Consider the following 114,566-nt stretch of genomic DNA (forward strand, 5'->3'; position numbering starts at 1 on the left):
TTACCACATATTAGATATGATTGCAATACTTAGTATTGCAGTTGATCACAAACTTATGGTGCTGTAGAAATAAACATAGTATCACGTCTATGTCAATCTACTTTATTTAAAGACGCAGTTCATTGGTAAAACCCACACTAGATAATGTCCTAGCATTTGGGTAACTACCCCTTTAACACCTACCCACAAAGGACCAGGAGGCACCAGGAAAGAAAGGGAGGGAGGAGTTATTACACTCTCTCCTCCTACTCCTCCTCAATCTCCTCCCCCTCTCAAACTCTGAAAGAAAACAAAACGTGCGTCTTGCCGGGGCGCAGAGCTCCAGCAGTAAGAGGTTATTCAAGAGCTCACTCTAGCAGAAAGCCCTCTGGCTGTCACGGGCAGACAGGGAGAAGTGCGTACCCAACGGGCGTGAGTCAGGGAAATAGAGAGAGGGAGAGAGAGAGAGAGAGAGAGAGAAAGGAGGGGGGGGCGGGAAGCAGCAGACCCTGAAAGAGAGGGAGAGACAGACAAAAGTAACAGTTATATTGTGACACGCAGAAGTTGTGTTGAGGACGCTGGAGAAGCCCAGTGGATGCTGGGACCTCAGTTCTACATGCTGCAGGGTGGATGCTGCTGCTTTCTCAACAACCATACTACGGAGAATAAAAACCCATGACAGATTAATCTGTGGATCACGGTTTGGACAAAGGAAAGTGTTTTCTTTTTTGTTTTCTCCTTTGCAATGAAAGACATTTGTGGATTGGATTCACAGTCTGGACCTGGGGCTGCTGTTTTGGATATAGCCCACGGGTGAACTGGATTGGACCAACAACAAACAAGCGCGCACACAAAGGGAGGTGATTTGTTTGTGCCTTAGTGAACCGAGTAAGAGCGGCTTCTGCCCGCGGCTCCAGGGTGCTGGGTGGGTGGTGTGGAAGGGACAAGGGGGAGGGGAGGAATCCCCAGCCTGGGGCCGAGTCCTAAGGGAAGGCTCTTTTGAGCATAAGCTTCCCCCGTCCCCCGTCCCCCCCCCCCCCCCCCATCCCCCCGTCCCCTCTGTCATCAGCCCACCCTGATATGGCTTAGGGAAACCTCAGCGTGCCGGCCCACCGACAGTGAGCCTTGTTCCCCCGCGGACCACATGCTCAGAGCGCAGGAGAACCTGTAGCGCTCGAGGAACACTGATTTACTTACGAGTAAAGAGTGTTGAAAGAAGAGATTGACGCGCCTGGGGGGGCTATTCATGAGAGACCCACAGTGTGGGACAGCTGTCGTCATTGTGTTGCTCTTGCGTAACGGATGCCCATTCTCTGACTCCCCCCTACCCCCGACCTTTCTCCTCCTTCTCCACCATCGTGCCACCAAACATGTTCAACACCACTCTGCCTGCGGAGAATATCACCCAGCGCTGGGGCGAGGGCACCACTCCCTGGACTGTGAGCAACAGCAGCCTGTTGCTGGGCAACGGCACAGCCGACTGCGTGAAGAATGATCAGTTCAAGTACCCGCTGTACAGCGCTGTTTTCAGCATAGTGTTCGTGGTGGGCCTGCTCACCAACGTGGTGGCCATGTACATCTTCACGTGCTCCCTGAAGCTGAGGAACGAGACCACCACCTACATGATGAACCTGGTGGTGTCCGACCTGCTCTTCGTCCTCACCCTGCCACTGAGGGTGTACTACTTCATCAACAAGAACTGGCCCTTTAAGAGCGTGCTCTGCAAGCTCTCCGTCTCTCTGTTCTACACCAACATGTACGGCAGCATCTTCTTCCTCACCTGCATCAGCGTGGACCGCTTCCTGGCCATCGTGTACCCGCTGCGCTCGCGGTGGCTGAGGACCAAGCGCAACGCCAAGATCGTGTGCGTGGCGGTGTGGGTGCTGGTGCTGGCCGGGAGCCTTCCCACGGGCTTCAAGTTGGAGTCCACGTCCAGGCAGGACAACCACATAGCCTGTTTCGAGAACTTCTCGTCCAATCAGTGGAAGTCACACCTGTCCAAGATGGTGATCTTCATCGAGACGGTGGGCTTCTTCATCCCGCTGTTGCTCAACGTGGTGTGCTCCGTCATGGTGCTGCGGACCCTGCGCCAGCCGCAAGCACTCAGCCACGGCAGCAAGCTGAACAAGACGAAGATCCTGCTGATGATCATCGTGCACCTGTCCATCTTCTGCTTCTGCTTCATCCCGTACAACGTCAACCTGGTGTTCTATGCACTCGTCCGCACCAAGACGCTGCCGGGCTGCCCGGCGGAGTCAGTGGTGCGGACGATATACCCCATCGCCCTGTGCCTGGCCGTGTCCAACTGCTGCTTCGACCCCATCGTCTACTACTTCACCTCGGAGACCATCCAGAACTCCATCAAGAGGAAGTCCCAGGCCGGCCGCTCCTATGACATCAAGTTCTCAGAGGCCCTGCAGTCCGAGTCCAGCTCGGCACTCCAGTGCAGCCTGCGCAGCCTCAAGGCCAAGGTGTTCCACAACGAGTCTTCCGTTTGAAATGTTGCCGTTTTGACGCCATTGCAAAAGGTCAACATGGGCTCTGCTTAATGTCGGAGCCCCGTCGTAGACCCTCCTTCCAAAGAAGTATTAGGACTTTAACTCTTCCTCTCAGGACGAAAGCACTGACTTTTGATCGGTTCTGCATTGCATGGATCCATGTTTTGACAAGGGACTCCTTAACTTCCACAGTGGATCTGTCAGTCTTAACGACCACTTGATAACAGGAATCCCTCCTTGTTGAATAATATAGAAACATGGAATAATATGGCGAATGAGAGTGTTATGTCACTCATACAGTGTCCTGTATGAGTCCAACGTGTATAAATGTGTACATTTGTAAGTGATGAGGCTAACTGAAATAGTATTTCTTAAGTTAACATTAATTAATTTCAAGTTACGGTCTGACATTAGTCTGCGTTCTTATGCCGAGGCCTGTATCTGGAACCCATTATGGGGCGTTATTTTGTTTATTGGATGTCATGTGTTTTTGGCGGATTAATGCACTGACATAAAAATGGAAAATACTGCACTCATGCCACTGGAATGAATTAAATTCATGTTCTGTCTAAACACAAACCAGGTCTATGTAAATCATAACTTCCGCTAGTTATGGGAAGGACATTTTGTTAGGTATTCAATTAATCAACACCCCTTTATGATAAATGATCCTCCTTCAACTCTTCAAAAGAAAGCCCAAAATGGGTCAGAGAGAAGAGGGCTGGGCACGAAGTGAATGTTGTGGAAGAAATGGAAGTGAAAGCAGGACCGTCTTTTGCAGAGAGCAGTGTGTGGCTTCCTGTCTGTCCGTTGAGCCAAGCAGGGTTCTTGAACCAGCGGGAGATTGACTAGCGGGAGATGAACTAGCGGTGGATGGCCGTGACCAAGGAAACGCCAAACTGACTGGGTTCACTGCCCTGTTGGTCCCTTAAATACGTTCTAATATTCTCAAAAACTAAACCTGTAGATAGCGTACAGAAATATATTTTCATATGTTTCAAAATAACACCCTTAAATACATTATAGAATGGTGGTGGATGATGGAGATTTTATCAGACAAATTATGAATAGCATACACGAGAAACAGCATACTTTCAGTACTACTACTTCCCCTACTACTCCGACTACTACCACTAATACTACTTCTACTAGTAAGACTACAGAAGCAGACATGATAAGTACCTTAACACCCAAGGCAAGTATCCAGAATGATCCCCTAGTGACCCCGGGTGACCTCCCCTGCTGACAAAACAAACAGCGTTTGACTGTTTTCTTCTCCACAGAGCCCCGACTTCTATATGAGTGCAGTCAGTGAAAACCAAAATAAACTACACTAAAGTGCAATTTTCCGAGAAGGGAGGGGATCCTTTTGTGTCGTTGCGCCACAAGAAGGAAAAAAACGCTGGCGGGAATCAACGTACAAACACACCACTCTGCTTTTCACCCCACACAAGCATCAGATGTAAACATAAGTTAACAGTTACAGACAAAGGGAAATTGTGGGCAGGGCTGTTTACATGTTTGTGGTAAAGATTTGTGTTAAATCTAAATTATTTTTTTGCATTTCCCTGAAATAGAGCGTTTCAGCTGCTTGGTGTGTTGCTAAGATTTGCTCTGGGCTGTGTGGACGGCTGTCCAAAACTAGATAACATGAAGCACATGTCATTACGCTGCTATTTACACAGCCTGGAGGTCAAACCTGTCCCTGTCTACATACTGCAACTCCTTACCTCTGGAGGGGGCAGAGAGGGGAGGGAGGGGCTACATAATATCCCTCTCCTAGACCATTTTGGAGAAGGGGGAGATAAATAGATGGGATGGGGAAAGAGAGGAAGAGGGAGAGAAGAGGGGTGGGGATGGAGAGAGAGACCGTATATATACTCGTTCTCTACACCATTTGAGGGAGGGGAGAGAAAGAAATAGGAGAGTGAGGAAAAACAAGAGGGAGAATGAGAAAGGAAGAGGGGATTAAGGAGAGGGGAATACTAGAGAGAGATGGGGGGAGTGGTATGAAGAGGAGGAGAATAAAAACAAGAGAGAGAATCAGAGAGGAAGAGGGGATTAAGAGAGAGGGGGAGAGAGAGACAGAAACAAAAGTACAGAGAGTATGGCATAGAGAAAGAGAGAGAGAAAGAGGGGGAGGAAAAGCAAGAGATAGTGAGGAGAGAGGTCGGAGGTCAGGGCCACAGCTGCTGGGTGATCATCGTGGAGCAGTGAGTTTGTTCTTCACGTGTCATCGTCTGGTAAGAAACAGCCCCGTCGCGTTCCCCAACTGTCTGCTCCACCACCAACATGTACTATCAGCAGAGTCATCTGCTGGAGGGCCATCTGTCTGCACACATCTAGACTCAACAATACAGCGTCTAACTCCTCTCAAAACACTGAACTAAAGGGGATAGGTGCGAGACAGTTGGTTTCTAGAATTAAACACACTTATTTCAAGGTCAATTTAACAAGTCACACACATGTCATAAAAGTGTTTTGACCAAATAGTGCAAACGAATATCAGACTATGCTTATGCAGAGGCTGCATTACAAACAAGCGTGGATACGTGAGACGGCAGCTGGCTGGCTGTGTTCGGAGCCGGAGAGACGGATATCTGGTCCATCACGTGAACATGATGTCCACCCTCCACTAGGGGTCAAAGGTCCAACTGGGAAAGAAAAAGAGCAACAAGAATTCATGGTACGAACACAAGTAGCACGTTAACATTGGCCCAGGCAAACATGAACACATTATTATATCACTAATACATTTTAGTAGTAGCACAGGTTCATGAGGAAGAGATTGACCACAATGACAACAATAAAAAGCTGAATCCAGCAGAGGTTAGGCTCACAAAATACAGGAAGGAGGCAGAGAAACCTGTTTGTTGCATCTCTCCTAAAACATGTATGTTGCCGTCTCTCCTAAAACCTGGATGATTCCATCTCTCCTGAAATCTGTATGTTGCCATCAAGGGGCGGTGGCTGCTTCCTCAAATACGGCACTTCCTCTTATGAAACGAGGAACATGTGAGACACGGCCTTCATCAATGAAGAACCACACATAATTTTGGCATACAGGTTAGTAAAATAGATACTGAAGTGAAACCATAAAGGTGCATTTTAAATTTCAGTACACTTTTTTATGTAAATGCAGCTAAATGCACGTATAAGAGTACTTTAAATCAAATAAGCATAATTTAATCCATGTCATTGTATTTAAATCTCTGTCAGTGTATTCATTATGGCTCATTCTCATGTGATGTTGTAGTTCTATACTGCATGGGAACACGCTGTATCTTTTCACCCAGGGGCCCCTGTGTTCCACATGGCCCCTCACCTGGGGCCGGCAGACTCCTTGCTGTGTGCATACACAACTCTTATCTAATCAGCGCGACCTTTAAGTTAGCGGCGCTGCGTGAGAAAACACAGGCCGTTCCCTGCAGGACGCCACCCTACATTCTCATGTTGCGCTGCGATTTTAATATGAATTTGAGAGTGTAGCAGATGAACCTACTTGTGATGTATGGCAGAACTGGAGATGTGTTACTTTAACATTCTTTATCAGTATTTGAGAGATATGGTGCTAGCCGAGAGCTTTAAATATTATAATTTTTTCTTACATATATGACACCACCAACGACAGGTAAACAAGTAAGTCAGTTTTATTTAGGCTGTCACAGCCATAAATACAATAATAAGTACCGTTTACTGTAATTTTTTGTGTTTGATTTGAAGTACAATTATAAAAAAATATATATAAATATACATTCAACTCTAAAAGAGTTTTAAGGAAGAGGTCTGAGTCGCGTAGTGAAGCTGGACTGGGCTGTACTATACAATTCTCTACTGGATACAGTATACTGTACTGTACTATACTGTACTATACTGGATACAGTATACTGTACTGTACTATACACTTCTGTACTGGATACAGTGTACTGTAATATACTGTACTGTACGATACTGTACTCATGGTCTGTACTGGACTACTGTTCTGTACTGGACTGGACTATACTCTAGTGGACTGGACAGGACTCTCCTAGACTGGACTGGACCTGCTGTTCCCTGTCAGTGCGTGCATCTGATCATCCAACCGTGCTTCTGGAAGGTTCTTTGAAGATCTCACCGACCACAGACCCACCGGCGCGTCCACAAACTCGGGGCCGGATCAATCTCTTCCGGGGCCCTGCATTAGACCCCAACGTGTGTGTGTGTGTGTTTGAGCGTGTGTGTGTGTGTGTGTGTGTGTGTGTGTGTGTGTGTGTGTGTGTGTTCACATGCCTGTGTGTGTGGTTTCCACTCGAAATTGACTTCACAGCTTAAATCACATGACAAGGAAATATACCTATGTCTCATGTGTGTGAGTGTATGTAGGGTGTGCATGCATGTGTGTTTGCGCACTCGTGTGTGTGTGTATGTGTGTGTGTGTGTGTGTGTGTGTGTGTGGGGGGGGGGTGCATTACCGTACCTAACCCACCCATGTTCTCTGCCTCACAGGAAGCTGTTTGGGAGGAAATAACATTAATTAGAACGATATGGCCGATCTAAGCCTTTTAACTGTCTGTTCCCACACGTTAGACCCATAATACTTCCTTCACATTCCACATCCCTCCTCTTAATCTCCCCCCCCCCAATATGGAGAGGGCCCAGTGGGCTCCTGAAACATGTCTTATTAGTCTATAAAGGCACTGAGGGGCCCGGAGAAGCCAGACTGGCTGTGTGCCGACGGCCCCGGGGGGCCCGTGGGTGCAGGGTCAGGGGGAGACCCGCTGGGCGGTGTGGGAGACCCCCTGATCGTCGCCTTTCAACGCTGAGCTGGTCGGGAAACTTTGGAGACACACACGCCTCTCGCTAGCCACAGAAACACAACTGCGGTTTAGTCTCACACACACACACACACACGCACACACACAGCCCCTAGTTACACGAACACAACTTCTCCGTACACACAAACACAACCCTACTCACACATACACAACAACCACTTAGTCCCGGTAACACAAAAAAACAAACACGTCTCGTTACACAAACACAACATCCCTAGTCGTAAAACACACCCGCAGGTTCACAACAACCCCTTTATTCACGCAAATACAACACTAATCGAGCGCACAGCCTCTTGTTATGAAAACACAAGCCCAGCTTCGCAAACACAATAACAACCACTGTAATCAAACCCAGACACATAAAACCTAGTCAATGAAATACAGCTACAGTAGTGACACAAATACAACTGCTTAGCGCCACACCATCAAACATAGCAACCCTTATCATACCAACACAACTACACCATCCATCAACTTATTAATAACCAGTTTTCTGGGATGAGTTTGTGCGTAAGCGAAAACACTGCTCACACTAGTGTAAACACTAGCCCACACTGCCCCCACTAGCCCACACTGTTCCCAATACTAGCGCCCGCACTAGAATGGAAGGCCCATAGGGTCAAACCTAGGCCTCATTGTTGATGCAGACGTGTTTTCATTCGAATCGGCTTTTAAGCTTTAACACTGCATTGTATGGAACTGTATTTTCCTATACCTTTTCACTGGTTCAGATTGCTGTCTTTACGCTGCTTTTCCACCACTCTACAATAGTGTAAAAAAGGCCCTAGCGCCTACTAGGGCTCACGATAGTGCTAAGCACACAGACAGCTCCAGTCACATGCAGCCCTGTCTGATGCTGTCTCTCCTCCACACTGTAAGCAGCTCTTATCTGTGTCTTCTGGGGGGGGTAGGGGGGAGGGGGGGAGGGGGTTACTTTGACCAGCAGCTCTCCTCTGTTACATAAAGACTTTGGAATGGAGCAGGGAGTGTGGGGCAGTGTGTTGATAAAGCTCTCTCTGTTTACTGAATAAAGAGCCGAGCATTAATCCTGTTGGCAGCCCTGGTGCACATCGCCCACAAGGAACGGTGGGTGGGAAATGACAGCACTGGGTGGTTAGGGTTGGTGGGCTAGTACTGATGGGTTTAATGCTTGGTGTGTGTGTATGTGTGTGTGTGTGTGTGTGTGTGTGTGTGTGTGTGTGTGTGTGTGTGTGTGTGTGTGTGTTAGTTTGCTTTTCTTTCGTTTTCAGGCCATAACTTGTAGAAGGTGCACCCTTGTTATAAACCCTGGGGCACAAACACACACACACACACACACACACACACACACTCACACTCACACACACACACACACACACACACACACACACACACACACACACACACACAGTGGTGTGTGGAGTGCCATTGGTTGTGAAATAATGACATGACACAACAAACATCAGAACAATGTGTGCATGTGTGCACACGCTAACGGTTGCACTGGTTGCAGGAAAACATGTTTTATGTTTAACCAGTATCCAAGTCATCTCATTCCTACTCCTGAATCCCTTTTGTTCGAGAACATGAATGCCTCCTCAATCTATCAGCAATCGATTGTAATAAGTCATTATTGAAAATTAAATCTAAAACTGTATATGTTTCATCCATTGTCTCCATGCTGTTGGCATGGGCTTGATTGAATGATTGATGATGTCACGTTGCACTACAGGCTTGACAATGTCATCAGGTCACCAGCGCTAACTAAGTCCACCATCTCGTCCCCAGCCCAGCCCAGCCTACTCCATCCTCCATCATCCAGTCGTCTGTATTAACACAAGGGACAGATGTTTGCCTGGTTTTATTATTTAGAACTACATACCCTTTTTCCCATGATGCATAGCTTTCCCAAAAAAACGTAAACCTTTCCCTTACCACACCAAACCTTTACCTCAACCATCTCTAGTCTAATTACCAATATCAACCATCCTTTATCTAATACCTAGACCCATTTGCAACATAGTACCTAAACTAAACCACCTCTTACCGGCTCCCTAAACTTGACCATCTGCAACCTTAAGGGTACCTCACCACTGAGACATTTCTTAAGACTGTCTTATCTTGTAAATCTTATCTTACCTATTGTTTTATTATTGTTTGTTTTATCTTTGTTTTTGTTTTTTTGTGTTTTTGTTTTTTAGCACTTTGGTCAACTGTTGCTGTTTTATAAATTTAATAAATGTACATATAATTACTGTGTTTTCAAGCCCAAACAACTTGATCTTCGTGCTCCCACAACAAACCCTGTGGTGTAGAAATACTGTTCCTTATGTAGGGTGAGCCACCACAATGCTTGTTATTGAAATAGGACTGAACTGTAGAGAAACATATTGGAATAAAGTTTAAGATTTTAATGTGGAACCAAACCTGTGTGTTGTTGTCTCATTATATTGGCATGACGTGTATCCTTGGTAACGCTGCTACCGGTGCAAAGACAAACAGGAAGGCGATATGCGGGCACACTGCTCACTGTGCGCTCTGTGTATGGGTGGGTGCATGTGTCTGCATGCGTTTGTGTGCTAATAAGCCTGTTGAATAAAGTGATGGTTTCTCTGTTTCGGTTTCAGGCCATAACTTGAGAAGCGGGCCCACTCACATAGACAGCTTCCTGTTTGAGTGTCCCTGGTTGGGCAATAGTGACACAACACCACATCAGAACAACGTCTGTTTAACTGCATGTGTGCGTACTCCAATGATTTTACGATTAGCCTGCCTGAAGGCATATTCGAGGAATTATGAAAACGTCAGAAAAGGAAACGTGTCATGACAAACATAAATTCCTTTTCATTTAGGAACTGATCCATTTCACTTCACCCAGAGAGTTCCCGCAAATCATATCACCTTATATGCAATCACTCAGAAATCCCATTTGTTAGAGAACAACTATAAAATTCGCAATTACATTGAAAAGGCATAACTGAATACTGGGGCTGTGGCCCTATTACACGCCAATGGCCTCAAGTTGATTTGCTACGCCACTTTTCTGCGCTCCTTTGACACACAAGACACAGGCTTTTGTTGTACCAACCAGTTTATCAGGCGTTGGCAAGCAGTTCCAGGTGGAGAAGATGTTCAATGCTGGCATAAGAGCGCCTCCACCAGTGTGTGGGGTGATGGAAGTTTGTTAAAAATATCAAGGTTTCCAAGTTCCCCAAGTCCTTTTCTTCCAAAAATGCCAAGTCAATACTTTGTTACCAGGGGCCTTTCTAGGTTTCTGAAGCATCCGGGGGTTAGCCCGGCATTTCTTTTTTGTATGCTTTATTGCAAATGCAATTTTTTTCATAATGCTTAACCTAAATGAACTAAATACCCCGTTTATTATAGCTTTAAATAGCTACCTGACTGCTGTGCTGCTTATTCCCAAACATCTAAAGTTCCATTGAAGTTATTTCAGAGTAAAATGAATACAAGCGAGACTGACCGTACATATATATATATATATATATATATATATATATATATATATATATATATATATATATATATATATGTATATATATACATATACGACTGGGGATAGGATAGGTTAATTCACTTGAGGTGGTAAACAGTCTGGTTATGTTTTAAAACCCGTTTATTCTCTTGCCAGAAGGACTATCTAGAAGGACTAGGCTACTTTATTTTGAGATGCCCCTGGAATCCCCATGTTTGTTCCTAGTGTAAAGCACATGGGACATCCAACTAATAACTAACTACCATTAGTGACTAGAATGATTTCCTCACTTCTAGTCTGAATTGAATTATGATACAATACGATACGATGTGTTTTTATTCATATCTTGCAATCATACTTACATAATTTTAAATCTCATTTGAAATCAGGATATGAAACAGGCAACAAAAAAAAAAGCTGCAAGGAGCTGCTTCTCATTAAACATTGAGATGTTTAATGAGTCACACAGTCATGTATGTATTCTTTACATGTTTTTCTTCATTTGTTTCTTATTAACCTTGTATTTTTTTTTCTTTGTTAATTTCTTGTTTGCACTTAACTTTTTACTTTCACTCTTCAATTGCCTTTCTTCATTCCCTGTTGCTATCTGACTGTTTCTTGCTCCATTATTTGGGCCTTTGTCCTTTGAGCATAAGTGGGCAGGCCTACCTCCTTGGTCTGACTTCGGCCAACCGGTCAATGACTTCACCATCATCTAAAAATTGCTGACATATAATAAAGACAGTGAAATCTAGAGCTTGTGCTCACTACTAACCTGTTGTAAACACTGAGACCGACTGCTGAAGTGTACTGACTCACCTGTGGCTCTGTTGCATGGACCTATTAAAAAAAGGACAGCAGACTAAAACATGGCCGCCCATTCATTCCTATGAAAACTGCTCAATGGCGCAGAGGAACATCAAGGAGAGATTTGCTTCCGCATCACGGGCGCCTAGCCACTCCCTCGTGCATGACGTGCTGCAGGCAGAAATATTCTCGTTAACTAGCATTGTTAGCATTGTAGCATCATAAGCAAGAGGTCTGAGCGAGCACAGTATTATTTACCAACCATGGAAGTATAAGTTAATAACCCCCCTGTTTGTCGACACTTTATTCTTGGGCTCATGCAAGATACCCAAAACAACCACCAGAGTCCTTCCATGGCTACCTTACTTCTCCCATTATTCTTTCATTATTCTTCCATTATTCTTGCCATGTTGAAGGTGAGTACACATGAATAGTTTGATCAACTCAAGTGTAGTGTAGTGGAGGGAGGAGAAACCAGTGTCTGGCAGGGAGGGGGATTTAATCAGCTAAATGTGGGGGTCAGGGACAGGGATCTGTTGTTGGGCTGTAAGACAAAATAAAGGCCATTTGATACGAATGCCAACCCCCTCAGTTACTCGTTGATCAAGTGCCCGAAGAACAAAAGGGGGTTAGAGGCGGACATCTGGCAGGGAGGAGGATGAGAACAGGATGAAGGTGAAACATATTTATCAACTAAAACTGGGAGTCCGAGAAAGAGATCCGGCAGGGAGCGGCAGTAGAGCAGGGATATTTATCAACCAACAGTGGGGGTCAGAGACGGGGCTCTGGCAGGGCGGGGGAAAACAGCATGAGGCAAAACCACATCTAACTGTCTAACAATGAATACAATCCTCAACCATTTCCATATGCACAACAGGTGTGCCGCCTCACCTATCCCCAGAGTCTAATCAGTCTGACTCTGGCTCTGTGAGGCTGGCCCCAACGCCTGATAAAGGCTGGGGAGAATGCTCAGCCAAAGCCTAATGACCCTTGACCCCAGCCATAAAACGATAGACTTGACTCTTAACACGGTAACCGTACCTAAAAGCAACAACCAGACTCTGAACAGGATTACCATAGCATAAATAATAGAACAGCAAGCCTCAAACAATGTTGTCCCCTGACCCTCCAAGTTTGACCAAAAAAAAAACAACTCCCGCTCCAAAACGGAGACCAGAGGCCTGAGGCTACTGTCTTGGCTGACGGGTGTCTCGCTGTACATGCAGGGCTGTCTGGTCGAGCTCAGATGAGGCTGAACAGCTGGCTCGCAGTGGTAGCGCCCCAAGTGCCTTGTGAAACACACTCCTACCAGGACCCCTAAACAGGAGTTTTAACATCTTATCTCTTGATCTATTCGCTGTGCATGCTGGAAGATATCGAGTGATTGAGAACATGCAGTTTTCTGCTAACCACAGACACACTGGCTCTCTGTTTGAACAAGATGTGATAGATCCAGGTCAGGAGACAAAACAAAAAGTGTTGCAATGTGAAGCTGTTAGGCCGTTAAGCATGGCTTTAAGCATGGCTTTTTCCTGCCAGATAATCCTAGTGCGTTTCCTGGGAGGGCGTGGGTGTAACCACTGGCCAACGGATCCCTTCAGGGCGGGTGCCACAACTGCCACTGGGGACTTCCAAAGGAATAATGTGTTCTTTAAATTAAGTGACCACTCCTCAAACTCCTCCAACCCCGCCCCCCTTCCACCGAGGCATTGGAGCAAAGGTCATAGGTTGTAGGTAACAGGAGCCCCCTTTTCCGCCTAACTCCTTTTATTCTGCTGGGTGATATGAGAACATGTGCATCTGTCGGGTGTGGATCATACAGCTGTTGAGTCCAGCTTTAGAACCAGAAGCAGGGGCTGGGTGTGGGGAGGGGTGATATAATTGTGTTTTCACGCTGCGTTTCAGCATGACCGACCACCAGTGTCTGAACAGCGATATAAAGGCCATGGTTTCAGACTGCTACTCAATGACCAGGGACATGTCCAGACTTTGATTTGGCCATGGTTACGTAGGAGTGGCATAGATTAACACAGGACCCAACCACAACACCCAACAATTTATAGAGCTCTGCAGAGAATGCATATTTATTGAGCTATTCACCTAGTGTCCATATTGGGTCTTAACACTAATAAACAGCATTTAGAACCAATGTGAGAATATAATATATGGATATAAGAACCAAGGTGGCTGCTAGTTGAATAAGCGGATGTACCGGCCCAGGTCCCCAAATCACCAAGCCCCTGTTAATGAGTATACCAAACAAAGCACAACGAGAGACGGGGGGAGGGAGGGGGAGAGGGGGGGGGGACAAGCTAAACTGCATAGCTCTCTCCAACGATTCACTACCACACACAGAGAGACCAGGCCCAGGGTGGTGCCGAGGTCATCCTATTCTGCCTCAGGGTTCCTCCCTGAAGATTCCACCACCCTCCCCTACGTTCCTCAACAGAAAACAATCTGGTTTCTGACTCCGACAACCTGACCCACCCTCAAACCAAAAACAACAAAATCAAGAAACACAATATTTAAAAAAAGCTTTATTATAAGTTTATTTTTTACAAAATAGCTTAATACCCTTTTTCTGAGCTACCTCCACCTTTGTGTCAGCATCCTTGTCAATAAAGCTTATGTTTTGCATCTTAAGGCAGCTAGTTTTTTTGACTCTGTGTTTAGGCCTTCTTTATGGCAATAGTTTCTTGTGTGTGACTGTTTGGTAAGGTCAACAAAGAACGTTGTCCTCAGCACCAGAATAATCCAGTATCAGCTATCCGGGGCTTTCCGTGAAGATGTGGTTCACTACTTCCTGCCTTTTACTTCATGTAAGCCCAGCGCTCAGCGGTAAGCTATGCTGGCCACCACCACATACCACACATCTTCTTGTGGTTCCGTCTGCAATGTGGAGTACTACTGACTAACGTTTACTGACTCATGTATTCTGGACTAACCACTAGATGTTTTGGAGTTGGATCTGGCTCTTGTTGGGGTTGTAGGGTCAGGGTGTGTGGCCCTAGGGTCAGAGTTTGGTCTAAAGGCCAATACGAGGGCCATCTGACTTGGCAGACTCAGTCGGAAGGGGGGGTGGGCTCTGAATGTCGTCTAGTTTAGGGGTCTCAGAACATGGGTTCTGAGACCCCCCCCCCTCCCACTGTCAGGTTGGAAGGGCAAAGTTTTTTTCAAACCGGTTTGATATCACACTGTGACTGAGATTAGTAATTACGCTGGTTTGAGATCAAGAACGGTCAATGGGGTTCGGGTCATGCAAGGCCAATGGGATGGGAGGTCAAGTGGAAGATAAGGGGAACGACCTTGGAGTGTGTTCACTGGACAACATGAGAAACATTTGCTATTGTGTTGGAAAATGTTATAAAAAAATGTCAAAAACGATGTCCAACGTAGCTAGAGTTTATGGTTCAAGTGTTCCTGCGAGATTTGGTGATCTTTCAGAGAAGGTGGATTCATAGGATAGTAGAGTCTCCATTTGTTCACCCCCGTATGTACCCAGTCACCTATTGTGGACCACTGACACAACGGCAATTCAAGACTGGAATCGAGTCTGTATTGCCAAGACTTCAGCCTAGTTGCGTAGCAGGTAGGAGCCGTGAAACATGTTAAGAAGTTAATTGTGATGAAGCGCTGCACTTATAAACATCTCATTTCCCAACTTTGCCAACCATATCCAAACAGAATGCTTCATGAGTCCCCCCCTTCCTGAAGGAACTTGGGACATACACACACAAACACACACAAAGACATGCAAACACACACACACACATAGAAGCATGCAAACAAATGCACGCACCCATTAATCACACGAAGATAACAGGCAGAATGAATAGGGAGTCGGGAAATGGTTAAAGGTGTGTGTTTGTTGGGAAACTGAAAACAAATCAAATCTAACTCCAAGGATCTGTCCATTTAAAGACAGTCTCAAAAAGACAGACAAACACCAAACAAACACCAAACAAACAAGAAGCTAATCAGTGACTCACTCCTGACCTGTGGTGCACGTCCAACTCACCAGGGCTCACAGTGCTGCGTGTAATCTTGGATTGTCTGCTCAGGTCTGTCTGCTATTGATCTATTAATGACTCCACACGAGGAAGGAAGCAGAGGGGGGGCAGGAGGCGGGGTGGTGGGTTACGGGGCGACAGGTCAACGTAGGCCGTGACCTGTACTTGTGTCCCGTAAAATGGCGGACACCCCAGTTGCCTTGGTCAATGGCGCATAACAACAGGGTCGGAGATCAGAGAACACCGGAGGTGACTCCTCTTCCTAGTCTCTCGTACCGACACCACTTCCTGTCCCCTTGGAGCCCCTGATGTATCGCGCCCCTTCCACGACCGACCCCACGCTCGTTTGGGCCCCTGTCTCTATTGTGGGGGCCTCTCAACAATGGATGTTCTTCTCGGCGATGGCTGGCGGCTTTATAGTCATAACACACTCAAATCCAGTGTTTACAGCAGCCGGGAGAGAGATAGAGATAGAGAGAGATATAGAGAGAGAGAGCGAGAGAGAGAGAGAGAGAGAGAGAGAGAGACTGCAGTGGCCAAGTGCTTTTTTATGAACAGGAAGCACTGCTCCCATGACGCACAAACATTAACTACACTCAGGCCACTGAGTCAAATCCACGGCCGCGCATCAGCCCAGCACCCACACATCTGTCTCTTTACCGCATGCCTTTAACTGAAAAGCCCTGAGCTTCAACCATGAACCACACGAGCTCAACGCGGAGAACAGGGAGCAGAGCAACCAGGGCTGTGGTGCCACTGTGAGCAGGGTGCTCAGCACGGCAGGAGAGAGCGGTGGGTGTGCCCACTCCGGTTTGGACCAGACTCACGCGACCAGACTACAGATAATAGGGGGGGTCAGTCTGCATCTGCACCAGGGGGCTTCCTGAACCACGAGGATGAGGAGGAGCGAGCCGGGGCGGGGGGCTGTTTAACATGGTGACAGCCAGACACAATGGGGAATTTGTAATCTAAAACTGTCACAGATAGCAAGGGCGTAAGACTCAAACACGCACACAAACTCGTGCACACATGCACACACACAAACACATGTGTGCACCAACACACATACACAGAGTGTCAGTGTAGTTTCTGGTAAATCAATTGATACAGGATAAGAAGTAGCTGGTTTTGGAGTCTGGTGGTGACACAGGAACTAGACTGGGGTGAAAGTATACTGTGTGAGGCTCTTACAGTACTGCAGGGCTAAAGCAAAAGTAACACCTGTGTGTTGTAACACGTTCTCAGCGCAGGTTAAATTAGGGTTAGCCCTAAAGGGGTTTATTACAATCATCAATAAATGTTAAAGGTAGTGGATATCTATGACCATAAACATGACCAAGGTCAATATAATATAAAGGTGAATCAAAACTCAAAGGGGATTTCCCCCGATAGAGACATTGGGGAGTGTATTTACTAGATGGGGGAAACTAAATGACGTGTGAGGGGAGGAACAAAAACAACAATCAATCTAATTTGTAATTATATGAGTTATTATTATTAATTGAGTATTCATCTATTGTTAATATTAGTATATTATGCATTTTCTTGGACCCAAGGCAGAAACCATGCCTCTAAAGAGCAAAGGTTCACTCAAATGACGATCACGGTATGTAATATGAAACCAAATCTAAATGTGTGTACATGTTGCATGTTGAAGTGAATATTGGTTAAAACAACATGTGTGGCTGAAACCCTAGCCTTCATCTGATGGGAATGCAACTGACAAGCCACAGAGAACGACAGATGTTTTGATTGAATCTCCCACATTCAAACCGTGTCAGCGTGCGTCGAAAAATAACAGAATCCAACTGTCGTGGGGGTTTTCTTTCAGGAAGCGACAGCTGTTGGAACAAATGAGGTTAGAACAAGGCAATAAAAGATCCTGTCATACTAAATTTTTAGAATGGAAAGACTTTGAACCGTTTGTTTTCACTGTTGTTTTCACCCTGCTCCCAGTCGCTGTCTCTCTCACTGTGTCTGGCTTTATTGCCCGGGAAGAACAATGCCTTCCAAGACAAATCACTTATTTGATATACTTTGCAGTAGGCGTACTGCCCCCCCCCCACCCCCCATAATTCCTGCAAGAGCAGGAAGTGCTCGTTAATCTACTTATTATCTCCTTCGCATTTCAGCAGAAGGTCATTAGAGGCAAATTAAATATCCATTAAGTGCTGCTACATTTGCTTTAGGTCCATTCGCAGTGGAAGTAATCTATATGTCTTTTAGCGTGTCTGCCCCTCCGCACCTTAAAGGTCCCATGGCATAAAAATCTCACTTTATGAGATTTTCTAACATAAATATGAGTTCCCCTAGCCTGCCTATGTTTCCCCAGTGGCTAAAACTTGCGTTCGGTGTAAAACGAGCACTAGTTGTTCTGCTCGCCTTTGAAAAAATGGAGGCTCAAGCGCGCTGATTTGGAATGTGGTCCCATGTCGTCATAAAGGATCTAAACTCCTCCCCTTTCTCTCCCTGGCCCGCCCAGAGAATTTGGCCCGCCAATGAGACACGACCGTGCGAGTGCCACATGAGTGTGTGTGTGTGTGTGTGTGTGTGTGTGTGTGTGTGTGTGATTACACTATTAACACGATTAATATCGTCTGGAGGCACACACAGCTTGGCCGTGATAATATGTATTATATGATATAGATATCTATGTATTATATGATATTATTTAGATATAGAGCTCCAGGAATGTAAAGCGTGTGTCGCACACACGCGTACACACAAAGTGTTGTACACGCTGTTGGTGTTATGGCGCATAACACGTCGGACTCTCATCTCTGGTATTTCCACAACAAGACTCGTAGTGGGGGTTATCTCAGACATGGATGAGAATGAATTGGGGGAAAGGAACTTTGGCTTTGACTCCCTGATGTACATGAACCATGACATGGAGGAAAAAGGGATTGTTGGCCTCGAATGTCTCCCGCGTGAGCCCCGCTTCCCGCTGCCGAGGGACCACCGCCTCGGCGCTGCAGGAGGCGGTGGTGCCTAAGCGCTGACCGCTGCCGAGGCGGTGATCCCTCGGCAGCAAGGCTCCGGCGGGAGACAACCGCGGTCAACAATCCCTTTCTCCTCCATGTCGTGGTTCAGTCTACTTCAGATTGATGTGGACATGGAAGAACAAGAGACGTCGGAGAACCCTACACGGTCGTTTGAGATTCATAATATCGTCTGGAGGCTCACACAGCTTTTGGCCGTGATAATATATATTATACAATATAAATATCCATGTATAATATGATATTATTTAGATATAGAGCTCCAGGACTCCCGTGTGTTCTAGAATATTAACAGAACACGGCTAGAGGCTGTGTGCACCTCGCCATACACCACTGTAAACAGAGCGCTTGGTACCGTGGCTGCAAGCTGCTCAGGGCCACACCCCCACCCTCCTCCTTGACCCGCCTTGCTCCTCCTCATTTGCATTATAGCTACAGACACCAAAACAGCGCATTTGGGGGAAGCTCAATGTGCGACTGGCTCGGAGTGGCTGTAACTCTGCACCACGGCTGAATTTCGGAAACGTCTTTCAATACTGTGTTAGTGGCCCACTAATACCTATATTAAAGCATCCATAAAATAGCATGTCATGGGACTTTTAATGCTGCCTGCTTCACTGTGTGTCCCTGATCCTGACTGGTCGCAGAGCCCTTCTTCACAACGCACAATGCCCATTCTCTATTTCATTTGACTTAAAATTATGTTTGTAATACTATATGTGAATGATGGCACCCATTGCACTCCTAACTATTCTCCTAACTCCTTTTTTCCCCCTAAGGTTCTGCTACATTTTGCAGGCTGAGTTGACTTGCCTTAATAGGGTAAGTCAATAAGAGTGCGCAGACATTCATCAAGTATATCAGAACTATATATAGCTTGTCTTTTTGTGTTCATTTTAATGAAAAATAAAATAAAAAATGTGCTTGGCCTAAAATTCCAATCCTCTCCTTCCTGTTTCCAATGACCAAACTACCAGCACTAACAGCAGAATTGCCAAATGATCAAATTAACTGGCAGTCCTCCACTAACAAGGCTTCATTCAATGACAGGAGCTCTCTGTCTAATCCATAATGAACAGCCACAGAGGACCCATCTATCTCCTGGGACCCAGACCCCCACCAGACCTCCTTATCTACAGCTCCGCTGCCTTCACGAGGGCCGCATTGCAAGGTACAAGAGGAGCAAACCTATTCTAGGAAGACAACTGAATGCTGTCAGGGGGCCAGCTCATTATTAGCCATAGACCCAGGGGGAGACGCTGTGTGTTTCTCCGATAAAGGATTCCAACCGGCCACATGCTTCCTTAATAAAGCGCGCACTGTGACTTTTAAACACACATCATCCCCCGAGGGCAGCTCGGCCTCCAGAATAGCTGACCCCGGTTCCAACCGTTGGCATGTCCCCACTATCGCTGTGCCACTGATGACTCAAGTATGTAATACCCACATCCTGCTGAAGCGGCGGGGTCTTGTGTGAGGTGTAGACACTGTGTGTTATGCCCTGTTATGCGGCAACCCCTTTGCTGCTTTTTCTGAATGCTTACAAGGTCATTAGGCCAGGTTTGAGCAAAACAAACGATTTTGCATTTTTTGAACACCATTGTCCATTCAAAGAAGAAGCACCAAATAACAATCTATATTTTATATGTTATTTGCAATTTTTCATGTAATATGTCATTTTAAGCCTTTCGTTAATGATGAACTAATCATCATACTTTCATTTATGACCGTTAGTTAATGATTTACTCATCATTAACCAAACGTGAATATATATTTGTAGATGATTAATAAGTACTATGTTAAAGGATCCCCTATTTCACCAACAGGTGTGGTTACAAGCAAACCATTTCAACCCTCTAGTGATGTGACAACTGGGAGTGTCCACCCAGATGTATGTGTTATGTAGGAAAAGATCAGCCTACCAGTTGATACAGTCCACAGGATTTTTTTACCCTTTTGAAAAACCCGTTTTCAAGTGAAGGAATACTGCTACTGCAGAACGTCCTGCTTTTAACCTGCTTTGAGTACAGAGACTTTTGATCTTGTTATTTCTGCTTGACTTGTTATAGTTAGGTGATTATTGTACCATTTAAAAAAAACTTTTTCCTTCTGCTTTTCATTCTGAATCTGGGTCACCCAGCCAGGTGAAACAAGCTAAAAACCTAAGTGCGCATTTGGGGGTAGTGCGTGCCGTGTGTGGGTAAGGTTTCTCTTTGGAGATGCACTTTTTAATAATTTTTTTTTACTTTATTCTTTATTATTCTATATATACTTTATTATCTAACCACACAACCTCATAAAGACCTTTACAGTACCACACGGCCCTTTGATGTCAGTGTGAAAACGGACAGAAATTGGAGCACGCCGTGGCCTTGAAGTGCTGTTGCCATGGTGACTACCAACACTAAATATGTCACGACCCCCTTTATACAGATGATACTTGAATACTGGCAACATGAAAAATGTATCTCTCAAATTAGTTTGAAATTTATATGGCGTAAAATTAGGTGTTTTAATTAATGTTAATATCAATAAGAGTATCATTGGTATAGGGAAGGCTTGATCCATAATCACTTCGACCTTTAATTCTCCAGAGAAATGTGGCTACCCTAAGGCTGTTTTTCTTTCAGAGTACGCAGGGCCTACACTGGCATTAGAAATAGACACAGATAGAGAGATAGTCAGATAAACGTCTGGAGAGGGAGGCCTTTTAAAAAAAGTTTAACGACACAAAATTGAATAACTGCGCATATTATATTTTTATTTGTATTTTTATAAAAACTGATAATGGCCCTTCCCTCATCTGAATGAAGTTCAGTAAGCGACATATTTTCTGCCTTCACAACATGCTGAAAGGTTAGATTAAAAGGTGCTGTAGGCCCTCTGTATGAGCTTATTTGATTTTAGTCCGCTCCCGGCTCATTTCTGACCAATCACGACATCTTGTCTGTGATTGGTTCGGGGTATTCCTCTTGTCTTTCAATAACAAGTACATGAAAATGCAGCATTCCTCAATGGTGGAGAAAGCTGGGAGGGAGGGATCAGAGATCGACCGTTTTTGTTGTTTAGCTTGAAATGTTGTTATCTTCCGCCCTAGTCGTCTCTCTCTCTTTTCAACTCTCAAATCTCACTACTGCACCTTTAATGTGTACCTTTAATGTGTTTATGTTTCAGCATATTGGAGAAACACAATATATACTGTATACATATAAAAAACAACAACAATCAGCATCAATGTGCAACTGCAATAAGTTGAGTTGTGACTAAAAATATTTTTGGTGGCACTTGCTTAAATCGTGTTAGAAAGCTACTCAGGGCTGTATGATTAGGGGGATCAGTTGCGTCTTACCAACAATGGTTGCCTAGTAACTTAGCAGTTTCCTATACAATGCAGTGTAGGGCTTGCCTGCTTGAATTGCAAATGGGTTTGCATTGCATCCAGAGGCCTGCACAGACTTAAAAATCACACCTTGATCTTTTCTAAGAATCTCAAACCACCCTTAAGAATGAAATCTCATTGCATGTCAATCTGACTGCAGATACAACCCTGTGAAGGTGTGAGGTACATTTATTAGTCAGATAAAGGGTACACTGAATCACATCACAATTTGAGAGAGGCAGTTATTAAATAGTGATTATATTGTGTTCTTACCATCTACTGAATCAATGACATCAGTTTTCAGATCAGTTTTCATGATTTTTTTTCATTATACACAATTTTTGCATTTTACCTCGTCATTATATAATAACTAATGACAGGCGTCCAAATTCTTTCCAAGTACAACAGAATATTAGGTCGGGACTCAGTAGTATAGTAGGGACCAATGTTGTGATATATGCGTGAAACACATAAACACCACCAAAACAAGAGACACAGATCCCAGTATTGTGCACATAACTTTGTACGTGATGACCTGATACTAACTTCAGCCAATCAGGATGATGCAAAGACAGAGATGTTTGGCCACTATTTAAAATGATCAGGAGGTAGGATAGTGTATTAGGGTAATGGTGTTCCATTCCCAGGTACTGTGTTCGATCCCCCTATCTCCACTGCCTACATGTAGGCCTCCTTGTTGTAAGATGCCACGTACCTGCTCATTAATACAGTTTATCTAGAATTCACTTTAAACTGCTTTGGATAAAAGTTTCTAAGGAAAATTGAATAGTAAATGACCTGTCACCTGGCATCAATTTGAGGATATCAGGACATTGCAAAGCCAGAGTGTTTTGGCTGCTGCTTAGAATATAAGGTTATTTAGGAACAAAGTTAAACAGACAACCATGCCAGATGTGAGCCTATGAGAACCACAGAGAGTGGGGTGGGGGGATGTAGCGGAGATAGCAGCTGATGTTTCTATAGGACAGCTTCAAAATTGTTACATGAGAAGATCAGAAAATATACAAGAGTGTACTAGAATGAATAGTAAATGTGTGCTTGAGTGTGGAAGGAATTTGTGTGTGTGTGGTCAGGAGGAGTGTGTGTGTGTGTGTGTGTGTGTGTGTGTGCGCGCGCATACACACACACACACACACACACACACACACACACACAAACACACAAACACATTGCCTTCTCACTCATTAAAACAACCACACACAAAACTAACACACACCAGACATTAGTAATGTCTTGGGCGTACATTAAACACATAAGAACATCACTACTCCTTGTAGAGATAGGAGATAGGAATTCTTTATTGAATGGTCAAATTGGTTAGGGTTAAAACAACAAGTTTTGTAAGGCGAAAAATTAGAATCAGAATTTGGAGTGGAAGTCGCATAAACATCAACGTTAAATAATACTATACTTTTAATACCTCATCGTCGAATATTTACTGCTTATTTTGTACTTAATAATACACAAAGCTTAAACATTTGCTGCCTGAGCAGTTTTCCTCCAACTATGTGACGTGAGTTAAGTAAATAATCGTGCGCTGCACTGTGCAAAGTGGCCGCTAGATGGCAGACTGACCCTGGTAAAGCCCCCACTTAATATTCTACAAAATACATCATAAAGGCCCGTAGTATATTAGATCTACCTAACCAATTTCAGTTAAGCCTGAGAAAGCTTTTTTTTTCCTCCACAGACCTTATGAATTAAGAGTGAAAAACGGAGAGGGTTGATAACTTGTGTCCCCATTAGAATTTGACTAAAAAAGTAAACAGTAAGCATTTTCCCCTGTCTCGGAACCTTCTGCCATATTCTCCCATATTTCTGCTGCTAATCATGTTTAGCCCATTTTTTGAGCTCAACTCATCAACTTACACCTTTCCGCCGGTGTTCTACCAATTTATGCTACCTATCAAATTGTGCTACCTAGTGGTTCTGCGCATGCGCAACCTGAATAACGATCCCGCGTCCACAACCGTCAATTAGTGCTACTTTTTGGCTGATGGTGAGTATTTTCTTTTAAACATGTTTTTAACTGCGCAATAATCCTACAAATACGTTTGACATTGCACCTTTTGCCCTTACAAGTCATTTTGACATGTAAATATGTGCATGTACACGCTGACGTTGCTGCTGACTGTCGAAATGAGATGATGTGTTATATGTGTTATCTTTACGGGACTGGGAGCGGAGAAAGGTGTTGGGGGAGGGGGGCGACGACGACGACATCTTGTCATGTTGTAACAAGATATGTATCGTGTGTTATATCAATTCTAAATTGTTGTGTGTTATCCCTTGTTTGTAGGATATCTCCTAGAAATTAAACCTGAGTAGGTAGATTTCAAAATTCACGTTAAAGGGTGATTTTCCAAAATACATCAAAATGTTTATAGTGTCTTACCAAACCGGTGTTCGTCCTGACGTCACAGTGTCTTATGCAGCTTGAGGTCGGAGAGTTGTACAACGTTCACATACAACAAGTTCGAGGAGACTGGCAAAAAACAAGGATTGACCCCTGTTTTCTCTAAATGACGGTCTTATTTTTATTTAACAGTTTCAAAACTCTGTTGAAGATCATAAAATACATTCAGCGTGGACACGGGCCCTCCTGCGCTGTGGTCATCTCATTCGACCACCAGATGTCACCAGTCAACCATAGACTGTGAAGGCATTCGACACAACGCCGAGCTGATGCTTCACAGATAAGTATATGTGGGAGGGGGTGTGGACGCAACAAAAACGCGTGTTGATGTTTCTTTCAAACACATCTGGGCAACGTCTTAGCTTTCTTGGGTCTCTAAAAGCGTTTTTTTTTATTGAACGTCGTTTAGGGATTTTACCAGAGCCCGGATAGCTCAGTCGGTAGAGCATCAGACTTTTAATCTGAGGGTCCAGGGTTCAAGTCCCTGTTCGGGCGAATAAGTTTTATAATGGATAAATGTTGAACTCCTCTGACGGGAATATTTGATTGCTTTAAAAAGGTTTAAGCCAAACCGTTCATGCGTTATGGTCGTGTAACCAAATATCAGCAGAACTTATAAACTAACAAAATGAAAAAGTAAACTACTAGGTTTGGTATTACAACACTTAAAACTGTACACCTGTTTCAGCAGGTAAGAGGATAATATCATAATATCATAGAGGCCTTAGAACTGTCCGACGCGCAGCGGAGGACGGTTGCCTCCGTAAAGTCCATTAATTATTGGTATGGTATAGGCATTATCCCGCCTATACCATGGACACTTGCCAAAGAAAATAAATTAAGACTTCATTTATATTTTCATGCGTTTTACAATCCAAATCTAAAGTTTTTTACGAGCCATAACTTTGTTTCCCTGGTAACGCCTGAGGGTTTGACTAATACCTGGAACAATCATTACCCTCCCGTTAGGTTCTTATGCAACGGAAATGTTGTTCACTCCTCCAGTAAATAGGACGGAACCTAGCTACGACTTGGCAACGGGAGGTAATCTAGTCCGCTCAGCTATGAGCCAGAGAGCTAACGTTATGTATTGTACATATTTATAATTTGAAATTCGTCCCAGCCTTTATACCACAGATACTCTACGGTCTATAGCATATAACCGCGTTGTCTGATTACAGTTTAATTCATTTTTCACAATTTACCAGCTCTCGTTTTGAAGACCGAATCACCTCTCCATTCGTTTCAGTGGGAATCATGACGGTCTATACTTTCAACATAAAGTGTAGATATTTATAACTTGAAATTTGTCCCACAATTTACCAGCTCTCGTTTTGAAGGCTGAACAGACAATTTGACTGGAACTACTTAGCAGGTGTCCGTATATCAGGGGTTAATGCACACCCTGCAGCTACTCAGAATTGAGTATTCCCCCAGACCATGGTATAATATAACATAATAAGTGGTTTTATTTTATACAGTCTATGGTTTTGAAGCTCCCCACCTCTTACAAACCCCAATTAGCCCTAACTCTGACCCCAACCCCTGCCATAAACACGTTAAATTATGTTAATCGTTACTGTGCCTTGTTGCATGTGCTGGAAGCCCTGTGTAAATATGACTCAGCAGATACTGTTTCACCAGAAGTGATTTTAGCTGTAAGAACTTTCTCGTTCGGTCAAAAGGAGCCCGGATAGCTCAGTCGGTAGAGCATCAGACTTTTAATCTGAGGGTCCAGGGTTCAAGTCCCTGTTCGGGCGGACAACTTTTAGAACACGAAAGTACTTCACTATACAGAAGTCTCAATGTACATCCAGCCCTTCCTGTACAGTACATATTCATACATTGTCCTTTATCCGCTTCTAATCAAGCACTTTGAAATTAGGATCGGTCAGGGACATCTAAATGTAGAAGGTTGGGGTTGACAATTTCCTGATGAGCGATAGCTCAATACTTTATTCATTTCCAATGGGAAATGGAGTCGTAACAGCAGTAGACGATAACAATAACAGACAAAAAAATATCAGAAAACACGGGTAGTAAGAATTTAAAATACAAACTTAAAGTCAATTCGAACAATATTGTCATTGACTGTTTCGGCTATTCTTACTCGCATTGACTACTCTCCCTGACTCACTTTTAAAGTCAGACAGTATTTATTTCTTCATACACTTTAGTGGTTAACGTAAGCTGCTCTTTCACCAAGGCACGTGTTTTTAAGCTATGTGGTGTGGTTGTTATAGTTAAGCTATGTGGTGTGGTTATAGTTAAGCTATGATTAAGACTGTGTGCTTTGGAACGATGATGTCATCAAGAGTTGGATATACATGTTTTGGTTCAGTTCAACATGTACATGAACAGCTGGTCTAAGCCTCAATAAGAATACTACTATAAAATATTAGTTCTATAACACAGTATAATAATAATTTGTTGAATGCACTTTGCAACTTTATTACACATCACAGCTGAATATGGCAATAGACTCCTGGAAAATTGAAAAAATACAAACCTAATTGTTACAAACCAGAAATTGTATTTAGGCCGATTATTGTGTACAAATTATCCCCACCATGTGTGCATTTTATTCAATATATCAGCCTACCAGTGGGTACAGTCCACTTGGTAGGCTGGTAGGTTGATCTATAAATCATCCATCTGGGTGGACCCTCCCACTTGTGATGTCACTAAAAGAATGTGTGTGTGTGTGTGTGTGTGTGTGTGTGTCTGTGTGTCTGTGTGTCTGTGTGTGTGTGCGTGCGTACGTGTGCGTGTGTGTGATGTTGGGGTACTGCTTCTGTGGGCAAAACCGACCCCTTCCGCCTGACCTGAATACATCAGTGTTGGCTGATTAAACATCTGGTTGACATCTGGGTAACAACTGCTGCAGGTGACATAAACATGCACCTCACAGATCACACGCCGCCATGAATACTGAGCAGCCTTACTGACTTATTAACATAACCAGTGCATAGAGGAGGGGGAGGAGAGAAGGGAGGTAGAGAAGGAAAAGATGAGGAAGAGGAGATAAGGCAGTGAGGCGAGGAGGGAGGGGCGAGGGGGAGAAAGACAGAAACTACAGGAGGAGAGGGTGAATAGGTGGCGGAGCAAAAGATGGGGAGATGGAAAAGATAAGAAGATGAGGCATGACTGAGGGACGGGGGGGATGGGAGAATTAACAGGGGGAGATGGTGTGAAAGATGGGAAGAGGGAGAGTGGGAGAGACTGGACAGTCAAGGGGCGAGGAGGAGAAAGACTGAGCGAGATAGGGGAGCGAGGAGGTGGAGAAAAAGAAGAGGCCAAGGGAAACGGGAGAGATGGGACAGTGATGGAAAGAACGAGGGAGAGGGTGGAAGAGAACGAGAGGGAGGCAGATGAATGGGAGGGAGAGAGAGAAGGTAGAGGAAGAGGAAAGATGGGAGGGAAAACAAGGTCAAGGGAAGATTCAGCAAGTGGGAGGGAGCGAGGGATATAGATAAGGGGGAGAGAAAGGGAGCTGGAGAGAAAGATGGGGGAAGAAAAGACGAGGGAGAGAAGATTGCACACAGAAATATTTAGGGAAGAGGAAGAGAGCAAGAGTGAAAGAGGATAGCAAGATGGACAAGGAAGAGGGGGATGAAGGCAGGGAGGAGTGCTTGAGGAGAGGGGGGTGAAGAAAGAAAGGAGAGAGACAGCGAGGGAGAAAAAGAGGAAACTTTTTAGTTCACAGCGTGGATGGGGTGCTATTTAGGACCCCCTGCATTGAGGGAACCTGAGCCTCCGCTAACGAATGGCATCGGCTGTCCCGGAGAACAGCTGCAGCTATGATCGTCTTTGAACTCTTCTGCATCTTGAGTGACTGCAGAGCGTCGTGAGCTCATCAAAGGAGAGTGGAGAGTGAGTGACAGAGATATGACTTACACCAAAAATAGAAAATGCAGTGGTGTGTACACTGCGTGCTTTGATGCACAACACAGAGTAACACAGCGGTCACAATGAGCTTCAACTATCGATTCACATGTGTGGCACACATGATGAAATTTTAGCGTTGATGTTGCCACTGTGTTCCTATCCCTACTTGCCCCACCAGGTGTGATCTTCAGACAATGACCCCCCATTTCAAAATCCATCCTTTAGTGACATCACATGTGGGAGTGTCCACCCAGATGTGTGATGGCTAGATCAATGGCCGTTTGGTACAGTCCCCTGGGAGGGCCGATGGGTTGATCTATCGTGGTACATCTGGGTGAAGAGGGCATGCCCACCTTTGGGAGGTCACTATAGGTTCATCAACACCACACATGGAAGCAAGGCCCTTTATAAAGCTTATCTAAAGAACTGTGCCTTCAAGATTATGATCAAACAAGGTAGAACAAAGAGCTTAAAGAAAGGGAAAAGGCAGATGAAAAAACCCACCCCATCTTTACCCTCTTGATCTAGAAGATCACAGGTAAACACACCACAGAACACTAGATCAACGCCTTTAGGGCGGAGAACTTCAGTCACTACTCTTGTGAATTTGTTCTTTCATTGTTGATACTACACTTTAACTTATCCCCATGACAATAATGAAAATGTACTAAGTTCAATCTCACTGTAATATACTATGATCTGTGTTTAACAATCTTTTATTTTAAGTCATGCCAGAGCCTGGATAGTTCAGATGGTAGAGCATAAGACTCTTCATCTGATGTTCTGTTGATGAGTGCTGGTCAGTCAACTGGTTTCCATGAATCACTGCTAAGCAGTAGAACCAAAAGAGGTGGTTACTTTCACCCATTATATGCAGTTCTTTAATCAATTAATCGTGTGTGTGCTGTACAACATTTCCTGCACCTTTTGGCAGTTAACCATTATCATTTACTGAAAATAAGCTTTTTCATTAGATAGGGCCGAAGCCTCTGGATACAGAATATATATATATATATAAAGTATTCATCCATCCGTCGGTCTCTCTATATCTGTCAACGGTCAGTCCTCTAATTTTCTAATTATATTTTGAACGCATATTGGCTACAATTGAACCCAGTTGCAGCATTTATTGGCTGACAGTGGAATTAGTACATTTTAAAAGACAGCTTTCATCTCATTCGAAAACTATGACAATTATAAAACGTGGTTTTATAATGATCAAGGTGTGCATGGGGTACTGAGAGTACTAGGAAGGAGGGACATAGGGACATGCTATCTCCTATGACAAAACGTTTAGTCTAAACTGACATCAAACCCATATAAATCAATATGTAATAGTTCCATAATGCGTAGTGACAATGTAACACACATATCAACATGACTATAGGCCTTGAGAAGATATTGGATGAGAAGGAGGAGCTCCTGCATGTACACACCACCCCGCCCTGGGGTCAAGAGGTCACGGGAACGATCCCTTCGAAGGAATGTCGGTCCCAGAGCTCCTTTGCATTCACACTGAAAGAACAACTCTGCAAGATAGTATTCCCATAAACATTTATTTACAAAAACAAAAAACAATGTCAAAGTATAGTGTGTGAATACAAAACATGTGCTAATAGGATAAAATACAATATCAGACACAACTCACATCTTGAGAGTAAACGTAAAGTTAAATAAAACTATAATCAGGTTTTTTTGTGTATAATCCCAAATGGCTGTGTTTAAGATGCAGGATGTGTGCTGGGTGGATTATCAGTGAGATTTATTGCGTTTTCAGTCTGTAGTTAAGGCAAAGCTGAGCCGATGGGGAGAATGCAGAAACACATAGACTCAGAAGCCACGCCGGCACTCGCTTTGTCACAGGGCGGGTACAACATCACGACATCCACAACAGCTCCAACACTAAAAGATCATTCCCTCTTCGAAAAAACAGAAAGAGTTACATAGCCATCATACAAAGAGGATTGGTCCGTCTATTTTATTCTGTTTTTCTTTAGAAAAAGAAACCTCAGGAGTAGTACCTGTTTTGTAAAGCTAGTGTATTTACGCTACACTGTGAAACGGTACCATGGGGTTGTCATGGGAACGGTGTCAGGGCACAGTCAGGGAAAAGATGTGTATTGTGTATTTATGATACGCTGTTAAACAGTCCCTGGGGTTGCCAGGGATACGTTATCAAGGGGTTGTCCCAGTAGTTGCCAGGGTAACTGAGTGTATTTACAGTACACTGCACTGTGACACAGTCCCATGGTTCCCCGAGAAACGGTTATAAGGGGTTGTCCAAGTGGTTTTCAGGGATACAGAGTGTATTGTTAATTTAGGCTACACTGTGAAAGAGTTCCAGGGTTGTCAAGGGAACCGTATCCAGGGGTTGTCCCAGCTGTTGCCATGGCGCCTGGGGTTCCGGTGGGTTCTGTGCTGTAGGGTGCCTCGCTGTGCTATACTGTTCTGTTACGGGTCCTAGGAAGCCGAGATCTCTCCCTCTCTCTCTCTCCAATCCCAAAGCGTTTGGGTCCGTCGTTCTGGATCTGGGACCGCCTCTCTAGTACGGGTACTGCTTCTGTTTCTTCCCGGCAAAGCAGGCCAGCCAGGTACAGAGCAGCATGGCCGTCGCTGCCCCGGCCCCGGTGCAGTAGTACGCCCAGCCGATCTGACACGACCCTGAGCAGGCAGAGGGAGGAAGAACAGAGAGAGAAGGGGTCAGTTTAAAGCAACCTCATCAGTATGATGTGTGTATGAACTAGTGGGTTTTGTTGTTGCAGTCCTGTGATATAAATGTGTCAATTAATGCAAGGATAAATTTGGTTTCACTTGTTTATAATTGCATATTTTTTATTTTGGCCCATTTCCTCCTTTTCAATTAGATGTTAATGTTGATAATACTATAATATTAATTTAACTAAGTCTGAAGGCTCCAGTTGATGCTGTAAACCTATACATTTAGCTTAGAAACTATAAGCATTTGCACTTTAGACCTATACGTTTAGCTTAGAAGCCTATAGCAGTAAGCACTTAGCATAGGCATGCTAGGAATGTGTTCCAAGATCTTGCAAGCTGCTTAACATTTCCCTTCCAAGCCTCAACATTTTATTTCCTTGTGTGAAAAAGGGCAAGCCTAGGGGGGGAAAGCATGCACACGGCATCGCTGAACAGCCTTCTCAAGCCTTCTAGTCTTTGGACATTACTGGCCAATACACACATCGGTGAAGAAAATACCCTCTCATGTCAGAAGATGTCACTACCCGACTATAAACCAACCTCAATGATTTGTGACAAATTTTTTAAATATCTTTCCCTCCTTTAGTTGTGTTTTCATTAACTGTTTCAGAAGTTTCAGAAACAATATAATAGATGGACTCCATTTTGTCAGCATCCAGGTTTATACTGAGTCCATAGTTTGTTGAACATTTCATACTTTTGCTGCACATGCCCACATACCAGGATTAGTAAAGTACTGTCCTTTCTGAAATACAGAATGCTAATTTGCGGATTTTTATTATAGTTTATTTTTCAACAATTTTGTGAAGAATGTGATCCGGCCATATTGATAGATGGTGTAAACAGAAGTGAGAAATGAAAGGAGGCTGGGTATTAAAGCGTCTGTTGGAACTGTGGGAGATATGAGGTTTAAATCATGCAGACATTGCAATGGATACCACCCTAAAGACTCCTATCAGCGCTTAAAGAGGCTTGATGACTGCAATTTCAGTCACATCTCCAGCCTTGGATTTCTGATGGCTTCCTGAGCTATTTGGTATTCATGCTTCACATACATTTTTTAAAAAGTGGAGCTTCGTCTCCAAACTGAAAGCTTATTTGGCAACGGGGCCATTCACATACACTCGCTGTGATAAGGTATCTTGTTTATCTCTACTTAGCCAAAATAATCTTTTCAGACTATTTTTACTTTGACATTTATCAAATCCGGAATGGTTTGTGCAAATACTGGGAGTTCTAAACGGATGATAATAATAATACAAAACACTTCTGTTGCTTCTGATACTGCAGATATTGCATAACAGTGTAGCATAATAATATCAGGCAAACAGTTAACAGCCAAGAGAATTGCAGCCACGTGAAGATTATGAAGCGAAAATCAAGTAAATCTCCTACATGGTTACTCTTTGAAAGAATACTCTGGAGCAATCCAGCGCATTCTACAGTGAAAACAGACTTGACTTTTTCCAAAATTCCCTCAAAATGCCAAACCGATGATGTCAACCCGTTGGCAGCCAACTTGCAAAGTGCTGTTCTCTGGCATTGAGTGAAAAGTTAGGAGGTCAAAGGCATGTTAAAAAGAGAGAGAAATAAACACACTATGTTTCCACATTCACACAGAGATCCCTCTGTTCTTCGGAGTGAGAACTTTTGTGTTCAACAGAAATAAGACCTTCCATGAGCCGAGGTAAAAACCTGGTGTGTATGCAAGGTTAAATCTCCTTCCATGTCACCTTGAGCAAGGCATCACTGCAGCCCCAATTACACCAATAGACAGGTGGCGTTCAGGGATCAATAAAGGGATGAATAAAGAATAACTAAAGAGGAAGCCGGAGCACCTCAGTGGAGGTATAAACTGACAGATATTGACAAAATCATTTATCATGCGTCCTATCTATAGTTGGTATTGATCAGTGGATGTTTTTATTGACCATGTCTCTGCTTTCAAGCGTTTAAGAATTCACCTCATGCAAATTCAATGCCTGGGTAACAATTATTGGTAATGTGGAAATGATGACCGGAGTAGTTTGAGGCGTGTATTGATTATCTCACTCAAGACATTAGCGCTGAATTAAGCTATTCGAATCCATCTGTTCCCTGAAAGCCATTAAGTAAAACCGTTTTAAAGGTTATTACACTAGCCATTATTCCATTTAAAGTAAAACACAAGCCTCCCAAATATCTCTTAAGGAAAATGTCAAATGGATATAGATCTCAAAGTCAGCTAATAAACATAGTCTTGGAGAGATTTAGGATTGTAGGGGCGTGGTCTTTATTCCCCCTCCTCGCTTTTTTGTGTGGTATACTTCCTTAAATTCCTAATCAAAGACAATCGGCACCGATCCCATAATGTGACTGGCCTGGCTTGGTCACATTAGTTCATGATAATTGGTCAACCGCTTGGCTTTGTTTTTGCCATGAGGGAAATAGTCTCCACCCATTAAATCGAGTTGAAGGCATAGAAGGAAATCGATAGACTGAAATTACGCGTGATTGCAATGGATTTCGCCCGACACAATTTTCCGATGCTTCCTTCACACCTTGATAACTCCTAATAACACAGTTAGAAGTCAATTATGGATTTCTGTTCATCCCTTTAAAGTCACACCCATGAGGATGCAGGGATGCGGTACTCGGAGCCGGGTCTGTGTTTTACCCCCACCTCCCGAGTCACGGGAGATGGCTGACTCATAAGCCATAGATATTTGATGATGCATAATTGAACCAGTTTAAAAGGTCTCATGAAGGTCATGTAGATACCAGCAGCAGGCGGGTTCACAGTGGGCCACCATGCACACACTTTCATTGCAATGTTGATAGATGGGGCGGATGTTGATGGGGTTAAAACAATGTGTTGTTGGAAGCAGAAAAAACAAGGTTTGACCTTAAAAGGGGGTAGTAGGCCCAAAACGAGCTAGGGACCATCAAGGTATGTTATTGGGGGGGGGGGGGGGGTCAATAGAAGTCAGACGTTTAAGGGAAGCTTGTTCTTGTGTTTTGTTGCAGGGTACACAGAGTTCAGATAAGCGTTTGGGGATTTGATGGTAAACTCACCCAGTTGGAACTGGTCCGAGCTGTTGTTGCAGGTTTGTCGAACCTCCTCGCTGTCCCAGCCCAGGGGGTAAAGGGCACAACCCGAGCCGATCAGCAGCCCTGGAGAGAAAGAACAAGAGACACACACACGCACGCACGTCAGCATGCAGGCGGAGGACTGTACTGCAGCCAGTTGTTTGCGGAGATCAGAGAGACTTTATAGTCTCCACTTGTTCTACAAACACACACACAGAAACACACAAAGGAGCTCTCTGTCTTCTTAAATGAGCAAATACCTCAAGTGTAGGCTTAGTGCACTCTCTATTATGTTCCTTAACCAACAGAACAGCCACATGATGTTTGTTTACACAATGCCCCAATTGTGATTTCCCACAAATCATCCACCTTCTTATTTATACATATTTTTTATAATTGCATATGCAAAAGTGCAGCTTTGCCAAACAGCTCATCAACAGCAGTGGGTGAATATGCAAATTTTCCTGGCAATTGCTCAGCGGCAGAATGAAGCATTTTATGTTCCAATAATTACAGTAAAATGCTGTGAATCCTCAGGGAAAGGATTTGTGTTAGCGGTCAAATAGACTTATGCTGGCGCGCCGAAGCCGCCAGGGCTAATAACTAGCCATGGTCATTACAGTGAGGATTAATATCTCCGGCGTTCACCGGGAGCCAGGGCTGCATTGACAGGCTGTGCGTGGCTGCCGGGAGCACCATCTCTGGAAGCTGGCTGGCTTGCGGGCAGCCCCTGGGAGGTGACTTAGTCTTTACATTAGCGTAATCTCTTTCAGTGCGTTTGCCCTGGCTTAGCCCCGCTATCGGTTTGGAGAGGTGGGGACACTGTCAGAGGGTGGAGGACGCTGGCATTGATACATGCTTTACTCTATCTTTCTCCCATTTCACTCCATCCTCTGTCCACTTTTTTTGCCTGTCTGCGCTACCATTTTTAATAGAACATCTGGCGGTGGGAAATAAGCAGGTTTCATGCTTCCAATCGGTAGGAAAAGTACTAGAAAATGACTGAAATGGAAAAAAATATCCCTCTGCAAAATGGTTTGTTGGTAAAAGTATAAAAATAAAAAGAATCTTAAAAAATTCAAAATACTATATAACATTGTAATATCTAAAAGTATAAAAGTACAATACAAAGTAGAGAGAAGAAAAAACGAATCAGTGATCCTACCCATTTGCCAAAACATCTTATGTTATTGTATGTTGCAGTTTATTTTCAGATTTAAACATCAAAATAAATAATATGTAACCCATCTCCATTCCATGTTTGCACAAGTTGTAACTTGCCATTCATGTTATTATTAATGTTGCAGTGCTGTAATTGACTAATGTATGGTATAACCAAGACGCTATCGTTGAGTCCAATTCACAGCCATACGTATACAGCCCAAACCCCATCGGATCTGCTCAGCTCAGTTCACTTCACTTCAGCCAATTAAAGATGGATTCTTCCCAAGGTGTCCTAGCAGCTTTAGATTCTGTTATCCCTTGTCTCAGCTGGTGGGAGAACAGGCCTTCTCATCTCCTCCTACACCAGAACTTCATCAGAAGCCAAAGAACTGTACTTGTATTGTTCACATCTCAGACTTTAACAGAGCAACTGCAGGGAAAACAAGGGGAAAAGAGTGAAACAGTGGTCCTTCATGTTCCCAGCCCCATAGGAGACACATCAGTAGAGACCAACGAGAGCAACATCAAACTAAATCCATGCACAAACTGCTGCTTGGAGGAGGAACCTTTTACGCCGCCTTTTAAAGTGTTCCATGTTATGTAACCTCTTCCTGAACCAGCATGCTTCCACTCAAATGTGTAACAGTATAGACACGCTCAGGCCTGCATGGTAATGTATTCATGATTAATATTAAAGCAAATTAAATATTCTCTTTCATGTGTTGTCTAACACAGAGAGATACTGCAGAGGGTAATCAGGTTAGATTCACTTTCAGCACTAGAAGGAGGAAGAGCAGAGGCGAAAGGGTGTAGCTTTGTTTGGCAAAGTCCATTCCCCCCTAGCAAACACTGAAGTCTGTTCTGCATCATCTATTGTTTTTTAATCAATAATTGATCAATCCTCATTACATAAATTTCTCTGCTGAGATGAATAAAGTATATCTTATCTTTATCTTATCTCATTAGCTGATCACATGACATCCCAATATGAGCGGGGACAGTGGTTTGGGGAAATAAGAAAAGTCAACATCTGGTTAGATTTAAGGAAAACTGGGAAAGGCTCTAGCTGGGTTATTACCATAACAAAAGACAAACACCGTTATGTAATCATTGGGAAAAAAAAGAGCATGGTTTGTGGACCAACTGCTGCTATTTTTATAGCAGGATTACAATTTTGAACTCAATCCTACTGGTTGGCTACAAAAATGTGGAACACACATAAAACGTCCTTAATTTACCTCAATATCACTTACATGAAACGACAAATTCAAATATGGGCGTTATTCACGCATTCCTTATTAACTTCGTAGTTAAATAAAAACAGGTTTTTAATGTGTTCCAATCCAATCCCGGCCTGCACACTAACATGTATCTGTGGCGACGCCAGAGAACTGGCTGCTGCCTGCCGACGACGTGGGAGAAGATTATATACGCCCAAAGAAAAAAAACAAAACTGAAAAAAGCACCGTGGCACATATGTTTAACGGGCTCTGCCAAGCTCAGCGTCGTGTGATATGCTTCGCTCTGACTACAGCTCTCTCCCCACGTACTCCCACTGCTCCCTCCGAGACATTTCCTGTACCTGTTCATTTCCTGCCCTGATACCATTAGCATCCTGTCCGCTACGCTATATGGCCGTAGCTACTGCTGGTGTCGTTAAGTAAGTGTATGGCCTTCAGGCAAAGAGTGCATGACCCTTGACCCCCAGGGTCTTGGCTGGATAATCCCCACACAGATTCAGGGGCTGATGACCTCAGGCGCCTCCACTCAGAGCAGACTCGACGCAAAATTCCCAGACTGGGAACCCATACGCAAACGACATAGGCTGGATGGGTGGACGGACGGATGCATGGGGACATCAACACAGATTTAAGATCATGAAACGGAAATTGACTTTTTACGTTGCCTGCTCATTTCCTTTCTTGAAGTTGTTTAAATGAAAACAGACACAAGTTGGGTGAACTTGTGTCTGTTTTCATTATTCAACCCCCTATAAGCACAACCCTGTCAAGCAATATAAATAGAAAGAATAATAATGTAGAGGAATGGATGGTCCTCTGGCAACCTCTTTTCCCCACAGTTCACTTCAACAAACCATTCACTATTTAAAAAGATGCTTGATATGTATTGCTCTTAAAATACAGTGGACTGGATACACAGTGGGCGTTATTTCCTGTGGCATTGATATTCAGTTGGTGTAATATGCAGTGTTGGCTACATATTCAGAGCTTATAAAATGCAGTGTGGACTAGATGTCAAGAGGAGTAATATGCAGTTTGGAATATATATTCAGAGAGCTTAATACTCAGTGTGGGCAAGATATTCTGAGGGTTTAAAAAGCTGATTGGACAAGATATTCAGAGGGTTTAATATGCAGTGAGGGGGCTAGATATTCAGAGGGTTTAATATGCAGCTGGCGCTGTATATTCAGAGGGTTTCATAGGCAGTATGGGCAAGATGGTCAGAGGATTTAATATGCAGTGAGGGATAGATATTCATAGGGTTTAAGACGCAGTGAGAGGGGCTTGCTTGTAGTCGGATAGGGCTGTTGTTATGAAACCATTGCATCTATCCCTACTGGTGGAGTCCACAGTGGTGTCCTGGCAGTCCACTGACGACCCGGCACTTTGTCATGCTGAACGATGGTCCCTGGGAGCCTCGGGGGCTTAACAGCAGCAGCCTTCCTGGCCGAGAGCGCCCCGCTGGGCTGGTTCTGTCCACATACGTTATCCAGAAACAAAGAGGGGCCGTTTTGCCTCAGATAGCAGGAGGTCAAGCTGTGCGCCGGCCGGGGAGTTTTTCAAGATAAGAGCGTGACCGCAAACCCCTCCCCCAGAGGCTGTGATTTGTTTGTTTGTTTCTGCCAAACCTTGGACCACTTTGGAGATGTCTTTGAGATGCGGTTGCCATGGCAGCGTGGGGAGGGATGGCCGATAGGCTCTCATCACGGTGGGGGGGGACGGGGATGGGGACGTCTCCTCTCCAGAGAGGATGAGTTTAGTGTCGGTGCGCGGCACAGCTGGAGCTGCTAGACTTCAGATATCAAGTGGTTCACCCGCCGCGCCTCAGCTAAACACACACCGCTGACTTATCACCCCTATTTCACAAAAATGTACTGTGGCTAAATTGAAACGCAGCCCACACTCTGTGGTTTTAACTTTAAGTGGTTTTTCCACTTTAATGGAAAGGTCCAGACTGGCCTTGCGTCCCCAACTTAAGATTTAATCACTAAGGACCCCAGCGATGGCCATTGGACAAAGCCTGCCAAGACATACTAGGTGCTTTAATGCACCGGAGTCGACCCATTGTTCCCCGAACGGCTGGTGTCAAGCTTTCATGTTCTCCTACACCTGAATGAAACACTATTTCTGCTCCCCCTGCTGAATCCTGGGAATGTGTAGGGTGGTGCTGGTGGAGGCTGGTGGTAAGGGGGAGAGGACGGGGGCTTTTGTTGAAGCATCCCGCTCTCTGTCATGGACCCCAGAGTTCCCTGGCCTGCTCGGTGCCCCCACGGTGTGACAATAGACCCGGACCCATTCAAGGTTATCAGTGAAAAGAGCAGAAGGACACAGAGAAAGGCGTCCGCTAAGCCGAGGAGGGAGAGCCGGTGGCCCAGGAATTAGGAAAGGCACAGAACGGGTGTGGGTGAATAAGTCTGTGCTGTGGACCTGAGATTGTGTGCATTTATGTTTGTGACCGACAGCCGGTGTGCATGCGTTTGTACATGAGCAAATCTGTGTGTGTATAGATGTTGGTAAGTGTGAACGTGTGAAGTATGTGTTTGAACGTGTGGTTGTGTGTGTTTGAGAGTTTAAGAGTGTTTGTGTGTGTATATGTGTGCATATTGTATATGAGTGTGTGTGAGGGGCCGAGCTCTCAGAAGATGTGAGAAGGGAACGGAAGGAGTCCCAACAGTGTGTCCTCCTTGACATAAACACACACACACACACACACACACACACACACACACGCACACACAGGTAGAAACTTCACACCTCAAACATTGAGACCAAACAACAAACAACCAAACCAACCTTGAAAATACAAACCTTTCCTTTAAAAACTTTTCCTGATCAATAGCTAACTAGACGTGAACTGATAAAATAATTAAACTTGAACATCATTATGGACAATAAGAGAGATGAGATTCGATCTTATCGAATACAATTAACAAAGTGAAGACCAAAACCCAAAATAGATATGTTTATACAAATAGAGACTACATGTTAAATGGGCATCAGCATATTACATGGTCATCAGCAAATTACATGAGCATCAGCATATTACATGGTCATCGGCTGAGGGTCAACCTAGACACAGCTGATTTCCTCAGCTGTATCCTTGCGTTCACCAGCTCTCCTTTAAACCCTTACCAGGATCGATACGTCAGCAGATCAACAGCTGGGCAAGGTCACGTTAAGCCCAGCTCATAAACATAAAGCTTGCACCGAAAAAACACTAGCCTGCGCCCACTACTCCATGCTCTGTGAACCCTTCCTTCTCCTCCCCCCCTCCCCCCTATGCTACCCTGCATAGTCTCTCACCCTCTCTCTCCTTCAACTGCCTCCCTTAGTCTCTCACTCGCTCACCCTCTCTCTCCTTCAACTGCCTCCCTTAGTCTCTCACCCTCTCTCTCCTTCAACTGCCTCCCTTAGTCTCTCGCTCTCTCACCCTCTCTCTCTTTCACCTGCATCCCTTAGTCTCTCACTCTCTCACCCTCTCCTTCAACTGCCTCCCTTAGTCTCTCGCTCTCTCATCCTCTTTCTCCTTTAACTGCCTCCCTTAGTCTCTCGCTCTCTCCTTCAACTGCCTCCCTTAGTCTCTCGCTCTCTCACCCTCTCTCCTTCAACTGCCTCCCTTAGTATCTCCCTCTCTCACACTCTCTCTCCTCAACTACCTCCCTTAGTCTCTCGCTCTCTCACCCTCTCTCCTCAACTACCTCCCTTAGTCCCACGCTCTCTCTCTCCCTCTATCTTCCTCTCGCTCACTCTATATATCCCTCTCCCTGTGTGTGTGTGTGTGTGTGTGTGTGTGTGTGTTGTGCATGCAATGTACAGTAGCATGTGTATCTGTAGTGCACCCGACACAGAATCTGTACGTGTGTGTGTAGTGTGCACGTGACAGAGTAATTTATACATGACTCGCAAGTATGTCAGGCTTATACATATCTTGGCCACCCACCGCATTAACATTTAAATATGTTGCCTGCTGTCACTTACATGCTAGTAGAATAACATTTCAAACCAACTGTCACCCAACACCAACGCTACACCCCCTCCGAACACAGATTGTTCAACGGCTCTTTCTGATTCGTCCAAGTTCACACCAGGTTATGACGTAATTTTCCATTGTTCTAAAAGCAGGTGGCGTCAAGTCACATGGTGCTGGATTAAGCCAATCGAATGTGGCCGTGCCAGCCGTGCTGGGTTACTCTTTAATGATCTGGATCAAGTCAGGAGCCGTGTGCCGTTCAAGCATGGTCAGTTTCTAATTAAAACCCATTTAGTGTGTGGAACAAACCAGAGAGTAAGCACTGCTCGGTGTGTACATGGTCGCTCTGTTCCCTCGAGAGACATGAACACTCCCTCACACTCCCCTGCTCACTCTCTCATGCCATCACTCTCTCACCCCACTCACTCTCTCACCCATAGTCACACTCATCTCATTACACTTTTTTGATATTTATTCACCATAGTGTGATGTGAGGTCTGCCTTAACTCTTTTGTCTTTTAAATCAGGGCTCAAAACATTTGTTAACAGCAGCTTTTAATTCAAAACAATATTTTTGATTTCTCTTTTTGGAGCACTACGACGGGCTGTGTGCTATAAAAAATAACTAGTCTTGCCTTGTCTAGCTCTCACCCTGCTCACTTTCTCTCCCAACTTTCAAAGTCGGTTATATTTGCATAGCCCTCAAACACAGTCACACAGTCTCCAAATTTTAATGGTTCTCCCCCAGCCTCACCTTGTTCGAACCCAATCTCTCAGTCTCACCCCTAGATAGGGTCATTAAGGGTCGGTCACGTTTATATCGATCTCCTGCGCTGTACTACTACTGATGAATAAAGTGGCCAATCAATGGCTCACCATTAACTGCTAGGTTCATTACGTGCTGAACTGCCGTAACCACTAATACTGAAGCATTATATGTATAATACAGATAATAGGGGGCAGTGTGTTATTAATGCTTTAGTTCAGTTAATGAATAACGTCTGGAGGAATTTTTGCTTTTCACATAGAAAAATATTATACACACTCCTCACTTGCTGCCAGAAAACCACACCTCCATGCCACCTCAGCCAGCTCCTCTCTGATCTCAGATTGCATATTAGATGTTTCCATTACCCCACATTTGTCTGAGGAACAAGAAGCTAAGTAAAAAACAAAGAAACAGGGAAGAGACAAGCACACCCTGGTAGAGTCCTCTTTCTTCTCTGTCTTCTCTTCTTCTCTTTCCGTTCCCCAACGGATGTGATTTTCTAGCGTTCCTTAGAAGATGCTAAGCAACTCCTACTCTTTATTTCTGTTTCAATGTAAGGATTGAGGTCAAGTAGATGCAAAGTGGTCGGGGGGAAGTCTCTGTGCAGAGACGGCACTCTGCTGGTGGCTGTTCTGTAATTGGTGTTAATGTGTGAATAGGCCCGAGCTAAATCCCTCTGTACCTCCAATGGATAGATTGTTGAATGATGGCTTTAGTCGAAGGCTTGGTGGTCATTGTACAGTAGGTTTTGAATTGTATTTGCCATTGTTTCTTTTTTTCCATGTATTGTCATTTGAGTCTTTTTTTTATGAAATGTACTTGCAGCGAGCGAGTACAAGTGCTGGAAAGGATTTCTGTAATTCTAACCTCCATCCCGTGTGACCAATACCTTGGAATGAATTCTGATATTATCCCTATTGGAATTTCCAGCAGAAAGAAATGCACTCCTCAGTCTGGAATTCCCATTAGAAATGATGGAAACTCCATACATGGGAAGGAGGAGGGCCGGCATGGGGGGGGGTCACCAAAGGAAATGGGTATTCTCCCGAGCTCAGAACTCGACGTGTTGGGGTCTGCTGGTGCAACGGCTGGTGTAGCTGCAGTAACTAGGTCAAGTGTGATGTGTTCAGGCTCCCTGCTCTGCTCAGAGACCCTGACTTAGGCCCTGCAGCACCGCGCACACACCTACACCACGCTGAGGCCCAATCACACCTAGCGGTGAGCGTCTCGCCGGCAAACCCACCGGAAGTGCATGCACAATGTGCTCCGACGCACGGGGGAAGGGAGTTGGTATTCATGGCACGCAAGCAGGCGATTCTTGGTCGTCTCCCTCATGTCTCTGTCGGTAATACTGACTCAAATCAAGTGGGGGGGGGGGGGGGGGGGGATCAGACACCCCTATTCAAGCACACCTGACTCCCATCACAAGATTTACAGATTTCTTTTTCTAAGAGTCACAAGAGAAAAAAAAAAGCCTTCCCCTACATTTGAACTGTCAAATGCTATTCATGCATTCATAGAGTCTCATACATTCTATTCTCCATTCTATTCAGTCTCTTAAAAAGCCTGAAGGATAGGCAAAAAGATGGAGACTATTCTGCTCTTTATATGGGGAGAGAAATTATATGGTATTCAATGCTTTATGATTGTTGTTTATGATGGTACAGAATAAAGAGGGCGGGAAAAATATGGAACGTGTAAAATAACGGGCTGGGCTATAATCTGAGAGGCCGAAATCAGGCTCCAGGGGAGAGCGAACGTCGTCCCAGCGTGCACGATTCCCAGCGCACGTCTCCCGCTCCCGCACAATCACGTCGTATCTCATCGTACCTTAGCTAGCGTCCCTGTGGAGACACTAAGCTATTTCCACCACGTTGGCCCCCGTAGAGACTCAAACCAAACATAGCACGGCGGAAAAAAAAAGTGATAACCAATTTCATTCCGCGCAACGCTTACACCTTCAGGATGTGCAACTCTGTGTGTGCCAGCTTGAGAACAGTGGCCCGTCAAACACGCAGCCGGGCAGGTTGCGACAAATGTTGTGTGGTTTCAGCGTTTTGCTTCATCGACCGCGGCAGAGAGCTGGTACGACCGGCAGTTTGAATGACCTGACTCTTACATATTTGTCTTCTAGACGTTAAAATGTGTAATCAGGGCAGAACGTTCAGGAGGGGTTTCTCTTCAAATAAAAGCCGGAGGAAGATCTGACAGCCACACAGAGGACGCCTCAGCCCGGATTTAAACAACTCTGTTGATGAAAGCCGATTCATGCGAGTCTCCTCCCGCAAACCGCACTATATAATTTGGCTCGGCGGGCCGACCAGCGGGCTGAGGAGTTTTAGACGGAGCTGAGCGTTAAGCCTTCGTCTTGATAGACGGCCTCGCATTCTGGCAGCCGTCGCCTCAGGCAGAGTGTTTACAGAACAACGAGTCAGAATCACAGGTAGAAAGACACAACTTTGTACTCCTCAGGGATTCAGAGTGCAGATTTCCCGCATCCGGTGGGAGAAGGATTATACAAAAACAAATTCAAAGGCGAGGAAGACGTCCTGGTATGAAATGTATTCCCATGTCGTGCTATGTGACTGGGGCGTCTCGAGGTAAGGAAAGTGATGTAACAGACGCCGAGGTGAAGTAGAGGAGTGGGTGGTGGAAAACAGGAGGGCTTATAGACCCTGAGGACAGAGATCTCCAGGCCCCTGCTCTGTTAAAACACAATGAACAATGGAGACTCCTTCCCCTTCCTCACACCTCACAACACATCTGGTCCTCATCTCCCAGCAGGCACCTCTGTCATTAAACGCCGCTGGAATGCGGCGCGAGCAGCAATAAAAATGAGGAAAATGAAATAATAAATAAAGTACAATCAACAATAACTCACAAGCTTGCCAAACAACTTCCCCCAGCACGCCTCTGTCGGCCAACAGAACAAGCCCTCCATTAAAAACAGATGAATTAAAATGGCTGTGTGGCCGTGTACAGAGTGACAAGGGGAAGGGGAAAATGTGTGTAATTGCATTGCCTCGGAAAAGTCGTATCAGTATTGTTCATGAATTTACTTTAAATGACAAAAGAAAGGGCGAGGAGGGCCTGGCTATAGGAGGGGATGAATCATGGACACAGAATGAGGTTCAATGAGCTAATTCTTCTGTTGCCATCAAGTTTATCCCTATTTGACACGATGCTAAATGCTTGCACATTATCTCCATTTAGTTTTTTCAAATTTTCATAAAAATTTAAACAAAGAAAATGTCAACAGCGGGAAACATATATGCAACTAAAGTTGACCGAGACACAAAGATGTGTCTTTCACACAGCCAAGCAAACATAAAAGCTCCAGTGTTGTTCAACCCTTCAGGGCAAGAATGGGCCGTCGAGGCTCAAGTATCTCCAAAGAGAAAGTGAATAATACTACAAAAATAAACTATCAATACGCTGTCTTTATTTCCCTTAGAGTTAGGTGGTGTTGTCTAATGTGGGCTTGGGAAGGCATTTGAGACTTCCATTGGGCTACACAAATAGACTGAGACTGAACTGAAGAACTTTCCTGAAAACACACACGACCACCCCTTGGAATTTCCTCCTCCCCCTGTGTGTGTGTGTGTGTGAATGATAACGACTATAGTGTAAAGAAACATATGCATCTATGAACTCCTCAGCCACAGCCCCACCCCCAGGGTGGGGCTGTCTGATTAGTATTCACTCAATTCATTAAAGACACAATCACTGTGCTGGGTGGAGGAGAGGCCCGGAGAGGCCCTCTCTCCCCCACCCTGGGCCCCGCTGACAACCCCTCCACCCAACCCCCCTTCCTCCATCCACAAGGACACGACCCCCACCTCCACTCCACCCTGCCAGGGTGATCGAACCACCAGGGTGGGACAGGGGGAGGGGAGAGATAAAGAATAGAGTGAAAGAGGTGGGGTGGGGGAGAGAGGGAGATGAAGAGGGAATTAGTAGGGGTAAAGATATATGGGATAGAGAGGGGACGAAAGGGGTTAGGGGGGAGATAGAGAGTGGGAGGAGGAGAGACGGATAGAGAGGGAGGAAAATAAAGAGGGGGTGGGGTGGGAAATTGAGAGTGGAAGGTCAGGAGTGAGAAAAGGTGGGCTTAGTCCTCTGGAATGTAGTTAGGGACTCAAAGTGACACAGAGATCACTATTGAGCATGACAGCAAGAGCAACAAAATGTATCGCCAAGGTCACATGACAATTTATCATCTGGGTTGGTGGCATTGGGAGGGAAGTTATGATGCGCCGCTTCCCCTTGTATGTCCTTAACTTAAAAACGACAACAGAGGACATGTGGTCCCAGAACGGTCATCTCACATAACTTTTATGGTTGTCCTCCCCGGATGGGTCAAATCACTTTTTCAGATTAACCGATGTCATGGCTGGGGGTGTTGGTAATGAAGTGGGTGGGCTGCAGTTAGGAGATGTTTATGGCCCCTCCACTTGTTTTTATATATAGACAAGGTCGTCTAAGAGAGAAAAAAACAGCTGCTGCAAAATGAGAACTTCACCATTTACATATCCCGACGTAAACCAACTGGGTCAAGTTGGTGGTTGGATGTTCACCAACTCCTCTCTTCCTGAAAGTGGTTCTTTCATGCCGGCTCCTCTGTGTTTAAGCTAACACAAATGAAATGGGATGACGGAACCGACAAATCCGAGCAAGTGGCACGTTCCTCCGTTCCTTCGTCTGCCGGCTTCACAGCCAGCGCGCCGTTTGTGCGCTTCCTTTTCATCCATCCTGTCGCTCTTGCTTCAACGCGCGGTACAAATCGCTTCAACACCTCTCTCTTTCAGTTTCAGGGAACGCTTTGAGCTTAATTATATCAAGAACAAAGATGGCTCCCTCTGCTTGGTGGCAACTATTCGTATCCCCCCGCCCCCTCCCGCTCCAAGTGTCCTTTTAATGACCGAGGAACAAGCGCTGTCCCGCTCGTCAGCAGATCAGAGGCCAGGGCCTCCGGCTGAAAGGTCCCCGGTTCGAACCCCGCCCACCTCCATGAATCCTTATGCAAGACATCTGAACTGCAACTTGCTTATTTAGGACCCGTGACTGTATTCACTGTGTTCCATATTGTATAGTGGGTTCACTGTATGTCTGTGTGGTCTCACTAATGAATGCAATGCTGGGGTTCTGCTTGTCATGAATATCTTGAGAAATCCGTGGAATATCTCAAAACAAAGCAGGGAGAAACAGCCTTTGATCATCCACCCTGACTCCTTACTGGGAGGAAGACTAGTTGAAGAGGAAAAGGGGAAAAAAGCAATAAAAGGAAGAGGGGAAAAAAATGAAGGGTGCAGAGAAGCTAGATGGATAGCGGCAAGACATAGATCATAAATACACCAGATAGCAAGAACACCGCCACAGAAACCGTTGTCAAGATGTTTTTCTTATAACCACCTCCCTTTGACAAAATGAACAAATAACGGCCTGTCAAGTGGAGAGGGAGGAGGTTTCCTGGTGACAAAGTAGTAAAGACCTCAACATGTTTGTTCACTCAAGAGATGAACTGTACCAGAACTAATTTTCTCAGGGAAAAAGACACTCTCTGAACAACAGAGAAACTGAAAGCGTTTTGATTTAAGTGTGGTTGGTGAGCCATCAAACTACAGACCCTTCTTCTCTGTCTTCCTCCCTCCTTCTCTCTCACTCCCTCATCTCTCTACCTCCCTCCATCTCTTCCTCCCTCAACTCTCGCCCTCTGTCCTGCAAACGATTCCCATGGTTGCTTGTGTCATAACCAAGAGTTGAGAGTTAAACTCTAGTTGGATGTCTGGTCACATGATGTCCAATGTCATCCAATTTTTACCTGTCTCACTCTGATCACGGCCGGGGAATGGGGTTCACACCATAGCAATGAACAAATACACTCGGTTTGCACTTTGTTCAGCAGACAAGTGTATCAAAGACACTTGCATGGACAGTCTTGCAGGCAATGAGTTGCAGATAGGGGCTAGACTTCTTGACCAAGGGCGCTCACAGATGCGGATAGCTGGGGACAGTGGTTAGTTACCAGTAGGTACAGTCCACTGGGCACACTGATAGGCTGATCCATCTATCACACATGTGGCAGGCCTACTCACACGTCTCTGAGTGTCAATTTGGAAAAGGCTCTGAACAACATTACACCTGCTGGTAGCATAGCAGCCTTTTGACCATCCAACACAAACCCATGTCTTTTCCCCAAACCAACCTTTGTGGTATCCTACCAGAACAACTTTGTACTGTGTAGAACATCTCTCTGTGAGATTCCAGCAGAAGTTCCTGCACCAAAGCCCAAAGTGTCCTGTCTCTCAAATAATTCCTCCTTGCTGTGGAAACAGCTGTGCGTGGAAGCAGCTGTGCGTGGAGCAGAGGTGGAGGAGAACAGGAGCCCGTCAACAACCGCTCAGACAGGTGTGCGTTCAGGAAGTACGTAGAGGGACTACTTCAAAGTCCTGCCGTCGGGCATCAAACCAACGCACAAAGGAAGAGAATTGCTTCGACTTAAGCTAGCTCACCAAGAGGAAGGATGAGGGAGTGGTGGATGCTTACACACACACACACACACACACACACACACACACACACACACACAGGCTTGTTAGCTCACATAAACACAAACATGTATAAGATTCATGCTACGGTCTGAAGAAGGTGCGATGTGTTTCCTCTACAGTATTCATCTGTGTTAAATACCCGCCTGGGTATGAGTGTTTAGCTGTCTGTGTGTTTGTGTAAGTGGTGTCAGCAGGGACACGCCATTGTATTACTGAATGGCGGAGTGTTGTCTGTGTTATGTAATATTCAGCACCGTCTTCGTGTGGGGAACATGACCTGTTTTTTTACAAAATGTCCACCAAAGATCAGAGGAGCCACATTAAGTATTTATAGCACAACAAACACAGCAAGAGAATGCATACAGGGACAAAGGAAACACAAAGGAGTCTGTGTGTTTGTGTGTGTGTGTATTTCTGTTTCTATTTGTGTGCAATTCTGTATGTTTGTTATATTTTCTCTGCATGTGTTTCTCTGTATACGTTTATCTATGAGTGTGTGCGTGTGTGATTGTGCGTGCGTATGAATGATATTGTGTTTGTTTATATAAGTGTTTATATGTGTGTGTGTGTGTTTGTGTATCTGTGTGAATATATATATACTAAACTACATATACTTTGTGTGTGTATCCAAGAGTGTATATCTGTATGTGTGTGTATCTTTGTGTCCAGGGTCATGGGATATGTTCCAAAGGGTTGGGGGCCTCCCAGGGGTCCCTGCCCTGCTGATAGCAGCAGCTCAGGGATTAATGCTCAGTGATGCCTCAGGGCCCAGAAGACACACAGATCCTCCAGAAAGTTCTTAAAAGGTCAACAAACTAAGTGGTCTCCGTACGCTCTCCCCTCCCCCGTTTCAGCATCGATAAAGGATTCTCTATATCAGGGCTTCCCAGTCATTGGTTCCCAGTGTGGGAGCGAGAGGGAAGAAGGAGGAAGAGGAGGGAGGAAGGACTGAAGGAAAGGCAGGAGAGGTGGTGTGGCTTGGGCAGGAGTGAGGAGGAATGAAGGAGGAGTTGGAGAGAATCAGAGCAGAGGAGAATAGGAGTATAATCCTGGAGGATTGGAAATAGTGTTGATGTAAATCTAGATATGCTTAGGAATTAGAAATGCTGCTGCAAAAGATAAGTTTAATGTCATCAGTTATGTCTGACTAATAGTTGGGTGTCTCTTTAGGACACAGTCGTTATTGTACAACATCTTGAGAAAACCGACATCTTGAGAAACGTCACAATAATCAACAAGCTTTTGTTGATTAACAGTTAATCAAAAAGCTTCACTTGAAAATGTAAGAAGCATGTATTTAGTGACTAGAAACCTTGATTTACTTCTATCAGGAGGAGAATTATCACCAAAGTGTTTGGTGACAGGATGTTCAATGTCAGTTCTGGGAGACATTCTTTCCTACGTAATTGATCTTTCCTTCAGGACCTTATCATCTTCCTTAAAGACGGTGTAATAATATTGAAATGATATCCCGGTCCCGCCTTCGAGTTTCACCAGAGAGAGTTCAGAACCCTGCAACACTGCAGCGAAGTGTTGATACAATCAGCTATACATGACAAACAAGAGAAGAGTCAGAAGCACAAAATAAAATACTGATACTCCCTTAAATTTGTTGTTGAAGGGTACTAGGGACTAGTGAATGTGACATAGAGGGTAGCGATTTTTAAACTGCTCTCATCCTGTGCTGCTCTCTTACGGGACTACAGAGGAAGTGTGCTGAATTCCCCGCCATACACCTGGGAGATGTTAAAGAAAACCAGGGCCAGTCCATCTGTTAACACCATCATAAAATGCAAACAATAAAAACATGAAGAACAAAATAGGATGGATGATAAAGAAAAAAGGAAGGTAAAAGAAAATGACACTTAAAGACGAGAGTAACAAGAAGAAGATAAGGAATTCATCAAATGCTGTGAAAACACAGCAGTAGTACCCTGGTGAGGTTTTTTGGCGCAGGCTTGGTGAGTCGTGTTCATTTTATAAGGAGCACTGCCGTGTCAGTGTACTTCCTGTCGCCACGAGGCTCTAGCCCCTCGCGGCGCTGGCACAATGCTAACACCATATGGCGAGGTGGTACGCATTGGGCAGCGCTCCACCAAAACATCCCCCCCTTGCCATGTTTTCACCACAAGCTTCCCAACCAACAGTGGAACAGACTGCCAGCAACACAAATAAAGTAAACATCTTGTGTTAATGTAAAGGTGGGTAGAAAGTAACACAATGGGTTGTCTAAGCAGTGTCGGTTAGCCTGCTGGCTAACGGCTATGCCTTAGCGTCCTCTAGCGTACTTTAGCCTCATACTACCATCCCATATCCTCGTGCTAAGAATACATCTATAAATCTCTCATTGAAGGTCAAAGGCTCTTGGCTGTTTGTGTGTGTGCACACAGTGTATCAAGATGGCAAGAAGCACCAAAATACAATACTGATATTGTCTTTTTATAACAACCCCAAGTCCTCTGATATCCAGTTAGCAGCCTTTTAAATACCTTTCATATTAGAGACGGATCGATCAAGTTTTGTTGTGCTTCATTCTTGACGACGCAAGTTTCTATTTTTAGAACTCCTGAGGGCTTGTTCGATCTGTCTCACTGATTTAACTGATCTGTAATCAGTACAGGTATTGATCTGATCGATATGTATTGTTATGTGGGTTCATGATTGGAGACAAGGACACCTGAAACAATGCCAAGTCAAGATCCTTCAGGTATCAAAGTCAAGGTTTGTGAGACAGGATATTCTAGTGGTTGGATGTTGACTCCCAGCCAAAAGGTTCTGGGTTCGATTTCAAATGAACGCAGTAAAACTATCTTTAGGCATCCTTGAGCCAAATGTATGACCCCTTCTTCTCCATAACGACATGTTTATAAAGATGAATTGTCACTCTGGGTAACAGCGTCTGGTAAAGTCTTAACGGTAAATAGTTACAAATTACAGGATTACGAACAGCTCTCGCCTCAAGTGTCTACAGGGCCCCTATTTAATCACCAGGTGTTAAATTCAAGCAAGCCATTTTGTACATGTCCATTTGTGTGGCACCACAAGTGGGCGTGTCAGCCCAGAGGCCTGATTTATAGGTAGTGTAATAAAAGTCTATTCTCCTGCTGAACTGTTGGGAGGTGATCAGTCTCGTTCATCCTCTCACCAGGGAAGAAAACAGCCGTGATGAAATCACTCCTGGCTCCGTCAACAAATTCAAGATAAAACACGTCACATTGGGTCCTGGCTGCAACGCAGGAAACTTTTTACTCCATCATTCCGACACAAGAGTCTTTCATGAGTGAGGCTCCCAGAGGAGCCTCACTCATCCTGTAAACATGACATTTTAAACTCAATATCATAACAATACCACCACCACAACAACAATTGGCTTAAGTAATTAAAAACTACACCCACTACATCGCTGTTATTTGCTCAATCTGATAAAACAGCCCTGACTACAACATTTTGATTGGCTGATACTAATTAAAACGTCCCCGGGGTACGTTGTCGGGATTGGCCAGCGCAAATCAAGACACAGTGGTCCCTGAGTGAAGGTTATACACCCAGCGTTTAGTCGCTTTGACAAACGGCTTGTGACAGATTGCTGTCCTGGGAAGGAGTATGGAGGTGTCGTAGCTGCAACAAAACCAATCTGTGGAGAGATGTGTTGGGAACTCTGGCGAGGAGGTAGTAATCATATGAGCCGCCCTCCCTTGCCACTCACCAAGATACACACACACACACACACACACACACAAACACTTACACGCACACATGTGAATAAACACACACACATACACGCATGCACACGTTTGAATGAACACAAACCCATTCACTTAGACACACATACACCCACACACACACACTTCCACGCACACACATGTGAATGAACACACAAAAACACGTGTGAACAAACACAAACACATTCACTTAGTTACACACACACACGCACACATGTGAATGAATACACACATGCCCACGTGTGAACGAACACAAATACATTCACTCAGACACACATGCACACACTCTGTTGTAAGAGCTTGTCTTTATATTGAAAATGTGTCTGTTGCAGGGGCCAGGATAGTGTCATGGCTAAAAGGTATTGGGGTCTATCCCCCACTACGCATCCTAAGCCGAGAAGCCTAACCCCACTACCTACTCCTTAATGACATTCAGCTAGAATCCACTGTAAGCCACTTCAGATGAAAGCGCTGCACTAAATGACCACATGCTAGTAAAGAGTAATTGAGATCTTGTCATCCCGTGGAGAGCTTGTCTCTGCGTGTTTGCTCGCAGGGCGATGATTGCTTACATGTGTTTATTAGCCGGTCTTCTGAGAGCGCCTGCATCCAACGGTGGATTAACTCTGGCGACACAATCGCTTTCTGTGATATTACAATCTGCTCCAGACTCCTAATTACATCCACCTGATTATTCACGAGACGCAGGCTTTATGCCGTGCCCAGACCTGGCGAGTCGATCACAGAGGCGGGGCGGAGGATACTTTGACGCCTGAGTGGACGATAATCATAGGGAGTTTTTACACAATACCGATAAGTATCACGATATGCTTATTAATTCGAAGTGCCATACTAAAAGGTCTAGCAGAGGGTCATAACATATGGATATTTAAAGAAGTTTTCGGTTCTCTCTGACGCCTTGAACCTTGTTGATCCCCCTGTCAGCATCGAGTCACGGGCGCGAGACAGCAGAATGACGGCCACCGCTGGCATCTGCGCAGGATTACAGCTCTTAATGTGCCGCTGATCAATGTGGGAACGCGGGCGGTGATGAATTAAACATCGCTGTGCGCCTGAGACATTAAATTACATGGTTCCAGCAGCAACCCCCACAACACTCAGCACCTCTCTCTCTCTTCCCCCACCTTCTCTCTCTCTCCCGCCACCCTCTCCCTCTCTCTCTTTCCCTACCCTCTCTTTCCCCTCACCTCTCTCTCTCCCCCCTCTGTCTTTCCCCTTTTCTGTTCTTCCTGCTCTTTCTTTATTGCTATTTCCCTGGCCCCTGAATCTCTCTCTGTAAAGGTACAGTATATCGCTCTCTTCCAACCTCCATCTGCTTGTCCTTCTCTCTCTCTATCTCTCTCTCTCTCTCTCTCTCTCTCCCCCTCACTCAGGATGACCTAATTGATCAACAAAGAGAGAGTGAGAGAGTCAACAGTGAATATACTTGATGTACACTGAGAAAAAGGAATTAAAATTTCAGAGGGTATAACGGCAGAATAGCATAGTACAATATAGTAATAAACAGTAAAGTATAGTATTGAATTGAGTGCTGTCATGGGGAAAAGGGGAAAAGCCCATGGTTCTACCACTGAATACCAACACAGGACATACTGGGGGAACCCTCCCTACTAGAACCCACTGTGTGTTTGTAACATGCTTCCTCTGCGGCTGTCTGTTGTATTTATGGTAGAGCAACGTGGACCCTGAGCTCCATCTGTGCTGGGAAGGGGGTTGGGGAGGTAGACAGCAGGGTGCCCCTCCCACCAACCATCTACCACACACACACACACACCTATCTGACACCAGCTGTTGCAGTGTTTATGGCACTAGATGACGTGTTGTGTGGTGGTCTGTGTGTGTGTGTGGGGGGGGGGGGGGGGGGGGGGGGGGGGATAAGGATGCATACCATCCTTCTGATGGTATGCAATAATTAATTCCCCCCCATGAGAAAACATGAGAAACTACTGTAGTTCAGCAAGAGCTCTGAACTACAAGCTACTAACGGCTAACGTTAGCGTGGACTCTCGTGGTATGGTTCAGAAGGCTCTCTTAACTACAAATTACTAGCTGCTAACGGTAGCCTTTGCTGCTCCACTTAACTACAAACCACTAGTTGCTGTCGTTAGCCTGGCTGCTCCAACTGAACTACAAACCACTAACGGCTAACATTAGCCTGGCTGCTCTCACTAACCTACACACAACTAGCTAACTTCCTACGACTACAGATTTCTACTGTGTATTGGATGAGGTATAAACAGTGGGACTGAGAGTCTCTAGATGTTTTGGTCGTTTTTGGGAGTACTAGATTAAAACTAAACACAGTCAGAGTGAATGTTTAAGGTCATTTGGGGGGGGGGGGGGGGATAAGGATGCATACCATCCTTCTGATGGTATGCAATAATTAATTCCCCCCCATGAGAAAACATGAGAAACTACTGTAGTTCAGCAAGAGCTCTGAACTACAAGCTACTAACGGCTAACGTTAGCGTGGACTCTCGTGGTATGGTTCAGAAGGCTCTCTTAACTACAAATTACTAGCTGCTAACGGTAGCCTTTGCTGCTCCACTTAACTACAAACCACTAGTTGCTGTCGTTAGCCTGGCTGCTCCAACTGAACTACAAACCACTAACGGCTAACATTAGCCTGGCTGCTCTCACTAACCTACAAACAACTAGCTAACTTCCTACGACTACAGATTTCTACTGTGTATTGGATGAGGTATAAACAGTGGGACTGAGAGTCTCTAGATGTTTTGGTCGTTTTTGGGAGTACTAGATTAAAACTAAACACAGTCAGAGTGAATGTTTAAGGTCATTTGGAAGAGGCTAACATCATTATGCTTCACACACACACAGTTTGGCTGAGCGCTCTGCATTATTAGAAACATCCCTGCGCTCTTGCTAAGCAACCCAACGTTCCTCTGGACGAGTAATCGAGCTGGAGGAACCACCGGGGACAAGGCGAAATGATTCTGTCTGCCGAGGGCTGACGTTTCATTCAAATCACTCTTTAAATGTCCTCCATTTCACACCGTGCTAATTTGTTCCGTACTCAGAGAAGACCGGGGAACGGGAGGACGGCCAATCAGAGGTCGTCTAGGGCTGGGTGAGGTGGTCACTGTGGTGGATTTGATGTTCAACTGTAATGACATGTGACACGATTTGGTTTTACATACAAATCCCATTCTAATAAGATGTCTTTTTCAATTTTCTTCGTAAAAATAGTCTGCTGCCCCTCATTTTGTATTCATTGCCAGGCTTTTATGAAAGTGTGGCAATATTTGTCGTCCTTGTTTTCTTACTCTTTCTCTCGAGCAATAAATAAAACATATAGCATCAAATATCGAAGTCCCCCACTTATACTGACACATACAAAGTAATGTAGAAACAGAACATATAATCTATCCAGCCCCTTTTGCAGTGGTCTCAGTTTGGTCACGGTTGTTTTATTCTTCTAAACAGAAGGATGAGAAGGTCCTTGGTTTGGTTCTGACTGTAAACATTCTCAAGGTGGCTGACCTCTTCAGTCCTGAGGATTATGATAATGCTTCCATGATATCTGAGATTTCAAAGAAAACACACCTCTGGGGGATTTAACTCCAGGCCTGTATTGATTTGTTAGGCAGTATAAGTGGAAGGGAAACTCAACGATGGTATTAATATAAATGCTAGGTCATATGATCATAACAGTCATGCTGAAAGATGTTGTCTGCAAAAACCTGTCTCTGTATTTATTGTCCAACCCTTACTCGTTGTTATTTTCAGCGGCATACCCCTAGATGTTTTTTGCTGAACTATATTCACTTTTAAATTCCTCAGTTTATTTCAAAAAGAAAATCCCTGGTTTCCTAGCAAACGACTGTTGGCCTTCTCACCTCACTGTGGTGTGAATTGTTGGTTTAAAAGTGTGTGCTTACTCAGGCTGTGTTTGATTTTGCCCTCAGGAGGAACAAACAAGACCTACCCCACGTTAGAGGGAGCTCTCTCACTCAACACCCACACATACACACACCCACACCCACACACACACACACACACACACACACACACACACACACACACACACACACACACACACATGCACACCCACACACTAAGCCCCAAACCCAAAACCAACAGCTCTGAGTGTATACAAATACATGCAGGCACAAACACACACACACTCGCACATCATCCAACCATAAATTCACCTCCTGCCTGAAACAGTGTACTCGAAACATTGTAAAATAAAGACTGACTAAATAGCAGCTTGCCTAATCTTCGCTATTGTTGAAATAGACACAATCCCAAATAGAAATCGAAGTATGGATCTCTGCTGCCAGCGGAGTGTTGCAGGAACTAGGGCAGCTGTCTTGTAAACAGGGCCCGGCCCTGCTGGTCTAATAGAAGGTAGGAAGGCTGGCTGGGACGATGTTTGGCTGCCTCCGTCCCTCCATGTGTATCTCGTTTACCCATCCGACGCTGACAGGATGCTGGCAACACATCCGCGTTTAAACAGCACACACTCACACACTCCCACACGCACACACGCCCACGTACAGATGGGTGTGCTATCTGTGTCTCTGTAGCTTCGCCAGATCTCTACAACTCCACACGGTGATTAACCATGAAACAAAATGTCCGCCAGTTGTAAAAAGTGGACAAAAAAGGGCAAAGAACCCAATGTAGAGGTACAGGCACATGTGTAATCATCCCATACAGGAGAGGAGACCATGTTCTCATAGGCTGTCAAACTGCTGTCCTACATGGCGACAGACTCTTTCTATCTAGTCACTCGAAAGGGTAATATAGTCACTGGGATGTGCTGGTTTAATATTTGTTTAATGGCGATAGGCGTGTACACTCGGCTCATTAAACAACAACAGACACAATCATTCATTTGTTTGTTGACCAGTTGCAATTTCGATTTGGTTTCAAGGATACTGGCTGGGGCCTTGACCCTCCATCCATTCCCCTAGCTCTGATCCGCATGGGGCTGAAGTTATCTCCCGCTGCTCTGAGCCCCTCTGAGCGAACACTGGGCTGGGCTTGATATCTGCTTGGCCCCCCTGGTCCTTATCGGCTTGTCTGGAAGACGGATGAGGCAATGTGGAGGGGCCCTAGGGCCTTCCAGCCCCCTGTGGGGACGCCATCAAGGGGGACTTGTGGATTAGGTCTGGATCACAGTCGACACGCTCTCTCTCTCTCTCTCTCTCGCTCTCTCACGCTCTCTCTCTTTCACGCTCTCTCTCTCACGCTCTCACACTCTTTGTCTATCTCTCTCTCTCCCTCTCTCTCTCTGATGGGCTAAGAGTTAATCCAACATACAAAACCCAGATCTGTATAAATACACCTCTCACTCACACAGTACAATTTGAAGCTCATACAAAACAAATTATATTTATATAAATATATAAATATATATATATATATATATATATATATATATATAGAGAGAGAGAGACATATCTATCTATAGATATAAAGACATATATTGTACCAACAAACACAGACAAACCAAAAAAAGCATTTTTGTCACCTTTTGAAAAAACACTGTACGTATAATATACTGTAGATAGTATATAAATGCTAATGCACACGTCAACCTATACACGTGTATCCTTATTAGTTGTAAAGTGCAGTGATAGATTCCCTTGGAGACAGATAAGACACTCCTTCTGGAGTCCACATTAAAATACCGTAACCAATTCTCTGCACACTGGTTCTCCCCTCCTCCTCCTCTGCCTCCTCTCCTCACCTTCCTGTCTCCTCCTCCCTCTCCCTATTGCCCCTCCTCAACTCCTCCTCTTCCCACTCCTTGCCTCCATCTATATTGTCCCTTTTCCATCTCCTCCTAACTCCCTTCCTCCTTCTCTTCTCCTTCCTCCTTCTCTTCTCCTTCCTCCTTGTAACCCTCCTCCTCCTTCTCGCCATATACACAACCATTAACAACCGTGGTGCTTGCCAGGCATCGCGGTGACCTTGGCGATGTGTTAGATCTGGCTCTCAAGGTCCTACAGTGGGGGTAATTACCATGTGATGGAGGGGAGGGGAGGGCGGGGGCAATATGGAAATTGAGCTCAGTCTGCTAGTAGCGATGCTGGTGGGGACGACGGTGGTGATGGTGTAGATGGAGGTGGAGTGGAGGGGGTTAATTGCCAGACAGTCTGGGCAGGTTATCAATCTTTATAGGCGATGAGAGGGCGGGAGAGAGGGTGGGAGATGAAGGGATAATAGGGTCAGGGATGGGGGGATGAGAGGGTGAGGCGATGGGAGATGGGATTGTGGAATAAGAGAGTGGTGGGGTAGTGGTGGATGAAGACGTGTGCTGGAGGTGAAGGTCAATAGCTGGGCGTCTTGAAGGAGGAAAGAGGGGAGCGGTGAGCACCAGAACACCTAGTCTCGGGGCGGATGTTGAGCATGATTGGATATAATCCTGTCAGCTCTGGTTCCACTACCAAAAAGACGCAAATCCTGATCTCTTACTTTCTGTGAGCTGCGTACGCCAGTTCACAGTCCCCCAGTGAAACACTTACAGACGCAAGCAGGAAGAAGAAGAATGTATCAAAAAATATCAAAAAACATATAACAGAAACGGATATCTCCCCCCTCTCTCTCTCTTTCACCAACTGTTCCCGCACATTGGAAGGAGAGTTCGAACTGAGCTGTTCTTCTGTTGAGAACGCCAGGGTGAGCGGTTAAAGAACACCTGGACAACGCCTGGCCAGTGTCAGGTGACTCCAGGTGACTCCAGGTGAGTGTGGGTGTGACTCAGGTGCAGGTGACTCAAACCCTAACAATAATCGAACCCAACCCCTTGGTCACCCGCGGTGACACCCTGGGACGAGCTTGAAAAACAACGAGACCAATCAGGTCAAGTCTCAAGTCTGTTTCAGTGGAAAAACTACGTGGGAAAAAATGCCTTGAGCGTTTTTTTGTTTCCTCCACAGAAAGAATTTGGTGGTTCTGCTGTCTCTGCCGGTGAACGTTTAAAATGTGAAGCAAACCAAAGGAATGTTTGGGTTTGGTTTGAAACACACACAGTGTTTTGGTTTGGGCCGGTGCTCCCAGGAGCAGCTAGCGGAGGCTGTTTGGACAGGCCCCACCCCAGCCACTTTGGTCCATGCATGCATCTGGTTTCCTCCTCTAAACACAGGGAGAGAGGTTTATTTTTATATCATAACTCTTCTTCTGGCCCACGCAGTTTAGCTCATCGTCCAGTATTACACAATGCCTTTTGATACCAGCCAGGCGTTGAACCATTTGAGGAGTTTGTACGTTTAAAGTTGTATGTGTTTCTTGTCGCTCAACCCGATGGAATTCCCGGGACTCGAATCTACCTGGCGACATCTCAGATGAAGCCATATGATTACACGTGAAAACCCTTTCTCTTTTTCTTTCCGTTGGGTAACAGTCTGGCTGTAGTCGCAAAAATCTGACTTTAGATTAATATCTAGGTCTAGATCTGGGTGAACTGGCCGTTCCATTTTGTTTGTTTCATGTTAGTTTCGACCAGTCATGTTGCTCGAGATTGGGATCTGTAGAATATCTTGCTAACAAAATCGTAAAAACAAGGGATGGATCCAAGTTTAGTCTGGCTGCCATCGGTTTCACCCGCATGCCAGCCGACCCAATGACAAGTGATTCCCTGTATTAACACCATTGTCATTCTCTGTGTGAGTGTTTCCTTTGAGGATTGAGGACTGAGGAGGGAAAAGGCCAAGTAGGGCTATCAGATATTCTACTACAAGCCCCCCCTGGCTGCCGAAGCCCCGTCAGATAATAAGCTGTCAGATATTCCACAGAAATATTTGACATTTCCTTTGCGAACTGACGCTCAGTGTCGCTTTGCGTCCCATTACATCACAGGTTGAATTTGAATGTTTCATGCTGTGTGAAAATGGTCATAATAATGGCTAAATATATAAAATAGGAACAGGGTGTTAAGGCTGAATGGCGAGAATAGGGTGGTGGTGGTGGTGGTGTTCGGTGGGGGGGGGGATGCTGCGTTTAGAAACAGGGCACATCGCCAAGCAAACATCCAAACTAGTATTGTACTGTTTATTTGGGTTGAGTGATGTGTAGATGACAGGCAGAAATGGAGGGAGAGAGAGAGAGAGAGTGAGAAAGAAACTGATAAAGACACATCTTGAGAGAGAGAGAGAGAGAGGGAGATGTATCATGAGAGGGAAAGAGGGTCTGATAGACATTGATACCGTGATTTACTCTGGTCGCTGACGGCCTAAATAACCTGTCTCTGATCTCATCAGATCCTCTTCCAGAGGTCCCTGCCCAGAGAGATCATAGCTGAGGACGGAGCCCCCAGCTGGGGGTCAGGGTGGCTGGGAGAGGGGAGGGGGTGGAGGTTTTAACGGGCATAATGGACAGCAGCAGTAGGCCCCAGAGGGCCTCTACAACAGTTGTCTACCGTTTGTATTGACGTTTGTGTCGTCATGTCTGCCCAGATGGATGTCTTGGTTGTGGAGAAGGGAGGGTTTGGCTCTGGGCCGCTTGTTTTGTGGCTCGAATAAACCATGTTTAACTGTCTTTTGTCTCGGTAGTGCGTCCGAAAATGTTCTCTAAATACGGTTTGACTCGACGTATATTGGTTCTTGGATATTCTTTATTTCACTCCAATTGTGAATTAGAACCATAATGTTGTTTTAACTCTACTGTGAGGAAACAGAATCAACATTCAAAATGTGTCACGATTCAAAATTCAGAATGCGAGGCGATGTCTATTTTGGGAACGGTCCAGTCCTGTTCGACAGGCAACAACATCAGACGAATGACGTCTGGTTCTGTGACAGCTCTCAGAGTAAATTAATGAAATGCGGCCAAGAATAACAGCACCGAAATAAAAATATCACAAAGAATCTCTGTTCCCACAAACATATTAACTCACTGACAAAAAAACTAAAAACAACTAACTGGCTGACTAACTGCTTGTTTTGACTCTGTTTTGTGAGTCATTAGACGTCCGTCACACATGAGATGGAGTGCTCTCCATTTGGTATCCCTGATAACACACACGCTTCCTTAGAACCACTTGAAAACACGCACACACATGGTCATGCATTCTTGCAAACACACACACAGACACAAGCAGGCAGACCGGTCACCCAGCCAACAGTTATCTATAGGCGTCAGATGGTGAGGTGTACACAAGACATGCTTGAGCAGGTCTGTGGTTTAACAGCTGTAACTGAGCCACAGCACCTCCATGTTGGATCAAACATCAACACTGGCCACAAGCCCCTAATCTGGCTGCTCCAGCCTCAATGTTTGGAAGAGCTCTGCCCCCTCAATTTGCCTCAATTTGGATAATTTCATGTTCGAAACAACAATGCTGTGCCAGTAAACCCAAAGCCAACTCTGTATCTCCTACCAGATGTGTTTCCTCATTGTATCTGATGTAGTCCAACACAGCAGTTAATTGCTAGCTGTTGCCTTACGCTAGCTAACAGCCTACATTAGCACATCCGTGGGGACCCTCATAGAAGTGACACGTACATTAATGAATAAGACGATGGTATCATCAATGTTTTGCTTTGAAGCTTAGCTCCCATAAGCTGGGCTTATGGGACCACTTCTCTCATAGCAATACACCTTCGTTCAGCAGGCAGAAACAGATGCGCCGATTTCTATTTAGGGTCTTCCATCCAGATTGCTAATCAACTCAACGCTAGTATTCAAAGTCGTTTTAGCATCATCCTAAGTGATTCAAAGTAATATATTTGTAGCTACAAGGAGCAGGCCGGGGCATCTTGCTTCACGATGAATACAGATGGACTGCGGACAATGGGAAACAAACCCAGAATATTTTATTCTGGTTTTCAAACACCAGAACCAGTACACTAGGGGTGGACCTTGAATTAAACCACACAGGGACAAGCTGTGGAACTCTGCAATAACTTATTAATGTTTCACAACAAATCAATACACTAATCATTTTTCTTATTTTTTTACTTTATGAACCCTAGTAACCATTACTCTTATAGGTGTGAATGAGTGGGAATTTTCAACTCTATATCATAATTAATTAATTGAAAAACCTTATTTATAAAGACTGTGACAAAAGAGTTGGTGTCTAATGAATCATTCTCTCACTCTGTCACACCTGTCTGTATGTTTCCAGCTCAAAAATAAATTCCGACAGATTTCTCTCCGACAGTTTATGAGAACAATAGACAGTCTAGAATTTTTGATTTAGCTTGAAGAAATTCATTAAGGGGTGCTGTTTTAAGTGATGGAGTGTGTGGAATAAATTATCCTTCTGTTCCAAGCTGAATATATGCCACCGAGTTTAGTGAAGGTGTTGAGACTGACAATAGGAACTGGATGCCGAACCAAGATGGAACCAAGATTAACAAAAGGTGAATAAGGATGGGGCCTGAAAGGCTTCTCCTGGTGGACAACCACGAAAGTTAAGAAGGGCTCTCTCTCTCTCTCTCTCTCTCTCTCCATCCATCGCAATATCCCTGCAGCACATCAAGGAGAGTAACTTTCACTCAACACTCTGGAGTGACTGGAACTCGACTGTCGGTTTCCATGGGGACAGGCAGCATGTCGGACCTGTGCCAAACAATGTTGGGGTTTGTGTACTGGGTCAGCACCAGAAATGAGCTGTAAAGGCTCCACTCCACTGGATCAAAGACTACCTTTGTTTCCTCTGTTGTGCAGAGAAAGGACCGGAAACGATATATATTGTAACTAATGTTTAGTGTTTCACTCTGGGTTTGGAGTGGTGGAATATAACGAGCGGACGTTGAAAATGCTCAACTTGGGTTTGGTATAGTGGACTTCAACAACAATTAGCCAACACTCATAAGTGCTATCTAAGGTTTATCGTCTAGCTCTGGGTTTGAAGCAATTTACTACAACCAGCTAACACTAATAAAGCATCAGCTCTGGGTTTGGTGTGGTGTACTGAAACTACAAAAACACAGATAAAGCATTAGCTAATGGTAAGCATTCAGCTCAGGGTTACCTCTTTTGTTCATTTATTTATTTAGAGGGGTGAATAACAACCAGCCTACAATGTTATAGCATTAGATATCTTTTTTAGCTCAGGGCTACATGAGTCCAGGCGTGGGAGGAGGAAGGAAGCTTGGTGTAGCCTGTGTGTTTTACAGTGCTCCCAGACGGGGTCAGGAGATAAGAGCAGATTAGGTATCATATCTGATAACGGCAGTGCAGCCCATTGACGATCAAACAGAGCTACCTCATGCGACCAGAGTATGAAGCTAGCGTTGTGTTTTGATCTTCGGCGGATCTTGCTCTTTCAATTTAAAAGTCCTGCGAGTGCCAAGTTCCTTTAACCATAAACCCTATATATGGCGGTCCTCTCTGGACGGACTATGTGAACACACACAAATATGGGCAGAGTGTACTTTTGCGTTGTTTGTATTGCAATCCATGACATACCGCAGACCATCTGGAATGTTCTTTTAATGGAGAAGGGGGGGGGGGGGGGGCTTTAAGACTTAATTATCGTTGCATATATAATTTCTAGTATTAAAGAAGAAAAGATATCAAGATGTATATAATGGTAAACCTTAAAACCCCTCAAACAATACGTCTTATCCAATCCCATCTTTGGATTTCAACATGCTTGTGGAACTTGTTAGCGCACATGCTTTTACAAAATACATTTGGGGCTGTATTCCTTATCAAACATCCTGTTGCCTGGGTTCACATCAAGGCCAGTAAACACAGAGGCATGTTCATAGGAACAAACAAATATGTGTGTTATGGGTGGAAGGGTGGAAATTCGATTTTTAGCAGTCTGTGTGTAAGCCCAGTGCTCTCACAAGTTGGTTTAAAGCCTCTGTGTGCATGGGCTGAGATTATAAAAAAACTTTTGCCGCTATCTCCATTTGTTTTATTTTTCCTTCCGTTAAATCGTTCACATTTCTCACGAGACTCGTTTATCAGGAGTGGCTCAGAACAGGTTTCCATAGCAACAAGAGAGAACAAAATGTGTGTTTTTGACTTCGCCGCCGGTGCTCAGACTAATTGTTGACGCTGCTCTCATTTGATAATAAATAAAGGATTTGTTCAATCAGTGAACTAATGAAGCCAGAGACGACCCTGCAAGCTGTGTGTATATTTATCATTGAATGAGTCCATGCCCCAAACTAAAGAGTACTGAGTTTGATACGCCAATGTCCTCCGTTTTACCTGTAGGCATGCTTTGAGCCCATTGCCTTATTCCTACCTGATTCAACTTTCATCCCTGACCAGATCAGTGCGCCACACAAACAAAAAATAGGGCTAGGGGTCCAGCCATGACCTTTTCAGTGTGAGAAACCTCCAACCCCCCTCTACATTGGGGGTCCCTGACATCAGCAGGGGTTCCCCATATGTCTCCTCTCCCTCTCTCTCATCTAGGACCCCCTGCTGTTGTGTAAACCATACTCTTACCACGGGAAATGGCCCAACAACAGCTGACCCGCTAGCACAATCTGGGGGACTACCTCCGCTGGGGACCAGGGTTTTATCTCAGACCCGGACCCCTTCCCCCCTGCAGCAACTATGGAGGTCTGAAACCATTCGCCATCAGAGAAACTTACTGGAGGTTGCTGAAGTTGTGTTTTAAATATGCTTTATATGAGGGTGAAGCTTCTAGGACACTTCTATATAATGCAACAGTGTTTGTGGATGTGTGGAGCTCTGTCTGCCAGCAGTATCTTTTGATGTCCACGTCTTAAGTTACTTATCACCCTAATATTATTAACAAACGCAGGGCATTACTTCTGTACAGTTATAAGATATAAGATATACACGTTATCCCTCTCATTAATGCATAATTTAAAAAAAGTTTTTTATCAACTTCCTAAACTTTTAACACCTTAACCACATTCTAAGCTAAAGCACACAGCCATTTCGGGACGGATGCTAAATAATGTTTTTGAACGTTTGCATCCAACAAAGAGTCCCTTTTGGAGCCAGCGGGGAAAAAGCCCTGCCACATCTTTGATTCTAGTTTGTGTGTGTGTGTGTCTGCGTGGCAAATATGAGTTGAAATTCAAACTCTGTAGGCTTTGGGCTTAAGTACTTTACACAGGCTTAACCGTCTGCAGACTAAAGACTCACTATGCAGTATACAGTCTAAAAGGCTACGTATACTATTTGTAAGCAGCCAAGGATGACCCTGTGAGTTATTCAGGTATGTGTTTTAACGGTCAGCTGTGATGGTGGTGATAATGTCTAATTAAAGGTCTCCGGGTGGGTCTGGGTATTGGAACATCGGAAGCAACGGAATATTTCATCCCAGAATTCCCAGCATTCCTCAGTAATGACTGACACTGACCTGTGCACATTCAGACAAACACACACACACACACACCCACAATCAAACACACACAGGGACAAGCAGACCAAATGCACGCACATACAAACACACAATCACACACAGGCCGACATTCATGCATACACAGCCAACATGCACTCAAGCACGCATACAAACACACACACTTAAGTACAGACAAAAGCGTACACATTCACACACACTCACAACAATTCCACGTCCATACACAAGCACACACACATCACACAGCAAACTGCACACACACACATACGCACGGATCATCAATATCCAAAATAAAGTAGAAACACCTCAATTGGATACATAACAAACAACACGTTGACAAGTGTGTGGCAGCGCCCGCATCAGCATGGACACATAACACTGACACTCACACACCTGTTAAACTAGCCTGTTCTTAGCACACGGGGTGCTAGCGGATCTCACAGTATCCCTCATTAGGGCAGAAGAGCGCCTCCTGCCTGGCTAGCAGCCGTGCTAACCCGAGCATCCCCCCCCCTGAGTCAACCCTGCAGCTGCCTGGAATACCAAACCTTAACCTGCCCCTCCAGACGCTCTCCGCTTTGTTCCATGTGCCGCAGTCACTTAGAGACATGCTGCTCCTTTACAGCCCCGAGCTCAGCCACTCAGGGGACAACCACCCCTCTGTTGCCCGGCTATCTTTCATGTTCCCCTTTGGCACATGAAAGATATCCTCTCTACTACTACTACTACTATGACGGCTATTCGTCTACTAGGAGTGAATGGACGTTACTCCAATTTTGATTCTTTCGTTCTCGGCCTCACTTGAGGATTGAAGTGTATTCTAAAAAAGGACTAAATACAACAAAGGGTTGCAAATCATTTCTAATGGACGTCGTCATGAGACTGACTGGCTGTGTTTAATAGTTAATAGGCAGAGCTGCAATGTTGGCTTTTTTGGAGGGGGAATATCTGTCTCATCCCCCAATAAATGAGTGGAAGAATCGAGTGAGTCAATTCGATCAGACATTCACCACAGCCCACTATTATGTTAAGGACATTGAGGACACGATAGACTGCTTTTGTTCAGTGCTTTTGCAGCCTCATAACCATCCTGGCACGCGCACACAACCAGTGACCTCAGAGAGGCAACGACCCACTCTACAGCAGGAGTTAGAGGTCAGGGTGTGTTGCTCAAGAGCATTATTCGGCAGCTGCTGGGGCGGGAATTGAACCAGCAACCCTCACGCACACACAACCGGTGACCTCAGAGAAGCAACGACCCACTCTACAGCAGAAGTTAGAGGTTAGGATGTGTTGCTAAGGACCATCATTTGGCAGCCGCTGGGGCGGGATTCGAACCAGCAAGCCTTTTGTCTCGTAAGCGGCATTAACCGTTGCTGTGATGAGCTGTTTGTGAAGAGCGGTGACAGCCCACTCACCGCCACGGACTAGTCACCGGTTTAACGCTGCTAAGGTAGCGCGGTCCACGCATGCAGGGCTTCTACATTTCAGAGGTGCGTGGTTCACACGACGAATCGCCGTGTGAACCATGCACCGCGAGGATGTCCTTTTTTTCCGTAACGCCTGCTCCGCTGAACGCGCACGCCGGCTATAAATGAGGTTTGACTCCTCCGCTACTGTCTTTCATAAGGGCTCTCCCTTTCCACTCACGTCTCTGTTGTAGACACGCTGACACCAAAGAGACGGTAAGGAATGAGAGCGTGGGAGGGAAGTGAACTGTGAGTAAGTGTTGTAGTGTGAGAGCTCAGTAGGATAAAGAGACAGATATACAGGCTGGAAACCAGATCCATTCTGGTGCCGGGGGTGTTTTATTCACCAACGCCACAAATAGACACAGCCATGCTTTGTGATTTTATTTACAGGTCTGTCTCCTGACATCTGGCTCCTCTCCTATTTCCCCCGCTGCCCTGCTGTCTGACCTATAGCCACGCTTCAGAGAGAGCGCGTGTGCGTGCGTGTGTATGCGTGTGTGTGTGTGTGTGTATGGGGGGGGGGGGGGGGGGGGGGGGGGGGGGGGGGGGGTTATAATAAACTGTACTATTAAAGTTCCGGTGCCAACATGACGAGCACCATGGCCGGAATGCATGTGCCACATGCCTAATGTAATTTAATCTTATTTAATCTGATCTTCCACCTAATCTCAGCAAATCTAAACTCTTACCTAATCCAATATAAAATTATATTTGAACTAATCCCATGTAATCTAATCTGGTTTAGTCTGATATAATCTTTCCCCTAATCTTTTCTAATCTAATCTCATACCTAATCTCGTCTAAACTAATCTCTTACCGTAATTCCCGGCCAGGGACACATCTGAAAACATCTTGAGATTTACGTTGAAAGGCATGCCATGCTTTAGACACTCCCCTCAGACAAGGTTAGGGTCTTAATCTTGCGGTACAGTGTCCCTATCTGTTCCGTGTCCATCCACCCAGACAAGTACGGCCCTGCCGTTAGTTATTCTAAAACGTGTCTGCCAGATGACAACCGATGGAGAAATGCCAGCAATAAACGACGACGCAGCCTGGCGTTGAAACAATTGGTTTGTTCCCTCCATCAAAATAAAACACAAAACTTCTCACAGTCTACTTTCTGGAAGAGCTATTCTTTTAATCACCTTATTTATTTTTTTTAAACCAGGGAAAGGTCGGAGCGGACGATTAGATTTAGAGCTTCCCTTCGTCTGCCTCTGCAGGGCTCTAGTTTCAGAGACCTTCTGCTCTTTATGGGCTGCAGTGATTCAGGAGTGACGGGCAGACAGCAGATAAACTCGGTGGAACAGAAACACTTTCGCTTCTCTGCCCAGTGAGGTCCGCCACGACAGGGATGAGCGTCAAGCCAGACGCCGGGATAAAAACAACAAGAGCTTAGCGACAGAACCCTCTAGAATAACTCTTCCTGTCTGTCCTTTGGTTTCGCCTGCTTCCTGTTGGACAGAATTAAATCCCTGTTGATGGTTGGCTTTCCGCTCTGGTTGTCACTCTCTCTCTCTCTCTCTGTTGCCACTCTCTCACTTGCTCTCTGAGTCTCTTTCTCTCTCTCTCTCTCTCCCTCTCTCTCTCTTTTCTCTCCCTCTTTCTGACCACTCAATCTCTTTTCACTTCCAATGTCTCTTATCTCTTTTACCGCTTTTTGTCTGACCTGTCGCTCCCATTCTTTCTCTCTCTATCTCTGCCTCTTTTTTTACCACTTTCTCCCGAACAACTTTGGTGTATGTGTGTGTGTCCGTCTCTCTCTCTCTCTCTCTCTCTCTCTCTCTTTATCTCTCTCACTCTCCATCTGTCTGTTAGCCTCGTTCTACCAGTCTTGGGCCACTGAGCACTCAAGGAAATCTGTTCCTCCCCTCAAACCAGACCAGCAGAATGTATACAGGTAGGAAAGCGAGAGACAGAGAGAGAGAGAGAGAGAGAGAGAGAGAGAGAGAGAGAGAGAGAGAGAGAGAGAGAGAGAGGAGAGAGAGAAGGATAGAGAGAGAGAGAGAGAGAGAGAGAGAGAGAGAGAGAGAGAGAGAGAGAGAGAGAGAGAGAGAGAGAGAGAAGAGAGAATGCGAGGGAGTGGGGAGAATGTGGAGGGGGGGGGTGGACAGATGGGGGTGAGTGGGAGTCACAGAGAGGTAGGCAACGAGAGGGAGGGTAGAGAGAGAGTTAGGTAGGTGTAAGAGGGTGGGAGAGATAAAGAGAGAGGGAGAGAGGGGAGAGAGAATGCAAGGGAGTGGGGAGAATGTGGGGGGGGGGGTGGACAGTCAGTGTGTGGGAGTCACAGAGAGTTAGGGAACGTCAGGGAGGGGAGACAGAGAGTTAGGTAATTGTAAGAGAGGGGAGGAGATAAAGAGGAAGAGAGAGAGAGAGAGAGAGGGAGAGAGAGATAGAGATAGAGAGAGAGAGAGAGGGGATTCGGGGGGGGGATGGCGATAAAGAGTAAACGAGATAGATCAGAAAAGCGTCAAAGAGACCGAAAAGCATGAGGAGGAGAAAATGAGGGAGAAGAAGGGACAGAGAAGGCAGAGGAATGAGAGATAGAGGGAGAGAGACGAAGAGAGGTAGAGAGCGTGGGAGTGAGCAAAACAGATAGAAAGAGAACGCGAGGGAAAGGGAGACTGAGAAAGCGAGGGAGCTGTGTAGGATGTCGAGAGCAAGTGTGAGAGAGTGAGATAGAGTGTGAGGGAGCGAGAGAGCTGGGAAGGAGGAAAATGAACTGGGGCAAAGGTGACGGGCCGGCTGAGGGAGTCATGGAAATAGTCGGGCGATGACAGGACAGGAAGTGGGCATACGAGACGCCACACGTAACCATACCGCACCACTGCACCCTAAAACCCAGAACACAGCCTTCACGCAGCCCCACAAGACCCAGGGGGGGGGTGTTGGGGTGGACCCAGGATGGGGGTTGGGGGGGTAGAGATTAACTTCCTGTATGAATGGACTGCACTTTAGCCGATCAATCGCTGCAGAAGAGTAGGAGGAGAAGAACACTCTGTAACCGTCAATAACTGGACATGAAAGCAATTATGGTCTGTTCAGAACCCTTCCTCGCTGCTGGGATCGCGCTGGTGCAGGTTTCAGATGTCAGGCGGATGGAAATACGCTTCGGACAATCTTAGCCTCCCACACACTGAGATCCAAGGGAAACAGCCTCAAACCAGCATCTCCGAATGCTCTGCTTTTAATGTTGTAATTTTTACATACAGGGGCATGTTGCTTGAGCCCAAAGGTGAAATATTGATTATTTTGTCGATCATGGTGCTCTGACCTCAAGGCCAGGGCTACGCTTGTCACTTAAAGAGGTGTATTGATACTCAGTACTCAGGAAAGCCACATTTATTGTCATATATTTGCTGCTATAACTGCAGTCTGTTATATTGCATTAGGAGGATAGTCATATTGTACTGTACAGTTATACTGCACTGTAATCGGGCAGTATAGTTTAAATGTTGTACTGTCCTGCTCTTTAAGGGCAGCTTTACAGTAATGTGAACCAATCTTCTGATCAAATGAGAGCGTTCCGGCTGAGTGGATAATCAATAATCTCCTCTACCTGCGTTGATATCACTTCCAGATCACTAATGATCCTCTTACCCATGCTTAAGAGCGTTCAATGCTTGGAGAGTAAGCTCTCGGTGCTGCTATCAAGGCATTGGATACAAATCTTCACATCCTTACAGTGCATACAGAGACAGGTAATTGGTGAGCGGCCGGGGGTTATTTCGCCTTGCTGAAGTTACTAGGCCAGGGGGGGCAGGGGGCATATTATAGTGGGAATTGAACCCACACATCTCTATGCTGGCGATCCGCACATTCTACTTTCATTACCTTGGTTCCCGTCTCTTGCTTGAATTAGAGCGTCTGGCTCTGAGATCACGTCTCTGCATTCTTTAAATGTTCTGAGTCTGCGCTTACTCTGGGTTTTTAACCCCCCCTGAACATATGGTCTTATTACCTTCATGCCATATTCAGCCGGCAAATTTTACTTTGATTTAATGTGCACACGCCTCACTGTTTTCCTCAGCCACTTCGCCGTGCCTGTATTTTTAAAATATGCATATTTTTCATTGCTATGCATCATGGGAATAATCCCCCAAGAAACCTCCTTAAATGTGCACCGGAGGGATAAACAGGACATTCCATCCCAGCGAAGAACCAGGCCACTTAATTTCCTCCCTTCCGTCTTGTACCTCTCGAAAATGAGGGCTGGCAGGGAGAACAGCACGTCCTGGGTCCAGGTCCTGGCCCGCGTCCAGCTGGCCGGACCTCAGAGGACCAGAACAAGGACAACACCCTGGTGGCAGCCTGGTGGTCCAGCAGGACAACACAAAGCACTGCCAGGGACAGAGCTGCTGGCCGGGGCTAGCGGAGCACACGCCGCACCACAACAACACACACCCCTCTGTAGCCGCGCCTGCTACATCCCGATCTGTCCTCAAATGTTTTTTTGTTTTTTTTTAGAGGGACCACGTTTCCGTCCACACAGCGTTTTCCACCGCCCATGCTGGGTTTTCACCGCGGTTCAGTTCATGCATTCTCTCTGCTGCGCATGCCCGGATCCGCTCTGGCTAGGGACGCCAATGTCTGGATCATCACAATCGATGTCACAGTCGTGAAGCTTCCTGTTTTCATGGGTTTTTCACTTGGCCGTGACACGTTATCCAAAGTTATCCACATGGGAGAGTGTGAATGAAAATGTCTTTAGGTGGACGAAAACAGCATTTTCGTGTTGACAGAAGAGTAAAAGCATGGAGAAAAAAGGATGCATTATTAATTGTGTCTGCATAAGTGTGGACTTAGTCAGCAGTGGGTTCTGTTTTATCTTTTTGTGCTTCTGGCCGGAGCAGTTCAGCATCAGTAATCTTTATTCAACAAGTATGTAAAACAGTAGCTCAGATTTAAGGCAATGATACTTTGGGTTGTAGAGTCTGTTTCTCTACTTGAGTTCAGTTTACTAAAGTTTAATAAAGAACTATATTCACATTTTGTTTTCTATAAACACTTAAAAGTCTGCATAGTTTTGTATGGAAGTGTAATTATGGAGAAACTAAATGTTGTTTCTCCGCAACTGAATGGAAACTCAGTATGCACACTAAAGTCACCAAGTCACAAATATGTATTAAACAGGCAAGTTGTGACATGAATCAGAGAATGACAGTTAACAGTTCTTCATAGGAGTGCCGGCACTTATCTGCGTTGTCGGATAATAATAACATAATTAACATCATTAATATAATTACCAGCAGCATTCTGTGGTTAGCTGAAACACTTCCTTTAAAGTAACATAAACTCGATGATGAATAGCCTTCTCAAAATATGTGTTATTTAAGCGTCCCGGAGAGAAAGAAAAGTGTACACAAAGGAGATAAGTTGAGTTTGCTGACTGCATCGCTGACCGGAACCTATTTGTTCTTACTGAGAGTTCTGCTGTGTTGAGTGTTTTCCAACCTAGTCCATCAACCCCGAGAGAGAGCTCCCTCTCTCTCCCTCTAACTCTCTGTCCCTCTCTTTGTCCCCCAGGTGCACGAGAGTGCTTGGTGTATCTGTCAAGGTCACGGAGCGAGGCTGTTTCTCTTGTGAAACCCTCTGGTCTGCATAGACCCACCACGGAACTGCCGACCCAGCCGTAAACCCCCCCCCCCCCCCCCCACACACACACACACCGCCTTGTTGGGTGTTCTTGATCGTGAAGAGGAGCTGCCCTGATGCTTAGATATGGACACTCAGTTATGAAGTATCATCTCAACTCGACGGGTTGTTTGGAGATTCATCAGGCCTGGCGAATTCCATTTATGGAATTGTTTTGGTTTCGTCCGATGTTTTGTTTTTTCATTCAGTATTGGAACCACTTGAATATATTTCTCATTATCTTTCATCATTTCTACTACCACAATTACTACTACTACCACAACTGCTTTTAGCACATTGTGGGAGGGAGGTACTAGGGGGAGGGATAAGGGAAGAAAGGGAGGTTGGCAGCAACCAGTATGCTGTTAAATTCAATACTTTTAACAACAGAGCTCTGCTCCATGCATACTGCATGCCTCAGTAAAGAACCCTGCTCCCATTAATCACGGAAACTCAACACGAACATTGGTTCCCTTTTTTTGTGGATTCCCTATTTGTTTGTGACCAGAACAGATGTAGATGTCAAATGTTTGCATCACATGGTACATTTACATTACATTTAGGGCATTTAGCAGACGCTTTTATCCAAAGCGACTTACAATAAGTGCATTTGTTACAATAAGTACATTTGTCATAAGAAGTGAAACAATATATCGCTGTCGGTACAGTAAAGATGTTCATAGAACCAAGTGCAAGTATTACAATCGCTAGGCTAACCCATTCCCCATGTAAAGCAATGATAGCAGCTACTATCATTGCTTTACACCTGTGTCTCTCCCTCTCTCCCTCTCTCCATCTCTCCATCTCTCCCTGTCTCCCTCCCTCCATCTCTCTCTCTCCCTCTCTCCATCTCTCTCTCTCTCCCCCTCTCCCTCTCTCCCTCTCTCCATCTCTCTCTCTCCATATCTATCGTTTACACATCTCTCATCCTGGCTCTCGCTGACCCTCAATTTCTCTCTCTCTCTCTAGCAGAACAGAGTCAATGTCTCTCGCCAAGTAAGTGATAGGAGACAATACCATGCGTGGGCCAGTGAGTTTGCCAGCAGTGTCACTTCCAATTAGCCCTTCAGTGCTAGCGCGCTAACACTCTAACACCGCTGGCCTATGGACTGACACCAGCACCCCAGCTACAAAGAACTGAGCACTTCTTTGCATCGTTTTTTCACTCTCGTGTCTATCTGCCTTGCTCTCTGTCTCTCTGTCTCTCTCTCTCTCTCTCTCTCGCTCTCGCTCGCTCTCTCTAACTAAGTCTGTCTGCCTCTCTCTCACTCATTGCTATTAACCTTGCTCGCTCTCTCTCTCTCTCTCTCTCCCTCTCTCTCTCTCTCTCTCTCTCTCTCTCTCATTGCTATTAACCTTGCTCTCATTTCTCTCTCGCTCTGGCTAGTTTTCACCATCTTTATCCCTCTTTCTCTCTCTCCATCTATATCTCTCCATGTTCTTTCTCTCTCTCTCTGGCTCACTTTCTCATATCTAAATTCATGCGTCAGGGATTTATGAGCATCTAAGAAAAAATATGCAATGAAAGGCCTGCCACGTTTTTTTTTTTATATATACATAAATAAATAAATACAAATCCCTGGGAACCAAATATAGCATCCCGCTGACACCACACGCCGCTCTGAGCTTAGAGGGTAACTACAAAAGTGACAACTCACTACTTTCAACACGAAAGGAAAAAAAAGGCAACCTGCCAGCTTTCTTGTGATTCAGCCTAGCGTGTCAGTAAACGGTGAGTTCTGCACGTGTCTGCGCGGCTTAGCCTGTCACAGAGTGTGCCACAGTGCGAGGTCGTGCGGCCCCCCCTTTGCAGGTTCTTAGCCTTCTGAAGGAAAAAATACATATACCCTCAACAGCTCCATCAAATCCGCCTCCAACCTGCTGTTACGCCAACCCCCGCCGCCGTGCCCCCCTTGCCAAGCCGAGCACCGAGGAGTTGTAAATAGCGGGGTGGTGCGCCACAGAATGTGAGTGACTGTTTTTAGCTGGATGGCTGAGGCGTTTTTCGGAGACCACAAATCCTCAAAGTAGGCCAACAGATGGGAACAATATCAAATGTACAGAAAGTATAGAGCGCAGAGATGGAGGATCAAGCGTGTGTCAGCGGGGGGGGGGGGTTGGCTAGTCTCTAAGCGCAAGCTTCAGGAGTGTGAGCAGAACACTTGAGAAAACAAACACAAACTAACCAGCAAAGAAACAAACATAGCAGAGAGAGAGAGAGAGAGAGAGAGAGAGAGAGCAGATGTGGACATGAAAGCGTGCTGCTGGTTTGGCTGTTGGATCGTTGTTTCTGTTCTGTGTTTCTTTAATCGTTAAGTCTCCATCCGACGGTTAATCAAAGTAAACAAACAGGGGTGGGGAGTATTGACGGGGGAGTAAAAGAGACCATGTTTTTATCAGATGACAGTTGGGAGATAAGAGAAGAGGTGGAGGTGGTGATGTTGATTGGGAACCGGGGGGTGGCGGGGTGGAGTGTATATCTAAACTGCAAAAAGGAAACACAGCAAGGTGGAGATCAGAACCACAGAAGGAAGGACAGTGTCAAAAAATGAGACTCACCGCCTACGAACTGGATCCCGCCGGCCACGCGTCCGATGGTGCGGGAGATGAGATCGGACACGCAGCAGCCCATCAGGGCGGTGAGCGCCACCAGCAGCAGCAGGCCGCAGCCCACCCCTGTCACCACCGTGCAGATCCTCCACTCCAGGCTGGGGATGCCCTGGAAGGAGGCGTAGCGGCCGCACTGCTCCAGCATCACCGTGGCCTGCCGCTCCTCGTCGCGCACCGGGTACGAGCAGCGGCGGAAGGTGCCGAAGGACACGGGCTTGTCCATCTGCGTGCCCAGCAGCCAGTAGGGCATGAAGAAGCCCACGCAGGAGGCCCCCGCGCACAGCATGGACAGCAGGGCCCAGATCGCACCCGTGCACGTGAGGCTGGACGCCATGGTGGCGACAAAAAGAGATGAAGAATCGACAGGGACAGTATCGGCCGGGGCCGGGTGTAGTCTTCTTGGTGGAGTGGGATAAGGGGGGGGGGGGGCGTTGGCTTTAGAGATGCGGTGCAGCGGCGATGCCTTGCTCTAAGGGCGCTGGCCTGAGATGAGGTAACTCAAGCATTTAACAGCAGCGGTCTTCAACTTGTCAGCGGAGCGGAGCCCCTGTCAGCAGAAAGAGAAGATGGATGAGGCCACGCCGCCTGCGGACACTTTATGAACATATCATAACTCACAAATCAAGTGTGAGCCGAGATGTGACTTTATAGGCCGGGCCTGGTGAGGGACACGGTAACAGAGAACTGTTTATTAAACAGAGGTGTCAGATATCAGCCCCAAACCAGTCCCTCCCAGCATCAGACGTATCAGGTCAGCTATAAATGTGAACAAAACATAGCAGGTTTTCTTCTCTAATATATTCGGGGTTTTTTAGTGCTTTGAAGCAGACTGGTGGAGTATATTTGTAAGTATAATGAAACGAGGCTTCACTATATTCTAAAGTCTGTAGCCTTTGGTAAAGTGGACCAGTTCTATGGAGCGGCCTTTTGCTCGGCATCCTACTTCGAGTTGGTCTCTGGGAATCTGCTGTTGAATAAATGAGTCCATCCGTAATTGTGACCTGATATATTAGTAGTCTGATATTGACATTTATAAAAACAAGTCGGTGCACGCTTTACAATGTGCAAATTAATGTTTTAATTTTGATTAATCAACATAAACCCAACAATCGTGTCGTGAAGAGAACTTGTCTGCTCTCTGATCTATTTCTTAGACAGCAACAAAAAACTTAGCACATTCATAACATTTGACAAATATCCTCAATTGCATCAATCACGTTCTGGTGTGGATTCCTTAATAAGATGTGTGCAGAAACTGAACCTTCCAAAATAATTCCTACGGCGGAAAGACGATGGAGCGCAAGAGCGCATAGATCGCCCCGCTTCACAGCGCCATGCATTCCGCTCGTAAAGCCATAACCTTGGGATTATGTGTTTAAAGATAATAAAGCTCTAGATGTCTTGTTTTCCAGTCAGGTTTTATCTAACTACTCTTTTTAGTGGACGCGTAATGGGAACGATACCTTTTGCGCGGCGATAAGGAGAAGCGTGGGTTTATATAGACTCTATCCATATATAGGCTGTTTATCTATCTATAGGAATGCGTGGAATGAACGGAGACCATAACACTTACATGTTGGAAGAAATAAACCGTTCCCGAGAGGTCGTCGGACGTATGTTCCCATTTGCCTCTACTCTCCCGTGTCGAGTCCGTTGGAAAAGTTTCTGTTTAGTGGAAGCAGATGATAATCCCGACGATCATAGAGTCCCGGTTTATACAACGGCAGCGGGAATGGCTTTTATCCGTCTCCGTGTGATATCATAGCGAGAAGATGACTCGTGGAGAGCCTGTAGCTGTGAGGGTCCGGGACGTGTTGCTGCTGGGAGTGGGATCCCGTTTCTCGGTATTCCTAGGGTCCGGTGGAGCTGGTGGGCTGGTCTGGGAAACTCTCTGGAGGTGACCATCAATCATTATACAGATCCCACCCAGGGGCTGGACACCTCTCTCTCCCTCTAGCATACCTCCCTCCCTCTCTTTCCCTCTCGCATAACTCCCTCCCTCCCTCCCTCCCTCCCTCCCTCTCTCTGATCATGCCTCCCTCGCGCTCTCTCAAATTGCAAGATTCAACGGGCAATTTATTGGCATGGAAAACATAAATTTATTTACTGCCAATCCACAGTAATAAAATAAGTTGACTCACGAAAAAATAGTAGCCTACTTTTTAAATAAAATAACAATAATTAAAACTATAAAAATGAAAACATTTAAATGTCTCCAGGTAAGACCATAGTACCCATCACACACACACACACACACACACACACACACACACACACACACACACACACACACACACACACACACAAACACACACACACACACACACTCTCTCTCTCTCTCTCTCTCTCTCTCTCTCTCTCTCTCTCTCTCTCTCTCTTTTCTCTCTTTTCTCTCTCTCGCTCTCTCTCTCTCTCAAAAACAAAAAGGTGAAATATAAGTCTCTCTCCCCCTCCTACCACTCTCTCACGCAGACACGCAAACTACATTGAACAAATATATAGAAAGGTTGGATACAGTTTAAAAAAAAGGTAAAATATAAAGTTCACATGAAGTATAACATAAAATATGCTTCTATACAAATCTCTCTCTCTCTCTCTCTCTCTCTCTCTCTCTCTCTCTCTCTCTCTCTCTCTCTCTCTATATATATATATATATATATATATATATATATAAAATATGCTTCTATACAAATCTCTCTCTCTCTCTCTCTCTCTCTCTCTATATGTATATATATATATATATATATATGTATATATATATATATATATATATATATAAAATCAAATGTCCAATCTATATTTAGGTACAAACTTTCCGAAATAACGCTTAATTTAACTTTAATATAAATACTATTATCCATATGAGGAAGGTTATTAACTACTATAACTAGTTATTTATAGTTGTACGCGCTCTTCCACAACACGAGTGTCCCGGAACCTCTCATCTCTTAGGTCTACACGGAACGTAATTCCTGCCACACGTAGTCGTTTCCCGGAAGTCGACGTGGAGGTGTGTGTTTTGGTTGTGTTTTGGTCTTCTTTCCTTTACAATGTCCGAAAATAAGGTGGAAATGTCAGCCGAGATTGTCCAGAACGCCAATGTACAGCCGCAACAAAACAACCCGCTGTCCAGGAAGCTGAATAAGATCCTGGAGACACGGCTGGACAATGACAAGGTGACAAGCGTATTATTACCCCCATAGCACCAACCACTATTCATGGTATTTATTGCATTTTAATGTTAAATGTCGGTTGTGGTGTGTGCAGTTCTAATTACATTGTCATAATTTTATACAGTCTATGTATTCTCGCCATTATGCTTAGGTGACAAACCTTTATAATGAATCCAGCAACGCTGTTATGTGACATATAAGCCTCTTCTGTGTTGTTTCGGGAGATTCTGGAGGCTTTCAAGTCGCTGTTTATCGTCATGTAATGTTATGTTAATTGCTTTATGGGTAATAATTATAATAGTGTTCAGGTCTTATTGTACCAATGCTATTTTATATATTCAACCTCCAGTCCTAATAGCCAGCCTTATACTCTATGTATATCACTTGTTATTGTATTATTATTCTGCCTTGACTTGCACTGTTTCTATTTGTTATTTGTTGCTGCAACACCTGAAAGTGGTGTCGTACCTTAATGAATCTAGCCATGCCTAGATTTGGTTTATTTTGTTCTGGTCCTTCATGAATATATTCTGTGTGGTTTTAGGAGATGCTGGAGGCGTTGAAAGCGCTGTCTGTCTTTTTCACGGAGAACAGTTTACGCACAAGGAGAAACCTCAGGGGGGACATCGAAAGGCGAAGCCTGTCCATCAACGAAGAGTTTGCAAGGATATTTAAAGATGTCAAAGAGGTAGGCATAAGCCACACTCATACAAAGTATTGCTGTGTACGAGAGATTTATGATTTATGAATGAATGCAACCTCAGGGATGCTTATAAGGAAACCACATATGAAATATGACATGAAAATGGTTATGAAAACAAATTCAGTGTGTTTTTATAATCGATCAGATTCGCCATATAGCAATGTGAGCCTGTATAACATTGAGTCTTTTATGACAAGGTGATGGTTATCTACTTACTACAAAAACACAGAAATTATAATAAACTTTAAGAAAGCTAAACACAGTTTAAGCAAAGGTTTAACGTCAAGGTTAAATAATGTGTTTATTAGCTCATGTTCTACATAGTCACTAAACATTTGTTATATTTCTGTTGTGCCTTGTATTTTTTAATTATTTTTTTAAAGCCTAACTACACCAGATTATCTGAAAACATATCAGGGTTCTCCTAAAACAATCGAATAGTGGTGCTGCACCACCATGCTCTCTTACTGTTTACGGTTCTGTTTTCTATGTTTTAATTGAATTCCGCTTCAAAAAGCAAAACTTCAATGTCTCGAGTACGCCCTGTGTGTAGGAAGTCATCTGGCATAGTCGATGTTCTCCGCACAGCAAACCAATTTCACTTAAAGTTCAGAAGATCTTAATTTTCAACAAGTAAGAGCAGGTCAGGCAGTGTGTTCTTGAGCGCAGCAAGTTTAATACACAAAGTCAGCCACATCCTAGAACATTGTGGCATTCTGGATGGTACTGTAAATCTGATGCAATTGAAGTGTTTAGTTAATGCAGAGATTACAGTTATATACACATGTTAATTGTTTTCAATAAAGCAGGGTTTTGTTAAAACATGGTTTTCCTTTACTGCTTGAAGCAAAATACCTATGCATAGGCAATATTTGTTACACATATATAAGTTTATTGGCAGATAAGAAGTGCTATCGGAATAGTTTTACATCCAATTTCGGTATGGGGGGGGGGGGAACATTATTTCATTATATTGGGCAACACTATAATGTGAAAAGAGCAGGTCATTGTAGTGCACATTATCATCTTAAAGCCTTGTGTTATCCATTGTTTCTCTGCTTCAGGAGCTGGAGAGTGTTAATGAGGACGTCCATGCGATGAGCACATGTTGTGAAGAGATGACCAGCAGGCTAAAGGTACGGTGGCCAACAGACTTTATATTTACAGCATTGAAGGTGTTTTAGTTAACTTTTAAGAACAATAAAACAAAATAAATAAAGCCTGCCTTGAATGTCACACCAGTCATGTCATCGGAAAAGATTTCAGCAAGTTACAAAATGTCGGAGGTTACAGAAATGCGTGGTCCCTGCGCTTGTTTGTTTTCGCCACCTTTTTAAGTCATTTTGTTCTTGCGACCTTGCCAACCTTTTTAATGCGCAAGAAGTCAGCTGCCTGCCCAAGCTGTAGGTGTCCCTGAGCAAGGTGCCTCTCACCTGCTGCTCCATAACATGGATCTTAATTCACTGTAGGTCACTTTGGATAAATGTGAATGCTAAATTATAAGTTATAAAGAGTAATAGTTTGAATCTCAGCAATTTAGTCCCACATATTAAATTTCAGTATTCGAATGAAGCACTAGGCTTATTCTTTTGTTGTTGAATGCTTTATATGCTTTAAATGCTTTTTCATTTCAACAGGCAGCTAAAGAGCAGACCCAGGACCTGATAGTAAAGACCAACAAACTCCAGGGGGAAAAGTGAGTTTTTCTTCCGCATTCTGTTATCAGCAAAAAAATAGAAATCATTGAGGACTTTTCAAAGACCCATATTGCTTTCTGGCTCAACGAGAACAAATTAGTGTGATAAAGCAAGGCTGTTATAACGTTATGCGGATTGCTAATATATAAGCCATCCTACATTTCTTTAAGTTATTTATAATAATGCAATGTGTTCTGTAAAATGAATGTTACGTAAGGCCTAGTTATGTTGGTCTGCAAAGTTTTTGCAATGTTCACAGTGTTTTGAAATGGTTTCAACCACCCATTGGTACAAGTACATTGTGGTGTACAGGCTAAGAAGTAGTAATATTGATATATTCCTTAGCTTGCTGTATTTTTATTTCCAGAGAAAAAGTATTAAAATATGGTTATTTGCATAATCCTTATTTAATCCTCAATTTTTGGCAGGATAGTGCAGTGGTTACAGTGTTTCATACCAGGCAGAAATGTTCTGCATTAGAGCTCAAAGGTTTTTGGTTCTTGGTTCTGCCATGCCCTGAGCGCTTTGGATAAAAGCACCAATGACTTAATAAATAAGAAATAGTACGTAGTCATGGGAATGGCTATGAATGAATGAGCTTTGGGATCCAAAGATGAAGAACAGCTGTTAGCATGTTGTGCTACATGAGCATGCTAACTGCTGTGTTAACCAGCAGTGTATATCTGAATTGATGGTGGGCTGTGTTGGTGCTCAACTATAGCACAGCGTGCAGAGATCGTGCTCAGAGTAGCCAGACAACAGTCTACTCAGGGTCAAAGTTTGATGGTCAGGGGCTTTGGGTAAGAGCTGCACAATTAGAACCACATTATAGTTTTGTTTTGCCCGATATTGTGAACGACAGATTAACATGGTTCGTACGGCAAATAAATACATTAATAATAAAGCAGTTGCAGAGTGGAAACGGTTTGTAATTTTATTTTAATGTAACTGGTGTACAAAATCCTATTTACAGTGGGGCAAAAAAGTATTTAGTCAGCCACCAATTGTGCAAGTTCTCCCACTTAAAAAGACGAGAGAGGCCTGTAATTTTCATCATAGGTAAACCTCAGCTATGAGAGACAAAATGAAAAAAAAAATCCAGAAAATCACATTGTGATTTTTTAAGAATTTATTTGCAAATTATGGTGGAAAATAAGTATTTGGTCACCTACAAACCAGCAAGATTTCTGGCTGTCACAGACCTGTAACTTCTTCTTTAAGAGGCTCCTCTGTCCTCCACTTGTTACCTGTATTAATGGCACCTGTTTGAACTCCTTATCAGTATAAAAGACACCTGTCCACAACCTCAAACAGTCACACTCCAAACTCCACTATGACCAAGACCAAAGAGCTGTCAAAGGACACCAGAAACACAATTGTAGACCTGCACCAGGCTGGGAAGTCTGAATCTGCAATAGGTAAGCAGCTTGGTGTAAAGAAATCAACTGTGGGAGCAATTATTAGGAAATGGAATACATACAAGTCCACTGATAATCTCCCTCGATCTGGGGCTCCACGCAAGATCTCACCCTGTGGGGTCAAAATGATCACAAGAACGGTGAACAAAAATCCCAGAACCACACGGGGGGACCTAGTGAATGACCTCCAGAGAGCTTGGACCAAAGTAACAAAGGCTACCATCACTAACACACTACGCCGCCAGGGACTCAAATCCTGCAGTGCCAGATGTGTCCCCCTGCTAAAGCCAGTGCATGTCCGGGCCCGTTTGAAGTTTGCTAGAGAACATTTGGATGATCCAGAACAGGATTGGGAGAATGTCATATGGTCAGATGAAACCAAAATAGAACTTTTTGGTAAAAACTCAACTTGTAGTGTTTGGAGGAGAAAGAATGCTGAGTTGCATCCAAAGAACACCATACCTACAGTGAAGCATGGGGGTGGAAACATCATGCTTTGGGGTTGTTTTTCTGCCAAGGGACCAGGACGTCTGATCCGTATGACGGAAAGAATGAATGGGGCCATGTATCGTGAGATTTTGAGTGAAAACCTACTTCCATCAGCAAGGGCACTGAAGATGAAACGTGGCTGGGTCTTTCAGCATGACAATGACCCCAAACACACCGCCCGGGCACCGAAGGAGTGGCTTCGTAAGAAGCATTTCAAGGTCCTGGAGTGGCCTAGCCAGTCTCCAGGTTTCAACCCCATAGAAAATCTTTGGAGGGAGTTGAAAGTCCGTGTGGCCCAAAAACATCACTGCTCTAGAGGAGATCTGCATGGAGGAATGGGCCAAAATACCAGCAGCAGTGTGTGAAAACCTTGTAAAGACTTACAGAAAACGTTTGACCTCTGTCATTGCCAACAAAGGGCATGTAACAAAGTATTGAGATGACCTTTTGTTATTGACCAAATACTTATTTTCCACCATAATTTGCAAATCAATTCTTTAAAAATCAGACAATGTGATTTTCTAGATTTTTTTTTTCATTTTGTCTCTCATAGCTGAGGTATACCTATGGTGAAAATTACAGGCCTCTCTCATCTTTTTAAGTGGGAGAACTTGCACAATTGGAGGCTGACTAAATACTTTTTTGCCCCACTGTATGTATCTTGTTATATTACAAATACAATTAGTAAAACATGAATTGCTCACTTTCCCAATTAGCTGATTGCAGGGGCTAAATCTAGATTTAGATTAATATGCAATTAATTGGGCAGCCCTACTGTGTGTGGGTCCAGCCATCGACCAGAGTTATTCAGAGTGAGACGGCAGCTCAACGTGGCTCTGCTTCCCTCCCCGTTCTTTATTCAGCGGTTGTACACGCTCCACTGGTTTCCTGGCTCTCCATACATCAGTGCATGAGCAGGCCGGCCTGGTGGAGAGACTGTTACATCCTCTATCTCCAGCTCTCAGTGAGGTTGGAGTGAGGAGAGTGTAATGTGCTGATGTTCTATATTCACGTGCGCCCTGATGCATTAGCCTGGAACTAGAGCGCAATCGTAGATGGGGAACAGCCAGTTAAGAACTCTTGATGGATTTGCCCCACTACCTTTCTCTCTCTCTCTGTCTCTGCCTCTATCTCGGTCTCTCCCTCACTCTCGCAAATATGTGCAAATGTGTTGATGGTAATCGGAACATTGCTGGCCAACAGAATAAATTAATAATCAATCTACACAAGTGTGTTTACAGTGAGGGCACATCAATAGCGATGTCAACAGTCTGTGTGTAGCAACTCTCTGGCAGCCAAGACAAGTGATATTGGTTCACCTTGCGCCTGGGACTGGTGGTGTGGCGTGCGGCCAGAGTGAGAGAGCACGTGTTTCTGGCACGCTTGGGGTGGTGCTAGCAGCTGGAAGGCTGCAGCTGGCTGCTCCGTGCCCCGCCCGACAGCCCCGCCCCACAGGACGCTGCAGATGGAGCGAAGAAACGCCCCTCCCCGGTGACTTTGAAATCGGAGGCCCCAACGCATGCCGCAAAGCATCATGGGACAGCTCGTGTCGGGGACGTTGACCTGTAGCACCACAAAAGGGGCAGGATACAATTTTTACTTCAGTTACGTTAATGCAAAAGGACGCATTGTGCCGTGTGCATTCAGCCCTGAGATTGGACAATCAGCATTCAATGAGCACTCGCAGACTTGTGTTAAATTGCATTTTCTGGTTTTAAACACTCTAATGTGGTCACCTGACACGCGCTGTCGTGTGCGGGAGAGCAGTGCGAGAGGGATCCCCAACCCTGATGATGACGTGACACACCAGGAGTACAGGCCGGGTGGGGTGGCGGACTTTCAGACATCGAGGCACACTGCGGAACATGAAACATGGCTAATAGGCAACAAACTGGAACACTAAACACACACTAGGACACAAAAGATAAGTATAGGAAGACTGTACCTGGGACACACACACACACACACACACACACACACACACTTTATGTAATGGTCTCGTGGGGACCATCAGTCTTGCGGGCACCATCTGTCTGACTGTGTGACATTGTAGTTTTATAGAGTGGGGCTGACCCTCGGCCAGATGGAGCCAGAGTTTGGTTCTCCTGATAGGTGTGTTTTTATTGAAATGGAAGCCCAGTGGATATATCATATTCAATGTGCAATCAAGCAATATATCTGAACTTTTCTTCTTTGGATTTTTGCAAGTCAAGGAAATGATCCCTAATTTCCCATCTGGGATTTCAATCTTGACTTACATTTGAGAGGATAGTTCCAAGCTGTACAAATATACTGTATGCACTGTCGATTATTGCAGTTGAAAACACACCTTGAAATAAAAATTCATCAATTCGATCGAACTATTAAGAAAATAGAATTATATGTAAAAATTGGAGTCATTAATAATGGAAACACAAGTCTTTGCCTTCCGGTGTCCCCTGTCTCTCTCTCTCAGTCTGACCCAGTCCCACTCGTAGCATAACCTCCGTTAGCAACACTTGCTAATTAGTGCAGCTCGCAGGGCCTCGATGTGATGGGGTAAACAGCTGTGTGCACACTTTCCAAAAGCAGACAAACACAGGGCCTTGTGTGCTTACTCCTGCCCTCCTGTTTGCTCTCTTATCTCTCGGTGGCACGGGAGGGCCTTTTGTCAGCTTTCTAAATGAAACGGAAACAAAAACAAAACTAACAGAAAATCGAGCAAACAGCCCTAACACGTTTTTTTTTTTCATTCTTTCAACGCGCAACTGAAAAGCCAGCGGAAGCTATGGTACAAGGGGAACCCTCTTTGACCACCTCGTTGGAGACGTGGCCGCGCCTCCCCTTGATCCCACAACGGGTCGGGACAGGCCTGAAAGAGACGCCGAAAGAAGCTGTCACTTAGAGCTCAATAAGTGTTGTGTATTGTTCTGTGATTTAACGGTATGCTAACCCACCTGCGCCGTGTCGAGACAAGTCCAGACGCCTCTGAACCGCTGTAAGACACGCAGAGAACACAGCCTCGCTCGCCATCTTGCCCTTAGGGGTCTTTGCGGTTGGTTTCGACTAATCACCTGTGGCTAAACGGCGTTGATCAAACCAAGCATTTTTGAGAGCTGTACTCCCCTTTCCCCTTCCCTCTAGAAATGTCAATGTCATATGAAGTGGCCACTAATTATTGCAGGTTTTATTTCTCTTCTGCCTAAAAGTGCAAAATATTTCTCTTACTAAATGCCGAATGGACAGTGTAGAGGCCAGGGGCTGCGAGTCCCGGTCAAAATGTTCTGGGTTTGATCCTCAAAGCCGACAGCCCTAGACAGCCCTGAGTCAGAAGCCTCCTAAATCCTACCTTTTCTTACATGACTGCTATCAAAATTCTATGCAAGTCACTTCAGATAAAAGCTCTGTCTGCTGAGACAGAATGGCCACTAGTTGATATCATACAGTGTTCAAAATGTTAATTTTCACCCCAGCTACAGGCGTAGCAAGCGGGGCTACACGGACTGCTGGCGGAGAACCCTTCCCCGCGGTGTGAAGTGACACTGGAAGGTCATGAGGCCCTGAACGGCTTTTAATGAGGTCACGCACGTGAATACACAAGTGTATGTGTGCCTATGACAATGTGAATATGAGAGCGTGCACGTGAATGTGACGAGGCCCCCAATGTGCGCGGGGGTCATCAGCGCACGGCAAAACGAATGCTCCCCTCACCTCTGTGGCTAACCGCCCCCCCCCCCCCCCCCCCGGACCCCCAAATGGGTTTTAACCCAGCCATCAGAGGAGGTGAAGATCGCTTGGTTTTCAGCCCGCAAAGACCTCTATTCCACCTCCTCGTCCCAGACAAGAGCGGTCGATCAGCTCCGCAAGCCTTTAACTGTTGAGTCACCCTAGTAACGTGGCTCAGTATGTTGTGATAAGGCTTCACGGAGATGGTACCTTGTCATTTGCCACATCTATTTAGCTTTTTTGTTGCTATCATTTTCCTCTCTTTAAAGATTGAACATGTTAACTGTAGTTATGTTCTGTGTTTGAAGAATGAGCTTATTTATCAACGGTTAATTTCAGGTCAGGTAGCGTATCCCGGCAGGTGTCGAGATGATTACATGGTGTTTCTTTATAGCATTTGATTGTGTCGTAGAGTGTTCTAGTATCCGAGTCTGACTTTGATAGAACTGCGTTTTTTGCGGTTGGTTGCACAAAAAAAAAAAGGCAGGGCCCGCGTGGGTGCAATGGTACACGCCCGCTGGGTATCCCTACAGCGGGGGCTCAGCGAGGTAAGATTCTCTGTAAGAGGTGCTTAGAGTGGGGGCTTCACCCCGGGCTTGGCTCACTGTCAGAAACCCAATGCAGCCGTCAGCACCGCCCTTCAAAACGCTGGGGCTCTTTGTTTTCACACTCGTGTTGAATTCAGAGCATATCTGACTTTGATCCACAAACTCCCACTGCGATGCACTTGAAACCACCTCCTCTAGGGTTGTTGAATATGCCGTTGTGATGGTCAATTACACTATTCTACGGACTGTTATTTTCTGAAAAGTACACCGTTGTTGTGAATAACAGACCGTTGCTATGGATAGAATTGAACTGACTTTCTTTTTGTGGAAAGGATATAATTTTTCTTTTTGATTTTGAATCCAATAGCTGATTGCTTTAGTACGAATACTTTTTATAAGCAGGATAATGTTCCCTATCAAGGTCCTTCATCCCTCTGTTTCGGTATATTTCTCACCAACTCCTATCGGTCCTCTGCATTCTGTGCAGTTGCTGAAACTAGAACTTTTGCAGCACTTTCTTGTAGCTGCCCTTGATATGGATTGTCTGCTGTGATTGTTCTCAGCCTCTCCAAGAGCCTTTGAATCAAAGCATCTGCTGAACGACTCCATGTGTGAACTTAGGAAATGAGGAGTTCTCCTTCAGGGAACAGGCTCCTACAGAGCTCCTACAGAGCTCTTACCTTGTGGTTAGTACGTGGAGTTGGCTGTGCCTTCAGAACTTTGTAATGATACACACTTGAAGAATGTATGTAGTCATGACACAGACACATGTACAGGTGTATTCATCCTGGGGCTAAGATGTGATTTAAAGTCAAATAGGACAGGTCTGTTATGTAATGCATAACAGAACTGTTATGTATTGTACAGTGAGTATGAAGATATTGCTCAAACTGAGGACACTGTAACTATTTTTAAATAGTGACAGGCTGAATGACATCTTCCTCTAAAATCATCAAGTCAACATTTGACTTGACTGTTGTTTTCCTTGTCAAGCCCGATTTAAATAAAGGTTGATTGATTGATGCACTCTGTTTGATGACAAATTGTCATTCTTGCTGTCGCTCAAAAATGTTTATTCTAGGAAACAGTCAACTGAATTGTGATGAAGATACAAGCTATAGTTTTAATCGCCTATTACCGCAGAAACAATTGCTTCTTTGGACATTTATTTTTCTGAAAAGATTTTCTGAAATTGAGGCCTGTATATTTCATACTTGATCTCAAAAACCAATATAAAAAAAGACCCATCATAAATGATCCCATTAACAGACACAAAGAGAGGTTTGGTTTCACTTCAAATGCAGAGAAGCCCGAAATTCATACTCAACCCATTCTGGCTCACTGTTCCAAGTTCAAGGGAGGTAAGCTTAAACAACATTCGAGCCCATCCCGGGAGGGCGGGCGAGAGACTATACGGATGAGTTGGCAAGGGGAAGAGATTCCTCTCTCGCTCTCTGTTAGCCGCCTATCCCATGACACAAGGTCCCCGTGTGAGCATGGCGGTAACTATGGTGACCATTGTGTTGGGAAGCTGTGACACAGATAGCTATCTCTCGGGTGTTACCGATAGCAACAGGCTCCAGGTCTGTCTGATTTCCTCTGTCTTTATTTAATTTCTGTTTTTCTTCTTTTTTTGACCTCAGTTTGGAAGGGTTCAGTGAGTTTCAGTGGATGCTATACTATTCTATACTCAAGCAGACAGTTATGAGGAGGTTTGCTGCCACCTGCAGCATGTTGTTGGACATTACACCATTACACACGCGCAACCCAGACGCATTATGCATTTGGTTGTGTGTGTAAGGTTCATGCACACTTTGCCTTTTTGTTTATCGAGTCATAAACTGCAGGCTTGGAATGGTATAACAATTTGTGTCATGAAGAGATTACGCTTTTACAATTAATTGTCTATAAAGTTCTGTACCAAGGATAGGATACCTATAATCAGCAATAAACCTTAACTGTATTGCCTTCAGTCAAATGAATGGGTGAAGGATTGCCTATAAAGATGAGTGAGGGAGTGAAGTACTCCCTTGTAAACAGAGGAATGAGTGAAGGGCTTCCTATCTACAGAGGAATAAATGAAGGAATGCCTTGTAAACGGATGAACAAGTGAAGGATTGCCTTGTAAACGGATGAACAAGTGAAGGATTGCAGATGAAGCCGATGAACGAGCGACGGGTGTTCCTCTGCGTTGCAGCCATCGTCTGGAGGTGAGGGCGCAGGTGGCCCAGGCCTTCCTGACCAAGTTCCAGCTGAGCGGGCAGGAGATGACTGCCCTGCGCGGGGCAAGGGACACCCCCATCACGGAGGTGAGGAAGGGCTTCGGCTCCGGCGTCCGTACCACACCCCTCGAGACATGCACCCAAGGGTTTAACCGCCGGGTACTTGCCGATACCGAGTACTGATACAAGTAAATGCAATTGCCCATAATACAGCACTTTTCATGTTCATCCACTTTATAGACTTTATTTATTTTCGGAGGTGAAAAACATCTCTGTTCATCCCTGTTTTTCGGCCCCTCCAATCGTTGCTGGGTTCTTGTATCTTTGTACTAGAAGTGCATGTTGACCCCACTTTTGTGCATCAAGGTTACACTGTCTTGTCAGCAGGTTGCAAAGTGTGACGTTGTGACCCGTTCTGTTACCCAGGAGTTCTTCCGAGCGCTGACCCGTGTGAAGCAGATCCACGAGGACGTCAAGGTTCTATTGAGGACCAATCAGCAAACTGCAGGGTACGAGATGAACCATTCCAAACCTCAGTCAGCCATTCATGACCTCCATGGGCCAACAGGGACCAGATTAGATTTATATTATATTATATATGATCAAAAAAAATAAATATATATATATATTTAAATACAAATTGTCATTAAACCTACACCAGTACGTAACAATTATGTTCATACTTTCTTTGAACAAACAAACCATAGCACTGGTGATCTTAATAATGTGAAGGTTATGTGAAGTCGTTCAAAGGGACCCATATAATGCAAGCCTCCTCTAGTAGTAAACCATGAAAGCAGGAAAGACCAGGAGGACAAAGAGGGGCGTCCGTTGGCCACGACATGTCGTTTTCGGAGAGGTTCATGTGACCTACGGTGGCTGAGGTGCTCTCTCTCGCTCTCCCTGCGCGTCTCCTCAGGCTGGAGATCATGGAGCAGATGGCGGTGTTACAGGAGACGTCCTACGAGCAGCTCTACCGCTGGGCACAGAGTAAGTGGAGCCAAGATGGATGCAGGCCAAAAGGGCTGCCGCGGGGACGGTACATGCTGAGACCTCGTTGTAGTCAGCCAACGGAAGGACGGGAGGACGGTAGGGGAGGGAGACGGAGGGCGGTAGGGGAGGGAGACGGAGGGCGGTAGGGGAGGGAGACGGAGGACGGTAGGGGAGGGAGACGGAGGGCGGTAGGGGAGGGAGACGGAGGGCGGTAAGGGAGACGGAGGGCGGTAGGGGAGGGAGACGGAGGGCGGTAGGGGAGGGAGACGGAGGACGGTAGGGGAGGGAGACGGAGGGCAGTAGGGGAGGGAGACGGAGGGCGGTAGGGGAGACGGAGGGCGGTAGGGGAGGGAGACGGAGGGCGGTAGGGGAGACGGAGGGCGGTAGGGGAGACGGAGGGCGGTAGGGGGGACGGAGGACGGTAGGGGAGAAAGGGAAAGAGGGAGGGAGGGAAAGGGAGGAGGGAGAGAGGTGAGGCAGGGAGAGTTGAGAGAGGGAAAGGTTGGAGGTGAGAAAGGGAGAGAGGGGAGTGCGGAGAGCATTGAGGTTAAATAATTACAGAATTATTTTGTACCCATAGCACCCATATTTTTTTGTATTTTTCTTGTGCCATGATATCGTTATTATGAAGCCACAATCAAAATAATCACCCAAATTATATTGAAACCATGGGACAGGGGCAATTTTTGTCCTTCGTCCCGTTTGTTAATAATATCCATCATTACGATGGGTATTATTAACGAACGGGACGAAGGCCAAATAATTGCCCCTGTCCCATGGTTTCAATATGCTGGGGTTGTTGTGTGGAGCTGAAAGAGACCTTGAACCTTATGAAAGGGCTGCCCTGCACGTCCACCTCCTCACACTTGTGTATAGCTGGCAGTATTACCAGGAGGAGCAGTACTTCAGTCTATCTCCCTTCGGAATACCTTCCTACTTACATGCTGATCTACGTAACATGATTGTATGATTCACCGGTGAAAAGTCCAACAGATTAGAGATTCTCTGTGTGTCACAGCAGGTTACGGGCACAATGGGCACAATCTTTAACATTTTACATCTTTATGTAATTATTTCTTGTCAGACATAATATGATATGGCATGCCTACGTTCCTCATTATTTGACGTGTGTGTGTGTGTGTGTGTGTGTGTGTGTGTGTGTGTAGATGAGTGCAGAGGGCTGACTCAGGAGAGCTGTGATATCAGTCCTGTACTAAGCCAGGCCATGGAGGCTCTACAAGACAGACCTGTGCTCTACAAGTAATGCTCACTCACTGACATGCACATACTCACAGACAGCGTATTTTACTAGTTACTCTTACCTGTGATTATCAGTCGGCATATGTTTAGTATATAAAATGGGAAAATATATAAATCAACAAATGATCACTAAAGAAATTATACCTTTGTGTTCAGCTCTCTATTGAGAGGCAACATCTGACACTTATTTCGGCTTGAAATATTGTTGATGGCTTTCGCGACTCGCTGCTTTATTTCTTCATTTAATTTCCAAAACATCATTATCATTATTATTATTCCCATTATGTTATGCTATTTTTCGCTCCCTCCCTACTCCCTTCGTTGGGTTGCTCCCTTCCTGCATCCCTTCCCCCTCACCAACCCTCTATTCTCATCACCCTCTTTTCCTTTCCTCAGCTAGTGGAATATAATAATAAGTACGGCCTTATTATTATTATTTATCGTTATAATTTTTCAGTCTTCCTCTTCGTACATCACCTACCCCCACCTTTTGAATTACAATTGCAAGCCAGTGCCAAGATTATTATTCCATTCATTCATTTGATTACATCTTATTGTGTAATCGGCACACACTGGCTAACTACCTTGCTAAATAAATAGTTAACAAATATGTTTTAAAAGCTCTACAAAACCTCTCTACAATGAGTGACCGGCGCCTGGCTACTGGAGGTATCATTGAGCCGTTAAGATGGCCGTGTGAATCAACGTGACTCACGGCCCCAAAGGTCTTCTCGTAATAAATAAACTTTTCCCGACAAAGCCTCTGACCCAAAGTTACCCCCACAGTTTCCACACAGCTTCTTCTCACCGTAAGATGTTGTGTTCTGTGGCTCACAACACTCATTTTCCCTCCCCTCCTCCCCTCCCTTCCACCCTCCCTCACTTCCCCTCATGTCACCCCCCTCACCTCCTGTCCCCTGCTTCAACCCACTCCACCTCCCCCTCCTCTCCCTTCCTACCTCCATTTCCCCTCTCTCCCACGTTCTTGTAAATGCACCTGTCGTGTGTCCCAGAATCCCCTGCAGTCAAGGCCAGAGCAAGCAAGCGAGCGGGAAGGGCTTGGGGGCTGGGGTTGGTTAGGTGGTGCGGTTGGGTGCGGTTCTGGTTGGTTGGAGGATGTTGAGGCTGAAGAGATGGCAACACAAATGTTTCTGCGACGTGAACGTTCCACACTCCCTGACTGTTTAGTCTGCTGCCCGTCTCCCCACCGCCAAGAGACCAAAACAAACTCCTGGAGACTCCCTTCCCTCCTCAAGAGGCGACCACACCATGTCCTCACCCCACCTTCTCCTCTCCTTTCCTCTCTGCGTCTCTCCTCCTCCCTTCTCCTCTCCTCTCTTCTCTCCTCTCCTCTCCACTCTCGTCTCCTTTCGCCTCTCCTCCTCCCCCTTCTCTCCCCTCCTCTCTTTTCCCCGTCACCTCTTATCCCCTCTCCTCCTCCCCTTTCTCCTTTCCTCTCCTCTTGTCTCTTTTCTCCTCTCCTCCTCACCGAACCTCCTCTCTACTCCTCCCATCTACTCACCTCTCCTCATCTCTCACCCCTGGCCACCATACGCCTCGCCCCTCCTCTCATCTACTCCCCTCTCCTCTCCTCAACTATTCCATACTACACCCTTGCCAGACATTTTTTCTATTCTCTCCTCTGCTCTTCACTCCTCCCCCTTCTCTCCTATCCTCTGCTCTCCTCCCCACCCCTCACTGCCACATGATGGCCAGCTGCTGAAAACAATTGTCCCTCCACATGTTGTGGTTGTCTTCGTGTCTTAACATTCACCCGTCCTCTTCTGTGTCCCCAGGTACACCCTCGATGAGTTTGGGACGGCCCGCAGGGCTGCGGTGGTACGGGGCTTCATCGATGCCCTCACGCGGGGAGGTCCAGGGGGCACTCCACGCCCCATCGAGATGCACTCCCACGACCCCATGAGGTACCCCCCCCCCTCGCACGCATCATCATCATCATCAACCTTTATTTATATCAATTTCTTTTTCAATAATTTTGCAATATTTGAATATTTGAATGCAGTATTTTTGTACACAATTATCTGATCTACTTGATTAAAAGAGGGTTAAACTAAACAATTAATATTTTAAGATTGAACACACATCAGTGTTTCTGAGGCAGCAGGTGATGTCACTCACAGGCTGTGGGGCCTTCAGTATTGGAGCTTGGATGGATGAAAAACCTGCATGTTTATTTTATTCTATAAATCTCTATAAGTCTATAAATCTATCATGCATGGCAAATGTCATACTGGATTATTACACCTAGGTCAAAGTACCAAATGACTTGACCCAAATCCTAACGGTTGGCAGAAAGACACAGGTAGTGCCGTATATGGTCATATATAATAGATCTGCCATTGATGTTGATTTAGCAGGATCAGCCATATATAGTGACATGTTCAGACATGGTAATATACAAGTTCTGCCTTTGGTCATATATTCACTAAAAGCCACTTTGAATAATAGTGTCTGCTAAATGACTAAATAGTAACTGGAACCCCCATGTATGGCCGTCTGGTGTGCTAGTCACAGTTTGTATTTTATTTTTTATCAAGCGTTTTCATTTTTCTTTATTTCCTTCTCTATCTCCCTTGGAGCTATAGAGAGAGAAAGAGCTCTTCTTAGAATGGCTGCCGTTTTATGGACCTCATCAGAGGTTCTCAGAAATCTAGCACACATAGACATGCACACTACACACATACACACACACACACACGCACACACACACGTGAACACACCACACACAAACACAGCACACACCTCTCACACACACAAACGCACCACACCTCTCGCAAACACACACACCGACAGACAGTCCTCTCACATGCATACACAAGCACACACACTCACACAAGCACGCACGCAGACACACGGCACACCGCTCACACACACGCACACACAGGCACTCACATACAGACTTACATAAAAACACGGACACACAAGCACACACACACAGTCACACACACAGAGAGACATACGTAAACACACATTAGGGATGGGCGATATGGCCTAAAATCCATATTGCGATATACATTGCAGCATCTTGCGGTAACGATATATATCACGATATAAAATCATAAAATAACCGTTTCAGAACAGGTTACATAGACTCTAAGGAAAGCCAAACTGCTAAATGTATTTTAAAAAAAGAGAAATATAGCATGCCATTTCGAGAACATTTATTGTGAAACACTGTAATCATTCAACATAATGTTGCAGATAAATAAAATTAGTTAGGGTTTCTTTCCTTAAGTGCAAACCATTCTAAAAGGCACTACACTTAGTTTAAGTCCTTGGTTCTTAAATGCCACCCAAGATGCAGAGAACAGGAAAAACTGGTGTCTTTTTAGATAAGGAACAAACACTGACAATTAGGGATGGGCATGATTAATTGATGATCGATCATTGACTGTTAAGATTTTTGTCGATTACGTGATATTTTTTATCGATCAAAAGGAGGTTGACCCAGCCTGGGAGGTGGTCTCGGAGACGTTGCTCAACATGGAGCAACGAGGAGACGGAACGTCTATTGGATATTTGGGTCCGATATCCAAAAGACATAAAAAAAACATAACTTAAAAATGCCGATGCATTTAACACATTCCGAGTCAGGATGAGGGAGAAGGAGTTGGATCGTTCCGCAGATCAATGTTTATCATGCTGGATATCCATGATTGTTTACTTTCACCGGTGCTTCTCCACCCCCCCCCCCCCCCCCCCCCCCCCCCCCCGGACCTTTTTGTCCAATGATTTAACGTTCTTTGCACACATGCGGGTTTGTTGACAAATTCTGCCACTGTTGCGGAAATTGCAATGTGAAATGGAACCGCACCGAACCAAAAATTAAACATTGTATTTTGCGTCATCAACATGCATTATCGCGATAGAGCGATAGAATTAAAATCTATCGTAGGCCATTTGTTTTATTGTTTATATCGTATATTGTTTATATCGCGCATTACTAACACACATACAGACCAATATTAACCTAGAGCCACATATAAACACACATTGACATTTGCAAGGACTCACACACAGATAGACATAGAGACACACACACGTGCAGACACAGACACAATCACAAACCCACTTTAGTTCAGGTTAACATTGTTTTTTTTGCAATGGCACAATTACGTAACTGTATCTGTTTGTTTCTACGTATACTGATTTACGCAATAGGGTTCATGCGTGTTTGTCTATGTTTGTGTGGGTGTGTCTGTGTGCGTAGTTGTGCATGTGAGTGGCTGTTCATACGCACATGGTTGTTTGTGGGTGTTTCTGTTTATGCATGTGAGCATGTGATCTTGTTTTTATGCATGTGAGTGCATAGTTGTATGTGTTAGAGTTTTGTTTTTGTGAGTGGGTGTTTTTTTCTGTAATTGTGTGGATGTGTGTGTCTAGGCGTGCGTCTATATGCGTGGTTGCTAGGTGTATGTATTTATGTGTGCGTTTGCCTTTGTGTGTGTGTATTCAGTATGTGTGTGTCTCTACGGTTGCTTGTGTGTCTTCACCTGACCCCAGCCTGAATATATCTGTGTTGTTGGTCTCCAGGTATGTGGGAGACATGCTTGCCTGGCTGCACCAAGCCACCGCCTCTGAGAAGGAGCATCTGGATGCCCTGCTGAAGCAGGTCACTGTGCGAGGTACCCCAATGTCCACCATCCACCTGCAGTCATCCTGGAGCTCAGAGGCCCTCACCCCTATCTGGTCCTTAGTGACTTGCCTGAACACACTGTCGTAGTCAGTCAATTTGGATAGGAGCTTCTGAGTATGGCCTTTCATACGAGCTCTGCTAATAATACATGGTAGACACTAATAGGCTTTTAGGCAGGTTTACATGTGGGGAAAGAGACACCCAAATAAGATTAGTATGTACGATGTGTTATTAGCAGAACATGTCGTTAGGGTGTTTGACTCCCAGACAAAAGGTTGTGGTTTCTGATGTCTGTAGTCTGAACCTGTCAGCATGGTTGGGCCCTGGCACAACCCCGAACTGCTCCTTAAAGGTATCATATGTGATTTCTGCCACTAGGGGTCACTCAATCAAAACAATTACAAAATACGTAGTTCGATGAGTGAAGTAGCTGGGAACATGGGAGTTGTTCTCTTCACACTGGTGAAAGTCCATCTGATGTGACTCGTGTTCACAGACGAGTTGCACTTACTGTTGGACGAGAAGGCTCCCTGAACAGCTGTACATCATGTTAAGTGGGGTAGCCCAGTGCTGTATTCCCTGGTCAGATGAAATAATATACAATTGTAATTTATCAGCATGTTGAATGTCTTTATAATGTTACCCTTCACTTTACAGTGTTTCCCACATATATATTTTTTGTAGTGGTAGCTGACTGGTGGGTTTAAGGTGTATTTATTCCAGTGTGTCTTGCGGTGTTTACCTGCCCATGAGATGGTCCTCCCATCCCTTAATGATAGCCAGACTCAAATACAAATATAACCGCAAGCGGTGATTAACGGGGTCCGAGCAAAATGAAAAGTCCAGAACACACTAATGGAAGATATATAAATATGACATATTCTATTATATATGATATTATATTATTATATATGACATCACCTTTCAGGTGACTGGGCTGCAGAGCAATGGCGGAATGTCATGTTCAGCATGTTCATAACTGTCTAATCGGGATTCGAACTCTCAAACTAAGGATCACCAGTAGAAGGCATTATCCCATTGGGCCAAACCTGAAATGTAGCCTCATTCACATGCTGAAAATGTCTATTGCTAAGCGCACAACATCCAGAAAACTCCAAGCAAACATTTCTCAAATGAATTAAGGGCTTTCTTAAAAGCAAATACCTGAAAAATCTTTGAAATTCTGGGGAAATTAAACATTTGTTGTCAAGAACACTAACGGAAGAAATATTAATATGACAGAGTTCATTATGAAGGAAATATGGTTAACGAAGAAGTTCCACTTAATTCCATACTGTGTCTTGGCAGACCGATTCTTGGAAACTAATGAGCCGCAATGTTGATTGCCTGATGAATTTCAGGTGCTGTTCAATGTTGTGTTTCTTAAATGAGTGGCAATGAAAGAATGTCATGTTCAGCTTGTTCATAATACTCTAATCAGGATTTGAACTCTCATCCTAAGGATCACCAGTACACGGCATTATCCCGTTGAGCCACTGACATTCCTGAACTGCATGAAGGCTCATTCACATGGTGAAAATGTCGATTGATAAGCACACAACATCAAGAAAACTCTAAGCACACATTTCACAAGAGAATTAAGGGCTTTCTTAAAAGAGTACAGATCTGAACATTTGCAATGTTAATGGTATCCACCTAATGATAGCCGTATGGTAGTTATACAATAACAAAATGGTCATATAGGCAAAATGGGTTGAGACTGTGGACGTTTGGCTTTCTATGAAATTGTGGGAAAAGTAAAGGAGAAATCTCATAAGGAGAAATAAGACTAGTTCATATTTTTTTTAAATAGCGCCACCTTTGGGTGCAGTTCCACAATTTGGGTTTATGGGTAGTGGGGGGTATTGGTATCCACCTAATAATAGTCGCATGTTATTTATACAATAACAAAATGGTCATATAAGAAAAATGGGCTAACTGCTCCAACTTTATTGGCCAATATTTCTTAAATGGAACTAAGTAAAACAAATTCTGTTTGATGATTTTTGTGAGGCTTAGTCTAAAGATTTTATGTGGCAATTTTGGTGAATTTTTGATTATTTTTGTAGCCTGTGAATCTTTTTATCATGCTTAGCTTTAATATGAAATTGTGGGGTTTTTATAAATGCGTCTGATTCTAGAGATTAATATTCTGAAAGAATTTTGAGTCCAGGTCAATCTGGTGAGGAGAAATAAACCTAATTCATGATTTTTTTTATAATAGCGCCACCTTTAGGTGCAGTGCCAACAATTTGGGTTTATGGGTAGAGGGGTTTATTGGTAACCATACCTGAAATTTCAAGAGTTACTTACGGTATAGGCTGCAGTATGACTTTTACAGAATTTGAGGGGAAAAAAAAAACGTTACAGAAACAATAGGAGCCAAGCAGCTTCGCCCTTCGACCCCTAATTACACTAGAGACGTCTCACGTTATAACACTTTCACTGCTATATCACTGTCTATTGGCTTTTCCCCTTAACCGTGTACTATCTAGGTTGTGCTGTTTGCAAGTCCTCTCGCAACTCTATATTTATTGAGTGATTTCTCCCCGACCTCCATCGCAGGCGTGGAGGAGAACATGCAGGAGGTGGTGGGCCACATCACCGAAGGGGTCTGCCGCCCGCTAAAGGTGAGGGGTCAAAGTTCAAACCTCTTTTAAAACCATTTCTCAAATGGTAATGCAGGGTTCTTGGTGGGTATAGACTCTACGCTAGCCTACTAGCATGGGCAACACTGGGTATATGTTGTTTAAAATGTGCAATATATTGAAATTAATATGTATGTATATTTGTATTTATATATGTTAAGTGTCTGCAAAACAACTACATAGTGATGGTATATAATAAAGTATATATAATATAACACATTGCTTAGTCTTTGTGTTAAAGATTAGTTATTGTTAGTCGCTTTGGATCATAGCTTTGACGATTATTAGAGATATAAGGTATATGTAATCAATAAATAAACACCTTGTTTTTGTCCTCCAATGAGATCCTATACCCTCTGGTTCTGATGGGCTTGTTCTGGGTTTGTTCCCCCTCCCAGGTGAGGATAGAGCAGGTGATTGTAGCGGAGCCTGGAGCTGTCCTGCTCTACAAAGTCTCCAACCTCCTCAAGTTCTACCACCACACCATCAGGTATGTCCTCTACTGGGGTTCTCATGACCTTTCCTCATGACCTTTCCTCCATGACTTCAGTTTGATTCAAGTCAACTTTATTAATATTGCCACGTAATCACACATCATTACACCGCTCTGGACCACAAGGAAAAACTCCCAGAGGGAAGAATCATTCTAAACAAACATTTACAACCTCTCAAGAGAGTAATTGCCGTAGTTTGACTTGAAAGGTCCTGGGTTCGATCCCCCAAATGTCTGGCTTCCTACCTGCTCCTCAGTGACATTTATTTTATCTCACAGTCTCTTGGGATAAAAGTGTCTAAATGCCTGAATAGTGATGGTGAATCTAAATGGTTTCTCGTGTCAGTGCCATTATAGGAACCTCGGTGGCCACCCTGCTCATCACCATCGAAGACATGAACGTCCTCAGTAAGAAGATGTTCTTCAACAGCTTGAGTCTCCATGCCAGCAGACTCATGGACAAGGTACGAGACTCCGGGGTATAAATATAATGCAAACGCCTTCCCTTTTGGCAAAATTCAGTTTTCATTTCAAAATAGGTCATTCATTTGGATCATGTAGAATAATTTGAATAATGAGTGGGGTGGGGGGGGGGGTCTACTTCTCAACATAGTATTGTTCTGCTACTATCATTCAAACCAAATCCAATAAAACAAAGGTTTAAGTTGCTGGGCTGAGATTCTTGATGAATGATCTAATCCTGATTGGCTGACTTTTTTTCCATGTTATCGCTCTGTGTTAGTGTTGCTGATACCCAATGATAGTTTGTTGCAATGTTTGGACTCCAGTCCATAACTTGTGGCACTGATTTGACTTACTAATGCTCTAATGATAATGTATAACTCAAAAAAATACACATCAGGCAGGCATTATGTATACAAAGTAACTTTTGTGACACATTAGCTTGCTAATAGCTTGCTAACTTAATCTTGTTCGACAATCTTAGAGCTCATCTCTGAATCCAATTCGGCTTTCTTTTTGTCTAAACTTAGTGTAATGTCTAGAAATCGTTTGAGTATTCCACTACCATATGTTCTTTACACACCAACAACGGACAGCTGGCAATTAGTTTTCCAATTGCAACATTTTTATTAATGTTTCCTGTTTTCAAGTTTCCTGGTTTGAACAGTACATTTATGAGGCTTTGAGTGGAGTGCAACAGACTGTAGATCATGATTCCTTATCTCTTTTTACCCCTTACCTGTGTGCATCCCTGGTCATGATTTCATACATTATTAGTTCAGATGCTTAAATATCTCCAGAGGAAATTGTTGAAATATAGGTAATAATATTTAATAACCTATCAATTAACTAATGGTTTAGTTTAAATTAAAATAGAATTCCAAAATAACAGTGAAGAAACCAGAATCAGAGCTTCATTTGAGAGACGGATATAAACAACAGATCACACACTACCCTGGCATTTGTCATCATCATCATCGAGGACTATAGACACTAATAAACATGAACACACTGAGTCCAAAGGTTTTTTCCGTCCACACGTTCCTTCGTTAATGTCCAACAGGATGAAGCAGCCCTTCATCACCGACCCCTCCACACTCACAACATGGGGAACAATTACTGTAAAAAGCTTTCAACATCAGCGACCACAACAATTTTTGTCAGGCTCTTCTGCTCTTGAACTGTTCCCCTGCCCACTCCTGAAGCGCCGTGGTACATCCTGTCTCAAAAACACAGCCCTTTCCTCACGTGTTTCACAATTGACCGCCAAATAAACCACAGCACGAGCGAGTGAGCATCATCTCTTTGACTTGTTGCCTGGGCTGCCACCCCGATCAATAGCTGTGACACGTTATCGACTTAGTGCTGCTATAATCAAATCCCTTCTCCGCTTAGCATGGTGCTAATCAAATCTCAGACCCTTGGGGTATTCGCCTCAAGTACAGGCTAACACCAGGAACACAACCTCCCCTTAATCGTGTCTATTAGGCGGCCATAGGCTGCCTCATCCATGCCCAGCATTCAGAGGGGATGTTCTCTGGAAACGCATGGTCTCAGAGGTGTGGGGGAGGGAGAAGGGGTGGTTGGACCTAGCATGTTCAGTGCAACGCGCGCCTCATTAAAGGTTAACCGGTAGCGATTTTCTTTCTGTGACCGATCACCGCCTGAGCAACTTACTTGCTCTGTACTTTAGTTTCGTTCTAGCTTGATAGCGTAGTATTGAATATTTTTACTGCATCCAATTTCTAACACCGACCGCATTATTATTTGAGCTGTCAATTTATAAAAATGTTTTAAACTCCCCTCGATAGAACACTGTATCAGCTTAATGATCCAAGACGAGAGGTCAGAAAAGGGTATTGAAACGGAAGGGTCTTTATAGGACAACTGACCATTGCATCTGTAGCTCCAGGGCAATCCTCCCCTGAATCAAATGTAATTCAATTTCAACATTTCAGATCCATTTCCCCACCGCACTGTTTACATCTCCAATTGCTTCATTTTTATTGTATTCTACTATGTACCTATTCATCTAACAGTTGACTTCATTGCACTGAAAGTCTTGTCAGCATTGCCAAAGAACAGTCTCACTGTGCATGCAACAAATATATCTGAACTTAATGTTAACATAACAATCCAATGACATCTCCGGCTTTCTCTCTGCTATGCCCCTCCCTGATTTCAATCTGTTTGTAAATCCTTAAGCATGTCCTGTTCACCTGCTGCTCTCTGTGATCACCTGGGCAGGTGGAGCTCCCCCCTCCAGACCTGGGCCCCACCTCCTCCCTCACCCAGACCCTGGCCCTGCTGCGAGAGGTGCTGGCCTCCCACGACTCCTCCGTGGTGCCCCTGGATGCACGGCAGGCCGACTTCGCTCAGGTAAACCCCCCCCCAATGACCACACGCTACCTGCCCTTTAGAACCTATGTCTAAATTGTGAATTCACTCCAAGTCACTTTGGGTAAAAAAAAAGATCAGCTCAGAACGACTATATAGTTTATAGTAAATAGTTGAGACTGTCCTCACCTGAACGCTGCTGTAGGTAAGACTTTAGTTCTTACGGGAGAGAGCAGAAAAGAGTCAAAGAAAGCACCCAAAAAAGTGCTTAAAACCAAGAAATAAAACCCAACATGAGTCGTTCAATCGTCAAAATCGCATTGCCGAACACGATGCACAGCGCGGCAGTGTGCAGAACGTTAAACCCTGAAACCAAGACTCGAGTTTACCCACGTCGTCCGGTGGGCCGCTAACCATAACTAGATGACATTCGAAGGAGTGGTAAACCAACATCTGCCCCCCCGCCCACCCCACTCTCACAGGTGCTGTCCTGTATCCTGGACCCCTTGCTCCAGCTGTGTACCGTGTCCGCCAGTAACCTGGGCACGGCAGACATGGCCACCTACATGGTGAACTCCCTGTACGTCATGAAGACCACGCTGGCCCTCTTTGAGTTCACAGACAAGAGGCTGGAGATGCTGGAGTTCCAGGTAGGAGGGGGGGGGGGACTCTGAACTGTAGTTCTGGTAGGAGGGGGGGTGTCTGAACTATAGTTCTGGAAGGAGGGTGGGGGGTCTCTGAACTGTAGTTCTGGTAGGAGGGGGGGTCTGAACTGTAGTTCTGGTAGGAGGGGGGTCTCTGAACTGTAGTTCTGGTAAGGAAGGGGGGGTCTCTGTAATGTAGTTCAGGTTGGAGGGGCGGGGTACAAAAGCACACAAAATTCTGTTGATATCTCAGTGGCTAGGGTGCTCTAGCCGTGGCCAAGGTTCTGAGTTCGATACCCGATGTCTGCCGTGTACATGTCAGACATCTCTGACCAAGATGCCCCTATCTTCTCATTCATGATGGATACATTCGCTTTAAGTTATGGGGAGGATGCGGTGTGTGTGTGTGTGTGTGTGTGTGTGTGTGTGTGTGTGTGTGTGTGTGTGTGTGTGTGTGTGTGTGTGTGTGTGTGTGTGTGTGTGTGTGTGTGGTGAGAGTCTCCCATCTCACCACAATAGCTACTCGTGTTGTAGTGGGCTGGAGCTGTCACGTTGGATTTCACATGTGCTATTGTGTCATTTGCAATATGTATGTGCAATTCAATTTGAGTCGGCCAAAGGCTATTTTCTCCCTCTATCTCTCTCATTCTCTCTTTCTCAGTCCCTCTGTCTCTTTCTCTCTCACTCTCTCTCAATAAATCCAATTATACTGTCTTTAGCGCTTACCCCACACTGGACAGCGTGACGAATTCAATTAGAAAATAGTTTGCGAAAAAAATATGCCATGAGAGCTTAATTTGAAATCATGGCATTGTGCTCCCATGGGGGGCCATTGTGTTTCCCTCAATAACCCCTCCGAGCTAATTATTCTTCCTCCTTTCATGGGAACTCTTGGTGGCCTTTCAGAGAAAGATGAAATTGCTGCGGCAAAGAAAGGAGCTCTGGAACACAGCGAGTGTGTTCCCAGAGATCCTTTCTAGCCTAGTGGAGTAGGACACGGCTTTAATTACCAAAGCACTGTAGCGCCTCTATTAGCACTAGTGGGGTCCAACTCGACTTTAATTACCCACAGCACTGCCACCCCTCTGCTAGGCACCATCTGCTCACAATGCACACCCCCGATTTGGTAACCTGTGTGTGTGTGTGTGTGTCACTATTATTGCATGTGTCCTTTTGGTATATATAGATGGTGTGGCTCATGACAACGTGTGCTTCTTACTCTAGATCGAGGCTCATCTAGACACCCTGATCAACGAGCAGGCCTCCTTTGTGCTGACCAGAGCAGGACTCAGCTACCTCTATAGCTGTGTCCAGCAGCACAGCACGCAGCAGGTAACACACACACACACACACACACACTACCTCTATAGCTGTGTCCAGCAGCACAGCACGCAGCAGGTAACACACACACACACACACACACACTACCTCTATAGCTGTGTCCAGCAGCACAGCACGCAGCAGGTAACACACACACACACACACACACACACACACACACACACACACACACACACACACACACACACACACACACACACACACACACACACACACACACACACACACACACACACACACACACACTACCTCTATAGCTGTGTCCAGCAGCACAGCACGCAGCAGGTAACACACACACACACACACACACACACACACACACACACACACACACACACACTACCTCTATAGCTGTGTCCAGCAGCACAGCACGCAGCAGGTAACCCACACACACACACACACACACACACACTACCTTTATAGCTGTGTCCAGCAGCACAGCACGCAGCAGGTAACACACACACACACACACACACACACACACACACACACACACACACACACACACACACACACACACACACACACACACACACTACCTCTATAGCTATGTCCAGCAGCACAGCACGCAGCAGGTAACACACACACACACACACACACACACACACACACACACACACTACATCTATAGCTGTGTCCAGCACCAAAGCATACAGCTGGTAACACGCACGCACGCACGCACATACATGCTACTAACACACACACATACACACACGCACACACACACAGTAGAAACACACATACTCGCACACACACATTGTAAAAAAAAACACGCAACATCAGGCAACACGCCTACACACACCCACGCACGCAGCCACATACACTTTTTTATAAAAACACACACGCATGCACAAACGTACCAACGTACCTACGCATGCACACGCACACTCTTAAGTAAACACACGTACACGTACACGCTACAACTAATATTGTAGGAAAACACACACCAATGCCCAAGGACTGATGTAAACACACACGCCAAGACGGGGGACAGACCACCGACCAGCCTTGTCGCGGTCGATCAGCGCTTCCTATAACGGTGTGTTTTATTGTGTGAAACTAGGCGTACTCTCTGCAGTTCTGCTCTGTACTTTCCAAAGGTACATTCTCTCTGCCAAGCCCTTCAGACATGATCGCTTTTCTCTTTTAACAGAGTCTAATCATATTTAATTGTATGCACAAGAGAGTATGTAGAGGAGAGATTGATTCAATCTTTTTGGGACATAGCGTACGATATTGCAGAATGAATAGAAACTGTGTGCTCGCAGTTTCAACTAAGTACTATTTTTGTAGCATCTGTTAGCAGCATCATTCATAACATTAGTCAGAGGAGTTCAATTATTATACAATATTTTTTGTGTAAGACTCATTAATGCAATAATAAGCATTAACTTACAATTAAGAACAGTTGATTAACAGTTAAATAATTTTCTAGTAACCTTTCATTAAAAGTGGTTAATTCAGTATTATGATTTTATTGCATTAGCATAGTTGTAAGGGTTAAGGTCACCACTAAATCATGCATAAATCAATATGAATCCAAATATTAATCCACAATGAAAATAATTGTGAGTAACGCCTATAAAAAACCTATAACATTTATTTATATTTGTGTGTGTGTGTGTTTGTGTTTGAGTGTAGGTATTATTAAGGCTGCCTTTGTTGTTGCTAAGCATGTATGTTGTGGTGGTGGCTGAAGATTTGACATAGATACTATTGTGATAATAATAATGTGTAATTTGCCCTGATGGAGTCTCGTCCTCCATGATTGATCCGCAAATGGCATTAACCGCCCCCCCTCCCCTATTTATACAACAATATGCTTACCTTAGACCCTGTTGACCAAAGTAATCTATCGCAGCATACAATCAAAATTGCATGCTTTGAATAATCTCCACACAAGTGAACTGCAGCCTGCTCTACTAAATTGTGCATTCAGACCACTGGAGTGCGAGTCTCGTGGGCCGAGGCCGTAAATCATTAACTAATGTTGGTTGTCATCTTGAATAAAATCACATTGGGGGTCCCCGACAAGTCGCTATTGTTCCCCTGTCACCAGGGCGACCTTCAGATGCACTTTGAGAACACACATCTACTCTTATTCTTTTCTGAGCTTTATTTCTTTATTTTGGCTCTGTTCTTTTTCCTCTCTCCCCATAACTCTCTCTGGCTCGCTCTCTACCTCGGTCGCTTTGTCTATTCAGCTCTCTCCCTCTGTTTCTTTCCATCTCTCAATTCAATTCACTTTAATTATGAGGAATGTATTTTGCACAGGAACATACATTTTCCTCGCCAACGGATGTACACGATAAAATAAGATCCAACAATGTCATACCTTATAAATGTCAAACATTGACAATGGCAAATATACTGTGAAAAGTACTCCAGTAAGACTGCATTCAAAAACAGGAAGCAATGTACAATGCACTCTTAATGTTCTCTCTCCCCTTTCCACGCTCTCTCTCTCCCCTTCCTCTCCCCCCAGGGTCCCCTCTCCACCCTCCCCGGCATGGACAGCTCCTCGCTGAAGGCAGCCATGGTAAGCTTAGCTCTGGACCTCCGCCTCACCCCTCCAGTGCTACAGCCGTAGCCCTGCTACTGAAGCCCCTATCATTAGTTGTTGTGGTCTGTGTGTGTGTGTGTGGGTGTGTGTATAAATATTGGGGCCCCTATCCAGCAGCCCATCCCCCCTATACATGATGATACAGATGTGGTGTTGCGCTCCTCTCCGTGCCGGTAGGTCCAGTTCGACCGCTACCTGTCGTCACCTGACACCCTGGTGATGCCGCAGCTCAACTTTCTGCTCAGCGCCGCCATCAAGTGAGTTCCGCCCCCTCCCCTTGTTTTTATCCCGGTGTTGCATGGAAGTGATTATTCTGTCGGCCAATCAACGGACAGCAGTGTTAGCTCCACCTTTTCGGCGCCCTTTCAGACGGCTTGGTACCCCAACGGAGGAGTACTGAAAATAGGAGCGGTTCAGCGCGCTTATTTTGGGACCCTGCCCAACTTTTGCCAGTAGATACGCCAATATAAGCGGACTGACCCGCCCTGAACCGAACCACACCGCTCGGTGGAAAGGAGGCGTTATTGAGTCTCATGCCTAATACCTGGGTAGGAGTTAGTCGTACACACTGCTACTTTAATGGCTGATTTTGTTTTGGTGAAAGCAATTGGTGTGTGTGGAAGCAGATTAAAAAACATTTCTCACTTTAAAATGGGGTCACAGGCCAACAGTAATTGGCCAGCACCAATCCAATTATTATTATCCATCTGCAGCCCTCTCTGATTCATTCAACATCAAGTCCTGCACTGGTTTTCTGTTGTAGCTGGAAACACGCCTCTTGCTTTCATCATTTCTGAGAGAAAGGAAAGATGAGTAAAACAGGATATGAGGAGGGGAGAGAACAGAGAAGGGATGGGAATTGACCATTCAGCATTTTAATTGGTCACTGGGGGGATTACTGTCTGACTAACGGTAACTCTCAGAGATCTGATTGGCTTGAATGTCTGGCCCGCTTCTCAGACCTGATGATGTAAGCGTAGAAAAGTTTCAGTTTTAGTTGAGAGTGGAGGTGATTCTATCTGACTGTAATGTCTGACACAGACCAGAACAGTTTTGTTGGTTTGTTTTCATTTTAATTTAGTAAATGGATATTATGAGTCACACAGAAACATGCTAGGCTAAAAAACCAACAAATGTTTTAAGCACGTTCGTATAATCAATCAGACCTTATTCATATTGGGCTTTTCGTACAAACAGCGATACAAAGGGAGCGAGAATACATCGATGTATGTTATAATGTCCCACTTTAACCTATCATGGCCATCTCCCTCAGTTCTGTAGTAAAACATCAGAACACCGGGAGGGCGGGCGGGGGCTTTTATTTAGTTAATCCGTAGGGCTCCACCTCCATTAGGATGGCCTGGTCACTAACAAATTGTGAGTGAAATGATTCATGTTTTAATTCCAGAAGGTTAAACCCCCCACTGGAATAAATCAATCCATCCCACTCACACTGGTCCCATACCGTCCCTCATCCATTAGGCCGGGCTTTTTTAAGAACCTGTCCTCCCCCGCCCAACACAAAACACACCCACACACTCTCGCTAACGCACACCCATAGACTCTAGATCCTAAACTGAGGAAAACTGAGAGAGGGAGGGAGAGAGCGTGTGTGTGCACACACTGATCCAACAGGTCCCTTACAACTTTCGTCACACTGTCCCCTCCCCCATTCTCTCTTTCTCCCTCCATCCATCTATCGCTCTTTCTCTCACTATGTTTCTCTCTCTCTGTCACTCCATCAGTGTTCACTTCTTTCTGCATCCCCCCAAAAAAGATCCACCGCCCCTCACACACACACACACACACACACACACACACACACACACACACACACACACACACACAAACGCACACGCAAAAATGGCGCCATGCAGTGACGGGTTTAGAGTGCGTCCGTGCGTCTGTACCTCGTGCACGGAGCTTTTAGCAGGATGGGGTGGAGGTGGGGTAGGGGTGGGGTGCTCCATCTCGTTGAGTGGGGTTCTACTGGGAAGTGCAGCGGGCGCTACGGAGCACGCTCTGTACAACCCGTTAATGTTCTCTATTAATGGACGCCCGGACGCCATCAATTAGCTTCTGGTCCATTTCTCCATCAACCCCTTCCCTGAATTCTCTCGCTCTCAGTGTCTCTGTCTCTCTATGTCTCTCTCTCGGCCTCTCTCTCTCTCTCTCTCTCTCTCTGTCTCTCTCTGTCTCTGTCTCTGTCTCTCTGTCTCTGTCTCTCTCTCTCTCTGTTTCTCTGTCTCTCTGACTGTCTCTCTTCCTCTATATCTCTGTCTCTCTGTCTCTCTTCCTCTGTATCTCTTTGTTTCTCTCTCTGTCTGTCTCTCTGTCTCTCTTCCTCTGTATCTCTTTGTTTCTCTCTCTGTCTTTGTCTCTCTGTCTCTCTTCCTCTGTATCTCTTTGTTGCTCTTCTCTCTCCCCCTGAACCTCTCTTCGTCTCAACCGCCATGCTGCTTTTACTAATATTTCTTTGTCTCTCCTTCCCTCTATCTGAACCGACATCTCTCCCTCCGTCTGTCCCCTCCTCTCTCTCTCTCTCTCTCTCTCTCTCTCTCTCTCCATTCTTTTCACCTCACTGTTGTCTGTTATTTCCGGCGATTCCTGTGGTACTGAAGGGTTGTAGGGTGAGTGTTGCAGGGCAGGCGGCCAGCCCTGGTTCGATGTGTTCAGCCCAGCTTCATACACAAGTCATTAGAACAGACAAACGGAGAGACAGAGAGACCTTATTTCTGTGGAAATCTTTGCAAGCATCAGGAAAGCCAAAACAAACTCAACAATACTTTAAAGTTTTTTTGTATTGAATGTTTAAGCAACATCGATTTTTTGCTATAAAGTTCACATTTAAGAAAATTTAAGAAAACATAAAAGTGAAGGGAAGCTAGTAACAGTGATTATTCTTCGCGTTTTGACTTTGTTTTGATTTAGTATATTAGGCCTGGTTAGATTTAGGTGCATGTCCTCTTGTCGTCCATAGGGGGCACCGTGCACCACGCTCTGCCGCCGGCTTGTTTTGATCGCGGGGCCACAGAATGGTCAATGAAGCGCGTTCATTACTTGGAGTCACCGACATTTTTGTGCCCCCGCCTGTGAAATACTTTACATCAGAGCGCACCACTCTACAGCCTCGATTCAAGAGTCCCAGTTTAGTTTCTCAAATGTTTGATTTATTGATTTAAATTCCTAACCTGTAATCAGCCTTTTATTGAACCTATTCCCAGGCTTGTGAATGGAATGGATATTTGCTTAGTTTGTTAGTGAAGCATTCAATGAATAGCAGCCTATATTGTTACTATTGGCTGTGTTCCAATTACCAGTAAGGACCGAACTTGTGTAGTAATATCCCGTTGTACACACTGAGGCTCTGGTATGCCAGAGTGGAACGCAGCCTGTCTCTGTTGTTGTTGCTTTGGCACCAGCATGGACCTCCCGACAGCCACAGAGATAGGGACTGATTTGAACGTTACAATGCCTCGATGTTGGAATGATGTTGTGACTAAATGAAATTGTTAAAAGATAAGGATGTTTAAGAAGCTATTTGAAAATCCCTGACATCATATGGTTTCATATCCTTGGGTGGATATTATTCTTAATCAAGCTTCAAGGCTAAACTGAACCGAGCTGATTCCTTTGAGCAATTGATTCCTGCAGTCTGTATCTCCTAGTTTTACGAACAAAAAATGTGTCCACACTCAAAGTTCACCCAGCTAGTGGTAATAAAAACGAGATTGTAACCATAGCCATCTCTGTCTCCTAGTTGACGTGAAAGCACGATTGTTCAAGCGATTATTTTTGAGTTTGAAAACATGATGTATTCATTCAGCATTTCTCTCCCAAAAAACACTTTGTAACTGAGACCTTTGAAATTTCGCCTTAATAAAGAACACAAAATGTTCAAATATAAAATAATGTACAAAAATGTATCAAACTGTTCTGCAATTTCCATAAAACATTTAATGAAAAAGGAAAAAAATCGCGATCAAAATTTTCAAATCAAAAATGTTATCACCTCTGTGCTCATGCTCCAGGGACCAGATCTTTCGCCAGTCCACTGAGCTGGTGTGTCGGGCCTACGGGGAGGTCCACTCGGCCGTCAGCAGCCCCACCAACACCTACCAGGACCTGGAGAACCTGGTGCCTCGGTCCCCCCAGCAGGTCCAGACCCTGCTCTCCTGAGAACCACCTCCACCTCCTCCTCCACCTCCCCCCAGCAGGTCCAGACCCTGCTCTCCTGAGAACCACCTCCACCTCCATCTCCTCCTCCACCTCCCCCCAGCAGGTCCAGACCCTGCTCTTCTTAGAACCACCTCCACCTCCATCTCCTCCTCCTCTTCTCCACCTCCCCCCAGCAGGTCCAGACCCTGCTCTTCTTAGAACCCTCTCCGCCATCTCCTTCTCCTCAGCCTCCTCCTCCTCCTCCTCCTCCTCCTCCTCCTCCTCCTCCTCCCCCCAGCAGAATGTCCTGGAACCCCTCTTCTCCACCTCCTCCTCCACAACTACATCCGCCCTCACATCCTCCACCTAATGCAACCCCGCCTACTATAACTCCCCCTCCATCCCCTCCGTCACTACTACCTCCTCCCCCTCTTCCTCCTCCACTACCACCTGTAGACCTGCTACAATACACACACCTGGACAGACACCCTCAACTGCCACATCTTTGTATATTTTTTTTACCATATTAAAGCGTGTAAAGCTGTATATAATACTAAATATCAGAGTCATTGATATATAGACTTCTGATCGAGGCTCTGGGATCTATATGGGAAGAAAACTCGTGCTGTGGAGTTGAAGTCCTACCGTGTTTTTGCTCCAACCATGTACTATTGGCACTCAGGTGCAGCTAATTAGCAAATCGGATAGGTTGACCTGAAAACCTGCAATGGAGTTTTGATTATGTGGATCTGGAATTTCTAGGAATATGTTGTATTTATTGGTCGATGGTTTCCGTTCTGCCGAGTCCGAGAAGAACTGTCTGAGAACTGTCAGAGGTCTGTGTTTTTCCTTTGGTATCATACGTCATTTTTCTCTTAAACTACACCATGGGCCTCTATCTTACTTCTTCTCTCTTCATTAGGCTTCTACACATGAAGTAGGAAAAGCCTTTCAAATCATAAAAATACAATAAAAATAAAACATTTGCTTACCATCACTGCAGTTCTGAGTAATTTTTGTCATATCTAGCAATCTGTCAAAGCAGTTATCATAGTTAACTGCTCAATAGAACAATGTTTACAGCATCATGATATGTCATACATACTAATATCATGCGATGGAATCAGCATATATTATTATCATACCATATCATCATACCTTAATAGCCCACACCATTTTATTATCATTATCATATATAATCATGCCATAGCATGAACATTTACTATCATTATCATACCATAGCAGCCATTATCATATGTTATTACCAAACCATAGCATCCGTTTTTCATATTTTTTCACTATCATACCTTATGATCATAGGTCATGATGGTATTATGTAACATCCCGCCAGGTCACCAGCGATAGGACCAGCGTTTCTCCTCCTTTTCTCCCCAGAGAGCCGCGTTGGGTTACCGCTGTGACACCCTGTTATTTGGCAGCTACCCACGTGCCTTTTGGCAGCTCTCACAGGCTTGAACCCCCCTCGGGTTTCCCCGCCGTTCAGCTGTGGTTTGGGCTCCAGGCCGCGGTGGGACACTTAAGTCCGAAGATCTCCTGGAATGTCCGAAAAGTGGAGCGTCCACTTTCAGTTTTTTAGTAATAACAAGTAAACGATTTAAAATGATTTACTATGAAATAAATTGGATTAACGTAGCACTTTTGGAGATACTCAGAACATCGACATAAAAGATACTTTAGAGAATACACCAGAATTGATGGTTTAAAATTCAACAACAAAAACGAAAAAGACTGAACATCCAGGTCTAATTAGTAAAATAAAAAGCAGTAATTTTTTTCGAATGCAAATATAAGCTTTGTGTTCGAATCTGGATAAGCTGTAACGAAACGTGATCACCTTACATCACATTCAACGCAACCAGCTCCATTGTCTTCCTATGAGAAGAGCGGCCTGTCTTCACTTCCATGTTTTCCAGTTAATTTATGATTGACTAGTGGAGGAGGTTCTCATATATTATGTTGTTCTGTACTAAACGTCTTCACATGATAAATGTCCCCAGATGTCACTCAATGTGTGACTTTTGGTGACTTTGGCATTCACAATTACTAACACAGAACCATAAGCATTGACGCAGAGAACCAACAGAGGGGTCACGTGTCGAAGTTACATTTCCATTTTGAACCTTGTTACCTTCTGAACTTAGACCCTAACCTGACCTTTAACCCGGTTGCATGCTGAAGTTGATCTCTGACCTGATCTTTACCTGGTTACCTTATGAACTTAGACCCTAACCTGACCATTAACCTGGTTACTAACCGAAGTTAGACTCTACCCTGTCCTACTTTGGTTACCTGCTGAAATTGGGCTCTAACCTGACCTTTAACCCGGTTACCTGGCGATGTTCCGTCTTCTTCACACTTCGTTGGGCATCTCGCTGACAGCTGCCCTCTGGAGCGTGTGATTGGTTGAATGTTTGCCACCACGGGGCTCTAAGTGGTCTGCATGTGTTTGTGTACGCGCATATGTGTGTGTTTGTTTAATAATAATGCATTACTTATACATATTACTATATATTCCATGTCATTATATCTTTTAATGGTTATGCCCTGTTTAACCTTGGTTTTTATGATATCAAATAATGATGTGTGTTTGTTAATTTGCGCGTCTGTGTGTGTGTCTTTCACATATGCCAGCTCGTTAGCATGGCCCCCAGCGACACAAGGGGCCGTAAAGGCTCTCACACAGGGGCGTAACCACATGGGGGCCTGGGCGGGCCCCTGGTCAGAGGTTGGCCCAACCCCCCACCACCCCCCCGAGTCTGAAAAAAAGAAAGAACCTTGAACGGAAACGGTCTTAAGAAAGCTGAAATATATGCACTATTAGTTTGACCTAACTTTTACTTATTATTCTTATTAAAAGTGTATGAATAAATATTGCACTCAAGACACCCTACCATCAAGGGGCAGAGACTGACATGGAGGCGAAAGTTCAGAGGTTAAACCTCCCGCTGCCCGCCATTACCGGGGTTACATAACACATAAACACCATCAACTCCTAACCTATCCTATAGGAAAGGATCCGAGGAAGTTGTTAAGAGGGCTTCAGCGGACTTTGTGCGAGTGACATTCCAAGGTGTCGTGATTGGTATGTCATTATCAGTTTGGATTAGATTCTCATGTCATTATGTGGTTGCTATTACTGTGTGCCTAAAGGGTCAAGGAAGGGAAGGGAGGCGTAACGTTGCTCACCTTCACAATAAAAGTTCACATCATTTAATCAAAAAATGTCTGGTCATCCACAAGCCTGTTATGTATTTAATGATATAATAACTTACTCTAATAATTCTGAAAGGGGGTGGGACTTTTACTTTGCCGACCACAGTGGCTGCCTTAAGGACTGTCATTGCGCTTATGTAACATTCGCACTGGGGTTTAGACAAGAGGCAATCATCAGTCTTATTACAAATCCTATTTCCTCTTGGCCGGTCTATCAATAACCTTCATTACAACACTGCTTTTCTCTGGCCTTTAGTTCCAGGAAAGGCTATCTGATGGTGGACCTTCTGCCTCTCTGAAATCTATTAGTTAGTCCTGCTCTGTGCCAATCTGTTTGTCCTCTTTAGTTCCAGGTGAAACCGGGACTCAAACAGCCGGTGTTACCTTTGATCGGCCGCCCTCCTTATTAACATACAACAACAATAACAACGAGAACATACAATATATCAACATACAGTATCAACGTATAACAAACATGCATTTACATTATCAATGACAACACTAAAATAACAACATACAACATACAATAACAAACAAAGACAAACAACAACAAACATCAACTTATAATACATTCATAGAAGCACAGCTTACAGATTTAAAAATATAATATAAAGACAAAGCACATGTTACAGATATAGAGATATAATTTATAATCATAGAAGTACAATTTACATATATAGAAATATAATGTATAAACAAAGAATTATAACTTACAGACCTAGTACAGTACTAGAAGAACAACTTATCCACACTGAAGTAAGAACTACAACCTACATTTTTTTTATAACGCCAACGTAACTGCTCTCTCGGCGCTTGTTCTGGGCTGAAATTCTGTCAAAGTAGCGTGTGCTGGCTGATTTTATTAATGCACGTCCATCTGGCCATCGCTAGCGACAGGCGCTAGGCTAGCTCTCTGGCCAGATGTATGGACAGGTGGCAAGATCCACAAAATACATCTGACACATTAGCATTAGCACTAGGATGCTGTTTGGTTAGTTATGGAGCTGAAAGAGGAGCGGGGCGGGGGGGGGGGGGGGGGGGGGATGAGAGAACACTCAGAGAGAGAATCACCGAGCGATGAACGAGACAGAGACAGAGCGGGAGGGAGGGAGAGACAGATCCATAGGGTTGATTGATCTGATTGGGCTGTGTTGACTTTTTGTGTTGTTAAGATCCCAATTATTTTAATTGAATTGTTAGTTTTGTTCTTCATGAATATGTTCTCATATTCTTTTGCTTCATGTTTATTTTGTCATGCCAATAAAACACTGAAGTTATTAGAAAGAGGGATAGTGAAATGTATGAAAAAAGAATACAT

At 44.8% G+C, this 114,566-nt stretch overlaps 3 protein-coding genes across 3 annotated transcripts; 2 read left to right on the plus strand and 1 right to left on the minus strand.

Moving 5' to 3' along the window:
* The first annotated feature begins 330 nt into the window (after positions 1–330).
* Positions 331–3,044, plus strand: lpar6a (lysophosphatidic acid receptor 6a). The gene has a single exon (XM_079731325.1). It carries the CDS (start codon positions 1,350–1,352, stop codon positions 2,475–2,477), a length of 1,128 nt encoding a protein of 375 aa, XP_079587451.1. The 5' UTR covers positions 331–1,349; the 3' UTR covers positions 2,478–3,044.
* A 26,790-nt stretch (positions 3,045–29,834) lies between these two features.
* LOC307073450 (LHFPL tetraspan subfamily member 6 protein) lies at positions 29,835–76,467 on the minus strand. The gene is made up of 4 exons (XM_079733298.1): positions 76,077–76,467; positions 74,453–75,050; positions 34,059–34,157; positions 29,835–30,947 (listed from the first exon to the last, which is right to left on the minus strand). The coding sequence occupies exons 2-4, from the start codon at positions 74,835–74,837 to the stop codon at positions 30,829–30,831; spliced, it is 603 nt and encodes a 200-aa protein (XP_079589424.1). The 5' UTR covers positions 74,838–75,050; positions 76,077–76,467; the 3' UTR covers positions 29,835–30,828.
* A 1,035-nt stretch (positions 76,468–77,502) lies between these two features.
* Positions 77,503–110,990, plus strand: cog6 (component of oligomeric golgi complex 6). Its single transcript, XM_079733412.1, has 19 exons — positions 77,503–77,679; positions 78,221–78,364; positions 79,444–79,515; positions 80,017–80,075; positions 88,434–88,545; positions 88,885–88,967; positions 89,378–89,448; positions 90,618–90,711; positions 92,508–92,636; positions 95,266–95,357; positions 97,934–97,998; positions 98,415–98,506; positions 98,856–98,973; positions 101,219–101,350; positions 101,791–101,958; positions 103,177–103,284; positions 105,779–105,832; positions 106,034–106,113; positions 109,888–110,990. The coding sequence occupies exons 1-19, from the start codon at positions 77,554–77,556 to the stop codon at positions 110,033–110,035; spliced, it is 1,947 nt and encodes a 648-aa protein (XP_079589538.1). The 5' UTR covers positions 77,503–77,553; the 3' UTR covers positions 110,036–110,990.
* The last annotated feature ends 3,576 nt before the right edge of the window (positions 110,991–114,566 follow it).

Source organism: Pollachius pollachius (assembly GCF_949987615.1).
Source record: "Pollachius pollachius genome assembly, chromosome: 3".
NCBI lineage: Eukaryota > Metazoa > Chordata > Actinopteri > Gadiformes > Gadidae > Pollachius > Pollachius pollachius.

Coding starts and splice junctions, on each gene's coding strand:
- lpar6a (XM_079731325.1), top strand. CDS start 1,350: ATGTTCAACACCACTCTGCCTGCGGAGAATATCACCCAGCGCTGGGGC.
- LOC307073450 (XM_079733298.1), bottom strand. CDS start 74,837: ATGGCGTCCAGCCTCACGTGCACGGGTGCGATCTGGGCCCTGCTGTCC. Junction 34,158..74,452: donor CGGGATCCAGTTCGTAGGCG/GTGAGTCTCATT, acceptor CTTTCTCTCCAG/GGCTGCTGATCGGCTCGGGT. Junction 30,948..34,058: donor CTCGGACCAGTTCCAACTGG/GTGAGTTTACCA, acceptor CTGCCTGCTCAG/GGTCGTGTCAGATCGGCTGG.
- cog6 (XM_079733412.1), top strand. CDS start 77,554: ATGTCCGAAAATAAGGTGGAAATGTCAGCCGAGATTGTCCAGAACGCC. Junction 88,968..89,377: donor ACCAATCAGCAAACTGCAGG/GTACGAGATGAA, acceptor GCGTCTCCTCAG/GCTGGAGATCATGGAGCAGA. Junction 101,959..103,176: donor TGGAGATGCTGGAGTTCCAG/GTAGGAGGGGGG, acceptor TTCTTACTCTAG/ATCGAGGCTCATCTAGACAC.